Source organism: Haematobia irritans, chromosome 4, assembly GCF_050003625.1.
Source record: "Haematobia irritans isolate KBUSLIRL chromosome 4, ASM5000362v1, whole genome shotgun sequence".
In the NCBI taxonomy this organism is placed as follows: domain Eukaryota; kingdom Metazoa; phylum Arthropoda; class Insecta; order Diptera; family Muscidae; genus Haematobia; species Haematobia irritans.
The window spans coordinates 84818060-84962238 of NC_134400.1; the positions used below are offsets into that span (position 1 = coordinate 84818060).

Here is a 144179-nt window from a genome sequence, read left to right on the forward strand (position 1 = left end):
TCGCGATTTGGAGTCACTACCTTCATGTAAGTCGATAGTCCGGCTCGTTTTTTGGCTCGATGCACGGTTGTAGACGATACACCCAGCTTATTTGCGGCACCTCGGAGAGAGAGGTTAGGGTTTCGCTTGAAACTACCGGCAACTCTCTTTGTCGTCTCAGCGGCTTCCGGTTTTCGATTTCCCCCCGATCCAGAATTCCTGGCTGTCGACAAACGTTCCCCAAACACTTTAATTACATTTGTAACGGTTGATTTGGCAACTTTTAGCGATTTTGCCAGCTTTGCGTGCGAGTAGCTCGGATTTTCGCGATGCGCGAGCAAAATTTTGACACGCTGCTCTTCATGCTTGGACGGCATTTTGACAACTGAAGAGTGAATTCCAAAATCAAAATAGGAGCAACATTATACACACACACACCTTCAAAATGAGGGGTGTTCAGGTTTTTTAAATGCAATATTGAAAGAAATACGTCAAGTTTATATTGACCAAATTTTGACCGTATCACCCTTTACTGAAAACTGTCATCCACAATCGAATTACTTGGGTTGCGCTAACACTTGCCGATGGCAAGATAACTTAAAATTTCCTAACACCGTCTTCTAAATTGCCATGTAGTCCATACGTGGTATGAAACTAAAAAAGGCCGAATAAATGCGTATATAATTAAGATTGACAAAATTTTTTATAGAAATAAAATTTTAACAAAAGTTTCTATAGAAATAAAATTTTGACAAAATAAAATTTTGACAACATTTTCTATAAAAATAAAAGTTTGGTAGATTATTTTTGGCTCGAGTGGCAACCATGATTATAAACCGATATGGACCAATTTTTGTGTGATTGGGGATCGGCTATATAGAACTATAGACCGATATGGGCCAATTTTGGCATGGTTATTAGCAGCCTTATACATACACCACGTTGCAAATTCCAACCGGATCGGATGAATTTTGCTCCTCCAAGAGCCTCCGGAGATCAAATCTGGGCAACGGTTTATATGGGTGCTATATATAATTATGGACCGATATGGACCAATTTTGGCATGGTTGTTAGAGACCATATAATAACACCATGTACCAAATTTCAACCGGATCGGATGAATTTTGCTCCTCCAAAAGGCTCCGGAGGACAAATCTGGGGATCGGTTTATATGGGGGCTATATATAATTATGGACCGATGTGGACCAATTTTTGCATAGTTATTAGAGACCATATACTTACACCATGTACCATATTTCAGCCGGATCGGAGGAAATTTGTTTCTCTAAGAGGATTAAAATTTGTCTTCTAGAATCAAGTAAGCAAAACTCAAATTTAAAAGTGAAATGTGTCTTAAATGTGTCCTTACTCTAATTCTCCGCTTCTTTTTGGCTCGCAATCAATAGAAAATCTGTGGAATTAGGACGGACATCGCCAGATTGACTCATAAGTTCACCACGGCACATAGTTTATTTACGTTTAGGGGTCTAAGACCAATATTTTGATGGGTTATACATTGAATGGCAGATATAGTTAATCCCCATCGAGGGTATAAAACGAAATGAGGTTTCCCACCTTATTCAAATAGTAAGAAATGGCATAATTCCTATACCTTTACTTGAAATTTAAAATCGAATTCACACAATTTTATGATTCAAATAGTAAAAGAGATATAGAATCATTAGCATGAGCATAAGCAGTTGGTTAGAATGCAGTAAGTTCGGCCAGCCCGAATCTTAACCCTCTAATGCCCCAATTTTTTTCCAGCTGATTAAATTTTCAATGTTAACGTCACAAAAGCAAGAGAACTAAGCAAGAAAAATTTATACGGTAAAGTTCAGCATATGGTAGAAATTCTCTTGAATAGTTTCAAATAAGTTTTTTTTTAATTTCCCCATTTTTGTTGTCTTAAGGTGTGTTTTACTAAAAGCTTCCTTATTAAATGAAGCCTGCCTAAAGGCGGGCTTGGGCATTAGAGGGTTAAATACCCACCATTATGAATCAATTATAATAGTTTCCTTTGAAAACTTTATAATATATAGTATTTCAAGGGGGTTTGATGACAGATATTCTCCTATGGAGATCAGTTCAAGCAGTACGCTTCCCGAAGACAAATTTAAACAACTATTTTTGTTTGAGTTTTAGAGGAATCATAAACATCTCGTGTCAGTGTACAAGAAAATTACGAAATAACACCTTGATATGAAATCTAACATCTGTAGATTTCTACCCCCATTATTCAAATGATTAGGAGAAGTAAAATCTGGAAGTTTTGCTTCAGATTCATGATCAGTGTGACTTCTATATCCTCAAGAAGTGAAATCGTTCTACACCCAAAAAAAAAAGTGACCCCACTGTGGAAGAAAATGTAGGTTTATTTTAGAAAATTTTAACTAAAACAGTTTTCTAATTGCAACATGTTACAAATAAGTTAATACTTGTTGTCAAATTGAAGAAAACTTTTTAAAAATAATTAATTTTTTCTGTTGTTTACGAAAATTTCATATGTTGGAAGAAAAAAAAATTGGATTTAATAATTGTTAAAATGTCTTTAGCGCTGTACGAAATTCGAAACAGGTACAATTTTAGTAAAATTTACTCATTTGAGAGACTTGTGAACTCAATTTAAGCAAACTTCTGCCAATTTAGGAAAATATGAACTATTTTATTTTTTAGTAAAATTGTGCACTATATTTGTATAAAACTTTTTTTCTTATTTTTAGTTCACGTCATTAAAGTTAGCAAAAAATTTTTCAAATAAGGAACATTTATTCATATTGTGCAAAATTTAACTAAAATCAACTAATCTTCATGAACTAAAATAAAGTTCAATTGGCATTAGAGACCCTCTTTTCTGGGAGTATATGGAGGCCTCACCCAATGGACCGATAAAAACTAAATCCGTTACAATTTCAGCCAAATCGGATAAAAACTACAGTATATATAAGGAGTCAAATAGGGAGATCAGTCAAATGCAGCACAACTAACATAATTGAGGTTCTGAAAAACCTACAGGATCTCGACCAGGGCTGCCAATAAAATTTCAAGAAAAATCGTCACTTTTTTCCGAAAAAATCGTCATAATCGTCACTTCTATTTTAAAAATCGTCAAAAATCTCTAATGTAAATTATATTAAAACAAACTAATTTTTTCCTTAAAACCAAAAGTATTAATTTCATATAACGAACAGAAACTTAACATACATAACTATGCATTGCATCAACAAAAGCATAATGAACTCAGTTTTGTATAAAAATAACATAAAAAACATTTTTATGATTATATTTAAGTTTTTATTTAAAAATAAAAATAAAGATCTTTAATATTTACGTATATAATCGGGCAACGATCTTCCACACTGAAAAAAAAGCATACTCGGTTCCAAAGATTATGTCTTTACTTATAAAAATTTGGTATTGATTCCGAGCCAAAGAAGCGGAGAATACAAGTAAGGATACTTTTAAGACACAATTCTCTTTTAAATTTGGGTTTTGTGTACTTGCTTCTAGGAAGCAAATTTTAATTTTTCGCTTTCTCAGCTTTTTTCTTCATATGCTATCAAAGTCCTTTAAAAACGAGTTAACGGCAACTTTATTTTCCAAATTAGGACTCGACTTCCAGTAGAAATTATGCTATGTTTGAAGTCAAAAACTTCTTTAAAATAAAGTTTTGAAAAACATGTCCCATATTTGAACGATTTTTTGCTTTGTAGTCAAGATGCAAAAAGACAACAAATTTAAAGACAATTTCATTAAATTTAAAGAATTTTTCTGATTTATTAAAGTTGACCTTAGCCTATAAATTTTTTCTTTCATGTTAAGATACCCATTTTTAAGTCAAATCACTTAATTATAAGGACAATACGACTTCATTGAAAAGTTTATCGACTTTTGGACAAGGAAAATAACTTTATTTTAGAGAAATGCGTCTTCTATTCTAAGCTAAATTTGTATACGTATTTTAAAGACCCCACGACAAATTTTTTTTCAGTGCACAATTTGGTCAAAAACTCTTATTGATTGACTCTCAAATTAAGAAGTACAATTTTTTATACAAATAAAATTTTAACAAAATCTTCTATAGAAATAAATTGTTGGGGAAATTTTCTATAGAAATAAAATTTTGACGAAATTTTCTATAGAAATAAAATTTCTACAACTTTTTCTGTAGAAATAAAAGGTTAACAAAATTTTCCATAAATTCAATATAAAACATTTCTTTTGAATAAAACAAAATAAATTTTTTTATTCTGACAGATTTTTGGTAAAATTTTCTTCAAATTTTGGTGGTAAATTATTTTTGGCACGAGTGGTAACCGTGATACTAATACTGTAGATGTGAAATGAGGTATAGCTCCTACATGTCTGAAATGACTAGCAAAAACTGTTTTTCCCTGGCTCTAAACGTGTAAACGAACTGCTTCTATTCAAAATTTTTGAACGGAGCTAATATCGTCATTTTTGGAGCAAAAATCGGAATATCGGCAATTGCTATTTTTTGAGTAAAAAATCGTCAAAATGCCGATAAATCGGCAAAATTGGTAGCCCTGATCTCGACCCAAAATTAGAGGTGTGCACGTGAACACGAAATTGTCGTGACTCACGCGTGAGTCGTGAGTCACGCTGACGGCAACGGCGTGAGTGTGCGTGAGCGCGATTAACCAACCAAATGTCGTGCATGAGCGTGAGTCACGAAAATAATATATTCGTGAGTGTGCGTGAATAACGAATTTCGGAAAAACACGCTCACGAAAATAATCCCGCTGACGAACATAAATTGCTTACGAGTTGAATTCATTTATATTTAATTTTAGTCACATCTTAGGTGGTAAGAGTTTTATAACTAAAGGTAAGTCACTCATAAAATTATTTGTGAGTCACGAGGTTTTTCGTGAGTCACGATATTTTTCGTGAATCACGATATTTTTCGTGAATCACGACATTTAAAAGATGTTCGTGCGTGTGTGTGCGTGAGAACAAATTTTCTTTTCGTGAGAGTGCGTGAGCAAAATATTACTCACGTGCATCGTGCGTGAATAAGATTTCTCCGTCGTGAGTGTGCGTGAGCTTGAGCAAAATATTACTCAAGTGCACATCCCTACCCAAAATCGGAGGGCGTCTTTATAAGGCGGATATATCAAAATCTGTACCAATACACAATATATTCGGAACAATTAAATAGCACATTGGATAAAAACTACAGTATCTGGCAGCCCAAGAAGTATACTCGGGAGATCGGTCTATATGGGGGCTATAGCAAACCATAGACCGATATACAACATATTCGGCACATCCATTTACGGTCCAAAGATACCTCTAGATTTCCAATTTTAGAGAAATAGGCTTGAAACTATGGTTCCTAGACGCCCAAGAACTGAATTCGGGGCAATACCAAAACATGACTCCATAGGCACCAGTTTCGGCACACCTATTTGCGGTCCTAAAATAATTTTAGATTTCAAATTTCAGGCAAATCAGATTTAAAATAAGTTTTCTGGAAGCCCAAGAAGTGAAAGGACCAACATCGGGTAGCTATACCAAAATCTGAACTGGTATAGCCCATCCTCGAACTTGGCCTGCGTGCAGACAAAAGACCAGACGGACATGCTAATATCGTCTTACGATATCTCAAGCATATATATATATACTTTATATAGCCGGAAATCGATATTTTGATGTGTTACAAACGGAATGACAAACTTATTATACCCCCATCACCATTCTATGGTAGTGGGTATAAAAATATTCACACTACACTAGGTTTATGACTTTTGCGACATACGTATTATACCGTCGTAAACGTATGCCGCAAAGGTCACAGTTTGCAAAAGGCCAACCCTGGCCCATATAGACCGGGTTCCCGATTTGACGTCTGGGTGCATGGAAGTCCCAATTTTCATCCCATTTGCTTGAAATTTTAAATCTAGATGTACTCTAGGCCATTTAAGAGCTGTGCTAAATTTGATATATAGCGTTCCATATTTTGCTATAGCGCCCATACAGACCGATCTTTCCACTTGAGGCATAGATGCCCAAAGCATTTTCCGACACGAATTTAGTCAAAATTGAGCTCGATTTGGGAGATGAAAGAAAACTTTTTTACCAAAACATCCAAAGTTTACAAGCCCATTATCTTGATGTAGCCACCGACTAAAATATTATGAAATCTGATAACTTTGCTTTGAAAAAACGTAGGCTTGTTCAGAAGAGTACTTTGACCTAATTTCAATTGACTTAATACCTAATTTCACGCTGCTTTCACGACTAGACTCACCGCGCAATATTCAAAAGTCGTCGTATTATTGTATACGTCAAATTGAAAGGCTAATTGAATCGGAAGCAATTTTGCAAAAGGAATGGAGCATCGGGGAGCATACATTTCAGTACACTGTGCTAAAATGTAAAGAATCATTCATTATGATGAAGTCCTTCTTAGTCCCTGAACCAAACTCTCGGTCTATGACGTCTCAAGCCATAGATGATTTAAGAGATAATATTGTTACGCTTTTATATTTAGGCGTTTTTAATTACCCGACAATTAAAACACAGTTCTTTTAAATAACGACAATCTACAATTTATTTACTATGACTTCACACTTTACAATTCGTTCACACTGAAGTTATTCGTTTGACGCTTTAATTAAGACTGACCCGTTAGCAGCATGCGAGCGCTTTTATATATGACGGTGTGGCAATACGAGAACATTCTGGTAGCACTACAATGTTCTGGCAACGCCAGAACATTCTTAGACAATGCTAGAAGGATCTACGACCATTAAGTTATTCGTCTGGTGGCTGCCAAACACATACACACTCACATAGATATATGCTCGCATTACTACAACAACAATGACAATAGACAATGAGATGAAATGAGAATGCAGAATAACAAAGCAAAGGGGTTGCTATTCTATGAGAGAGTAAGAACTAACATTTCGATAAGCAAACAAAAGAACATAAAAGAAATTCAGGAAAATACTAGAAAATGAATAGATGATTCCAACAAGTGATCGCGAAATTTTATCGTTACAATTTGAAATTTTAAATTAACGGAAACTAATTTAAATAAACTTATGTCTATAATTATCAAATTCGTAACACTGCCTCCCGCTTAAGCCTGTTCGTCCCGAACAGGCACAGAACCTGTTCCGTAAGGAGCCAATCGTTCCAGATGTACAACTTTCATCTTTGATCTAGGGCTGTCGTCCTTCTGAATCCGGTATACAACATCATTGATCTTCTTGATGACTTTGTATGGGCCTTCCCACTGTGTTTGCAGTTTAGGACACAATCCTTTCTTTCGTTGCGGGTTAAATAGCAGAACCAATTCTTCTTCTTGGAAGCCCTCAGTATTTACAGCGCGATCGTATCTCGCCTTCATTCTGTTGCTGACCATTTTTATTTTGTTGCGCACTGATTCGTGAACTTCACCGAAAGTGTTTGGGATGTCGTTTCTGTTTTCTTCCATGGCGAGCTCATTAGGTTTAGCGCCGAATATCAGATCTCCAGGCAACTTCAACTCAGTTCCGAATAGAACATTGGCCGGTGTTCGAGAGGTGGAATCATGAATGGCAGATCTATACGACAGCAAAAACTTTGGTATATGCTCGTCCCAGTCCCTCTGGCCGTTGTCCACTACTTTTCGAAGATGTTCCTCCAGAGTGCGATTAAACCTTTCTACCATGCCATCGGATTGTGGATGTAATGGTGTAGTCCTCGTTTTCTTGATACCAAGGGATTCACACATCTCCTTGAATATGGCCGATTCAAAATTTCTTCCCTGGTCTGAGTGAATCTCGGACGGCACACCGTAGCGACATATCCAGTTTTTGTTGACAACATCCACAATCGTTTTTGCCTCTTGGTTTGGAATTGCATACACCTCCGGCCATTTGCTGAAGTAATCCATAACCACAAGGAAATAACGGTTTCCAGAATCACTTACTGGGAAAGGGCCTGCCACGTCCATTGCTATTCTTTCAAACGGGGCTCCTGGTCTATATTCTTGCATAGGACCTCGACTTTTCCTTGTTGGACCTTTCGCCTTCATGCACTTCTCGCAATTGGCTACCCATTCAGCAATTGATTTCTGGCATCCAACCCAGTAGAATCGTTGCTTCACTTTCTCGGCGGTTTTGGTTATTCCCAGATGACCTCCACTGGGACCATTATGGAACTCCGCCAAAACGTCTCTTATTTTGGAATCTGGAACGATGATCAAATTTCGGCTGCTCTTGCCATCTTCGCTTTCCCATTTACGTTGCAGGGATCCATTGACTAGAACTAAACTATCCCATTGAGCCCAGTATGATTTCATAAGTGGACTTTCGGCTGCGATGTCTTTCTTACTGGGCTTTTCGTTCTCTTCCTTTGCCGAAATAATTTTGCTCAAAATGGGATCTTTATGCTGTTCTGTTGGCCAGTCCACTCCAGATTCGATGTGTAACAGCCGAATATCAACAATCTCCTCCTTATGTTCAGCTTTCGAGCAGTGCTTGCATTCTATACTGCAAGGTCGACGTGACAAAGCGTCAGCGTTACCGTGTTTTCAACCTTTTCTATGCTCGACACTGAAATCATAGCTTTGGAGCCTCTCGATCCAACGTGCCAGTTGAGCTTCCGGATTCTTGAATTGGAGCAACCATCGTAGAGCTGAGTGATCAGTCCTGAGCAAGAAGTGTTGTCCATACAAATATTTATGATAATGTTTTACACTCTCTATGACGGCTAGCAGCTCTCGTCGCGTTACACAGTAGTTCTTTTCGGGCTTGGACAACGTTCGGCTGAAATATCCGAGGACCTTCTCCTTGCCGTCTATCTGTTGGGATAGCACACCTCCAATACCATGTGCGCTAGCATCTGTATCCAAAACAAATTTTTCGCCCGGAATAGGATACGCCAGAACAGGAGCTGAACATAAAAGTTCTTTTAAATGTTGGAATGACTCCTCCTGTTCGTCGCTCCACTGGAACTTCTGACCTTTTTGCGTCAATTTATGGAGACTAGCGGCGATGCTGGCGAAGTTTGGGACGAATCGTCGGTAATATGTACATAACCCAAGGAAACTTCTTAATTCGTGGAGATTTCGGGGTCGTGGCCAATCTCTGACAGCTTGGATTTTGTCTTCATTGGTGGATATGCCCTCTGCAGTCACATGATGACCCAGGTATTTAACTTCCCGCTGGAAAAGGGAGCATTTCTTTGCGTTAAGGCGTAGACCAGCGGCTGACAATTGCTGGATAACGTCTTTCAAGTTCTTAAGGTGCTCGTCAAATGTTTTGCCCATCACTATGATGTCATCCAAGTATATCAAGCACGATTTCCAGTGCAACCCCTTCAGTACCCGCTCCATCAATCTTTCGAAGGTAGTCGGAGCATTGCAGAGCCCGAACGGCATTACATTGAATTGCCAGAGACCGCCATTAACGCCAAAAGCCGTCTTTTCCTTGTCTTTCTCGGCGATCTCTACTTGCCAATATCCACTCTGCAAATCGAGCGTAGAAAACCATGTTGTTCCGGCTAGTGTGTCCAACGTGTCATCAATGCGTGGAAGCGGATAACTGTCCTTTTTGGTGACATCATTCAGTTTTCTGTAGTCCACGCAGAATCGGGTACTTCCATCTTTCTTTTTGACCAGCACAACTGGGGAACACCAAGGACTTGATGACGGCTCGATCACACCACTCTCCGCCATTTCCTTTATGAGCTTTTGAACTTCGTCTCTTTTTGCCAGGGGAACACTTCGTGGTGCCTGTTTTATGGGCCTTTCTTCTGCGGTTTTAATTTCATGTTTCACTACAGATGTTCTTCCTTGATTTCCCTTTTCAGAAGCAAAAGCAGAGGCGTTTTTCCACAACAATTGCTTGGCTTTATTTCTCTCTGACGGCGATAGATGACGTGTCCAAGCCTCGAAATACCCTTCTAGATGTTTTCTCACTGCTCCATGTGTCTTTGATGAGTTGCCTTCCAAATTGACTATTGCCTCGGCTGGTGTACATTTTCCAATATCAGAAAATTTTACAATTTGCTCATGATTGTCAGACAAGTTCAAGACACGAACTGGTATTAGTCTCTCTTCGTTCGTTGTTACCAGGGCATTTGCTATCAAGATGTTGTTGCTTTTGTTTTCTGCTGGTTCAACAACCCACAATTGGCCGACTTCACAATCTCCATTCATAGAAACCCATATAATTGCTTCGGCATTCGGTGGTATAGACTCTGACTGGCTCGTTGTCAAACGTCTGACAGGTGTATTCTCGTCGTATCCCACGTTTACCGTTATTTCGGCATCGCACCATGTCATTACACGACGCTTCATATCCAGATTGAGGCCAAAAGCAATCATGAAATCGGCTCCAATTATAACTTCGTCTACTATATCGGCCACAATGAAATCATAAGTAACGGATTTGTTAGCAATAGTTAATTTTACGGTGACCTTTCCATATACGGTTGCGGGTTCCCCTGTAGCCGTGCGTAGCTTGACTCCAATCAGTGGTGTAACTTTTCCTTTTACTAAATCAGATCTAATGATAGACTTTGATGCACCAGTATCCAACGTCAAAGTACGCTTGTCGCCATTAATAACACCCGCAATAGTTAAATTGTTATTTTTCTGTTGAACTATTGCTATGGAGATGGTGGGGCCATCGTCTGTGGGAGCCAGCTCTTGCCCCGCTGAACTAGCTCGATTTAGTTTAAAGATGACTCACTTGACTGTGGGGTCACCTTCTTATGGCTATTGTTTAATGGAGATGGTGATGTGGACCTTGACCGTTTGCGTCGTGCTTTGCATTCTCGAGCTAGATGTCCCGGCTTATCACAGTTATAGCATTTGATCCGGGATTTATTTGCCTCTTGCTTCATTTCTTGCATTGCCTGCTTCATGGCCTCTTTCATCGACTCAATAACGGACTTTGATTCATCACACTCTGTCTCTACTTTACGTACCTTGTGAATTTGAGGCCGCGCTAGCAATCTCGCAGTCTCCTGTGCAAGTGCGAATGTTACTGTTTCAGCGAATGTAGCCTTTTGTGACGCATATGTTGCACATTTTATATCTGGGTCTCGAATTCCATTGACGAAGGTTTCAATCTTGATGCGGTCCACAAGAGGATGACTCTCACCTGGGTATGTCAAAAGCACTAGCCGCTCAACTTCTGTTGCGAAATCTTGTAGGGTTTCATTCGATTTCTGGATTCTTCCTCTCAATTCCATTCTGAAGATGTCCTGCTTGTGCTCTCCACCATACTTGCGTTGAAGTGCTGCTATTACTTCATTATAGTTATTTCTAGAAGCAGCGGGAATGCTTTGTATCACATCAGCAGCATTGCCCTTTAATGCCAATAGAAGTTCAATTGCTTTATCATCGTCATTCCACAAATTTCTACAAGCAACCATTTCGAATTGGAATTTGAAGACATCAAATGACGTTGAGCCATCGAAAACAGGAGTTTTGATTTTTGAGCCCTCGATGACGCGCACTGGACCACCTTTAATTTCCAGCTCTGACATTTTTTTCTCGATGTGCAGAAACTTCTCATCATGAACCATAATTTTCTCATCCACGGAAAGAACTTTCTTATCCAATTCCACAATTTGATTTTCTATATGGTCCACGCGTTTCTTCCATTTTTCTAGAATTTGCTTCCATCATTTTGCTCAAACCATTGAGCATTGATGTGTAATCCACAACACTCGAAGCCACAGATGGAGTTTCTACACTGCTTGTATTGACGAGTATTGTTTCATCAATGTCTTCCTTATAATCAAACTCATGCGTCGCAATGTCCATATTACGCCGTTCAAACTCTTCCAGTAGACGCTTTTGAAGCTGGGCCTTATTGCCTGTTGTCGGCAGTTCCAGTTTGCTCAATTCCTTTTTTAAGTCTTCCACACGAAGCTCATTAAGCTTCATTGTAGATTTTTTTTTCGTTATTTCACTTCCGACACCAATTGTTACGCTTTTATATTTAGGCGTTTTTAATTACCCGACAATTAAAACACAGTTCTTTTAAATAACGACAATCTACAATTTATTTACTATGACTTCACACTTTACAATTCGTTCACACTGAAGTTATTCGTTTGACGCTTTAATTAAGACTGACCCGTTAGCAGCATGCGAGCGCTTTTATATATGACGGTGTGGCAATACGAGAACATTCTGGTAGCACTACAATATTCTGGCAACGCCAGAACATTCTTAGACAATGCTAGAAGGATCTACGACCATTAAGTTATTCGTCTGGTGGCTGCCAAATACATACACACTCACATAGATATATGCTCGCATTACTACAACAACAATGACAATAGACAATGAGATGAAATGAGAATGCAGAATAACAAAGCAAAGGGGTTGCTATTCTATGAGAGAGTAAGAACTAACATTTCGATAAGCAAACAAAAGAACATAAAAGAAATTCAGGAAAATACTAGAAAATGAATAGATGATTCCAACAAGTGATCGCGAAATTTTATCGTTACAATTTGAAATTTTAAATTAACGGAAACTAATTTAAATAAACTTATGTCTATAATTATCAAATTCGTAACAATATAATAGGATCGTCCGAACTTTTTATACCCACCACCATAGGATGGGGGGTATATTAACTTTGTCATTCCGTTTGTAACACATCGAAATATTGCTCTTAGACCCATAAAGTATATAAAGGGTGATTCTTTTGAGGTTAGGATTTTCATGCATTAGTATTTGACAGATCACGTGGGATTTCAGACATGGTGTCAAAGAGAAAGATGCTCAGTATGCTTTGACATTTCATCATGAATAGACTTACTAACGAGCAACGCTTGCAAATCATTGAATTTTATTACCAAAATCAGTGGCAGAAAATCCGCTTTTTTATCGACAAATTTTGTTCAGCGATGAGGCTCATTTCTGGTTGAATGGCTACGTAAATAAGCAAAATTGCCACATTTGGAGTGAAGAGCAACCAGAAGCCGTTCAAGAACTGCCCATGCATCCCGAAAAATGCACTGTTTGGTGTGGTTTGTACGCTGGTGGAAGCATTGGACCGTATTTTTTCAAAGATGCTGTTGGACGCAACGTTACGGTGAATGGCGATCGCTATCGTTCGATGCTAACAAACTTTTTGTTGCCAAAAATGGAAGAACTGAACTTGGTTGACATGTGGTTTCAACAAGATGGCGCTACATGCCACACAGCTCGCGATTCTATGGCCATTTTGAGGGAAAACTTCGGAGAACAATTCATCTCAAGAAATGGACCGGTAAGTTGGCCACCAAGATCATGCGATTTGACGCCTTTAGACTATTTTTTGTGGGGCTACGTCAAGTCTAAAGTCTACAGAAATAAGCCAGCAACTATTCCAGCTTTGGAAGACAACATTTCCGAAGAAATTCGGGCTATTCCGGCCGAAATGCTCGAAAAAGTTGCCCAAAATTGGACTTTCCGAATGGACCACCTAAGACGCAGCCGCGGTCAACATTTAAATAAAATTATCTTCAAAAAGTAAATGTCATGGACCAATCTAACGTTTCAAATAAAGAACCGATGAGATTTTGCAAATTTTATGCGTTTTTTTAAAAAAAAAGTTATCAAGCTCTTAACAAATCACCCTTTATATTCTGGGTCGTGGTGAAATTCTGAGTCGATCTGAGCATGTCCGTCCGTCCGTCCGTCCGTCTGTTGAAATCACGCTAACTTCCGAACGAAACAAGCTATCGGCTTGAAACTTGGCACAAGTAGTTGTTATTGATGTAGGTCGGATGGTATTGCAAATGGGCCATATCGGTCCACTTTTACGTATAGCCCCCATATAAACGGACCCCAAAATTTGGCTTGCGAGGCCTCTAAGAGAAGAAAATTTCATCCGATCCGGCTGAAATTTGGTACATGGTGTTAGTATATGGTCTCTAACAACCATGCAAAAATTGGTCGACATCGGTCTTTAATTATATATAGCCCCCATATAAACCGATCCCCCGATTTGGCTTGCGAGGGCCCTAAGAGAAGCAAATTTCATCCGATCCGGCTGAAATTTGGTACATGGTGTCAGTATATGGTCTCTAACAACCATGCAAAAATTGGTCCACATCGGTCCATAATTATATATAGCCCCCATATAAACCGATCCCCCGATTTGGCTTGAGAGGCCTCTAAGAGAAGCAAATTTCATCCGATCCGGCTGAAACTTGGTACATGGTGTTAGTATATGGTCTCTAACAACCATGCAAAAATTGGTCCACATCGGTCCATAATTATATATAGCCCTTATATAAACCGATCCCCCGATTTGGCTTGCGAGGCCTCTAAGAGAAGCAAATTTCATCCGATCCGGCTGAAATTTGGTACGTGATGTAAGTATATGGTCTCTAACAACCATGCAAAAATTAGTCCACATCGGTTCATAATTATATATAGCCCCCATATAAACCGATCACCAGATTTGACCTCCGGAACCTCTTGGAAGAGCAAAATTCTTCCCATTCGGTTGAAATTTGGTACGTGATGTTAGTATATGGTATCCAACAACCATGCAGGAATTGGTTCCTATCAGTCCATAATTATATATAGCTTCCATATAAACCGATCCCCAGATTTGACCTCCGGTGCCTTTTGGAGAAGCAAAATTCATCCGATCTGCTTGAAATTTGGTACGTGGTGGTAGTATATGATATTTAACAACCATGCCAAAAGTGGTCCATATCACTCCATAGTCGTACAAAGCCCCATATAAACCGATCCCGTGATTTGGTTTTGGAACCTTTTGGAGGAGCAAATTTCATCCGAGTGAGTTGAAATTTGGTACATTGTGCTAGTATATGGTCGTTAACAACCATGCCTAATTAGGTCCATATCGGTCTATAGTTATATATGGCCCTCAGATAAATCGATTTCCAATCACACAAAAATTGGTCCATATCAATTTCATAATTGTATATAGCCCCCATATAAGCGACCCCCATATTTCAATTCTGGCTCTCTGCGTACAAAAAGTCCATATCGATTCGTAATTATTTGTAGACTTAACTATACATAACTTTTTTGTCTAATAAATATATATATATATACCATGTATGGACTAAATCACAATTTAGAAAACGATGTTAAGAAGTTTTAAGATACCACAACCCAAGTAATTCGATTGTGGATGACAGTCTTTCGTAGAAGTTTCTACGCAATCCATGGTGGTGGGTACATAAGATTCGGCCTGGCCGAACTTGCGGCCGTATATACTTGTTATTCTTGGTGATTTCAACGTCTGCAGAAAAGGAGCCAGTAGCCTGACCGAAAATCAATATGAGCGAAAGGCACTGAAAAAAAATCATGCCCGGTTCCAAAGATTTTGTCTTTAATTTAAAAACTTTGGTATTGACTCCGAGCCAAAGAAGCGAAGAATACAAGTAAGGATACTTTTAAGACACAATTCTGTTTTAAACACAATTCTGTTTAGCCCAAACATTTGTTTATTGAAATCACTTAATTATAAGGACGACTTCATTGAAAAGTTTATCGACTTTTGGACAATGAAAAATACTTTATATTAGAGAAATGTGTCTTATAAGCTAAGCAAAATTTGCATTCGTATTTGAAAGGCATGAAATTTTTGACCGCCCGACAATATTTTTTTCAGTGTATTAACGAAGGGATTTAACTCACTCCTAGATCAAAATGCTAGTACAATAAAACATACAACGAATATTGTAGTGCCAACAAGCAAAGTTAGGTTAGGTTAGGTGGCAGCCCGATGTATCAGGTTCACTTAGACTATTCAGTCCATTGTGATACCACATTGGTGAACTTCTCTCTTATCACTGAAAGCTGCCCGATTCCATGTTAAGCTCAATGACAAGGGACCTCCTTTTTATAGCCGATTCCGAACGGCGTTCCACATTGCAGTGAAACCACTTAGAGAAGATTTGAAACCCTCAGAAATGTCATCAGCATTACTGAGGTGGCATAATCCACCGCTGAAAAACTTTTTTTTGGTGTTCGGTCGAAGCAGAAATCGAACCCACGACCTTGTGTATGCAAGGCGGGCATGCTAACCATTGTACCACGGTGGCTCCAAGCGTAGTTATTATGACGGCATTTTTACAGGATAGTGTTAAAATATTTTTCAATATTAATAAATATCAAATACAGTATATACCAGTATATATTAAAAAAAATCGAGGCATTTGTCAATAATAAAAAACTCAATATTAATAGAAGTTCTCTGCTTTTCCATGCACGCTCACAAAAAATCGCTTCTGTAACATATACTCCCAAACATATTTTGCTTCAAGCATATATATTTTTGGGTATTGCCCAAACATTTATATGTTTGATCTCGTCCAATATATAATATGTTTGAAAGCATATTGGTCTAAACAATATATGTTTGGGTAGTCTAAGTTCCAAACATTTTGTATTTTTGCATCCAAATTCAATAATGTTGTCTTCCAAAAAACAATATGTTATTATGTGAACATATAATATTGAAGAAAGTAGTATGAGACTTTCTGTAAAAAAGAGAAAACTAAAACCTTGGCAGAAAGTGGCAGGGCACTTTCTTTTAACAAAATAAAAGAGAGAAGTCATAGCTAATGACTTCTTAGGCGCGTAGATTTCAGAGAGTAGAAATCTACTACAAATCCTATCGAGCAATGTAGGAAATGATTACCTATAGCGGGGAGAAAAATAAAGCGAGACCAAGTTCAGTTTTATAAGTACAATTTATTTTACCATCCTTTGAGCGATGTTGATACTTCGGCTGACGTTGACAAAAGAGGAAGTTACATTTTGTATTTTAATTAAGAAACTTCGCATTGTTCGCAAAATTGACAGATAAAAATACTACCAAATTTATATTACATTTTTAGTACTTAAGAGCTTAAACTAAATACAGCGTATCACATATATTATTGTTAAACAAGGTTTAACAAATATGTTTGGAAGCATTTTGCACCCAAAAATATTATATGCTTAAAAAAATTCTCCCAAACAATATTGTGCTCAAAATTTTATTTATTTATTTATATATTTACAATCATAATGAATTATGAAAATAAACAGGTAATATAGGTGCTAACAACATAGGTTTTCGACCTGAATGCTCAAAATTTTGTTTCTGCCTAATTGTATATTCCCCCACATCTTTCTCACTTCCACGAGATTTTTTAGTTCTTAGCACCTTTTTCTGTAATACAAACATTGTAGAAGAAATTATTCAATTTTATGATTTTTTTTATTTTAATTTTACCTTTTGCCGGACGGGTATTCGAACAGCGGACCACACAGTTTGTAAGGATCAAAGAAGTAGCTGATCAATTGCCCAAGGAAAAATAAAATGTTAATTTTGTAATAACAAGCAACAACCACCAACTTAATTCAATATCGCTCCCTGTTAAATAGCGCTCCAAGCTACTAAACACATATATGTTTATAGGCTATTTCTAAATTAATATATGTTTGCATCCAAGCATATTATATTTACAAACATTTTATGTCCCAAACATAATATGTTCTAACATATTAACATATATGTCCCAAACATGTTATGCTAGTTTATGAACATTATATGCTTGCACTCAAAAATATTGTGTTTAAAAATTTGTGTTCCAAACATATAATGTTTATAGCCAAACATATGAAAAACAGTCTTTTTCATCCGTGTGCTAATGGGTATATAAGCTTCGTCCGGGCCGAACTTAACTCTGCTCTTACTTGTTTATTATTTCTTTTGGAACATCCGATTAGTTGTGCTGAACTTGGCTCTAGTTTTTTGTGCTCTTTGGTGTAATCTCAAGCGCCTTTTAGCCTGAGACCATAAATTCTCAATGGGATTGAGATCGGGGCTTTGTGGTAACGATTTGAGCATTTGAAAACTTTGCTCCAACAACAATTTCTTTATTATTTAGTAAGTAAGCTTGGCTTCTTAGCCTATCAATGAAAGAGAATAGTCAGTTTTCCAAAAATATTTTTATTTTTCAATATAATCTCCTGAAACTTCAATAAACTTAGTCCAACGCTTTTCTAGCAATTCTAGCCCTTGATTAAAATAGGTTTCCTCAAGGTCTTTAAAATAGTGGTTTACAACTGTAATTACATCTTCATTTGAGGTAAAACGCTTGCCAGCAAGGAATTTTTTTTAGATTTGGGAATAAGGTGGGTGGTCAAGCAACTCGTACTTTAATTCGTTGATTTTAGCCATTGTTAAAACACTCTTATGCGCCGGTGCGTTGTCTTGATGAAAAATTATTTTTTGGAGTTGTAAGCCAGGACGTTTTTCACGAATTTGTACATTTAATTGATCCTCTGAATTTATTGTTTTACCCTTTTGCAGATAGTCAATCAATAAAATCCCAAAAAACTGTTGCCATAACCTTACCAGCCGATTGAAGTGTTGTTGCCTTCTTTGGGGCATTTCCTCCAGCTTCAGTCCATTGTTTGGATTGTTCTTTTGTCTCTGGAGTATAGTGGTGGATCCATGTCTCATCAACAGTTATGAAACGACGCTTAAAATCCATTTTATTTCGCTTAAAACGATCCAAACAAGCTTGAGAAATGTTCATTCTTATGCGTTTTTGATCGACTGTAAACAAATGCGGCACCCATCGTGCAGAAAGCTTTTTCATCTGTAGTTCTTAATGCAAAATGAAATGGTCGATCATTTCAGATGCCCATGATATTAGCAATTTCACGCACTTTTATTCGTCGATCATTTAATACCATATCATGCACTTTGGCTACAATTTCTGAACCACTACGTGGTTCATCTTCAATGCTTGTACGACCACGTTTAAATTCAGCAACCCAATTTTTTACTGTTCCATATGAAGGAGCACTTTCACCTAACACATTCACCATATCATTATGAATTTCTTGTCCCGATAAACCGTTTTTATGTAAATATTTAATGACAGCACGCATTTATAATTTTTCCATTGTAAAAAAATTGCGGATGCGTCTTTTTTAAACACCTATTACTATATGAAGGAGTTGCCAGATCGAAACAAAATTTAACATGTGTTCATAACAGAGATGGAAGTTTCCAAAACACTTAACTTTTTTCTGTTTATACCGCGCTTTTTGTGCTAGGCTAAGAAGTTTCCGAACTGCCCTCGTAGGTCCAATCATTGTCAGAAATTAGCATGATTTCAAAAGAAAGACGGACGGACGGACGGACGGATAACGCCCGATCTTGTCAGATTTTCCCACAACGAAGAATATATACTTTGTGTGGTCTGAGACCAATATTTCAAGGCACTGCATTTACAAGTTCCATAACTCCACAAAGATGCGGCTTTCTTTTAGTCCAAATAAATATTTGGAATAGTGCTTGTTTTTGTTTACAAGAAGAGAACTTAGTTTCGGCGGTATACGTCAAATTTTCCCCAAGGCAAGCTTGATCCCCGAAAGAATGTCCAATAGAGAGACAATGAATTCCACGATTAACCACAAGTAATTAAAAAAAATTCCAAGAACCACAACTACCATGTAATCTTTACGGTCCTAATTAAGCATCATCTTATCAGGAGGCTCTTAAAACTTTTAGTCCAATTTTCACTGGAACGGAACTAGTTCCAAAGTCGCTCTCTTAAACGGTTGGTTTTTTACTTTATTTTATTGGCCTTTTCAGAGGAGGTCTAAAGCAGATTTGCGTGTGGTCTTGTTAAAGTGCAATAAAAAATGGATAAGGCCAAAACAAAAAACCAGAAAACTCCATGAATGACACAAAAACAGACTGACCAAGTAACACCAGCTATAAAGATCAAAGGAACCACCACTGAATTATGCGTTTAATAAGCCAACGATCGTAAACGAACTGAAATCAAGCGCAAGAAATGACAAAATCTCATTTGTTGCCTATCTGCCTTTTCACTTGTGAAACAAAGGCAACAAACGAAACCCCCTAATTCTTTATCTATCTCGATTTGTTCTCGCACCAGACCCGCACCAATAAAAACGAACACAATGACAACAGAAAGAGTTAACAAGTCTTACCAAAAAAAAAAAAAAAAAAAAAAAAAAACAAAAAAAAAACAAGCAAAACAAAGGGGTGAGAATGAGTGAGGAACCCACACATGATTATGGTCATTCATTGAGAAGCACTGGCTCGCACGGTTTGGCTTCATTATCTCCAGAAGAAATCGAAAAAAAACGACTACAAAATCTGAATAAATAAAAGAACGAAGTGATCAAGTGATCACATTTTTTTTTGTTTCTTTCTATCGATTAATTTATGCAATCGCCTACATCAGCCATACATAGCATGAGGGAATGATGGCTAAGGGCCATTCATTGCGAGATTTTTGTTTTTATTGAACAGAACCCAATAGATGACATCTTAATTTAAGTCATAAAAGTGATTGTTTATACTGGTGATTATCCGTGTATAAATCATACCAACAGTAGGTTCTCTTACAGAAATCAACAACCCTTACATGTGGTGATGATTTGGAAATGTGAGCATATTGAGAGAAAGAAATCATAGGCTCGACGGTTAGTTGTCGATGCACAACTAAACGAACTGAACTCGTACTGACGTCCATTCACCTACACTCAAAAAAAGTTTGCTTGGATCCAACGATTTTGACCTTCCCTTAAGGATTTTGGTATTGATTCCGAGCCAAAGATGCGGCTTCTTTAAAATAAAGAAATTTTTTAGCGACCTATTTGGCTTTAAATCTAGGAACAATGAAATTAAAATTAGGATACAGATCTCATTTATCAAATTTCCATTCTCTTTTCGCGGTTTATTAATAAAGGTACTCACGTACAAACAAATGCCATTTTAAAAATCCAACTTATAACGGATACTTACACCGAAGAGCGTTCGTTACATTGACGATTCAGTTTCATCAATGCGTTTTCGTCTATGCGATGAAAAGTTTCGTCCATGTGAGTATTTCGGTAGTCTACGTGACGATGATTGCTTTCGTCACATAGACTACCAAAGTTAATTTTTATTCTTTTCATAGTTCGTCTATGAGACGAAATTATTTTCTTCCCGATTCAGGGAAAGTTAACCAAAATTAACTTTTGATTTAAATTATTTTCGTTTATATGAAGTTTCATTATATGAATTCCACATTTTAATATAAGTTAGACAAAGGTTTTAAGTGTTTTATTTCCATGATGTATCAAGGATGCAAGTTTTCGTCAATGCGATGAAAAAATCCTCAAATTGATGAAACACACTTTTCTCTGAAATATGTGTCGAAAAATATCAATACTAAACAAGTATAAACGGCCATAAGTTCGGCCAGGCCGAATCTTATGTACCCTCCACCATGGATTGCGGAGAAACTTCTACGAATTACTTGGGTTGTGGTATCTTAAATCGTTTTCTAAATTGTGAGTTAGTCCATACGTGGTATACATTAGACAAAAAAAGTATATGGAGGTAAGTCTACAAATAATTACGAATCGATATGGATTTTTGCACGGTACATAGGGAGCCAGAATTGAAATATGGGGGTCGCTTATATGGGGGCTATATACAATTATTGATATGGACCAATTTTTGTGTGATTGGGGATCGATTTATCTGAGGGCCATTAGCGAAGCTAGACAATTTTCCTAGGGGGGGCTATAGCCCCCTAGCTAAAAATTTATATTTCATTTGTTTATATTTCAATTAATGTTTTATTTCATAAAATTGAATAAAAAAAATGGACATCAAAATAACTCGAAAATTAATTTATAATAAAGCAAGTAAAAGTAGTCCCACACATTTCCCAATGATGTTCTTTATTTTAACTACTCAGGAAGTTCTTTAAATTCAATTTTTTATAACTGGTTTTTTTCATAATTTTAATGGGAAATTTTAACTTTTTTGTTTCAAATACCTTAAAAACGAAGTAAGAATTCATAATATGGTACAAATAATTTGAATTTTGTCGAAAAAAATTCTAAATCCAATCTGAAAAACTTGTGAATTTTTGAAAATATTTGAGGTCAAACGTTTCCGACAAGCATTAGAATCCATTAAAAATTATAAAAATTATTTATTTGACAAAATATAACAGAATTCTTTAATTTACATTCAAAACATTTAATTCGGATCACACCTAAAGAAGTGATGCAAATTCAGTGCAACGGCTGTTGAAATGGAGGACTTCCGTCCTATGACAAGCCCATGTTAAATTCATCCCTTCTTCGCCAATTTTGCACCACTTCCGGATCCAAAAATATCATTTTCATTACTTTTTTGGCGACGCTTTTTTGGCTGGGCTTGTTTATTTTTTATAAAAATGGAAAATCGTAAATAGGTTTTCAAATTCTGGGGGGGGCTAAAATTTTTCTGGGGGGAGTCTAAGCCCCCTCCCCAGAGGCCTTCCTACGCTTATGCTGAGGGCTATATATAACTATAGACCGATATGTACCTAGTTAGGCATGGTTGTTAACGGCCATATACTACCACAATGTACCAAATTTCAACTGACTCGGAAGAAATTTGCTCATCCAAGAGGCTCCAAAACCAAATCTCAGGATCGGTTTATATGGGGGCTATATATGATTATGGACTGATATGGACCACTTTTGGCATGGTTGTTAAATATCATATACTACCACCACGTACCAAATTTCAACCAGATCGGATGAATTTTGCTTCTCCAAAAGGCACCGGAGGTCAAATCTGGGGATCGGTTTTTATGGGTGCTATATATAATTATGGACTGATATGAACCAATTCATGCATGGTTGTTGGATTCCATATACTAACATCACGTACCAAATTTCAACCGAATCGGATGAATTTTGCTCTTCCAAGGGGCTCCAGAGGTCAAATCTGGGGATCGGTTTATATGAGGGCTATATATAATTATGGACCGATTTCGACCAATTTTTTCATGGGAGTATGAGGTCATATATTAACACCACGTACCAAATTTCAACTGAATCAGATGAATTTTGGTCTTCCAAGAGGCTCCGGAGGTCAAATCTGGTGATCGGTTTATATGGGGGCTATATATAATTATGGACCGATGTGGACCAATTTTTGTATGGTTGTTAGAGACCATATACTAACACCATGTACCAAATTTCGGCCGGATCGGATGAAATTTGCTTCTCTTAGAGGCCTCGCAAGCCAAATCGGGGGATCGGTTTATATGGGGGCTATATATAATTATGGACCGATGTGGACCAATTTTCGCTTGGTTGTTAGAGACCATATACTAACACCATGTACCAAATTTCAGCCGGATCGGATGAAATTTGCTTCTCTTAGAGACCTCGCACGTCAAATCGGGGGATCGGTTTATATGGGTGCTATATATAATTATGGACTGATATGAACCAATTCCTGCATGGTTGTTAGAGACCATATACTAACACCATGTACCAAATTTCAGCCAGATCGGATGAAATTTGCTTGCAAGCCAAATTTGGGGGTCCATTTATATGGGGGCTATACGTAAAAGTGGACCGCTATGGCCCATTTGCAATACCATCCGACCTACATCAATAACAACTACTTGTGCCAAGTTTCAAGTCGATAGCTTGTTTCGTTCGGAAGTTAGCGTGATTTCAACAGACCGACGGACGGACATGCTCAGATCGACTCAGAATTTCACCACGACCCAGAATATATATACTTTATGGGGTCTTAGAGCAATATTTCGATGTGTTACAAACGGAATGGCAAAGTTATGGTGGAGGGTATAATAAAACATAAAACGGTATACGGTATATATAGTATATGGATTATTGTAGTTTACATATTTCCATTAGTACTCTAAAAGTCGAATCAATCGTCAATGTGACAAAACAGTGTTCAATGCGATGATAAAATTCATACGTTCTGTAGATGTGCATTTATTTCTTTTTTTTAAATTGGCTTCCAAGATATATGAGAACAATTATAGTCGTCAAATTGATGAAAACAGTAATCAAATAGACGAAACATTTCATCAACTCCGTTGATGTGTATTTAAATACTAATGCAATAACACATTCATATGTAGTTGTGTGGTAGAGATGTTGTTTTTTTGTGCGGTAAGAATTTCTCAAATGGTTCTTTTCAGTTGATGAGTTTAGTTCAAAGTGTGAAGGTGGTCGCGCATGCCGAAAATAAAGAGCTAATTGAATAAAGTTGTGAAAGTAAAGAAAAACAAAACAAGTATATACGGCCGTAAGTTCGGCCAGACCGAAGCTTATGTACCCTCTACCATGGATTGCGTAGAAACTTTTACTGAAGCCGATGGCAAGGTATCATAAAACTTCCTAACACCGTAAAATATACCACATAGTCCATACGTGGTATATATTGAACTAAACAAGTATATACGGCCGTAAGTTCGGCCAGGCCGAAGCCTGGCTTCTTCTTCTAAACACTGCCATCCAAAATCGAATTACTTAAGTTGCGGTAACGCTTGCCGATGGCAAGGTATCTTAAAACCTCCTAACACCATCTTCTAAATTGTATGTAAGTCCATACGTGGTATATATTAAATCAAAAAAGATCGATCCAATACGTATATAATTCAGTTTGACAAAGTAGACATAAAATTTTGACAAAATTTTTACAGAAATAAAATCTTAACAAAATTTCCTATAGAAATAAAATTTTCACAAAATTTACTATAGAAATAAAAATTTTGACAAAATATTCTATAGAAAGAAAATTTTGACAAAAATTTCTACAGAAATAAAATTTTAACAAAATTTTCTATAGAAATAAACTTTTGACAAAATTTTCTATAGAAATAAAATCTTGGTAGATTATTTGTGGCTCGAGTGGCAACCATGATTATGAACCGAATAAAATTTGAACAAAATTTTCTATAGAAATAACATTTTAACAAAATTTTCTATAGAAATAAAATTTTGAAAATGATGAAAATTTTATTATGAACCGAATGAAATTTTAACAAAATTTTCTCTAGACATAAAATTTTGACAAAATTTTCTATAGAAATAAAATTTTGGTAGATTATTTTTGGCTCTAGTGGCAACCATGATAATGGGGGCTATATATAGTTATGGGTCGATGTGGACCAATTTTTGCATGGTTGTTAGAGACCATATACCAACACCATGTACCAAATTTCAGCAGGATCGGATGAAATTTGCTTCTCTTTTAGGCTCCGCAAGCCAAATCTGGAGAACGTTTTATATGGGGGCTATATATAATTATGGACCGATATGGACCAATTTTGGTTGTTAAAGATCATATACTAACACCATGTACCAAATTTCAGCCGGATCGGATGCAATTTGCTTCTCTTTGAGGCTTCGCAAGCCAAATCTGGGGATCGGTTTATATGGGGGCTATATATAGGGTGATTCTTTTGAGGTTAGGATTTTCATGCATTAGTATTTGACAGATCACGTGGGATTTCAGACATGGTGTCAAAGAGAAAGATGCTCAGTATGCTTTGACATTTCATCATGAATAGACTTACTAACGAGCCACAACGTCGAATTTTCAGTGAATGGGCCCTAGAAAAGTTGGCAGAAAATCCGCTTTTTTATCGACAAATTTTGTTCAGCGATGAGGCTCATTTCTGGTTGAATGGCTACGTAAATAAGCAAAATTGCCGCATTTGGAGTGAAGAGCAACCAGAAGCCGTTCAAGAACTGCCCATGCATCCCGAAAAATGCACTGTTTGGTGTGGTTTGTACGCTGGTGGAATCATTGGACCGTATTTTTTCAAAGATGCTGTTGGACGCAACGTTACGGTGAATGGCGATCGCTATCGTTCGATGCTAACAAACTTTTTGTTGCCAAAAATGGAAGAACTGAACTTGGTTGACATGTGGTTTCAACAAGATGGCGCTACATGCCACACAGCTCGCGATTCTATGGCCATTTTGAGGGAAAACTTCGGAGAACAATTCATCTCAAGAAATGGACCGGTAAGTTGGCCACCAAGATCATGCGATTTGACGCCTTTAGACTATTTTTTGTGGGGCTACGTCAAGTCTAAAGTCTACAGAAATAAGCCAGTAACTATTCCAGCTTTGGAAGACAACATTTCCGAAGAAATTCGGGCTATTCCGGCCGAAATGCTCGAAAAAGTTGCCCAAAATTGGACTTTCCGAATGGACCACCTAAGACGCAGCCGCGGTCAACATTTAAATGAAATTATCTTCAAAAAGTAAATGTCATGGACCAATCTAACGTTTCAAATAAAGAACCGATGAGATTTTGCAAATTTTATGCGTTTTTTTTAAAAAAAAAGTTATCAAGCTCTTAACAAATCACCCTTTATAATTATGGACCGATGTGAACCAGTTTTTGCACGGTTGTTAGATACCATATACCAACATCATGTACTAAATTTCAGCCGCATCGGATGAAATATGCTTCTGTTAGAGGCTCCACAAGCCAAATCTGAGGGTCCCTTTATATGGGGGCTATACGTAAAAGTGGACCGATATGGCCCATTTTCAATACCATCCGACCTACATCGATAACAACTACTTGTGCCAAGTTCCAAGTCGATAGCTTGTTTCGTTCGGAAGTTAGCGTGGTTTCAACAGACGGACGAACGGACGGACGGACACGCTTAAATCGACTCAGAATTTCACCACGACCCAGAATATATATACTTTATGGGGTCTTAGAGCAATATTTCGATGTGTTACAAAAGGAATGACAAAGTTAATATACCCCCATCCTATGATGGAGGGTATAAAAAGGCTGATTAAATACGTATATAATTAGATTAAAATTTCTATAGAAATAAAATTTTGACAAAATAAAATTTTGACAACATTTTCTATAGAAGTAAAATTTTGACAAAATCTTCTATAGAAATAAAATTTGGAAAGATATTTCTATAGAAATAACATTTTGACAACATTTTCTATAGAAATAACATTTTGACAAAATTTTCTATAGAAATAACATTTTGACAAAATTTTCTACAGAAATAAAATTTTGACAATGTTTTCTATAAAAATAAAATTTTGGTAGATTATTTTTGGCTCGAGTTTCAACCATGATTATGAACCGATATGGGCCAATTTTTGTGTGATTGGGGATCGGCTATATATAACTATAGACCGATATGGACCAATACTAACACCACGGCCTTATACTAACACCACGTTGCAAATTTCAACCGGATCGGATGAATTTTGCTCCTCCAAGAGGCTCCGGAGATCAAATATGGGGGCTATATATAATTATGGACCGATATGAACCAATTCTTGCGTGTTTGTTAGAGATCACATTCTAACACCATGTTCCAAATTTCAACCGGATCGGATGAATTTTGCTCCTCCAAGAGGCTCCGGAGGACAAATCTGGGGATCGATTTATATGGGGGCTATATATGATTATTGACTGATATGGACCACTTATGGCATGGTTGTTAAATATCATATACTACCACCAGTACCAAATTTCAACCAGATCGGATGGATTTTGCTTCTCCAAAAGGCACCGGCGGTCAAATCTGGGGATCGGTTTATATGGGGGCTATATATAATTATGGGTCGATGTGGACCAATTTTTGCATGGTCATTAGAGAACATATACCAACACCATGTACCAAATTTCAGCCGGATCGGATGAAATTTGCTTCTCTTATAGGCTCCGCAAGCCAAATCGGGGGATCGGTTTATATGGGGGCTATATATAATTATGGACCGATGTCGACCAATTTTTTTTCTTCGTGGATTGCAGTTTGATTGGAAAGAGCCAAGGAGTAGCTGCATTTGCCCGAATGTGGCCCGCTACCAAATTTGCTTTGCTCCGATGAGAAGCTATTCTAAATTAAGCAGATTGTGAACAAACAAAATGATCGGGTTTACTTGTCAAAGAGGTCAGCTGAAAATTTACACCTTCTATTGGACACCAGCAAGCGTCGAACAAGGCCATAATGGATGCTAAACTAATTCCAACAAAAAAAGATACTTCCGACTTTTTTGCTTTTGAAGAATAAACGAAAAAAAAAATAATAATAATAATAAAAAACAAGTATATACGGCCGTAAGTTCGGCCAGGCCGAATCTTATGTACCCTCCACCATGGATTGCGTAGGAACTTCTACTAAAGGCTGTCATCCACAATCGAATTACTTGGGTTGCGATAACACTTGCCGATGGCAAGGTATCGTAAAACTTTTTAACACTGTCTTCTAAATTGTAAGTTAGCCCATACGGGGTATATATTAAACAAAAAAGGCCGATTAAATACGTATATAATCTAGTTTGACAAAATTTTCTATAGAAATAAAATTTTGACAAAATTTTCTATAGAAATAAAAATTTGACAAAATTTTCTATAGAAATAAAAACTTGACAAAATTTTCTATAGAAATAAAATGTTGACAAAATTTTCTATGGAAGTAAAATGTTGACAAAATTTTCTATAGCAATACAATTTTGAAAAAAATTTCTATAGAAATAAAATGTTGACAAAATTTTGTATAGAAATTAAATTTTGACAAAATTTTGTATAGAAATAAAATGTTGACAAAATTTTCTACAGAAATAAATTTTTTACAAAATTTTCTATAGAAATAAAATTTTGACAAACATTTCTATAGAAATATACTTTTGACAAAACTTTCTATAGAAATGAAATTTTAACAAAACTTTCTATAGTAATAAAATTTGACAAAATTTTCTATGGAAATAAAGTTTTGGTCGATTACAAAATTTTCTATAGAAATAAAATTTTGACAAAATTTTCTATGGAAATAAAATTTTGACAAACATTTGTATAGAAATAAACTTTTGACAAAACTTTCTATAGAAATGAAATTTTGACAAAACTTTCTATTGTAATAAAATTTGACAAAATATTCTATGGAAATAAAGTTTTGGTAGATTATTTTTGGCGATATGGACCAATTTTTGTGTAATAAGTCATCGGCTATATATAACTAAAGACTGATATGGACCAATTTTTATATGGCTGTTAGAGGCCATATATTGACAAAATGTACCAAATTTCAACCGTATCGGATGACTTTTGCTCCTCCAAGAGGTTCCGGCGTCAAATCTGGGGACGGTTTATATGGGAACTATATATAATTATGGACCGATATGGACCAATTTTTGCATGTTTGTTAGAGACCATATACTAACATCAGGTACCAAATTTCAACAGGATCGGATGAATTTTGCTCTTCCAAGAGGCTCCGGAGGTCAAATCTGTGGATCGGTTTATATGGGGGCTATATAATTATGGACTGATATGGACCAATTTTTGCATGGTTGTTAGAGACCATATACTAACATCAGGTACCAAATTTCAATCGGATCGGATGAATTTTGCCCCTCCAAGAGGCTCCGGAGGTCAAATCTGGGGATCGGTTTATATGGGGGCTATATATAATTATGGACCGATATGGACCAATTTTTGCATGGTTGTTAGAGACCGTATACTAAGACCACGTACCAAATTTCAACCGGATCGGATGAATTTTGCTGCTCCGGGAGGCTCCCCAAGCCAAATTTGGGGATCGTTTATATGGGGGCTATACGTAAACGTGGTCCGATATGGCCCATTTTCAATACCATCCGACCTACATCAATAACAACTACTTGTGCCAAGTTTCAAGTCGATAGCTTGTTTCGTTCGGAAGTTAGCGTGATTTCCACAGACGGACGGACAGCCGGACAGACGGACGGACAGCCGGACAGACGGACGGACGGACGGACATGCTTAGATCGACTCAAAATTTCACCACGACCCAGAATATATATACTTTATTGGGTCTTAGAGCAATATTTCGATGTGTTACAAACGGAATGACAAAGTTAATATACCCCCATCCTATGGTGGAGGGTATAATGAAGCGTTTACTCAGTTGCATTTCATAGCATCCACCTTGGATGGTAACTTTCTTGGCGCGTTTTCATTTTTGTGGATGCGAGCCTAACAAACTTAGGAAGCGTGAATTGTTTTGTGTCTGGTTGTATTTTCGTAAACATGATTTTCTTAGTAATTCATACATGTTGTTACAATTTCGTCTCACTTACCAGTTAAAGGAATAATTTATTGTAGCTACTGTGTTTTCTTATTTAGAATTTAAAATCAAATATTTTTATTTGTAACAAATAGACATTGAAAATATTGTTTGTGAGTTAGTTGTCATAATTTTATTCTTTCGAATCCTATTGTAAAAACCAATAAAAAAGATTGGCTATAATCAAATATCTAACGGCCTACGAATCATTCTACACTCGGAAAACGTAAACCCTTGGCACCTACAACTGGCGATCCTGCCAATTTTTGCTAGACCGAACTAGATGTATCAGGCGACTTCCTTGAGGGAAATGAATTCACTTTTGATATTGGCCAAGGCATCAATTGTAAGACCATAGCCAAACCAAATTGAATCCTTAGTAACAAATCAACTCAAAATATATTCATCGGAATTTCACCACGGAGATCAAGAAGCCCGATTTGAAAGATATTAGAATCTCACAAAAGTTCACCGATAAGTGAATTAGAAAATCCAAACGGACATTTGGAGGACAGTGAAAGTATTGCAGTTGTGAGTCAATAATACAACATTAACCCATCTTATCATAAAATAGATTAAGATTTAGAAAATAATTCGAAGCTCATAATTAGGTGTAATATTCGTATTCCTTGTAAGCTTCTCCTCCGGTATGAGTACAACTGAAGACATACCTAATGGAAATCCAAGGGATTTCCACTATCAATTGCATTCCCAACAAACCACCCTACATTATTAAGGACAATCTCATCATATAATTTTCTGAGCCATGAACATTTTTCACTCAGGACCTGGTCGATGGAAATATTTGTAATATTTTTATACCCTTCACCACTACTGTGGTACAGGGTATAATAAGTTTGTGCATTTGTATGTACCGCCAAGAAGGAGTAATCATAGACCAACCTTTTAGTATACGGATCGGCTTAGAATTAAATTCTGAGTCGATTTAGCGATGTCCGTCTGTCTGTCTGTTGATGTATTTTTGTGTGCAAAGTACAGCTCGCAGTTTTAGTCCGATTGTCCTAAAATTTGGTATAGGGTCCTGCTTCGGCTCAAAGACGATCCCTATTGATTTTGGAAAAAATCGGTTCAGATTTAGATATAGCTGCCATATATATTTTTCACCGATCTGGTCATAATTGCCGTGTATATCAACCGATCTTCCTCAAATTCCGTACATCCGAATATTTTATGAGTCTCGAAAAACTTGCAAAATATCATCCAAATCGGTTCAGATTTAGATATAGCTCCCATATATAGCTTTCGCCCGATTTACACTCATTTGCCCACAGAGGCCAGTTTTTAACTCCGATTTAGTTGAAATTTTGCGCAGGGAGTAGAATTAGCATTGTAGCTATGCGTGCCAAATTTGGTTGAAATCGGTTCAGATTTAGATATAGCTCCCATATATATGTTTTTCTGATTTCGACAAAAATGGTCAAAATACCAACATTTTCCTTGTAAAATCGCCACTGCTTAGTCGAAAAGTTGTAAAAATGACTCTAATTTTCCTAAACTTCTAATACATATATACCGCCCGACTTTAGACTTTCCTTACTGGTTTTTTACTAACATTGTGTTCCACCCTAGTGCATTAGCCGACTTAAATTTTGAGTCTATAGATTTTGTAGAAGTCTATCAAATTCTTCCAGATCGAGTGATATTTAAATGTATGTATTTGGGACAAACCTTTATATATAGCCCCCAACACATTTGACGGATGTGATATGGTATTGAAAATTTAGATCTACAAAGTGGTGCAGGGTATAATATAGTCGGCCCCGCCCGACTTTAGACTTTCCTTACTGGTTTAACTGATATTTTTGCTCAGTCTCTATTCTCACTGTATTAATGAGGCCACAGGGATTGAATTGCCTGAAAATGAAGACGAAAGAAGAACATGAAAAACAGTGATAAAGGATTTCGGCCAGTGAATGTATTTGATTCCATTGTCATCAACACGTTCGGTGTTGATACCAGGCTCTTAGCGCAATTCTCGGTGTCAGATTAAGGTGTAAATTCCCGCTGCTTATGTTGGCTATGCCGCTGTGGGGAATGTTGCTGCCGACTGCACCGACATCAACATTTGACCACCATTCAGAATGTTCCCCCATACGGCGTAGTAGATTCATGGTCACTACAACAGCAAACATTCCAACCAAATCCCTCCATAACCGTCGTGAACACTGAGAAAAAGGGAGTAGAAGAAGGGCGCTATTTGGGTGATCATGTTATTGATTATGATAATGATGATCGGCTGCATTGGCATAGACCGGGACATTTTCTATACCGATGTCGAATGCGGTAATGGCTTATTATGGTGACGATTTACTGCGTGTCACATTTTATCGCATTAATGATGGGATTACTTCGTTAGGCAGCTGGGATACAAGCCGCTCCATCAGTATTGGCGTAAGCCGCTTGTTTGAAATGTTGGTCTAATGGGCAAGCATCCATGTATGTTCCATATGCCTCCGTTAGATCATGGTGTGGCATTTGGGTCTGTTTTTTGGTTTTATACACAAATCTCACACTATCGTATATCTTCGATGGTGGGTCCAGACAATGTCATTGATACTTGTGCACAGAGAAAAAATACTTCGTTAAACTGATGCTAAATTTAATTCATTTTTATTGGAAAAATATGATTGTTTTTTAGAATAATTTTATTAAATTTTTAAATTAAATTTTATTAATTTTTCATTTCTTTTATATTAAATTTTTTTAAATTTATTAAAATTTCATTTTATCAGTAATGATAGGCTAATAAATTAGCCATTACTACACACAAAGAAAATTTCATTAAAATTGAGCCAACGAAAATGTTTCATTGATATAACGAAACATTTTCATTACTACAATGAAAATAACGAATATTTTCATTGTAGTAGTATAGTACGAAACGTTACGTATAGTACGAAACGTTACGTTGATGAACAGAAAATTCGTTATAATAACGAAAAATTTCGTTGTATAAACGAATTTGTTTCATTGGCTCACTTTTAATGACACATTTCGTTAATATAACGAAAATGTTTCTATCAGAGTACGGTACACACGCATACGCACAGAAAAAAAGTATTTTTTTTATCGGTTACTCAAATTTTGCCAAATTGATTTTTTTCTTAAAATTCGAATGGACGGTGGACGACTCTGGGTGGGAAGGGGCATCTCCACTTTGTTAGCTTACTAGAAATTGTAGATAAAGATAAATGATGTTCCCCGACAAAACTGTGACACTCCATTTTGAGATACTTGGCCTGGTCTCTCTACCTTGCCCTATTCCTTTGGTATATTGTAAAATCTTAGGTTAGGTTAGGTTAAAGTGGCAGTCCGATTAAGTTTCAGGCTCACTTAGACTATTCAGTACATTGGGATACCACATTTAAGTAAAAGTACCTATTACATATTAGAAGTATTTTAACAGCTAAACCTTCTCGATTATTTTCTTCTGTTGAACCAACCAGATTGTTCCAACAACATTAGCAGACTGCTTAAGTTAAAGTTTTCCAGGTCCGCCAGTAATCTAAAGCTATATGCCCCTAAAGTTCGCTTACGCCTTACACAAAATGCAGAACACTCACACAAGAGGTGTTTAATTGATTCCATTTCCTCCGCATCATGGCAGCAGATACAGTAGCCAATAGTTTTTGCAAAATCGCCTATCAGGCAGCGAACCGTTAGAGCAGATATCAAGAGTGATATCTGACGGCTTGAGAACACTAGCATATCTAGTGTGCGGTTTAAGTTTAAAGGGGCCATATTTGCTTGGTGTCGTAAAAACCCTTGCAATTCTCCCATCGAACAATTGCCATTATAACAGCCTTCACACGCTGTAAGAGCTTGCAGATTGTAGTTCCCCTAGAATATGTAACGTAGCCTCGCCAACTCATCCGCTTCGCAGTTCCCCGGTATGTTCCTATGGCCAGGCACCCATGTTAGGTGAATATTGTACTGCTCAGCTATCTTGTTGAGAGATTTGAGGCAAGTTCCAGGCCTGTAGAATATACGCCGAAACCCACTTGTCCACTCAATTTGGAGCCATCAGTGTAGAAATCTATATAACGTTTATTCCCTGGGGTCTGTGTGCCCAACGCCTCACTGTTGCGAATTAAAGGGTGATACGGTCAAAATTTGGTCAAGGGAAAACGCGTGTAAATCGGTGAAATCGTTTATTTAAAAAATCAAATTAAATTTCTTTTTCAAGTTAAATTAGTGTAAAATTCAGGAAAAATATTCAGTTAGGCTTTCGCTTTTCCATATCCGAATTGCCGGGCCTCACGCTTGACACCTGCCATCAGATTTTGTACAGCCACCTTGTCCACCTTCTTCGCCAGTTAGGCTTTCGCTCTTCCATATCCGAATTGCCGGGCCTCACGCTTGACACCTGCCATCAGATTTTGTACAGCCACCTTGTCCACCTTCTTCGCCAGTTTGCCTTGAATTGCTGCTCGTCCTTAGCAGTGTTTTTGGTCTTCTTTAGGTTCCGCTTGACAATAGCCCAGTATTTCTCAATTGGGCGGAGCTCTGGGAGAGTTCTTGTCCTTGGGAACCACCTGCACGTTGTTGGCGGCGTACCACTCCATGGCCTTTTTACCGTAATGGCAAGATGCCAAATCCGGCCAAAACAGTACGGAACAACCGTGTTTCTTCAGGAAAGGCAGCAGACGTTTATTCAAACACTCTTTCACGTAAATTTCTTGGTTGACAGTCGCGGAAGCTATGAAAATGCTGCTTTTCAAGCCACAGGTACAGATGGCTTGCCAAACCAGATATTTCTTTGCGAACTTTGACAGTTTTATGTGCTTGAAAATATCTGCTACCTTTCCCCTTCCTTTTGCCGTATAAAACTCCTGTCCCGGAAGCTGCTTGTAGTCGGCTTTGACGTAGGTTTCGTCGTCCATTACCACGCAGTCAAACTTCGTCAGCATCGTCGTGTACAGCCTCCGGGATCGCGCTTTGGCCGTCGTATTTTGTTTATCATCGCGATTTGGAGTCACTACCTTCTTGTAAGTCGATACTCCGGCTCGTTTTTTGGCTCGATGCACGGTTGTAGACGATACAGCTTATTTGCGGCATCTCGGAGAGAAAGGTTAGGGTTTCGCTTGAAACTACCGGCAACTCTCTTTGTCGTCTCAGCGGCTTCCGGTTTTCGATTTCCCTCCGATCCAGACTTCCTGGCTGTCGACAAACGTTCCCCAAACACTTTAATTACATTTGTAACGGTTGATTTTGCAACTTTTAGCGATTTTGCCAGCTTTGCGTGGGAGTAGCTCGGATTTGCGCGATACGCGAGCAAAATTGTGATACGCTGCTCTTCTTGCCTGGACGGCATTTTGACAACTGAAGAGTGAATTCCAAAATCAAAATAGGAGCAACATTCTACACACACACCTTCAAAATGAGGGGTGTTCAGGTTTTTTAAATGCAAAATTGAAAGAAATACGTCAAGTTTATATTGACCAAATTTTGACCGTATCACCCTTTAGAGTTTCAACCTTTTTGTTGAAAAATCCTAATTTTTCCCTTTTCTTTGAAAAAAAAAACAAATTAAATAATATTTAGATTACGAGTATATCTTTAAATGATGATTATTTCTTAAAATGATTTCTTTTTATACTGCCCACCATACACTCAAGGCTGTTAGCAAGGCTAGGAACTACCTTACATATTCCAGAGGAACTAGAATCTGTTGGTATGCCTCTGGCCACCTGCAAGCTCTTACTGCGTGAGAAGGCTGTTATGATGGCCAATATTCGATGGGAAAATTGCAAGGGTTGTAACGACACCAAGCAAATATGGCCCCATTTAAACTTAAACCGCACACTAGATATGCTAGTGTTCTCAAGGCGTCAGACAGCATTCCTAATATCTGCTATAACGGGTCGCTGCCTGATAGGCGAATTTGCAAAAACTATAGGTGCGAAGTATAATGACTATTGTATAAGCTGTCATGACGTGGAGGAAAAGGAATCAATTAAACACCTCTTGTGTGAGTGTCCTGCTTTTTGTGTAAGGCGTAAGCGAATTTTAGGAGCATATAGCTTTAGATTACAGGCTGACCTGGAAAACGTTAACTTAAGCAGTTTGTTAATGTTTTTGGAGCAATCTGGTTGGTTCCACAAAAGTAAATAATAGAGAAGGTTCAGTGGTTAAGACTAGAAGTGCCCATATGTAATAGGTACTTTTAGTTAAATGTGGTATCACAATGGACTGAATAGTCTAAGTGAGCCTGAAATTTAATCGGGCTGCCACTTTAACCTAACCTAACCTAACCTACACTCAAACAAATAATACTTTGCTGCCAAATGAAATTTTAGACAAACAACCATCGATTACGATTTGTTTTTCGCTGTAACGAATTTATTTTGAGAGAAAAGTATTTATATTTTGTGATAAACATGTACTCTTTTGCTTACAGTATTTGAAAATCATTGCATAAAATCGATTTTTTTAATTTAATCCAAATTTGGAATTTTGATTAACCAAATCACATCTTCCCTGACATTTTCTCACTTCCACGTGATTTCTTTAGTTGTCAACAGTTTTTCTGTAATACAAACAGCGCGGCAGCAAATATTTGACACCATAGTGTTTCGAAACAAATACATTATCCACCGCACCATGTATGCCGTACTGCCATCAGTACTCAGTACTGTTCTATTTTTAGATCACATTGTTGGACATACACAAGCAGATGTAAAGAAACTTTATTTCAGGAAACCAAACCACTTTAGTTGATCCCTATCCTATAGCCGACGTACCAAATGTAACTTTTGGAAAAGGAAGAAATATTCTCAAGATTTGGAAAGAATGATCGACATTTCATAGTATTATATTAAATTTTTACTACGAAACTTTAAAATGTGCAAAACTAAAATTTGTTAACAAAATTTTGTTTTTTATGATAAAAGTTTGGACTTTTTGAACAAAGTAAACAAACTGTAACAAAAGAATAACGTTTCCCAAACGTTTGTACCATATCTTTTTTTCACATTGGAAGGTATACTTTGTCATTCTGTGTAACGCATCAAAATATTTCTTCTCAACCCCCATAAAATATATACACACCTAGGTCTCGCTTTGCGTCGCAAATACGTTCCAAAACAAAAAAAAAAAAACACGACACAAATTCAATATGAGTTTCTATGGCAAACCATGGAAATATTGGGGACAGATAACAACGCAACTTCGAAACGACGCAAAGCGTGTTCTAGGTGTATATATATTTTTGTTTCCTTTGCCATTCCGTGTGTAGGTTGGCTTAAGATAGGTTTAGTGACAGCCCGTTATTTCAGACTCACTTAGACTATATAGTCCATTGTAGTACCAAAGTGGTGAACTTCTATTTCATAACAGAGTACTGTCCATGCTTAGCTCAATGACAGGGGACCTCCATTTGATAGGCGAGTCCGAACGGCATTTCACATTATGGTGAAACCGCTTGGGAAAAATGGTAATAGACATATCACCAACATTACTGAGAGGGGATGAACCACCGCAGAAATCCAGGATATGCATTTTACGTGAGCAGGCCCACCATTATACTATAGTGGCTGCCGTTTGGAACACATCGAAATATTGGTCTCAGGCTCCATAAAGAATATATGTATTTTTGGGTATGGTCACATTCTGGGACGATCTAGCAATGTCCCTCCATTCATCTGTTGATATCACGCTAACTTCGGAACGAAACAAGCTATCGTATTGAAACTTTGCAAAAGTTGTTGTTATTTATATAGGTCGGATGATATTGCCAATGTGCTATATCGGAATACTTCTAGGTACAGCCCCCATATAAACCGAAGGCTAAATTTGGCTTTCGAAGCTTTCTAAAGGAGAGTCAGTATATGTGCTTTAATAACCATTCAAAAAACTACCATAATTATAATAATATATCGACTCCTTTATATAGAACGATCTACAAATAATATTTAATCTGCCTTTTTATCTAACATAAGTAGGTTTTCAATAAAATGCTTCCCTACACTGAAAAAACCGCCAGGAAAGAAAATTTTTGTTACTTTTAGAAAATTTTAACTAAACTGTAAAATTTTAACTTAACACAGATGCACCGAAAAAAGTGAACTGTTTTATAGGAAGAATGAACTACCTCGCACGAAAATGGAACTAAATTTTGCTCCACATTTTGAGATTTCTACAAAGCGTTGTTAAAACCAGGAAATTATAATGCCCTGTTGTACTTTTTAACTGCAGTTCACGAAATTACATTCTCTCATAGAAGAAAAAATTAACTAAAATTAAAGAAGAAAATCATTGGCGCCAAATCATGACCATTTTAACCATACAGTAGTTCATTCTTACTATTTTTGTGAATCGTACGAAAATCTTCTTTTGCTTTAGTTCATATTGAACTTGAACTTTATACCCACGTTTAGTTCATAAAATTTTTGAGACATACTTAAAAAAAGTAAGATTTCATTAAGCTGCGGAAAATTTTGATAAAAATATTAAAATTTAACTACTAGAAAATAAATTTTTTCCAATAAAAATAAGTTAAATTTAGAGTTAGTTTAACTACGGAAATTTTTTTCTGTGTGTCACTTAGAGAAGATTTGAAACCTTAGAAATGTCACCAGCATTACTGAGGTGGGATAATCCACCGCTGAAAAACTTTTTGGTGTTCGGTCGAAGCAGGAATCGAACCCACGACCTTGTGTATACAAGGCGGGCATGCTAACCATTACCCCTCGGTGGCTCCCTAAAAATTGATGATAATTGAAAACATAGAACTTCAGTCACAACAGATCCAAATTTAAGTGACTTAAGAGTTAATAAATCCATCCACTGCGTTTGGAGTTAATAAATCCATAAAAACTATTTTTTTTTCAACGACGAGAGTTGAACAATTGTTTATAAATTTTCTTTTAATTAAAAATATCTTTGTTCTAAGAAAATTTTTGGGACAATTTTATATATTTCTTCAGTGTTTCTGTGTAATTTCGACCTGTGCCAATAAATGCAATAGGTTCGCTAAATAATCTTCTTTGGTAAAATACCTTTAGAATGTATGAATTGGTTGTAAAGGGTGGTTAAATTGTAAGGGCCGATGTTGAATGTGAACCACACCTAAACGCCAAGTATTTTCCGAATTTTATATGACATTTCTCTATTTCAGACTTACTCAAATTGAACCATGGAGAGATACGCAATCCAACAACGTGTTAAATGGTTCCAAGAAATGGCAACAGTGGATGATCAATTTTCGAAGAAAATCATCTTCAGTGATGAGGCACATTTTCACCTCAGTGGATTCGTCAATAAACAGAATTGCCGCATTTGGGCGAATGAGAATCCAAGAGTGATTGTCGAAAAACCAAAGCACCCACAAATAGTGACTATTTGGTGCGGTTTATGGGCTGGCGGCATCATCGGGCCGTATTTTTTTCCAAAATGAGGCCGGTCAGGCAGTTACTGTGAATGGTGTTCGCTATCGTGAGATGATAACGAACTTTTAATGGCCCGAATTGGAAGATATCGATGTGGACGATATATGGTTTCAGCAGGACGGTGACACTTGCCACACAGCTAACGAAACAATGGCTCTTTTGCGCAACAAATTCAATGGCCGTGTTGGACTTTTTTCTTTGGGGTTATTTGAAAGAAAAGGTGTACGTCGATAAGCCAGCAACAATTCAAGAGCTAAAGGATGAGATAATTCGGCACATTAACGGCATAGAACCTCCATTATACCTCAGCGTCATCGAAAATTTGGACCATCGGATGAAGGTGTGCCACCGAGGTCGCGGCGCCCATTTGGCCGATATTTTGTTCCATATATAATTGAGTAATACCAATATATCATAATTAAATAAAATTACAATAATTTCCTAAATAGTTTGTGTTTTATTCAAAATCAACATCGGCCCTTGAAATTTTAACTACCCTTTATAATTTAGATTGTTTGGTGTAGTGTATGACATGGTCGGACTAAGCCTGCGATTCCCTTTCTTAGTTGCCATGGAATGCATTCGTGGCCAACAATGCACCCCGGCATTGTTGTGTGCCGCTGTTTTGAAAACACTTTAATGTCATTTGTAAAATGTCATCATTTGTTTTTGTATTCTCGTTTCTCCTCTCTTTAGCAATGCGTGTTAGTGTCCCTTTTTTATCTGGTGGGAATGTTCGCTGGGTCGATTGGACCCAGTGGTCAGCCTTTTGTTCAAAGCTAATGTGTTTAGTTGGAGGTATTAAAGAGACATAACCTTTTGGGCCAAATATTTATTGGGGATTCTTTATGATGCAAACGAATACACCGATGATGATGATGAAGATGATGTGCAAGGCAATGGCGGAGACAACGTGTGTGTTCCACAGTCTCATAAATAAAGCCATTAAAACGATTTCTAGCAAAAGCTTGTTAGTGAACTCTGCTAGAAGACGAGTGACTGGATGGTATCTAGATTATGGGGCTATGGAGAGGATTGTCCATTCTATTGGTTTCTGTTCATTGGGGTATGGATGAGGAGCATATTGGTTTGTTGGTTCGATGGCGATGGCGGCCAGCAACACTATCTCTAGTTATATGTCTTAATTTTGTAGCCTTTCGAGTTTCAATTTTGTTTAATGACCCCCATAAATATCCAGCAAAATGATATCATTTTGGTACTGTATGACTCCAAAGTTGGCGTTGTCATGGGCTTGGTTGGTATGACTATGACAGCAGATTAATAAACAGACATTTTTTATTTAATTATACGCATATCGTCCACAGCTATTTGAGGACCATTCATGGGTGTTGGGGGGATGACATCGAATTGGAAAAGGGAGACACTCCATCACTCATTCCAATCGATTTAAGTCCCACTTAATAAATTGTTTTGCCACCACTTGAACTGGCGATGTCTTTTGTTTGACATTGTTATGCTTCGTAGAAGATTTGCGGAATGTGTGTTCCTGAGAATCGCGAACTTGTCATTAGGAACAGGCCACAATAATTTGTCATAAAATCTAGATTAAAGAATTCTTCATTACTCATTACCATTGGGTCACTCACAAAAGTTTTCACAACTGAACAATTACATGGAAACTTTGACTAGTGCGTTCGAGAAAATCGACTTCAGTTTGTCGAATAAATATTTCCTATAAGACTAAGGTACTAAGTTCGCGTTTCACAGGTGCAAATCCTTTGACTTTCAAGGTTACTTTCCTTCACTATGTGATGTAAGCGAGAGGAAACTTTTTGAACTGATTCATTCCCTCTGTGTTATGTTTTGCAAAGAAAATCTGTATGGTTCATTTAGATTCCTCATGCACTGAAAAACAGCATGCCCGTTTCCAAAGATTTTGTCTTTAGACTAATGATTATGGTATTGATTCCTAGCCAAAGAAACTTAATTCTAGGAAACAAATTTTAGTTTCTGCGTTTTTTTCAATTTTTTTCTTCATAAGCTAGTCATTAACCCTTGTGCACTCCTTGGAAGTGCCCTTTCCAAGTACCTTTGACCCAACATTAAAATGTAGACAAAATTTAATATTAATTATTGGAAATTTATTTGCTTTGTTGTTTTAAAGTTTGTATAACAAAACATAATAAAAACATAAATAAATAAGCCCCTTCTGAGCAAATAAAAATAATAATTTTAAAATTAATTTTTTTAAAACGTAAAACATTAGGAATTTGTGTGATATTTTATACACAATGTGACCATGTGCTCGTTGCAAATAAATGGAACCAATTGTTCATCCATAGTAACATTTTGATGTGGATTGTAAACAACTTTGGAGCTGGTTACTCCGCTTGTCCCAAACGTTTCTTATCGGTGCTAGTTTGTCTCGATGTGGCCTTTCTTCTCTATATTCAGAGCTATCAAACCGCAGGCACTTTTATATGCTCGAAAATCGTTTGAGACTCGTGGTAGCTCGAAAAATTTGTTTTCCATTTTTTTCACATCACAAGTTAAAGGGTGATACGGTCAAAATTTGGTCAATATAAACTTGACGTATTTCTTTCAATTTTGCATTTAAAAAACCTGAGCACCCGTCATTTTGAAGGTGTGTGTGTGTAGAATGTTGCTCCTATTTTGAGCAAGAAGAGCAGCGTATCAAAATTTTGCTCGCGCATCGCGAAAATCCGAGCTACTCGCACGCAAAGCTGGCAAAATCGCTAAAAGTTGCCAAATCAACCGTTACAAATGTAATTAAAGTGTTTGGGGAACGTTTGTCGACAGCCAGGATGTCTGGATCGGGGGGAAATCGAAAACCGGAAGCCGCTGAGACGACAAAGAGAGTTGCCGGTAGTTTCAAGCGAAACCCTAACCTCTCTCTCCGAGATGCCGCAAATAAGCTGGGTGTATCGTCTACAACCGTGCATCGAGCCAAAAAACGAGCCGGACTATCGACTTACAAGAAGGTAGTGACTCCAAATCGCGATGATAAACAAAATACGACGGCCAAAGCGCGATCCCGGAGGCTGTACACGACGATGCTGACGAAGTTTGACTGCGCGGTAATGGACGACGACCCTACGCCAAAGCCGACTACAAACAGCTTCCGGGACAGGAGTTTTATACGGCAAAAGGAAGGGGAAAGGTAGCAGATATTTTCAAGCACATAAAACTGTCAAAGTTCGCAAAGAAATATCTGGTTTGGCAAGCCATCTGTACCTGTGGCTTGAAAAGCAGCATTTTCATAGCTTCCGGGACTGTCAACCAAGAAATTTACGTGAAAGAGTGTTTGAATAAACGTCTGCTGCCTTTCCTGAAGAAACACGGTTGTTCCGTACTGTTTTGGCCGGATTTGGCATCTTGCCATTACGGTAAAAAGGCCATGGAGTGGTACGCCGCCAACAACGTGCAGGTGGTTCCCAAGGACAAGAACCCTCCCAACACGCCAGAGCTCCGCCCAATTGAGAAATACTGGGCTATTGTCAAGCGGAACCTAAAGAAGACCAAAAAAACTGCTAAGGACGAGCAGCAGTTCAAGGCAAACTGGCTTTCTGCGGCGAAGAAGGTGGCTGTACAAAATCTGACGGCAGGTGTCAAGCGTGAAGCCCGGCAATTCGGATTTGGAAAAGCGAAAGCCCAACTGAATATTTTTCCTGAATTTTATACCAATTGAACTTGAAAAAGAAATTTAATTTAATTTAATTTAATTCTACATTGTTGGTATTACAGGAAAAGGTGTTAAGAACTAAAAAAACCTCGTGGGTATCGGAAAGATGTGAGGGAAAATGCAATTACCAAGAAAACAATGTTTTTTTTTTTATACCCTCCATCATAGGATGGGGGAATATTAACTTTGTCATTCCGTTTGTAACACATCGAAATATTGCTCTAAGACCCCATAAAGTATATATATTCTGGGTCGTGGTGAAATTCTGAGTCGATCTAAGCATGTCTGTCCGTCCGTCTGTTGAAATCACGCTAACTTCCGAACGAAACAAGCTATCGACTTGAAACTTGGCACAAGTAGTTGTTATCGATGTAGGTCGGATGGTATTGAAAATGGGCCATATCGATCTACTTTTACAAATAGCCCCCATATAAAGGGACCCCCAGATTTGGCTCGTGGAGTCTCTAAGAGAAGCATATTTCATACAATCCGGCTGAAATTTGGTATATGGTGTTGGTATATGGTCTCTAACAACCATGCAAAACTTGGTCCACATCGGTTCATAATTATATATAGCCCCCATATAAACCGATCCCCAGATTTGGCTTGCGAAGCCTCAAAGAGAAGCAAATTGCTTCCGATCCGGCTGAAATTTGGTACATGATGTTGGTATATGGTCTCTAACAACCATGCACAAATTGGTCCACATCGGTTCATAATTATATATAGCCCCCATATAAACCGATCCCCAGATTTGGCTTGCGAAGTCTCCAAGAGAAGAAAATTTCATCCGATCCGGCTGAAATTTGGACATGATGTTGGTATATGGTCTCTAAAAACCATGCAAAAATTGGTCCATATCGGTCCTTAATTATACATAGCCCCCATATAAGCCGATCCCCAGATTTGGCTTGTGGAGTCTCTAAGAGAAGCATGTTTCATCCGATCCGGCTGAAATTTGGTACATGGTGTTGGTATATAGTCTCTAACAATCCTGCAAAAATTGGTCCATATCGGTCCATAATTATATATAGCCCCCATATAAACCGATCCCCCGATTTGGCTTGTGGAGCATCTAAGAAACGAAAATTACATCCGATCCGGCTGAAACGTGGTACATGGTGTTAGTATATGGTCTCTAACAACCATGCAAAAATTGGGCCACATCGGTCCATAATTATATATAGCGCCCATATAAACCGATCCCCAGATTTGGGTTGCGGAGCCTCAAAGAGAAGCAAATTTCATCCGATCCGCCTGAAATTTGGTACATGATATTGGTATATGGTCTCTAACAACCATGCAAAAATTGGTCCACATCGGTTCATAATTATATATAGCCCCCATATAAACCGATCCCCAGATTTGGCTTGCGGAGCCTAAAAGAGAAGCAAATTTCATCCGATCCGCCTGAAATTTGGTACATGATATTGGTATATGGTCTCTAACAACCATGCAAAAATTGGTCCATATCGGTCCATATTTATATATAGCCTCCATATTTGGTACGTGGTGATCGTATATGATATTTAACAACCATGCCAAATGTGGTCCATATCAGTCCATAATCATATATAGCCCCATATAAACCGATCCCGAGATTTGGTTTTGGATCCTCTTGGAGAAGCAAATTTCATCCGAGTCAGTTGAAATTTGGTACATTGTGCTAGTATATGGCTAACCATGCCTAACTAGTTCCATATCGGTCTATAGTTATATATAGCCCTCAGATAAATCGATCCCCAATCACAAAAAATTTGTCCATATCAAGTTCATAATTGTATATAGCCCCATATTTCAATTCTGGCTCTCTACGTACCGTGCAAAAGTCCACGTCGATTCGTAATTATTCGTAGACTTACCTATACATAACTTTTTTGTCTAATATATACCACGTATGGACTAACTCACAATTTATAAAACGATGTTAAGAAGTTTTGAGATACCACAACCCAAGTAATTCGATTGTGAATGACAGTCTACGCAATCCATGGTGGAGGGAACATAAGATTCGGCCTGGCCGAACTTTCGGCCTTTTTTCCTTTTTATAGCTCTTTTTTTTTTTGTAAAAACAGAGTAAGAGTTAATAAGATGGTACAAATTATTTGAATTTTGTTGAAAAAATGCTAAATCCATTCTAAAAAGAATTGCGAATTTTTGAAAATATTTTAGTTCAAACGTTTCAGACAAGCGTTAGAATGCATTAAAAATCATAAAAAATGATTTATTTGGCAAAATATCACAAACTTTTTTAATTCACATCCAAAACACTGTATGCGGATCACACTTTAAGAAGTGATGCAAATTGAGAGCAACGACTGTTGAAAGGGTGGACATGCATTCTATGACAAGCCCATGTTAAATTCATCGCTTCTGCGTCAATTTTGCAACACTTCGGGATCCAAAGAGAATATTTGCACTACTTTTTTGGCGACGCTTTTATTTTGTGCTGGGGAGGAGATCTTTCCATGGTGATGGGTATTTAAGATTCGGCCTGTCGAAATCTCGGCAGTATATACTTGTTTGTATTAAAAATATGAAAAATAAACGGGGATTCAGAAAATGAGCTAAAAATTAAGGTGGAAATAGTGTATCATTCTCATTCTCATTTCTCCCTAATGAAGATCGATACTACTTTAGTTCAAGATAAGAATTCCATATATTAAGACAATTTAGACATATTTTAAATGTATATCATTAGGATTTCGTCAAAAGATTTCCTGCCCACGATTTATCGTAGAAATTTCTTAATAGCGTAATCGACAAATGCTACCTGGCTGTCGTCAAGTTCAGTGCTTTGCATTGGACCATGATGTGCATACAGATTGACGATAAGACCACTTCTAATTGTTTGGCAAAGGAATCCAATGATTTTGCTGATTGTTCTGAAGATACTGCCGATTGCACAAAGAACCATATTTCCCAGGTTTGCGTAGTTGTTGTGGTGGAACAAACCAACTAAGCAAAAACAAAATACAAACTTTGTTACATCCGCCACAGCGAACATTAATCATATTTTGTCACTGTGAATGGAGTGGATCTATAGACTGATAATCAGACACACTGCCGGCAGGCCTCACTCCCCCGCTCTCTCAAGCGGCCGATACTCAATCATGGTGTTTTATTAATAAACATTTGGCAAAGAAACATTAGTGCGCAGGCGCAAACTCTATTTCCGCTGATTATTTTCATTTCAGCACGGTGGCAAGTCAATATTCCCGTGCCACCTCCATTACCAAAAGCCGCTTTTAGACACCAACACACATTGCTAATGTTATGCAAAGTTGGTAACTGCCTGCCATTGCTGTTGCTATTACAGAACAAAGGCTAAACGACGGACGGACGGACGGACAAATTAGATGGCAGGCCTACATGCGACAAAGCAAAGCAAAGAAATCGTCAGACATGTTCCCCAGCTCAATGGCAAAGTGTTGCCATTTATTTATGAATGAATGAATGAACGACAGACGCCCCCGCCTTATTAAAGCCCAAAGTCCTCACCATCTCAATAGTGCAATGAATTTCTAACCATCTAACCAGACGGTTGATTTCCAGCCATATGTCGTCTGCAACCATAAACGCTTATGCGCTGGGGGACACAACCAAGCAAGCAGCCAACCCACTTGTCTATGCAAAGCACGAGTTACTATAAAAATTGTAAAACTTGTCTTAGAGTGCAATGAATGAATTGTTAAACCGGCTGGATGGTTGGAAGCCTGGTTGGCTGATTTGCCGGCTGCTCGACTGCGATTCCGATTGTCTGTTCCTTCATCTTCCGCTGCCTGATTGACTGACTGAATGAGTTAGTGAATGAATGAACGAATCGATGTAAGAGTATGGATATAAAGCAATAGTACGATAGTTAGGCATACATCGTGTGCGCACAAACTTTTCATTCATAAATGCTAAAACAAAAACCACGTTTCCCCAGCACCTCGGCATCGGCTCCGCGGATTTGGGGTCGATTTGTGTGCCATGTGTCGATTTCGTTGCCAATGTTCAAAGGTTGAGGATGACTCATCGACAACGGCATGATCGTCTTCAATATTCACGTTTACGTCCGTCATCGTTGTATCTCAACCGGATTTTATCACAGCATTAGCGCCAACCACACTGATTTACAAGAAAAACTACTTCGGCATATGCAAACTTACTTGAGGTAACTTGGGTTATAGTGGCACTCTGTTACTCCAGGCTCATTTGGAAAAAACTCAGTCCCTTACACTGAGAAAAAAACACATGCCCGCTTCCAAAGATTTTGTTTTTACTCTACACGCAAAAAAAAAATTCTTTCCTCCCAAACGAAATTTTAGACAAACAAAGTTCGTTTCTCATTTGCTTTTCGCTGTAAGGAAGTGCATTTGGAAGAAAAGTATATACTTTTTGTGATAAACGTTTATTCTTTTCCAGGATGTAAAAAAAATTTCATAAAGACAAACTCAAAAAAAAAAAACATAGTTTTCTTGGTAATTGCATTTTCCCTCACATCTTTCTGACACCCACGAGGTTTTTTTAGTTCTTAACACCTTTTCCTGTAATACCAACAATGTAGAAGAAATTATACGATTTTATAAATTTTAAAATTTTTTTTACCTTTCGCCTGGACGGAGAATCGAACCGCGGACCATGCACTTTGTAACTTTGTAAGCCAACACACTACACTAACCACTGAGCTATGTACCTGTTATGGTCATCAATAGATAAATATCCATATAAGTTATATTTATATAGCATAGCTTGCGGCGCCCACGAACCGAATAAACAAAGTTTATTTACCAGAAACAAACATTTAGTTTGGCACCGTGGAGCAGTGGTTGCTACGTCCGACTTGCATGCCAAGGGTCGTGGGTTCGATCCCTGCTTCGACCAAAGTTTTTTTTTATTTTTTTTACATATATTTCAGATATGTTCGGAAGATTCCGAAAAAATTTTCAACATTACATTGTAGTATATAAAATTTTGAAATGTAAAATGTGTCGTATTAAAGACCTAAAGTCAGAAAAGAACAGTGTTTGATATAAACGAAATGGACTGTGTTGTTGTTTCAAAAATAACTTTTTTTATTGAAAAAATAAAAATTTTGTAACAAACGAATTTTATTGGTGATAAAAGTTTAAAATTTTCGAAGCAATTCAAAAAACTCTAACAAAAGAAAAACGTTTTCGGTACACGTTTTCCAAACGTTTTTTTTTCTTTGCGTGTAATGATTTTGATATTGATTCCGGGCCAAAGAAGCAAATTTCAATTTTTTGTTTTTTCTACATATGCTATCAAAGTCCTTTACAAACTTGTTGTCGTTAACATAAATTTTCAAATTCAGAATCCAACACCAGTAGAAATTGTGCTATGTTTTAAGTAAAAATGTCTTTAAAATAAAGTGTTAAAAAACATGTCCTATTTAGGACCTTTTCTGCTTTGTAGTGAAGATGCAAAAACACAAAGAGTTTAAAGACAATTTCATTAACTTTAAAGAGTTTTTCTTTATAAATTATTAAAGTCAAGTTGACTAGTCCAAACAAATGTTCTTCCATGTTATGATACCCATTTTTAAGTCGAATCACTTAATTATAAAGACAAAACGACTTGATTGTATAGTTAATCGATTTTTGGACAAGGAAAAAACTTTTTATTAATGCGTCTTCTTTGTTAAGCAAAATTCGCATTCATATTTTAAGGGCATGAAATCGTACCAGTGTACCACCCAACAGAGTTCCGTCCCATTTTATGGTACACCGGAAGACCATTTCATACAAATGGAGCAAACAAATTATTTTCGTTGATATAACGAACATTTTTCATTAGGAAAATGAAAATATTCATTAGTAGTATGTAAAAGTTATTATATTAACGAAAAGTTGTGTTGTATTTGTGTGTATTTTTATCGGGCCCTTCTTTGATATCTTTATAGACAATCCGAATTGCGTTTGTTTGTATGTCCTTTAAGGTTCAGTAGGTTGACTGTGTTGATAAACTCTTTTATATTCATATTCATAAACATTTTTATTTTTAATTATTTAATTAGTTATTGTTAATCATATTTTCAGCTTTTGTTAATGTTTATTTCTGTTTGTTTGGGTAAACAAAATTTGTTTTAGGTTGGGGGGCGCAACGAAATTGATACATTTTTTGGGGGGGGCGCGAAGCAAATTGGGTTGGGAAGCTCTGTTGTAGAGGGTGACATCAATGTTCTTGTATTAATGCCCACTTAGACCAGTATAGGTCCATTGCGATCCCTCGATGTGATTTTTCAATCTTTCTCCTTTCGATGCGGCCGCTTTGTCCCAGAAACTTCCACCTGCTCGTTCTCTTTGAAAGAAATCTCAGAATAACCAACCAGAGGCCCTGATGAATGCAAGTTTGATCCTTAAGCTGCACTCCCGCAGATCAGTGAGGGCCTGAAAGAAAATGGAGCCTAGTATCTTGTTTCTTCTAAAGGATAAAGCTGGGTACTGACACAAGAAGTGGTACGAGTCCTCCGTAACTTCCGGGTCCAGGCACCATCTACAGATATCATCGTCTTTAAGTCCTATTCTTACCATGTGTTTCCCAAGTGTGTTGTGTCCTGTTATGATACCAATCAATGGCCGTAATTCCTCTCTGTTCATCGACAACAAAATTTCACAGTTCCTACGTTTCTTTTCATCCTATATCAATTTGGTTTGCTCGTAACCATCCGAAGAGACCCAGCGTCTTCGCCATTGCTTATCATATTTAACCTATATCCTGTAATGATAAGAAGATAATGGAGGAAAAACGTCTGCTAGGACGTTGTTCGTTCCACGAGCACCCTCCTTAGCCAGCACATCCGCTTTCTCATTTCCTATTATCCCATAGTGCCCAGGTACCCAGCACAGAGTTATATTATGCTGTTCAGTGAGAACCTTGAGTTCTCGACGACAGCGGCTGACTACCCTAGACCTTATGTCAGCACTGCACAATGCCTTTATAGCTGGCTGACTGTCGTTCAGTAAAACAAGCGTAATGAAAATATTCTTTTTGGATCCGGAAGTAGTTCTGGATGTGAATTAAAAAATGTAATGTAATATTTTGACAAATAAATAATTTTTATAATTTTTTATGATTTTTAATGCATTCTACAGCTTGTCCGAAACGTTTGAATTAAAATAGTTTAAAAAGTTCGCAATATTTCTTGAACAGATTTAGAATTTTGTTCGACAAAATTTCAATAATTTGTACCATTTTATTAAAGCTTACTTTGTTTTTAACCTTTTTGAAATAAAAAAATTAAATTTACCCATAAACAAGTATATACAGCAGTAAGTTCGGCTGGGCCGAATCTTAAATACCCACCACCATGAACCAAATATTAGGATTTCTTTTGAAATTTCAGGAGGGCTTGAGGACTTGAGGACACTTCCCGAAGATACATTTAAAGATTTCACCTATGAGGACTATATCAGATTCTGGATTTATAAGAACCATTTTTGTTTGAGTTTTAGAGGAATCATTAACATCTCTTGTAAGTGTGCAAGAAAATTATAAAATAACGTCTTGATTTGAAATTTTAAATCTGTAGATTTTCACCCGAAAAATAAAATCTGGAAATTTTACATTGAGTTTCAAGCAATTTTCATGATCAGTGCGCCTTCTATACTCACAAGAAGTGAAATTGGTCTATATGGAGGCATTACCAAATGGACCGATAAAAACTTAATCCGATACACGTTTTTGTGAGCCTTAAATACGAGAATATTTACAATTTCAGGCAAATCGGATAAAAACTACGGTTTCTAGAAACCTAAGGAGTTAAATCGGGAAATCGTTCTTATGGGGGCTATACTAAAATACCGACCGATACTAACCGTTTTCGGCACACCTCTTTATGGCCCAAAAATACCTCTAGATTTCCAATTTCAGGCAAATTGGATAAAAACTACGGTTTCTATAAGCCCAAGAAGTAAAATCGGGAGGTCGGTTTATATGGGGGCTATACCAAAACATGGACCGACACTCACCATTTTTGGCACACCTCTTCAAGGTCCCAATATATCTCTAGATTTTCAATTTGGCGCAAATTGGATGAAAACTACGGTTTCTATAAGCGAAAGACCCCAAATCGGGAGGTCGGTTTATATGGGGGCTATACCAAACCATGGACCGACACTCACCATTTGTGGCACACCTCTTCAAGGTCCCAAAATATCTCTAGATTTTCAATTTCGCGCAAATTGGATGAAAACTACGGTTTCTATAAGCGAAAGACCCCAAATCGGGAGGTCGGTTTATATGGGGGCTATACCAAAACATGGCCCGATATAGCCCATCTTCGAACTTGACCTGCGCGCAGACAAAAGACGATTCTGTGCCAAATTTCAGGACGATAGCTCCATTATTGAATGCTGTAGCGTGATTACAACAGACAGCCAGACAGACAGACAGACGGACATGCTTATATCGTCTTAGAATTTCTCCCTGATCAAGAATATATATACTTTATATAGTCGGAAATCGATATTTCGATGCGTTACAAACGGAATGACAAACTTATTATACCCCGTCACCATTCTATGGTGGTGGGTATAAAAAAGAAAAAAGTGATTTATAAACGGTTAACGGCAACTTCAATTTACAAATTCAGCGTCGAATTCAAGTAGAAATTGTGAAATTCAAGCAAAAATCGTCTTTAACATAAAGTGTTGAAAAAACATATCTTATTTTTTAATTCTATTTTGCTTTGTAGTCAAGATACAAAAAGTCAACAAATTTAAAGACGATTTCAATAATTTTGAAGAATTTTTCTGAACTATTAAAGCCAAACTTAACGAAACAAAATTTTCTTTCAAGTAAAGATACGCATTTTTAAGTCGAATCACCTAACTATACGTACAAAACGACTTCATTGAAAAGTTTATCGACTTTAGGGACAAGCATTTTTGCTTTATATCACATAAATGCGTCTTCTATGCTAAGCAAAATTGGCGTTTGAATTTGAAGGACAAGAAAGCTTCACGATATTAGGGCTGAACCGATTTATGGGAAATCTCCAGGGAAAGTAGAGGGTTATTAAATAAATTTCTGCTGCCCGATTCTGTATTAAAATTTCTCTTAGAAGGTGAGTGGAAAGATAAAGCAACACTGAATGAGAAATGTAGTGTCAGACTGTATGCAAAGATGGCTTTGTCCTTTTCCTTAAAACCCCCATATTTGCAACAATCATTGAACTAATTTTTTGAAAACTTGTTTATGTTCACCCCATGGGACGAATATAAAGACTTCCGGAAATATACGCAATGATTAATTTATATCCGTATTCAGTTTAATTATGAAATCAGCTAAAGATTCTTTGGATTTTTTTGGAAAGGTTAAATTTTTGTGATATCCTTTGGAATGTTCTGTGAAAGATATGGTTGACTTATTTAGTGCAAAATATTCCTCTAAAATTTAGGTCGCTGTTATTATGATATCGTAAAACAAAGAGGGTTTTGCAGCTTTAAATATATCAGGCATGCGCATCGAGATTTGTTATGGATCATATCTCCTGTAGATATGACGCAAATTTTGTCATGAGCACAAAGATTTCTTGTCCTTATGAGAGTTTTGCTTAGCATTGAAGTCCCATGTCTCCGTTTCCTTGGCCAGAAGTCGTTAAACTTTTCAATGAAGGCGTTTTGTGCTTCGAGTTAGAAGATTGAATTTTAAAATCTTGATACAAAAGAAAATTAATTTGTACTGAGTTAATCTTGATTATTGAAATTGTCTTTAAATTCGATCATTTTTATACCCTCCACCATAGGATGGGGGTATATTAACTTTGTCATTCCGTTTGTAACACATCGAAATATTGCTCTAAGACCCCATAAAGTATATATATTCTGGGTCGTGGTGAAATTCTGAGTCGATCTGGGCATATCCGTCTGTTGAAATCGCGCTAACTTCCGAACGAAACAAGCTATCGACTTGAAACTTGGCACAAGTAGTTGTTATTGATGTAGGTCAGATGGTATTGCAAATGGGCCATATCGGTCCACTTTTACGTATAGCCCCCATATAAACGCACCCCCAAATTTGGCTTGCGATCGCTCTAAGAGAAGCAAATTTCATCCGATCTGGCTGAAATTTGGTACATGGTGTTAGATATGGTCTCTAACAACCATGCAAAAATTGGTCCACATCGGTACATAATTATATATAGCCCCCATATAAACCGATCCCCCGATTTGGCTTGCGGAGCCTCTAAAAGAAGCAAATTTCATCCGATCCGGCTGAAATTTGGTACATGGTATTGGTATATGTTCTCTAATGACCATGCAAAAATTGGTCCACATCAGTCCATAATTATATATAGCCCCCATATAAACCGATCCCCCGATTTGGCTTGCGGAGCCTCTAAGAGAAGCAAATTTCATCCGATCCGTCTGAAATTTGCTACATGGTGTTGGTATATATTCTCTAATGACCATGCAAAAATTGGTCCATATCAGTCCATAATTATATATAGCCCCCATATAAATCGATTCCCAGATTTGTCCTCCGGAGCCTCTTGGAGGAGCAAAATTCATCCGATCCAGTTGAAATTTGGAACATGGTGTTAGAATGTCGTCTCTAACAAACACGCAAGAATTGGTCCATATCGGTCCATGATTATATATAGCCCCATATAAACCGTTCCCCAGATTTAATCTCCGGAAATTTGCAACGTGGTGTTAGTATAAGGCAGCTAATATCCATGCCAAAATTGGTCCATATCAGTCTATAGTTATATATATCCGATCCCCAATCACACAAAAATTGGTCCATATCGGTTCATATTCATGGATGCCACTCGAGCCAAAAATAATCTACCAAAATTTATTTATTTTTATGGAAAACATTGTCAAAATGTTATTTCTATAGAAAATTTTGTCAAAATTTCATTTCTATAGAAAATTTTGTAAAAATTTTATTTCTATAGAAAATTTTGTCAAAATTTCATTTCTATAGAAAATTTTGTAAAAATTTTATTTCTATAGAAAATTTTGTCAAAATTTTATTTCTATAGGAAATTTTGTCAAAATTTTATTTCTATAGAAAATTTTTTCCAAATTTTATTTCTATAGAAAATTTTTTCCAAACTTTACTTCTATAGAAAATGTTGTCAAAATTTTATTTCTATAGAAACTTTAAACTTAATTATATACGTATTTAATCGGCCGTTTTTAGTTTAATATATACTACGTATGGACTACCTTGTAATTTAGAAGACGATGTTAGCAAGTTTTAAGATACCTTGCCATCGGCAAGTATTACCGCAACCCAAGTAATTCGATTGTGGATGACAGTCTTCCGTAGAAGTTTCTACGCAATCCATGGTGGAGGGTACATAAGCTTCGGCCTGGCCGAACTTACGGCCGTATATACTTGTTTTAATTCATATTTAAAAGTAGAAGATTTCTTATTGATGTTTTTCATTTCAGTTTAAAACCATGCATTGACTAAACAACAAGTGTAGCTTATTTGGGCAAAGCCCTATAGACTGCATGATGGTTGGATGGACGCACGTTTCGGAATTACCACATTCCTCATCAGCATCCTCTACACTGTTAGAAAAATATGTTTTTCATATGTTCCCATATAAACAAAATGTATTTCGGGCAGAATTTTTAAACACAATATATTTAAGAGCAAACATGTTATGTTCCTAAACTAACACTAAATGTTTGGGACAGATATGTTAACATGTTAGAATATATTATATTTGGGGCATGAGTGTTCATAAAAATAATATGTGCGAATGTAAACATATGTTGAGATATTTTATTCAAAGAGCGACAGAGAGAGAGTATAGAGAAAGATACAAAGATGGAAACCGGGAGGGTTGACGAAAGATATCAACATAACACAGCGAGAGAATGAAAAGAGAGCAATTTCTGTGAAACCGCTTGTATGTTGTTTCGGAAAACTGTTTTATGATAAGGCCAAACATTTTATATGCTTTGGGAGCCACCGTTAGCATGCCCGCCTTGCATACACAAGGTCGTGGGTTCGATTCCTGCTTCGACCGAACACCAAAAAGTTTTTCAGCGGTGGATTATTCCACCTCAGTAATGCTGGTGACATTTCTGAGGGTTTCAAAGCTTCTCTAAGTGGTTTCACTGCAATGTGGAACGCCGTTCGGACTCGGCTATAAAAGGAGGTCCCTTGTCATTGAGCTTAACATGGAATCGGGCAGCACTCAGTGATAAGAGAGAAGTTCACCAATGTGGTATCACAATGGACTGAATAGTCTAAGTGAGCCTGATACATCGGGATGCCACCTAACCTAACCTAACCTTGATATGCTTGAGTCTAAATATTATTTAATTTGAATATTAGCATGAGTATTTGGAGTAAAGAGAATAGACATTCAGAACCAAGAGAATAAACATTTGACAAAAAAAAAACAGCACGTGTTTTCGCCTTGAGAGCAGCATTTTATGTATGTGTGGACATGTGTTTTGTTTATCATTTTGGCGTTATGGGCACATTTTTTTCTTGGTTCGTTAAAAGAAATCGGAACGTACGAGGAGTAAGTCAAAATATTCAGGCAAAGGAAATTAACATTAAGAAAAACGATGGAAAATATACAAAAATAACAAAGGGATCTTCATAAAAATAACGAAATGGTTGGGACAGTAAAATGAAAAAAGGAGGAAACAGTTAAAAACTAAACAGTAAAATGTATAAAAACAAAGTTTAGTTCCTTAATAAGTAGTCCGAGAGAAGTTGACGGACATCTTCAAATATAAAAGCGGGCATTAAGTTCGAGTTATGCAGCTAAAACAATTGAAAAAGTTTATTTTCATTAAAATGAATTATTAAAGAAAATTAAAAGGCAAACCAAAATAATAAAAATAATAATAATAAAAATAAAATTAAGTACAAAACACAATAAGTTTTAAATGCATTTAAAATAAATTTATTTGTATATTATAAAATTATTTATGTATGTTTATACTCGACTCCACGTTCTTCTTTTGTTAGAGTTTTTCAATTCCCTCCAAAATTTCAATCTTTTATACCAAAAACAGTTTTTTGTTACAAAATTTTTATTTTTCAATAAAAAAATATTTCATCCAAAAGCTCAGTCCATTTCGTTTATATCAAGCACTGATTCTGACTGTAAATCTTTAATAACCCACATTTCGAAGTTTCATTACAAAAATTTAATATAGTATAAATATAAATGTGTAAATTAAAAAAAAAATGTGTTTGGTCGGAGCAGGGATTGAACCCACGACCCTTTGAATGCAAGGCAGACATGCTAACCACTGCTCCACGTTGCCAACAAATGTATGTTTTTATTAAATAATGTTATGTTTACATAGGCTCGTGGGCGCTGCAAACTATGCTATATAAATGTAACTTATAACGATAATTGTCTACTGGTGACTATAACAGCTACGTAGCCCAGTGAATAGTGTGTTGGCTTACAAACTGTATGGTCCTCGGTTCGATTCTCCGTCCAGACGAAAGGTAAAATTTATAAAATTGAATAATTTCTTCAACATTATTTGTATTACAGCAAAAGGTGCAAAGAACTAAAAAATTTCGCGGAAGCGAAAATTATGTGATGGAATGAGCACAATCTTCTTTGGGGAAAATTCTTCCAAGCATATAATATTTTTGGGCTCCAAATGCTCCCAAACATATAATATGTTCACATAAAACAAACATATTAATGTTTCGGCAGTATCCAATAATATATGTGTTTCCTGCAAGATATGTTTGGAAGCGATTTTTTTGAGGGTGTACTTGCTGCAAAACTATCAACCAATTATCAGAATAAATTCGGACAGTACACTAAACCCAAAGTGAAGCACACTTGAACCTTTCGAAAAAGGTTTATGATATAGTCTAATGGTGTTTTCTTTTCTTGTAAAAAGTACGCACTTTTTTTGCATTTTATCCGGATAATGAACTTTTTAGGTTCTTTTCTAAAACAAGTGAGCAACAGTGGGAAGAAGCTTCCAATTCTCTTGTCAAAATAGTGCCACGCATAGAGGCAAATTGTGGGCATTTTCAGAAGTGCCGACAAACGAGAGTGCTACAATTGCCTTGTTGCTCCTTTGAGTTCTTTTTTGCCCTCTGATATGATAGCACGTTTTTAGGTTGATGGCAACATTTTAAAAATGCGTATTCTGTGCATACAAAATGAAGGCAAAGCACTTTTTTCAGAAAAGAAAACGCCATAAGTGAGCATGAAATATCGGGATGCCACTATACCTAACCTAACTGTAGGCCCGAAGGTATCAGTGATACAATGTATGAAGCCAACAAGTTTAGACAAAGTTCAGCGTATGGCGTGTTTGTGTATCTCAGGCGCATTCAGCAAGACAGGAACAAATTCCCTTAATGTCATGCTGCATCTATTGCCTTTAGACATTTTGGCCAAACAGTCAGCTGCAACAACGGCTGTGCGTTTGCGCGAGCTATCGCTGTGGTCGGAAAAAAGTTACGGTCACAGTTCGGTCCTCAAAATAATGCCAGATGTGCCTAACGTAGTGGATTACACGTTGGCGAGTCCACTTTTCGACAAAAAGTTTGAGACTCTAATCCCCAACAGTGGGACGTTGTGCACACAGACCCCGGGGAATAAAGAATATATAGATTTCTACGCTGATGGCTCCAAATTGGATAGACAATTGGAATTCGGAGTATATTGTAATGATCTGGAACTTCGAATAGCGAAGAGATTACCTAATCACTGTAGTGTTTTTCAGGATGAAATATTAGCAATAAGAGAGGTGGCGAATTGGCTGAGAAGTAATGTTCCAAAAAATGTGGGCATTAATATATACTCAGACAGTGAACCTGCAATAAAATCCTTGGACTCTGTGTTCCTTAACTCAAAAACGGCCATAGACTGCCGCAAATCTCTCAACGAGATGGCTGAGCAGTCCAATATTCACCTAATATGGGTGACTGGCCATAGGAACATACCGGGGAACTGCGAAGTGGATGAGTTGCCAAGGCTAGGGACTACCTTACATATTCCAGGGGAACTTGAATCTGTTGGTATGCCCCTGGCTACCTGCAAGCTCATGCTGCGTGAGAAGGCTGTTATGATGGCAAATGTTCGATGGGAGAATTGCAAGGGCTGTAATGACACCAAGCAAATATGGTCTCATTTAAACTTAAACCGCACACTAGATATGCTAATGTTCTCGGGACGTCAGATATCACTCCTGATATCTGCTACAACGGGTCGCTGCCTGATAGGCGATTTTGTAAAAACTATAGGCGCGAAGTATAATGACTATTGTATGAGCTGTCATGATGCAGAGGAAAATGAATCAATTAAACACCTCTTGTGTGAGTGTCCTGCATTTTGTGTAAAGCGCAAGCAACTTTTAGTAGCATATTGCTTCAGATTACTGGCGGATCTGGAAAACGTTAACTTAAGCAGTCTGATAATGTTTTTGGAACAATCTGGTTGGTTCAACAAAGAAAAATAATCAAGAAGGTTCAGCGGTTAAACCTATAAGTGCCCATATGTAATAGGTACTTTTAGTTAATGTGGTATCACAATGGACTGAATAGTCTAAGTGAGCCTGAATCTTAATGTGGTTGCCACTTTAACCTAACCTGTACGAAGCGTACATGAACGAATTCTGCAGCACACGCAAAACGATTAGCACCTAACTACAAGCAGAAAGATTCTGTGTAGTTCAGACCCAGTCAGTTGGCCTTCCGATTCTCCTTTTGGGTCAAAAGGCAGTTTTAGTTCAATCGACTTCAAACTTGGCAGAATAGAATATTGATTTAGAAAAAAATCGGTTCAGATTTAGATATAGCTTCCATATATATATATTTCGCCCGATTTACACTCATATGGCCACAGAGGCCATCGTTTTACTCCGATCTAAGTGAAATTTTGCGCAGGGATTATAATGAGTATTTTAGCCATGCGTGTCAATTTTGGTTGAAATCGGTTCAGATTTATATATAGCTCCCACATATATATTTTGTCCGATATGCACTTATATGGCCCCTGAAGCCAAAATTGCACCTCTATTTACTTGAAATTTTGCATAGATACTAGAATTGTCATTTTAACTGTGTATGCAAAGTTAGATTGAAATCGGATAGGATCGGATGAATAAAAATCACATTTGTAGTTCAGTGTAATGGCTAGTACCGGAACAAAGAAAAAAAAAAAAACAACGACAAAACACGTCTAATATACAATGTGCCTACACTAAAGATATAAATGGGGGATTTCTATTGAATGAGACATGAAAGCAAGCTTAGCAACGACCGCATAAGTACAGATCTGCAATTAACAAAGCCCCTTGCCACAACGGTGATGATGCGAGACGACGCCACCGCATCATTGCAAAAAAAAAAAAAAAAAAAAACAAAAAATAAATGACGTTTATGTGCATCCAGCTCACAGTGCGCATGTGCAAATGGTCGATGGCTGGCAAAATTTTAATGAATGAACAAACGAACAATATTTTTTGCATCTTTTTGCGGTTGAAGTCATTGTGTGCTTCATTAGCACCACATGGAGAATTTTAGACCAGTATCTCGAGAAGCTTCTGCCTCTTCGTGCTTCGCAAGACGTCATTGTTTTGGTCTTTTGTGAATGCGATATTAGCCAATTATGGGAAATTGTTGACAGATGTGTTAAATGATATTTTGTAATATTTAAATGAGACTTTGTTTGCTCTTTGTTCTTAGACAAATTACCATAACCATGGGTAAGGGAAGAAGGCGGTTTATATGTACTATGTTTGATTACACAAGGGAGCAATGGTTCTGTTGATTACCTAGTAGAACAATATTTTTAATAAACAATATTTTGTTTGGCCCAATCCTGAAAATGTATATACTTGAAGCAAAATGTGTTTGGGGTGAAAGTCTAAAGTCGGGCGGGCGACTATATTATACCTTGCACCACTTTGTAAATCCACATTTTCGATACTATATCAAATCCGTCAAATGTCTTGGGTGCTATATAAATACATACATTTAATGTCCTGCGATGATACACTATGTTAGTAAAAAACAAGAAGTAAAGTCTAAAGTCGGGCGGGGCCGACTATATTATACCCTTCACCACCATGTAGACCAACATTTGTGTTACCATCTCAACTACTTCAAATTTGCTGGGAGCTATATAAAGCTTTGCATTTTCAGATGTGGCCAAGTGTGGGTTGTGATACATTATTCGGTTAAGTCGGGCGACTTGGAGCCTTATTTAAACCTCAAACGTTCTGTGGAAAGTCTGGCATTACAGTGTGTAGGATATGACTAAGATATGGGGAAGTTATCACAGAATTTTGTGTAAAGTGTGGGAATTTTGGCCATATTTGTATAAACCGGAAAAACGAATATATGGAAGCTTTATCTAATTCTGAACCAAATTAGATCAAACTTGGCACACTTAAATATCATATTAAATATATTCTCCGTGGAAACTATGCAGTCAATTGGAGGAAAATCCCATTGAAAATGGGTCTAAGATATGAAATAGTCTACTATATTTTCCCAACTCTGGTGTACATATAACGGGAGCTATATATAATCTGAACCGATTTCGACTAAATTTGACATGTATAGTTAGAATAATAATTCTGTTATCTCTGCAAAATTTCACGTAAATGGGAGTTTAACTTTGGCCCCCGTGGTAATTTGAGTATAAATCGGGCGAAAGATATATATGGTAGCTATATCTATATCTGAACCGATTTCAACCAAATTTGGCACAGTTACCGATACTTTAAACGTACTCTTTGTGTAAAATTTGAACCAAATCACGGCAAAACTCTGGCTTTTGAGACCATATAAGTTCAAATCGGACGAAAGATATATATGGGAGCTATATCTAAATTTGAACCGATTTCAACCAAATTTGGTACACTTATCGATACTATTAAACGTACTCCTTGTGCAAAATTTGAACTAAATCACAGCCAAACTCTGACTTTTGTGGCCATATAAGTGTAAATCGGACGAAAGATATATATGGGAGCTATATCTAAATCTGAACCGATTTCAATCAAATTTACCAAGCATTGGTAGAATGTCAATTCTACTCTTTATGCAAAATTTCACGTAAATCGGTAGTAACCTTTGGCCTCTGTGGTCATATGAGTCTAAATCGGATGAAATATATATATATGGGAGCTATATTTAAATCTGAACCGATTTAGCTGATATTTTGCAAGTTTTTCGAGACTCATAAAATATTCGGATGTACTGAATTTTAAGAACATCGGTTGATAAACACGCCAATTATGACCAGATCGGGGATAAATATATATGGCAGCTATATCTAAATCTGAACCGATTTTTTCCAAAATCAATAGCGATCGTCTTTGTTCCCCAAAACGACCCTGTGCTAAATTTGAGGACGATCGGACTTAAACTGCGACCTGTACTTTGCGCACAAAAATACATGAACAGACAGACAGACAGACGGACATCGCTAAATCGACTCAGAATTTAATTCTAAGACGATCGGTATACTAAACGATGGGTCTCAGACTTTTCCTTCTTGGCGTTACATACAAATGCACAAACTTATTATACCCTGTACCACAGTAGTGGTGAAGGGTATAAATATGGGAAACATTTTAATCTAAACCAATTTTGTGCAACTTCGCAAAAGTGTATTTATGATTTATCGGTCGATAGATATGTATTAGAAATAAAGGAAAGTTTGAGTCACTTTTACAAGTTTTTGACTTAGCAGTGGCGATTTAATAAGGAAAATGTGGGTATTTTGGTAATTTTTGCTCAAATCGGAAAAGCATAATAATGGAAGCTAAATAGAAATCTGAACCGATTTCAACCAAATTTGACATGCATATGTTACTTAGTATTTTAATTCTACTCCCTGTGCAAAATTTCACGTAAATCGGACTACAACTTTGAACTGTATGGCCATATGACGGAAAATCGAGCGAAAGATATATATATGGGAGCTACATCTAAATCTGAACCGATTTCAATAAAATTTGGCTCACTTGACTACACTACTAATTGTACTCCTAGTGCAAAATTTCAACCATATTGGGCTAAAACTCTGGCTTCTGGGGCCATATAAATCTACATCGGGTGAAAGATGTATATGAGAGATATATCTCAATCTGAACCGATTTCAATCAAATTTGGCACACCTGACTATAGTACTTATTGTTCTCCAGGGGAAAACTCTGGCTTCTGGGTCCATATAAGTGCATATCGGGCGAAATATATATATGGGAGCTATATCTTAATCTGAACCGATTTCTTCCAAAATCAAATAGGGTTCTATTCTGACCCAAAACAGGAACATGTGCCAAATTTTAAGGCGATTGGACTTAGACTGCGACCTAGACTTTGATCACAAAAATGTGTTCACAGACAGACGGACATGGCTAGATCGACTCAGGGATCCACCCTGAGCATTATTGCCAAAGACACCATGTGTCTATCTCGTCTCTTCTGGGTGTTGCAAACATATGCACTAACTTATAATACCCTGTTCCACAGTGTGGCGCAGGATATTATTTTATTTTTATAGTTATTATTATTGTTCCTCTATGAAAAAACTTACACTGGTAGAAAAGGTTTCATTATATTAATGAAATGTGACATTAAAATTGAGCCAATGAAACAAATTCATTGATATAATGATATTTATCGTTATTATAATGCATTTTCTGTTAGTCAACGAAACGTTTCGTCCTATTAACGAACATTTTTATTGTCTTAATGACAATGTTTCGTTGTATCAATGACAAATTTTCGTTGGCTCAATTTTAATGAAATTTTCTTTGTGTGTACTTCCATTCTTTTTCAAAGACGATGAATTTGTTTATTGTTCGGATGTTCCTGGTTAAGTAACAGCGATGGGATTAGAGCAGTATGATTCAAATGACGATATCTCTAAAACTACTTGGACGATTGAAACACAAGTAAGCACGTCTGGTCACTGGTAGAACAAGTTTCGTTAATACGAAGAATTTCTACGTTGTATTAACGAAATTCTTCATTAAAAGTCAGCCAACGTGGCATTTCATTATAACAACGTAATTTTACGTTATATTTACGAAACCCTTTATAGAATATATTTCGTAGTATTAACGAATAATTACGTTGCTATAACGTAGCCTTTTCATTGTATTGACGAAAATTATTATTGTATTAATGAAACTTATTCATTGAATGGATGCAGCTTATACGTTGTATCAATGAACACAAACATTATATTTATGAAACCTAACCAATTATTATTTTTTGTTAAGATCCTAGAAATATAATTTATATATAGTAGGAAATAATACAATTTCTCCAATTTCTTTGCCACTTAGGTTAATTCCGGTAATGGTTACACGTTTTCATCTGAATGTTCACTTCACAAAATTTACACCAAATTTCTTGCTAATATAAAAAATAACTCACCCACGATCTATGTTTATAATTCACAACGAAGCTCTAATGATTATTTTTGCTAGATTATTTTTGCTCGAGTGGCAACCATGATTATGAACCGATATGGACCAATTTTTGTGTGATTGGGGATCGACAATATATAACTATAGACCGATACGGACCAATTTTGGCATGGTTATTAGCGGCCTTATACTAACATCACGTTGCAAATTTCAACCGGATCGGATGAATTTTGCTCCTCCAAGAGACTCCGGAAATCAAATCTGGGGAACGGTTTATATGGGGGCTATATATATTTATGGGCCGATGTGGACCAATTTTTGCATGGTTGTTAGAGACCATATACCAACATCATGTACCAAATTTCAGCCGGATCGGATGAAATGTGCTTCTGTTAGAGGGTCCACAAGCCAAATCTGAGGGTCCCTTTATATGGGGGCTATACGTAAAAGTGGACCGATATGGTCCATTTTCAATACCATCCGACCTACGTCGATAACAACTACTTGTGCCAAGTTTCAAGTCGATAGCTTGTTTCGTTCGGAAGTTAGCGTGATTTCAACAGACATGCTTAGATCGACTCAGAATTTCACCACGACCCAGAATATATATACTTTATGGGGTCTTAGAGCAATATTTCGATGTGTTACAAACGGAATGACAAAGTTAATATACCCCCATCCTATGATGGAGGATATAAAAAGTCAGTTCTTAATCAACCACCATAATCAACCATAAAAAAACTATCTTATTACATACAAAAACTGGAAATCGCGATTTATATTAATTCAGTAAATCGTGAACAAAATCAAAAGTTGGGCACCGATTGTAATGAATTAAAGCTCATTTTATTATAAATATATTTAGCTAACTATTTCTAGACAAAAAGTCTAACCTAACCTAAGGATCCTGTAAGAGTTTTTGGCATCTACTACAGGTAGATGACGTTTTCGACGTTTACAACTTTTTGACAATAGAAAATCCAAAAAATTGCTGCTCGGACCATCTCTGATAGATACCTTGCCAGTTACCGATGTCAAGGTATCTAAAACTCCCTACTTTAGGTTAGATATAGTAGCTGCCCAATATTTCAGGCTCATTTAAACTACACCAAAGAAAAAATACTTTCCTTCGGAAGGAAATTTTAGACAAACGAAATTCTCCCTTGTTTTAAATCATTTTCTTTAAGAGCTAATAATCCCGAATTTATGACAAGCGTTACAATGGCTGTCTCTAAATTGTTTTATTTCCTCTTAAAAAAGATGTTTTAGCGCTAAAAGAAAACTTCGGTTGTGTAAAACTCTTTATTCAGTGTATTCTTCCATACCACAGTGGTGAACTTCCCTCTTATCATTGAGTGCTGCCCGCTTCTATGTTTAGCTCAATGGCAAGCCGCGTCCGAACCGCATTCCACATTTGTATAGCCAAGTTTGAACGGCCTTCCACATTGCGGTGAAACCACTTAGTGAACTTTTGAACTTCTTCCTAACTTCCTAACATTGCTCAAGTTCATGAATTCAAATCCAGGGATCGGCATATAGGGAGCTGTGAATCGATATATGCATTTTTACATAGTTGTCAGAAGGCAATATACGGACACGTATGGCGTACTAAATTTCAACTAGATCGAATGAAATTTTCACGTCCAGAAGGTGAACGGGCATCACTCCGTCTAAGTGAGCCTGAAACTTAATCGGGCTGCCACTTTAACCTAACCATCACTCAATCGGCTCAGATGTTCGCTATAGGGTCTGAGACCACACTCAAAAAAGAAAAAGTGAACTCTCTATTTCACTAAAGACAATTTAACTTTATTTTAGTTCATCCTATTATTATGTTTGGAGAAAGTTTCCTTTACTCTAATAATTTTTTGTGTACGTTAGTTAAATTAACGAACGCCGACGAAAAAAACATACTTAAGTAGAGCATAAAGATTAACTAAATTCGTATCTTCCACAAATAGTTCAATTTCTATAAATTTGTAAATCTTACCAAAAATGCGTCCATCATGAACTTCGTATGTCACTAAAGACATTCTTGCAATTTTGAACTCCAAGTTTTTCCTTCAAACAACAAAATTTTCTTTAACAAGTGTAAAAACTTAGTTATGTCTAATAAATTTTCTTGGATTGATCGAAAAATATTTACTTATTTTGATGACATCGGCGTGATGCGTTACAGCCAAGCAGTTCTATTTATAGAATGGCTAGCGAAAAACGAAAGGACAATCTCTATTCTTAAACGTATTTTCCAGGAAAACGGGTTTTGTGCTGTGGAGCCGGAGTCGGAGTCTGAAGATTTTGCTGGAGTCGGAGTCGTAAAAATTTTGCTCGACTCCGGCTAAACCAAATTTTTTAAAACACTTCACATTTTTGTAACTAAGCAAGTTTTTACGCAAATTAGTTTCCATTGCGTTATTCATTCGATCAATGTACAGCATGATTGTAAATGAAAATCAACTTCCAATTACGGCTATCTTTTTATGTTTCCTAGAATGTTAGACTAGCAGATGGGGTGGATCGATCCATTTTAATGGCCATATCAATTTATTTGAAATATTTCGAACAATCGAAATTATTTTTTTTTATTTTATTTTAGGGCCATATACATATGTGGAATATTGACAGAAAATTTTTTCAAAGTTGTTTTTTATAGAAAATTTTGTCATAAAAAGATTTGTCAAAATTTTATTTCTATAACAAATTTTGTCAAAAATTTTTTTTTTCTGTAAAAAAATTTATTCAAAACTTTATTACTGTATAAATATTTTTTTCTATAGAAAATTTTGTCAAAATTTTATTTCTATAGAAAATTGAGTGAAAATGTTGTTTCTATTGAATATTTTGCAAAATTTTATTTCTATAAAAAAATTTGCAAAATTTGGTTTGTTACACAAAGAGTTTTTCAAAATTTTATTTCTATTTGTTTAGTAACTTGAAAATTTGTAATTATAATTCAAGTTGGCGACAAAAATTGAAAAGAGTGGACTGTATTTTTCTTGTAAATTTATTTGGTGATGCAAACCTTTCGACGACCAAACTATAAGTGAATTTCTATTTTTACTACAATTATTAGCACAACTTCGTTACATGGGTGGTTGATGTAAATTTTTAATATTCTATGTTCTAGCGGTATGCAAAAAAGTGCAAAAAGAGAGCAAAAACAATAACTTATATACTAGCCTAACAGGTAGAAAATCATACGATGGTTATTGCTGTTTGTTGCTGTTACATTGATCAATTCGATTAAACATTAGTCTTATGGTATAATACTTAATTTAGCAAACAAAGCATAGTCTAACAATGTAACAGAAGCGTAACATAAACAAGGGGCAAATTAAGTTTACTGATACAAAGTAATATATAATTGAACAAAGTAATTTAAATAATTAATATAAATTTATAATTTGAAAATTTATAAATCTAAATTACGTTTCATAAACTCATTTCAAAACATACTGCCGCCCCTGAAACGTCGTTTCAGTTAAATGGGAGTAGAGCAATTTTTGTGACTGGACGGGTGTATGTATTTTTCTCTGTCTTGATGGATACCACTCGAACTCTGCCATCATTTCCAGGATGAACTTGAACTATTTTTCCAAGTAGCCACTTAGTTGGAGGTAGACCAGGTTCTTTGAGTACGACAATATCACCGACGGAAAAATCTCTTTGTGCTGTCTGCCATTTCGGTCTTTGTTGCAAAGATGTGATATACTCAGAGGACCATCTTTTCCAGAAACCCTGTACCATTTGCTGCAATAACTTCCAATGTTTTAGCTTTGGCAATGGGGATGCAATATAGTTTGGCTCTGGAAGTGAAGTAAGAGGTTCACCTATAATGAAATGAGATGGGGTTAGCGGATTTAAGTCTTCATCTGATATGGGACAGAGCGGTCGACTATTTAAAATTGCTTCAATTTGTGTGAGCACAGTATACATTTCCTCATAGGACAGCAATGATGATCCAACTACTCGCTTAAGGTGTAACTTTACAGATTTAACATTTGATTCCCAAATGCCACCAAAGAGAGGGGAGGATGGAGGTATAAAATGCCATGTTGTTCCGTCTTTGGCGATAGATGATGCAATATCGGAGTTTGATGTCTCGTCTAACAGCATTTTATGCATTTCTGATAATAAACGACGAGCACCATGAAAATTCGTGCCATTGTCACAATACAGATTACAACACGATCCTCGACGGGATATGAATCGTTTAAAGGCCAAAATAAATGCTTCAGAACTAAGGTCACTTACGAGTTCAAGGTGCAGTGCCTTCGTCGAAAGACAAATAAAAAGTGCTATATACGATTTACATACCCTTGGCCTTTTGCAGTTAGTCATCTTAATGGTAATAGGACCAGCGAAATCGCAACCTGTATTGAAGAATGGTCGATGTTGTTGTATTCGTTCTTTTGGCAGATTTGCCATTAGTTGTTGTGAAGTTTGGCGGCGTAACATAAAGCAGCGCTTACATTTGAATACCACAGAGCGAATCAAATTCCGTGCGCCTAATACCCAATATTGTTGTCGTAAAATTATAAATAATTCCGTCACGCCGACATGTAAATATTTTATATGTAGATCTGTAATAATTATTTCAGCTATCCAGCTCTTTGGAACGATGATTGGATGTTTGATATTATATGGAACCGTCGATTCTTGGATTCGTCCGCCTACACGCAGAAGCCCTTCACTGTCGAGAAATGGTGAGAGTTTTTGAAGAGGCCCTGCAGGTAAATTTCTATTGGCTTGAAGCGATTTTATTACATCTGAAAAACTGAAATTTTGGATACACAGCAGAATTTTTAGTTTAGCATTATGAATTTCAGCATACGAAATAAATGAGAAAGATTTTAAACGTTTGAAAAATCTTAAAACATATGCTACAATTCTTAGTAGCTTATACCAAGTAGAGAATTTTTCAGCAAGCTGCAGCAGCATTGGTTTATCATCAACCTTCGCAGACAAAACAATTTTCCTTTTTTCTCCATTAATTTCTTCGGGCTCTTCATCAAGTTTAAATTTAGTTTGAGGCCATTTCGACTCATCAAGTTTCATCCAAGATGGTCCGCTCCACCATAAATCAAATTTTAACAATTCTTCTGGATAAAGGCCCCTGGAAGCACAATCCGCTGGGTTTTCTTTTGTGTTTACGTAATTCCAAAATTTGCGAGGGATGGTTGTCAGAATTTTATCGGTTCTGTGCGATACAAAAAGTTTCCATGTTCTGGGAGGAGCTGAAAGCCAGTGTAAAACGATTTGTGAATCTGTCCAAGCAAAAAGTTTTGAATTTTGTATGTTAAGCGAAATTTTAATTGTAGAATACAAACGACATAATAATAAAGCGGCGCATAATTCCATTCTTGGGATCGAGATGGGCTTAAGTGGGGCGACTTTTGATTTTGCAGCAATTAGATTTACCTTTGAATTTTGACGTGATACACAATAAATTACAGCAGAGTAGCCGCGACTGGACGCATCACAAAAACAATGTATTTCGTAATCCGAATTTACGAAAATATTTCGAGGAATTGAAAGTTTTTCAAAATAATATATTTCATTCTTTAGCCTTTTCCATTCTTGGCTCATTACCTGAGGTATGGGATCATCCCATGCAATTTTCAGTAACCACAGTCGCTGTAGAAAAATTTTCATAAGTATAGTCGATGGGGACAAAAATCCAAAAACGTCGAATATTGAAGCCGTATCTGAAAGTATTTTACGTTTTGTTATTGATTCATCATTAGGTTTTGCGGCTACACGAAATGAATAAGTATCATTTATGGGATTCCAATAAAGCCCGAGTAATTTAATATGTGAATCTGAGGATTTACCAACTTCGATATATTCAATTGGAAAATTTTGTAAAAATTTGGGGGAATTTGAGCTCCATTTTCGAAGCATAAATCCTCCTTGTTTTAATAAGGAGATTAACTCGTCTCTAGCTTGTTCAAGGCATTCCTCTGTTTCGGCACCTGCCATGACGTCATCGACATATATGTTGCGCAAAATGATTGATGCAGCCGTGGGATATTTTGTTTTGTTGTCATTTGCTAATTGTTCAAGAACACGCACTGATAAAAAAGGAGCACACGAAGTTCCGTAAGTGACTGTGCACAATCGATAATGTCCAATGGGTTTACTTGGGTCATCTCTCCAAACAACTCTTTGATAGTCACGGTCATCTGGACAAACCCAAATTTGCCGAAACATTTTTGTTATGTCGGCTGTAAAAACGAAAGAATATTTACGAAAACGCAACGAAACTCCAAATAAATCTCTTTGAATGGGTGGTCCAATGTTTAATGTGTTGTTAAGAGATTTACCATTATCATCTTTAAAAGACCCATCAAACACTACTCTCAGTTTTGTTGTGCTACTCTCCGGCTTAAGAATGGAATGATGTGGGAGATAGTAGTGTGGTGTATTTTCAATTTCGTCAACTGGAACTTTCTCCATATGGCCTAATTGTTCATACTCATTCATAAATTTTATATAAAGCTGTTTCAATTCTTTGTTTTTGGCGAATCTTCTTTCCATATTGTGTAGTCTAGAAATAGCACCTTTTAAAGTATTTTCAAATACTGGGTTTGAGATATTGAATGGTAGTTTAACAATGTACTTGCCGTCTGCTGCCTTTGTGTGTGTAGATCGAAAATGTATCTCTGCAGGGTCGTCGTTGGTCGAATCGATGGTATGTTTTTCGCAAGGAAATTGTTCGATGTCCCAAAATCTTTGTAGCAAATCGTCGATATTTGTGGAAACAGTGAATGACATCAAACATGAATTATTAGTGTCGTGCTCATATTGACCTGCAATTATCCAACCAAAAATGGAATTAATAGCTGTTAATCCTGTGGGTTTCAAGTCCAATTTTCCATCCTTTAGAATTGACCAAACTACATCAGCACCCAATAACAAATCTACTGGGCCAGTAACATTAAAGTTTTGATCAGCGAGATTAAGTTTCGAAATAATATTTTTGTTGTCCTCACAGAAATTGTAGCTCGGTATGTCGGTGGTGATTCGGTTAAGAATGTATAAATTAACTGTTACCATGTCTTTGCTGAACGATGAATAAACATTAATCTTAACCTGTCCTCTTGTTACTCCAGCATTTGACGAAGCTATTCCTGAAATTGATAGACGGGCATTTGTTCTTCTTAGTCCAAGTAGCTGGACACACGATTCTGTAATAAATGAGACTTGTGACCCTGAATCGACTAATGCACGAACTCTTATGAAGTGGCCAAATTGATTTTTCATACGAACGATAGCTGTCGGTAATATGGTTTGCAATGGTTGATGTGAAAATATGTGGTTACTTACGACTTGAGATGTTGTGGTTCGAGGTTGGAACGAACTGCCAATGTTGAACTGCTGAGTTGTTGTGTCATGTTGCGTCTGTGAAAAATCTTGAACAATTGGGCTGTCTCGAGTTGAAAAATGAGATTGAACAAAATCACCTTGCGATGGTAATTCACGATTTGGAGTTGTGGAAGATTCTTGTTCCCGTGTTGAGTTTTGTTGATAATGAACCAAGGTGTTGTGGCGATTGTTGCAGTTCCGACATCTGTATTTTGAGCTACAATTAGAGGCATTATGTCCAGATTTCAGACAGTTAAAACATAGCGAATTGTCCTTAATAAACTTGCGTCTACCTTCAATGTCTAAATTTATGAATTCTGAACATTGAAATAATTTATGTTGTTGTTTGCATTTCTTGCACGACGTATTTGATGTACGTGAAAAATTTGAACGAACTGAGGGTTGCTTACCAGTTGAAGTTGATGCTACCATTTCATTTGATTCCGTGTATGTGTACCTTTTTTCGAGGAATTCTATAAAGTGATAAACAGAAACGTTTGACTTTGATCCTACCTCCTCTGACCACTGAATTCTAGTTACGGAGTCTAATTTCGAGAGCAATAAATATATTAACCAAGGGTCTCTGGCCTCCATTTCAGAAGCCTTTAAACCTCTCAGACATTCATCTGCACCATCAATAATTTTTCGAAGTGTTTTATGGTTCGTAGATGTCATCGATGGAAGCTTTAAAAAGGTTTTGATATACGAATATGCACATAAGTGAGGTCTATTATACCTGCTTTCCAACTTGTCCCAAGCTTCCATATAATGTTCATCCGATATTGGAATGTTTTTTATAAGATCCGCAGCTTCACCATCCAGGTAGGAAATTAAATAGTAAAACTTTTGCGTTTTTGTTAAATGGGCTTTCCTGTCCACAGACCCAAGAAACAAATCACGAAATGTTCCCCATTTACTGTACTCACCCGAAAATTTTGGTATAAGGATTTTGGGTAGTGCGACATCATTTTCTTTTGGAACTATGTTACCCAGCTCCGAAAGTAGTCTATTTTGCTGCACAGCAATTGTTTGCAAGGTATTCGATGCATTTTCCTGACTTTTCTGCCGTAATCGAATTGCTTTTAGTAAGGTAGAATATATGTACAAATACTTCGATTCGTATTGTTCGAAAGTTTCTTCCTTTGCGGCATCTGCATCTGCCGTCGGCTCTTGCTCAAATTCTGACAAACCATCCTCGACTTGCACGTACTGCTCCCAATATGTCTTCACAGCTTCCAGACGTGTTTCCAACTCCTCTGTACTGGTACTTTCAGTGATGTTACCACAGTACACGTGGTATCGGGTTAGTCCGGCACGAATGCGGCTACGCTGTACTTTTAAACTTTTTAATGTCGGCATTTCCAAATAAAATTTACTTTAACGACGAAATAACTTTACTTTATCCGTTGGCGAAGAAGGGCCAAAAAATGTTTAGTAACTTGAAAATTTGTAATTATAATTCAAGTTGGCGACAAAAATTGAAAAGAGTGGACTGTATTTTTCTTGTAAATTTATTTGGTGATGCAAACCTTTCGACGACCAAACTATAAGTGAATTTCTATTTTTACTACAATTATTAGCACAACTTCGTTACATGGGTGGTTGATGTAAATTTTTAATATTCTATGTTCTAGCGGTATGCAAAAAAGTGCAAAAAGAGAGCAAAAACAATAACTTATATACTAGCCTAACAGGTAGAAAATCATACGATGGTTATTGCTGTTTGTTGCTGTTACATTGATCAATTCGATTAAACATTAGTCTTATGGTATAACACTTAATTTAGCAAACAAAGCATAGTCTAACAATGTAACAGAAGCGTAACATAAACAAGGGGCAAATTAAGTTTACTGATACAAAGTAATATATAATTGAACAAAGTAATTTAAATAATTAGTATAAATTTATAATTTGAAAATTTATAAATCTAAATTACGTTTCATAAACTCATTTCAAAACACTATTGATAACTTTATTTCTATAAAAATTTAAGTCAAAATTGTATTTCTATAGAAAATTTTGCCAAAATTTTATAGTAATATATTTTTTTATTAGAAAATTTGGTCAAAATTTTATTTCTATAGAAAATTTTGTGAAAATTTTGTTTCTATAGAAAATTTAGTCAAAATTTTATTTCTATAGAAAATTTAGTCGAAATTTTGTTTCTGTAGAATATTTTGCAGAATTTTATTTACTACACAAAAATTTTTCTAAAATTGTATTTTTATTGATAATTTTTTCAAAATGTTATTTCTATAAGAAAAAATTGTCAAATTTTATTTCTATAGCAAATTTTCTCAAAAATTTTTTTCTTACTGATGCTCACTGCTATAAAAAATGTATTCAAAATTTTATTACTATAGAAATATTTTTTTTTCTATATAAAATTTTGTCAACATTTTATTTCTATAGAAAATTTAGTCAAAATTGTGTTTCTATAGAAAATTTTGCAAAATTTTATTTCTATAGAAAATTTTGCAAAGTTTTGTTTGTTACACAATTTTTTTTTTTAAATTGTATTTCTATTGATAATTTTTTCAAACTTTTATTTCTATAAAAAATTTTGCCAAATTTTATTTCTATAAAAATTTTATTCAAAATTGTATTTCTATATATTTGGTCAAAATTTGATTTCTATAGAAAATTTTGCAAAATTTTAGTCGAAAACTTGTAGAAATGACTCAAATTTTCAAATTTTTCAAAGAATTAATCATAAATGCATTTTTGCGAAATTGTCTAAACAATTATAAATATTTCCCAAATATTGCCCGAAATTTTGTAGAAGTCTGATTTGAGATTTTATCAAAATGTAGATCTGAATACAAAGTTGTGCAGAGTATATTACAATCGGCCCGCCCGACTTTAGACTTTCCTTGCATTTTTTGTTAAAATTGTGTTACGTCCCATAACGTTAGATTTAAATTTTAAGTACATAGATTTTGTAGAAGTATATACAATTTTGTCTAAATCGGTTCAGATTCAAATTCATGCATATGGGAATATAAACCTTTATATAGCTCGCAACAAATTTAATGGATTTGAGATAGTATCTATAATTTTGGTCCACAAATACATATGCTGTTGGTATCTTCTCATATTATGATGGGTATTTATATCATTATTTTATTTATTAAACATTGCCCTAAATTTGAAATATAGAGTTCAATTGGCATATAATGTTAAATTAAGACCTTTTTCTTGCACATATAAATAAATACCATACTTTATACCGATCCACTTACGGTACTCCTACAATAGAACTACAAATTAGTGGTATTAAAATGAGATTTAGTTATATTACCCGGAGTCGACTCCGGAGTCGGAGTCGAGCTGATGAAAAATGCTGGAGTCGGAGTCGAGCAAAATTGGCGCGAATCCACAGCCCTGGTTGGACCTATTAAAATTTGCCTAAGGTCTACGCGGTATAAGGAAACAATGTTTTGGAAGCGCTAATTAAAAATGTGGAATTTTTGAGAATGTATTCCAAAAAAAAAAAAAATTGTAACAGACTTATAATTCGAAGTATTGTTAATCGCTGATGAAATTTAAATATTTATGTAGGTATTAACCTGATGAATTTAAATATTTCTAAATGTAAGCATATTAGTTTCTATAGGACTAGAAAATTGCAGACTTGCTATTATATCATTATTATCTTAATGATATCCAATTGGAATCCGTTGAAACCTTTTTAAATCTGGGTATTATATTGAATCATAGATTAAATTTTAATCAGATCTCTACAATTTTTGAAGAGGTGTCGCCAAGAATTTGTCGAATCTACAGTTACGACAAAATTATCTATATCTATTATCTATATCCAAGATGAAAAATGAATTCGTCAACAGTTAATTTTTGTACGTTTCCATCATAATTTATACCAAACTTGTCTACTCTAATTCTTATCTGATCTTGCATTACAGAATTCTGATACGAGCTATGGCTATTTACTGATGGCATAGAAGATACTGGTCTGTCAGAAGATGGAATAGACCCAATCCTAAGTCGCCATTAATAATCGAATTATTGCTAGAATTTGATGAGGCCGTTGAAGTGGCCTTAACTTTACCTAGCAGTGATGCTATTGTGCTTCTAACATCTGTCAACTCACTACACATCATTGCCTTCATCTTATCCTCGAGAGATTTATCCCCCTTCGATCTTGGTGATGCACCCGCGCTATTAACATTATTATTGTCGCATTTGACCCTCCACCGGTGGTGGTTGTGTTGACATATTTGGACTTTCAACGGCATTGGGTCGAACAATAATCGATTTAGAAATATCCCGAATCATTCCATAAGGCCGGTACTATGTTCATTCTTGCGAAAAATTTTTATAGAAACCATTATTTCGCACATAGAAAGCGGTGTTCATTTAGGTAACTTGGAGCGCTATTTTACAGGGAGCGATATTGAATTAAGTTGGTGGTTGCTGTTTGTTATTACAAAATTAACATTTTATTTTCCTTGGGCAATTGATCTGCTGCTCCTTTGATCCTTTGTATAGTTTCGGAACAAAAATATAATCCGTGTTTGTGTTATAAACCCACACAAATAGTTTTAATAAATAAATTATTTCTTAATTCACATTGCAAATGGCGCCATGCTATAAACGTCAGTTTTTCAACTCGAAAAAAGAAAAACAAAGTACCATAAATGGAAAAATTTCGCTAGTTTTTCGCATTTTTTGATTTTGTATGGAGTTTCAACGCGAAAACCGAACAGAGTACCGGCCTATAGTCGGGATTGTGTCGATTCTCCGGATCTATCATCCTAGATCTCTTTGGGTCTGTATGGGTAATCGTATTGTTAAGATCAAACGATTCTGACGTATCTCTTTTGGCCTTAGATCGGGACCTTGTACTCATCCCAAATTTCCCACAACTAAACAAATACCAACAAAATGTTTTTTTGTTTGTTTTCGGTGTATAATTTATAACTAATTTATTCTCCTATAATTATTCGTTTAATTATAAAAAATTTAATTATAAAGAATTTAAATATTATCAAAAATAAAGACAATTTTCATAATCACACATAAAACCAAAAATCAATTGTATTAAGTTATTCAGTCCATTGTGATACCACAGTGGTGAACTTCTCTCTTATCACTGAGTGCTGCCCGATTCCATGTTAAGCTCAATGATTAAGTTATTTAACCATTATAATATTTGATGGGAATATGTGATATTATTTTGGAGTGAATATCAAGTTATCCTATTTTTTGTATTTTTTTTTGTATAATTCTTTCACGAGTCAGAATTGATGGAATATATCAAATATCAGACAAACAATTCAACCGTATTTAAGAATTTTTCTCAACAGTGTATAATTGTACAAAACACATTAACAAAACCTTAGAGTGTTCTCTTACGAGCCTTCAACGCATGTATCCTAGACAATTTAGAACAATTTGGAAAATTTAAAACTATTGTGGTAATTTTCTATCACAATCGACAACAGGTCTCAGAATATTAGAAAAAAATATTAGAAGAAAAACCTACATATATAGGTACAGAAAAAAACTAAACCGAATGAACTACCTTGTGCGAAAATTGAACTAAATTATACTCCGCATTTTGAGATTTCCACAAAGCTCTATTAAAACCAGGAAAAGTTAATTAAAACTCACGAAATTGTATCGAAATTGTATAGAAGAAAAAAATGCACTAAAAGTAATGAACACAATCATTGGCGCTTTCTTCAAGTTCATAGCAGAATTTCCGAATTTAGCTGATATTTCTTATGTAAGATATTTTTACCACCAGAACTCTCAAAAGAAAAATCCCTAAATTTTGGGGGGAAATCTCCAACCTGGTGTCACTGCAATTCAAATAAATTAAATTAAAAAATTTTAAAAATCAAATTGAGTCAAATTAAATTAATTAAAATAAATTAATTAATTTACTTAAATTAAATATAACAATAGTTTACATTTAATTGAAATATTCGAATTAATTAAATTTTACTTTGTTAAACTTATATTAAGTATACAACGTTCTTTTGAACATTGGTGCAGTTTGATTCAATCAAGCAAAATTAAATGGCTTTTGATCAACTGATTGTTAATGTTTTCCTCTTGTTTTGTGCGGTTCCTAATTTGCAGTTATCGCATCGAAAGATCTCTTTTCAAAATCCTATTACAATTGTTGCCTAGATCTGAGACCATCGCTAATGCCGGACTCTATTACCGAGAATGGGTGGTCGGTTACAGCCTATAAATAGCATGGGGCTGTGTTATTAACACGTCCATATAATGTGTGCTATCGAAAGTTTGGCGGCTCTTTGTTTGATTTGTATTGATTTGATTAATTGTTTGTTTGTCACTTTAACAAAAGAATTAACGCACTTTTTATGTAAATCAATTTCTTTCAGTGGTTCTTTATCGGCCTTTCTTTCGTTTCTTTCGTTTCTTCTGTTGCATTTTTTTGTTTGGACGTTTATTGTTGCCTGTATTAATTATTACGTGTGTCTCAGCGATCATAACACAATTCCATGATGAGCTGTGACTGACCTCTTTTGTTGGAGGAGAAAAGTTTAGATGGAGTTCGTTGATTGGGTAGACCACACAGCCTATTACCTCTCAATATGGAAGACAGGAAATATGAAAATTAATGGAGACACATTGGCAGCAATTCAATTTAGTGGCATTTACAATGAAGCACCATAAACAGGGGATAGTGCTACTGCATTGAAACTTAATGCGATAGCCGATTTTAGTCTTTTCTATAATTTTAAGACATTGCCAGCTGGACCCATGGGTTTTGGCCCCAAATAGATTTTAGGTGTAAGTAATCAAAATTATTCGCTCATTAATTGCAAATCTTTTAAAATATAGTACAAATTGTTAAAGTTATAGTTCCTCTCCATAGTGCCAACGAAAAGCCAACGTCAGCGAACGAAAAATTTAATACAATGAAAATATTCGTTAATAGTACGAAGCGTCAGGTTGATTTGCAGAAAATTCGTTATATTAACGAAGAAATTCGAATAACGAATTTGTTTCATTGGCTGACTTTTAACGACACATTTCGTTAATATAACGAAACTTTTTCTATAAGTGTACTTTAGATTAGGGTTTAATTATGTACGCCATTCCACTTCAAACACATACAAAATATCCATTTCCGATCAAAAGGATTTCCTAAATAGATGAAATGCTAAGACGTTTTAATGATGTCCATTTGTCCCTCTATCGGTTGTAATTGTAATGTAATGCTGCAGCTTTCGTACTGTAATTTGGCACTGGTACATTTTTTGAATGTAACTCAGAATACTACTGCATATCTACACAAAACAATAAAATATGAATTTGTACATAAATTTGTACATTTTCATAAATTTATGGGCTTTTTCATAAAAATGTGTACACCTACATAATATATTGTTTTCGTAAATACTTGTTATGAAAGTATGAATTTTTTACTAATATAGGGACGGTTTCATAAAATTAATGAAACTTTACTTAATATATCAAAAATACTGGTTTTCTCTTGTGAGAGAGCCACAACATAGAGTTACTCTCATGTGTGTACAATACAAGCATATAATGCGAGACAAAAACAAGTATATACGGCCGTAAGTTCGGCCAGGCCGAAGCTTTGTACCCTCCATCATGGATTGCGTAGAAACTTCTTCTAAACACTGCCACCCTCAATCGAATTACTTAAGTTGCGGTAACGCTTGTCGATGGCAAGGTATTTTAAAACCTCCTAACACCATCTTCTAAATTGTATGTAAGTCCATACGTGGTATATATTAAATCAAAAAAATAAAAAGATCGATACAATACGTATATAATTCAGTTTGACAAAGTAGACATAAAATTTTGACAAAATTTTCTACGGAAATAAAATTTTAACAAAATTTTCTATAGAAATAAAATTTTCACAAAATTTTCTATAGAAATAAACATTTTCACAAAATTTTCTATAGAAAGAAAATTTTGACAAAAATGTCTACAGAAATAAAATTTTAACAAAATTTTCTATAGAAATAAACTTTTGACAAAATTTTCTATAGAAATAAAATCTTGGTAGATTATTTTTGGCTCGAGTGGCAACCATGATTATGAACCGAATAAAATTTGAACAAAATTTTCTCTAGAAATAAAATTTTGACAATGATGAAAATTTTATTATGAACCGAATAAAATTTTAACAAAATTTTCTCTAGAAATAAAATTTTGGTAGATTATTTTTGGCTCTAGTGGCAACCATGATTATGAACCGATATGGACCAATTTTTGTGTGATTGGACCAATTTTGGTATGGTTGTTAGCGACCATATACTAACACCACGTTCCTAATTTGAACCGGATCGAATGAATTTTGCTCCTCCAAGAAGCTCCGGAGGTCAAATCTGGAGAATGTTTTATATGGGGGCTATATATAATTATGGACCGATATGGACCAATTTTTGCACGGTTGTTAGAGACCATATACCAACACCATGTACCAAATTTCAGCCGGATCGGATTAAATATGCTTCTGTTAGAGGGTCCACAAGCCAAATCTGAGGGTCCCTTTATATGGGGGCTATACGTAAAAGTGGACCGATATGGCCCATTTTCAATACCATCCGACCTACATAGATAACAACTACTTGTGCCAAGTTTCAAGTCGATAGCTTGTTTCGTTCGGAAGTTAGCGTGATTTCAACAGACGGACCGACGGACGGACATGCTTAGATCGACTCAGAATTTCACCACGACCCAGAATATATATACTTTATGGGGTCTTAGAGCAATATTTCGATGTGTTACAAACGGAATGACAAAGTTAATATACCCCCATCCTATGATGGAGGGTATAAAAAAACAAGTATATAAGGCCGTAAGTTCGGCCAGGCCGAAGCTTATGTACCCTCCACCATGGATTGCGTAGAAACTTCTACTGAAGACTGTCATCCACAATCGAATTACTTGGGTTGCGGTAACACTTGTCGATGGCAAGGTATCTTAAAACTTCCTAACACCGTCTTCTAAATTACAAGGTAGTCCATACGTAGTATATATTAAACTAAAAAAGACCGATTAAATACGTATATAATTAAGTTTAAAGTTTCTGTAGAAATAAAATTTTGACAAAATAAAATTTAAACAAAATTTTCGAAGCAGTAAAATTTGGAAAAAAATTTTCTATAGCAATAAAATTTGGAAAAAAATTTTATAGAAATAAAATTTTGACAAAATTTTCTATAGAAATAAAATTTTGACAAAATTTTCTATAGAAATAACTTTTTGACAATGTTTTCCATAAAAATAAAATTTTGGTAGATTATTTTTGGCTCGAGTGGCAACCATGAATATGAACCGATATGGACCAATTTTTGTGTGATTGGGGATCGGCTATATAACTATAGACCGATATAGACCAATTTTGGCATGGCTATTAGCGGCCTTATACTAACACCACGTTGCAAATTTCAACCGGATCGGATGAATTTTGCTCCTCCAAGAGGCTCCGGAGATCAAATCTGGGGAACGGTTTATATGGGGGCTATATATAATTATGGACCGATATGGACCAATTCTTGCGTGTTTGTTAGAGACAACATTCTAACACCATGTTCCAAATTTCAACCGGATCGGATGAATTTTGCTCCTCCAAGAGGCTCCGGAGAACAAATCTGGGGATCGGTTTATATGGGGGCTATATATAATTATGGACCGATGTGGACCAACTTTTGCATGGTCATTAGAGAATATATTCCAATACCATGTACCAAATTTCAGCCGGATCAGATGAAATTTGCTTCTCTTAGAGGCTCCGCAAGCCAAATCGGGGGATCAGTTTATATGGGGGCTATATATAATTATAGACCGACATGGACCAATTTTTGCATGGTTGTTAGAGACCATATATCAACACCTTGTACCAAATTTCAGCCGGATCGGATGAAATTTTCTTCTCTTAGAGCAATCGCAAGCCAAATTTGGGGGTCCGTTTATATGGGGGCTATACGTAAAAGTGGACCGATATGGCCCATTTGCAATACCATCCGACCTACATCACTAACAAGTACTTGTGCCAAGTTTCAACTCGACAGCTTGTTAGCGTGATTTCAACAGACGGACGGATGGACGGACTGACATGCTGTATTGAAAAACTCAAACACACGTGTTGCATTCAAAACGGTACGTTTCGTATTTATACCTTCCATCATAGGATGGGGGTATATTAACTTTGTCATTCCGTTTGTAACACATCGAAATATTGCTCTAAGGCCCCATAAAGTATATATATTCTGGGTCGTGGTGAAATTCTGAGTCGGTCTAAGCATGTCAGTCCGTCCGTCTGTTGAAATCACGCTAACTTCCGAACGAAACAAGCTATCGACTTGAAACTTAGCACAAGTAGTTGTTATTGATGTAGTCGGATGGTATTGCAAATGGACCATATCGGTCCATAATTATATATAGCCCCCATATGAACCGATCCCTTGATTTGTCCTCCGGAGCCTCTTAGAGGAGCAAAATTCATCCGATCCGGTTGAAATTTGGTACGTGGTGTTAGTATATGGTCTCTAACAACCATGCAAGAATTGGTCCATAATTATATATAGCCCCCATATAAATCGATCCCCAGATTTGTCCTCCAGAGCCTCTTAGAGGAGCAAAATTCATCCGATCGGGTTGAAATTTGGAACAAAATTGGTCCATATCGGTTAATAGTTATATGTTATATAGCCGATCCCCAATCACACAAAAATTGGTCCATATCGGTTCATAATCATGGTTGCCACTCGAGTCAAAATAATCTACCAAAATTTTATTTTTATGGAAAATTTTGTCAAAATGTTATTTCTATTGAAATTTTTGTCTAAAGTTTATTTCTATAGAACATTTTGTCAAAATGTTATTTCTATAGAAAATTTTGTTAAAATTTTATTTCAATAGAAATTGTTTCCAAATTTTATTTTGTCAAAATTTTATTTCTATAGAAACTTAAAACTTAATTATATGCGTATTTAATCGGCCTTTTTTAGTTTAATATACACCACGTATGGACTATGTGGTATATATTACGGTGTTAGGAAGTTTTGAGATACCTTGCCATCGGCAAGTGTTACCGCAACCCAAGTAATTCGATTGTGGATGACAGTCTTCAGTAGAAGTTTCTATGCAATACATGGTGGAGGGTACATAAGCTTCGGCTTGGCTGAACTTACGGCCGTATATACTTGTTATATTATGAATTGTTTTCATATCATTTATGAATCCCGTGTTTGGATATTTTTTGTGAACACATTCATATAATAAATGTATTATTTTTTTGTGTGTGTGCGACGAAAATGAATATGCCCAGGATTTTTTTCTGCACAGAAAAAAAATCCATAGGTAAACGAGCGCTAACTTTGTTTTTGTTAAAAATAAAATATTTATTTGTAGTTAATTTTTCTTTTTTTTTTTAATTTTCCGCAGTTAATGAAATCTTACTTTTTATCGCTTTTACTTTATACATTGCTTGTAAGAAATGTACCGACTAAATGGTATGTTTCTTTAAATCGGCTATGCTCTATAAATATAACTAAAGGGTGATTCTTTTGAGGTTAGGATTTTCATGCATTAGTATTTGACAGATCACGTGGGATTTCAGACATGGTGTCAAAGAGAAAAATGCTCAGTATGCTTTGACATTTCATCATGAATAGACTTACGATCTGCCACAACGTCGAATTTTCAGTGAATGGGCCCTAGAAAAGTTGGCAGAAAATCCGCTTTTTTATCGACAAATTTTGTTCAGCGATGAGGCTCATTTCTGGTTGAATGGCTACGTAAATAAGCAAAATTGCCGCATTTGGAGTGAAGAGCAACCAGAAGCCGTTCAAGAACTGCCCATGCATCCCGAAAAATGCACTGTTTGGTGTGGTTTGTACGTTGGTGGAATCATTGGACCGTATTTTTTCAAAGATGCTGTTGGACGCAACGTTACGGTGAATGGCGATCGCTATCGTTCGATGCTAACAAACTTTTTGTTGCCAAAAATGGAAGAACTGAACTTGGTTGACATGTGGTTTCAACAAGATGGCGCTACATGCCACACAGCTCGCGATTCTATGGCCATTTTGAGGGAAAACTTCGGAGAACAATTCATCTCAAGAAATGGACCGGTAAGTTGGCCACCAAGATCATGCGATTTGACGCCTTTAGACTATTTTTTGTGGGGCTACGTCAAGTCTAAAGTCTACAGAAATAAGCCAGCAACTATTCCAGCTTTGGAAGACAACATTTCCGAAGAAATTCGGGCTATTCCGGCCGAAATGCTCGAAAAAGTTGCCCAAAATTGGACTTTCCGAATGGACCACCTAAGACGCAGCCGCGGTCAACATTTAAATGAAATTATCTTCAAAAAGTAAATGTCATGGACCAATCTAACGTTTCAAATAAAGAACCGATGAGATTTTGCAAATTTTATGCGTTTTTTTTTAAAAAAAAGTTATCAAGCTCTTAACAAATCACCCTTTACTTGTCTGCATGGGTTGCTTGCACCGTTGCCACACTCGGTAGAATACTACCAAAAATGGTTGATTTTCTACAGTTTGGTAGACTGGTAGAATTCTTGATGTTTTGTTAGAATTTGTAAAATATTCTTGACAAATTTTCTATAGAAACAAAATTTTCAAGGACTCAACAACAATTCCAACGACAATATTATTATTGTAGATTTATAAAATCTACACTAAAGGCTATGGAAATTCGAATTATCCAGCAATGAAACATGTGTATAGACTGGCTGTGTAGATGGGTATCTGGCAAATTTCTTTATGATAACTTCCCAGCAAAAAAAAAAACAAAGTTGTTCCACAAACATTTCTTTTAAAGCACATCCTGGAATCCCCCATCAAGTTTTTTCCACGTCCGATGCAGTCCTTTTGGACAAGTCCACAAACAGTTCTTTCAAAGCTCATCCCTGGATCCCCTAACGAGTTTTTTTTTCACTTCCGATGAAATCCTTTTGGACAAGCCTTAGAAAGTACGGAATTTTGCATTTTTAAGTGAAAATTTACGTTTTGGACAATTAAACTTCGCCAAAAAGAATAGAAAATCAATAAAAAAAAACAAGTAAGTAAAACCTAAAGTCGGGCGGGGCCGACCATATTATACCCTTCACCATAATGTACACCAAAATTTGTGTTACCACCTGATTTCTTCAAATGTGTTGCGAGTTATTATCATTCCCATATACAAATATTTATATCTGAAACGATTTGGAGACAATTTTTTGTACTTGTACAAAATCGCTAGAATTAAAAATTAAATTGGCTAACACACTGGGATGAAACACAATGTTAGTAAAAAACAAGTAAGTAAAGTCTAAAGTCGGGCGGGGCCGACTATATTATAACCTTCACCACCATGTAGACCAACATTTGTGTTACCATCTCAACTACTTCAAATTTGCTGGGAGCTATATAAAGCTTTGCATTTCCAGATACAAATACTTATAAGGGAGACAATTTTTTCTACTTCCACAAAATTTCTAGAATTAAAATTGAAATCGGCGAACGTCCTGGTATGAAACACAATGTTAGTAAAAACAAGTAAGGAAAGTCTAAAGTCGGGCGGGGCCGACTATATTATACCCTTCACCACTTTGTAAGTCCACATTTTCGATACCATATCAAATCCGTCCAATGTGTTGGATGCTATATGGATCCATACACATATATTCTGAATATCTGAGCAGATCTGTACAGAGTTCTGCAATACTTATAGATTTTACATTTAAGTCGGCTAATGCGCTGAGGTGGAACACAATGTTAGTAAAAAACCAGTAAGGAAAGTCTAAAGTCGGGCGGGGCCGACTATATTATACCCTGCACCACTTTGTAGATCTAAATTTTCGATACCATATCACATCCGTCAAATGTGTTGGGGGCTATATATATAAAGGTTTGTCCCAAATACATACATTTAAATATCACTCGATCTGGAAGAATTTGATAGACTTCTACAAAATCTATAGACTCAAAATTTAAGTCGGCTAATGCACTAGGGTGGAACACAATGTTAGTAAAAAAATATGGGAAACGTTTAAATCTGAAGCAATTTTAAGGAAACTTCGAAAAAGTTTATTTATGATTTTTCGCTCGATATATATGTGTTAGAAGTTTAGGAAAATTAGAGTCATTTTTACAACTTTTCGACTAAGCAGTGGCGATTTTACAAGGAAAACGTGTGTATTTTGACCATTTTTGTCGAAATCAGAAAAACATATATATGGGAGCTATATCTAAATCTGAACCGATTTCAACCAAATTTGACACGCATAGTTACAATGCTAATTCTACTCCCTGTGCAAAATTTCAACTAAATCGGAGCAAAAAATTGGCCTCTGTGGGCAAATGAGTGTAAATCGGGAGAAAGCTATATATGGGAGCTATATCTAAATCTGAACCGATTTTGCTGATATTTTGCAAGTTTTTCGAGACTCATAAAATATTCGGATGTACGGAATTTGAGGAAGATCGGTTGATATACACGCCAATTATGACCAGATCGGTGAAAAATATATATGGCAGCTATATCTAAATCTGAACCGATTTTTTCCAAAATCAATAGGGATCGTCTTTGAGCCGAAACAGGACCCTATACCAAATTTTAGGACAATCGGACTAAAACTGCGAGCTGTACTTTGCACACAAAAATACATCAACAGACAGACAGACGGACAGACAGACGGACAGACAGACGGACAGACAGACATCGCTAAATCGACTCAGAATTTAATTCTAAGCTGATCCGTATACTAAAAGGTTGGTCTATGATTACTCCTTCTTGGCGTTACATACAAATGCACAAACTTATTATACCCTGTACCACAGTAGTGGTGAAGGGTATAAATATAGGAAACATTTAAATATGAACCAATTTTGAGGCAACTTCGCAAAAGTGTATTTATGATTTATCGGTCGATAGATGTGTAATAGAGTAGTAGGAAAATTTGAGTCATTTTGATAAGTTTTCGACTTAGCAGTGGCGATTTGATAAGGAAAATGTAGGTATTTCGGCCAGTTTTGCCTAAATCGGAAAAACATATATATGGAATCTATATCGAAATCTGAACCGATTGCAATCAAATTTCACATGCATAGTTACTATGTTGAATCTACTCCCTGTGCAAAATTTCACGTAAATCGGATAACAACTTTGACCTCTGTGGTTATATGACGGAAAATCGGGCGAAAGGGAGCTATATCAAAATCTGAACCGATTTCAACCAAGATAAACACGCATATGCAGAACCTTAATTCTACTGCCTGTGCAAAGTTTCAAGTTCAATTCTACTTCCTCTGCAAAATTTCACGTAAATCAGAGTAGCACTTTTGCCTCTGTGGGCATATTAGTCCAAATCGGGCGAATGATATATATGGGAGCTATATCTAAATCTGAACCGACTTCAACTAAATTTTGCACAATTAACGATACTATAAACGTACTCCTTGTGCGAAATTTCAAGCAACTCAGGGCAAAACTCTGGCTTTTGAGGCCATATAAATCCAAATCGGACGAAAGATATATATGGGAGCTATATCTAAATCGGAACCGATTTTAACCAAATTAAGCACACTTAACGATACTATTGACCGTACTTGTTGTGCAAAATTTGAAGCAAATCAGGGCAAAACTCTGGCTTTTGGGGCCATATAAGTCCAAATCGGTCGAAAGATATATATGGGAGCTATATTTAAATCTGAACCGATTTCAACTAAATTTGGCACAATTAACGATACTATTAAACGTACTCCTTGTACAAAATTTTAATCAAATCAGGGCAAAACTCTGGCTTTTGAAGCCATATAAGTCAAAATCGGACGAAAAATATATAGGGGAGCTATATCTAAATCTGAACCGATTTCAACTAAATTTGGCACAATTAACGATACTATTAAACGTCCTCGTTGTGCAAAATTTGAAGCAAATCAGGGCAAAACTCTCGCTTTTGGGGCCATATAAGTCCAAATCGGACGAAAGATATATATGGGAGCTATATATAAATCTGAACCGATTTAGCTGGTATTCGACAGTTTTTACGGGACTGACAAAACATTCAGATATACAAAATTTGAAGAACGTCGGTTCATAAATACGTGAATTATGATCAAATCGGTGATAACTATATATGGCAGCTATATCTAAATCTGAACCGATTTTTTCCAAAATCAATAGCGATTGTCTTCTACCCGAAGAAAGACGTTATGTCAAATTTGGGGACGATCGGACTTAAACTGCGACCTGTACTTTGTGCACAATATTACATATACAGACAGACGGACAGACAGACAGATAGACGGACATCGCTAAATCGACTCAGAATTTAATTCTAAGCCGATCGGTATACTAAAAGATGGGTCTATGACAATTATTTCTTGGCGTTACATACAAATGCACAAACTTATTATACCCTGTACCACAGTAGTGGTGAAGGGTATAAATATGGGAAATATGAAGCGAGAGAAATTTTAATGCAATTGTACAAAAGAGCATTTATGATTTATCAGGTGATACATATGTATTCGAGATATAGGACAATTTTAGTAATATTTACAATTTTTGCTACTTAGCAGTGGCGATTTTACAAGGATATTGGTTAGATCCCGTCAATATATATGGTCAAGTGTGGGTTGTGATATATTATTTGGTCAAGTCGGGCGACTTGGAGCCTTATTTAAAACTCAACCGTTCTGTGGAAATTCTGGCATTACAGTGTGTAGGATATGACTAAGATATGGGGAAATCATCGCAGAATTTTGTGTAAAGTGTGGGAATTTGGCCATATTTGTATAAACCAGAAGAACGAATATTTGGAGGCTTTATCTAAAACTGAACCAAATTAGAACAAACATGACACACTTAAATATCACACTGAAAAAACAGTGAACCCACCAGGAAGAAAACTTTTATTTTAATTTTAATTTTAGAAAATTTTGAATATTTTTAGAAAATTTTAACTAAACAGTATTACAAACGCTGGCATCACGCCGATATCACAAAACTAAGTAAATATTTTTCGACAAATTCAAGAAAATTTATTAGACATAATTAATTTTTTTCACATGTTAAAGAAAATTTTGTAGTTTGAAAGAAAAAATTGGAGTTCAAAATTGCACGAATGTCTTTAGTGACATACGAAGTTCATGATGGACGCATTCATAGTAAAAGTTACAAATTTAAAGAAATTATGAACTATTTTGTGAGGACTACGAATTTAGGAAATCTTTATACTTCATTTGTTCATATTTTTCCCGCTTTTTTAGTTAATTGAACTAATGTACGCAAAAAATTATTAAAGTAAAAGAAACTTTCTCCAAACATAATAAATCCATGAACTAAAATGAAGTTAAATTGGCTTTAGTGAAATAGAGAGTTCACTTTTTTTTTGAGTTCATATTAAATATATTCTCTGTGTAAACTATCCAGTCAATTGGAGGAATATCCCATTGAAAATGGGTCTAAAATATGAAAAAGTCTACCATATTTCCCCAACTCTGGTGTACGTATATATGGGAGCTATATATAATCTGAACCGATTTTGACTAAATTTTAACTGCATAGTTAGAATAATAATTCTGCAATCTCTGCAAAAGTTCACGTAAATGGGAGTATAAATTTAGCTCACGTAGTCATATGAGTGTAAATCGGGCGAAAGATATATATGGAAGCTATATCTAAATTTGAACCGATTACAACCAAATATGGCACACTTACCGATACTATTAAACGTATACCTTGTGCAAAAGTTGAAGCAAGTCAGGCAAAACTCTGGCTTTTGAGGCCAAATAAGTCCAAATCGGACGAAAGATATATGGAAGCTATATCTAAATCTGAACCGATTTTAACCAAATTTGGCGCACATAACTATACTATTAAACTTACACTGAAAAAGCAGTGAACCCACCAGGAATTTTAGAAAATTTTGAATATTTCTAGAAAATTTTAACTAAACACTATTACAAACGTTGGTATCACGCCGATGTCATAAAAATAAGTAAATATTTTCCGACAAATTCAAGAAAATTTATTAGACATAACTAAGTTTTTGCACTTGCTAAAGAAAATTTTGTAGTTTGAAGGAAATACTTGGAGTTCAAAATTGCAAGAATGTCTTTAGTGACATACGAAGTTCATGATGGACGCACTTTTGGTAAAATTTACAAATTTAAAGAAATTCTGAACTATTTTGTGGAAGCCCCGAATTTAGTTAATCTTTATGCTTCAGTTGAGTATACTTTTTTCCTCGGGTTTAGTTAATTTAACTAACGTTCACAAAATATTATTAGAATAAAGAAAACTTTCTCCAAACATTATAATTCTATGAACTAAAATAAAGTTAAACTGGCTTTAGTGAAATAGAGAGTTCACATTTTTTTGGGTGTACCTCTCGTGCAAAATGTGAAGCAAATCACGGCAAAACTCGGGCTTTTGATGCCATAGAAGTGCAAAGCGGGCTAAAGATATATATGAGAGCTATATCTAAATCTGAACCGATTTCAACCAAATTTGGCACACTTACACTGAAAAAAAGCATACTCGGTTCCAAAGATTTTGTCTTTTAAGACACAATTCTCTTTTAAATTTAGGTTTTGTGTACTTGCTTCTAGGAAGCAAATTTTAATTTTTCGCTTTCTCAGCTTTTTTTCTTCATATGCTATCAAAGTCCTTTAAAAACGAGTTAACGGCAACTTTATTTTTCAAATTAGGACTCTACTTCCAGTAGAAATTATGCTATAAAAAACTTCTTTAAAATAAATTTTGAAATTATGAAGTAAAAAACTTCTTTAAAATAAAGTTTTGAAAAACATGTCCTATATTTGAACGATTTTTTGCTTTGTAGTCAAGATGCAAAAAGACAACAAATTTAAAGACAATTTCATTAAATTCAAAGAATTTTTCTGAATTATTAAAGTCAAGTTGACCTTAGCCTATAAATTTTTTCTTTCATGTTAAGATACCCATTTTTAAGTCAAATCACTTAATTTTCCTTGTCCAAACGTCGATAAACTTTTCAATGAAGTCGTATTGTCCTTAATACGACTTCATTGAAAAGTTTATCGACGTTTGGACAAGGCAAATAACTTTATTTTAGAGAAATGCGTCTTCTATGCTAAGCAAAATTTGTATTCGTATTTGAAAGACATGAAATCTTTGACCTCACGACAATATTTTTTTCAGTGTACCCTTACTATTAAACGTACTCCTTGCGCAAAATTTGAACCACATCACGGCAAACTTTGGCTTTTGAGGCCATATAAGTTCAAATATGGGAGCTATATCTAAATCTGAACCGATTTGGCTGATATTTTGCAAGTTTTTCGAGACTCATAAAATATTCGGATGTACTGAATTTGAAGAACATCGCCAATTATAACCACATCGGGTATAAATATATATGGCAGCTATATCTAAATCTGAACCGATTTTTCCCAAAATCAATAGCGATTGTCTTTGTCCCAAAAAAAACGACCCTATGCCAAATTTGAGGAAGATCGGACTTAAACTGCGACCTGTACTTTGCGCACAAAAATACATGAACAGACAGACAGACGGACATCGCTAAATCGACTCAGAATTTAATTATAATTCTTAATTCTTTTCCTTCTTGGCGTTACATACAAATGCACAAACTTATTATACACTGTACCACAGTAGTGGTGAAGGGTATAAATAGATATTCCCCCATTTTATGGTGCAATTTTTAAATTGTAATCACAACAACAACCGCAGGGGTTTTGCTTTAATTTTTTGGCACAATATTATATATTGGCATAATATTGCGATATTTCGAAGAAAGGTCAGTATACCCACAATTTCACTTTTCTCATGGACTGACTTTATGTTAAATTTGTACCTCTAAACCTCAAAATGTATCATAGAACCACTCGTTTTCAGAAAAGAAATGTGCTTAATACAGTGAAATTGACAGTTATTTTTGGAATAAACAGTTTTTTTATTTATACCAAAGATAAAAAGTTTGTGAAGAAACTGATGAAAGATTAAATTTTTTTGTAGGATTTAAAAAAAAACTGTAACAAATTAACAAAGTATACGATAACCGTTTACCAAACGATTTATTTCTTTGCGAGCATAAAGATCTCCCAATTATTTGTTTCCAAAGCACAATACTCTCGTTAGTTTGACTACAAAGGGAATTCAATGTACTGTCAGTTAATTGCAATGAATCACTTTCACAATAACCTACCTATGAATTTCATTGTTGTAAAAACTGACCAGGACTGCGGATATCTCTCACGTAAGCCTTCATCAATCTGTTTGACATACGTCTTTATTTTATCCAGCTTGCGATAGCTATAGAATTCCATGTTCATTTGACCAAATTTTAAATTCTCTTTTCCATTGTCGATTAAATGGAAATGGCCACTTAGTTATGCAGATGGTTTTCAATCATATCACGTGTCTTCAGTCATCGACAGTTCGTGTTCTTTATATTTCGACATTCGAGTTAATGGTACGTGGCCAGTATTGTTTCACTTATTTTTATTATTCCATAAAGATTCCAATATGGATTTTCATGAGCATTTGGATATGCCACCCATATTCATAGATGTGCATATGTGTGTGACTGAGTGTGTTTGCGTATGTGTGGCAAAGAATTTTCATATGCTCATTTTGCTTGTTGATGATTGTGGTTGAACCTTCTCTCTATGGTCAGTTAGTCAAATAAACCAACCGTTGAACGGAAGGATGCACATCACACTCACATACCACCTGCTCTCATTATCAGGGTAGCCCCATGAAGACAAAGGAACCAACCTAGCAAATCATCGATAAATATGAATGGAAATCATTTCTTTATTTATTTAAGAGCAACTGAACCGGATATTAAATATTCGTGAACTACAATTGGAGTTATTCATGCGTAAATATTTTTGGTGATTTTATTTTTGTGGATTGTCTTCGGATGAAAAAAAAAACAGTCTAAGTACACTGGAAAAAACAAATGCCTCTTGAGGCGATTAAAGTTTGGAAACTTTTCATTTTCTTAGATATACATAGTTTCGTTTGTACGACAATGACTTGTTACCGAATTTGGATTTCTCCGACGAGAAACCAATTCCAAATGAAGCCAAAGAGGTGAGTTGAAAATTTGCTCCTTCCACTGGCCACAAAAGAGACGAAAAAGACTTTTGTTTATATGGTTCGGTGTAAAAATTATATGTGTGGAACTCAAATTTTTTACCACATTATTTTTAAGTGCAAACATATAATGTTCATAAACTAATGTAATATGTTTGGGACATATACGTTATTATGTTAGAACATAATATGTTGGGGACACTTCATTTTCTTAAATATAATGTTCCTGGATGCAAAAATATTTTAATTTGAACATATATATGTTAAGAACCCAGAAAAAAGATAAAGAAGTCGACAGAGATAATTAACGAAAGATATCAACACAGCACAGTGAGAGAATCAAATGGTGCTCTACTTGAGACACATATTTTGTTGCGGATAAATGTACATCCATTCATTTTGGTATGTGTCTGGCATGTGAACGAGGCACCCTAAAAATTTTAAATGTTTAATCCTAAATGGGGCGCCCATCCCCTAGTGGGGAGCCGCAACGTTAATTTGGGTTGAGCAGGTTCTATATTATTACATTTGCTGAAACAACACACATTTGTAAGTACAACGAAACATCAGTACTGATTTTTATACCCACCACCATAGGATGGGGGGTATATTAACTTTGTCATTCCGTTTGTAACACATCGATTCCCTTTTTACGATTCCTTCCAAATTCCCCACTGAGCTGCAGATATGTTTTCCACATCATCGCCGCATTTCTCGTCACTGGGACATCCAAATCGAAGTTCAAAATTTTTTCAAAATCATTGTTTTTCAAACCTTTTTTCTCTAGGTCTTATGTCCAAAAATATGTAATTTTACTATCACAATTGATCAAAGTTGCTCAAAGGCAACTTTTCAATTTTAAAAATTTCTCATCTGTCTTTTTTGCAATTCTAAAATTTGGCTTCCAGAAATATTTTATTTGACATGTACTACAACAGATTTAATAAAAACTTTCAACATTTCAGTTTATTTTTTTTTAAAGTCACATGTATTAAAAACCTCTTTTTAAATTCGCAAATATTTTTTTCTTGAGGCCCGAGCGTACACTCACAGAAAAACCATGTTTGGACATGGTTGCCGCATTCATTTAATGCTTATCTAGAGCATGTAATTGCCGCGACAACCATGTATTTTGTCTTTGTAAAAATAGTTTTCGAGCGGAGCAAAATGTATGGTGGCAATAAGCATTTGAATGGTTCTCAAATACCGCAAACATGTTCTATCATTTAAATGATAGAATTTGAGACCATTAAATGGTTGGGAAAATCATGTACCTGACCATTAATTTTTTTACTTTTTTTTTTCAGGGAAAAAAGTATTTCTATAGGTCGAGTATAGACATGTCTAGAACCATTACATGGCCATAAAGATTTAATTTTTTGAACTTTTTTGCAGCGACAAGAATTTTATAATGTTTTTATACACACGTACACACGATTTTCATTTTGGGCGTCAGTCGTGTGTTGATTGTTTCTTGGAATGAACGGAGAATACGGAATTACTGTGTTTTGTGTTAATTTTTTTATTCAGAAGTGGCACGTGGTTTTATGTGAACACAAAAACGGAAAGTGAATTGAAAAAATGTACCTGTTTTTTGTTCTGCATTTTGCTATATGAATCATTAATTTTTATTTGCAGTATCATGATGTCTGTGTTTGCACATTTGATGGGCACGATGTAAATATGGAATAATTACTTATTTTTGAAATTGAAATAAAATAGAGTGTGTAAAAATATATGATGTTTGCTTGAACGGCATTACAAATACAAATAAACAATGAATTAGTTTATAAATAAATAAAAGCAAATAAATAAAGTTAATTTTGTGTTTTCTTTTCTCAAGTGGCGTCCTTTTTTCGACGATGAAAAAAGTTTTTTCATAAAGATCAAAACATTTTAGATTGTGACCATGTTCTTTTAACTAGAAGAAAAACATTTTTAATGAATACCATAACATTTTAAATCGTGACCATTGTCTTTTCATTCAAACAATATTATTTTTATCAATATAATAACATTTTAGATGAGGACAATTATATTTTTCTTAGAACCATGTTCACTGAGCCAACATGGTTGCAGGTTAAAATGTTACATGGTCGCCGCAAAAATAGCTCCTATCATCAATCATGTTTCTTCTCTGCGTGTATTAATGAAGAAATTTTGCTAATTGATAACCAAATTAGCTGATTTTGCATTCAACTTGAAGAAAACACTTGTAGCTTTCGATACCGTTACAGTTTTACGAACAAAAACAAAAACAACGCTGTCAGCGAGTCTCAAAACACAAAAAGTTGTCCACAGGCAACTTTACGGTCGAAAGGGTTAAAAGCTATTATTTTTGAAGAAGTTATCCCTAAAAAAACTCAAAAAAGTGAAAAATCATAAATATAGTGACCGTGCTTCATTTGAATAATAATGAAATTAATAAAATACCTCTAAAAAACATATTATTTTCTATAATAAAATATTTAAAACCATATTAATACGAAAATTGTGGCATAGACAAAAATATGATTTCTTACTTAATATTATTGGATCACAGCAAAGCTTTTGATACTGTAAATCATTCTGAACAAACTAGAATTTTTTTTCAATTTTGCACATAGTGATTGTCGTCTCATTAGATCGTACATGGTTTATAGAACAAAGATGGTATACCTAAAAAACAAATATTCAAATATACGGAAATTTTTTAAAGGCGTACCGCAAGGATCAATATTAGGACCCCTACTATTCTGTTTATACATCAACGACTTACCAGATGTTCGTCAACATTGCAGAATCCATATATACGCGGATGTATCTATGTAGCTATGTTTATGATGCAAAAACTTGTATAGACAAAATAAACATCGATCTGAACAGAATTTATTTATGGGCAACTAATAATGAGTTAAGAATAAACCCCAATAAATCAAAATGCCTAATGTTCTCAAAACGACATGGAAGTTTTATATCAAACTATGACGTTCACTTAAACGGTACTTTGATTGCTTTTGCAGAGTCATCATCTAATCTTGGTATCATATTCAATGAAAAGCTTTCCTGGTCATACATATACATAAATTCAACTACTGGTAAAATATATGGAATGCTGAGAATCCTCTGGGCGCTACAGGAATGTACACCATTGCTGATTCGCATGCTCCAGAACTTATTGAAATACAAAAAAGCCTTTTGTTACTACACATAATTATTAACTTGAAAGAACCGCATTATCTCTATGAAATTGTACAGTTTGCACGTTCAAGCCGTGCCGTGGAAGAAAAAATATATCAATTAAATATTACAGTTCAATTTCTGACAAACAATTTTTTATATAAACTACTCGTCTTTGGAACAGATTGCCAAACCACATGCAAAATATAAGTAACGTAAATACATTTAACAAGTGTATACAGCAGTAAGTTCGGCCGGGCCGAATCTTAATCAGTGGGGTTTGATGGCAGATATTCTCCCAAATAGATCAGTTCAAATAGTATACTTTCCGAACATAAATCTAATGATTTTACCTACGAAGACTATATCAGATTCTGGATTTATAAGAACCATTTATTTCTATTTATTTAAGCAATTCAAAGATTTTAAAACGCCAAATTAACGAATTGCAATGTACTACTCTAATTTTTATTTGTGTTTTAACATCTCTTGTAGGTGTGCAAGAAAGTTATGAAATAACGCCTTGATTTGAAATCTAAAATATGTATATTTTCATCCCCATTATTTAAATGATTACAATAAGCAAAATCTGGAAAATTTACTTTCAGTTTCAAGCAATTTTCATGATCAGTGCGCCTTCTATACTCTCAAGAAGTGAAATCGGTCTATATGGAGGCCTTTACCAAATGAAGCGATAAAAATTAAATCGCCTACAGGTTTCTGGTGAGTCTTAAATACCAGTATATTTACAATTTCAGGCAGATCGAATAAAAACTACGGTTTCTATAGGGTCTTAAATATGGGGTCTTAAATAATATGTGGTCTTAAATAATAAATACAAAAACTCAACAAATAAATAAAGATAATAAGTCTAATTTGCTTTAAAATAAATTAAATGAGCGAAAGGTTGTTCTAGAAGTTGATCTTATCACCCGATTTTCTTCCATTTTTAATATTTTTTGAGCCATAAAGATACATAGCTATACAGGTTGTATCAAAATTCTTTTGTATGATCGGTATGAAGACATCCTATAAAATTTTATTTTTTTTCTCATCTTCACGCACAGAAAAATCATGTTTGGATATGGTTGCCGCATCCATTTAATGCTTATCTGGAGTATGTAATTGTCGCGAAAACCATGTATTTTGTCTTTGTAAAAATAATTTTCGAGCGGAGAAAAATATATGTTGGCAATAAGCTTTAAATGGTTCTTAAATGTGACAAACATGTTCTATTATTATACCCTTCACCATAGAATGGGGGTATATTAACTTTGTCATTCCGTTTGTAACACATTGAAATATTGCTCTAATACCCCATAAAGTATATATATTCTGAGTCGTGGTGAAATTCTGAGTCGATCTGAGCATGTCCGTCCGTCCGTCCGTCTGTTGAAATCACGCTAACTTCCGAACGAAACAAGCTATCGACTTGAAACTTGGCAAAAGTAGTTGTTATTGATGTAGGCCGGATGGTATTGCAAATGGGCCATATCGGTCCACTTTTACGTATAGCCCCCATATAAACGGACTCCCAAATTTGGCTTGCGATTGCTCTAAGAGAAGCAAATTTCATCCGATCCGGCTGAAATTTGGTACGTGGTGGTTCACATCGACCCATAACTATATATAGCCCCCATATAAGCCGATCCACAGATTTGACCTCCGGAGCCTCTTGGAGGAGCAGAATTCATCCGATCCGGTTGAAATTTGGTACGTGGTGTTAGTATATGGTCTCTAACAACCATGCAAGAATTGGTCCATATCGATCCATAATTATATATAGCCCCCATATAAATCGATCCCCAGATTTGATCTCCGGAGCCTCTTGGAGGAGTAAAATTCATCCGATCCGGCTGAAATTTGGAACATTATGTTAGAATGTGGTCTCTAACAAACACGCGAGAACTGGTCGATATCGGTCCATAATTATATATAGCCCTCATATAAACCGTTCCCCAGATTTGATCTCCGGAGCCTCTTGGAGGAGCAAAATTCATCCGATCCGGTTGAAATTTGCAACGTGGTGTTAGTATAAGGCCGCTAATAACCATGCCTAAATTGGTCCATATCGGTCTGTAGTTATATATAGCCGATCCCCAATCACACAAAAATTGGTCCATATCGGTTCATAATCATGCTTGCCACTCGAGTCAAAAATAATCTACCAAAATTTTATTTTTAAAGAAAACATTGTCAAAATGTTATTTCTATAGAAAATGTTGTCAAAATTTTATTTATATAGAAAATTTTGTCAAAATTTTATTTCTATCGAAAATTTTGTCAAAATTTTATTTCTATAGAAAATTTTTTCCAAATTTTATTTCTATAGAAAATTTTGTGAAAATTTTACTTCTATAGAAAATGTTGTCAAAATTTTATTTGTATAGAAAATTTTGTCAAAATTTTATTTCTATAGAAAATTTTGCTAAAATTTTATTTCTATAAAAATTTTATCAAAATTTTAGAAAATTTATTTCTATAGATTTTTTTCCAAATTTTACTTCTATAGAAAATGTTGTCAAAATCTTATTTCTATAGAAACTTTAAACTTAATTATATACGTATTTAATCGGCCTTTTCTAGTTTAATATATACCACGTATGGACTATGTGGTATATATTACGGTATTGGGAAGTTTTAAGATACCTTGCCATCGGCTTCAGTAGAAGTTTCTACGCAATCAATGGCGGAGGGTACATAAGCTTCGGCCTGGCCGAACTTACGGCCGTATATACTTGTTTAAATTTTAGAATTAGAGACCATTACATGGTCGGGAAAATCATGTACCTTACCATTCATTTGCTTTTTACTTTTTTTGCAGGGAAAACGTATTTTTATAGGTTACGTATAGACATGTATAGAACCATTACATGGCCATAAAGACCATGTACATTGTTTTCGTGCCCATTTACTTTTTTAATTTTTTTGCATCGAAAATAATTTTATAAAAACATTGAGCAGGTACACACGATTTTAATTTTGCGCGTTAGTCGTGTGTTGATTGTTTCTTGGAATGGACGGAAAATACGAAATTACTGTGTTTTGTGTTAATTTATTTATTCAGAAGTGGCACGTGGTTTTATGGGAACACAAAAAAGGGAAGTGTAATTGAAAAAATGTACATGTTTTTTCTGCATTTTGATATATGGTATAATTTATTTTTATTTGCAGTTACATGATGTCTGCGTTGGTACATTTGATGGGCACGAAGTAAATATGGAATGATTACTTATTGTTAAAATTGAACCAAAATAGAGTGAAATTATGTGACGTTTGCTTGCATGAAATAAATACAAATAAACATTGAATTAGTTTATAAATAAATAAAAACAAATAAATAGTGTTAATTTTGTGTTTTCTTTTCTCATGTGGCGTCCTTTTTTCGATGACGAAAAAAGTTTTTTCATAAAGAACAAAATATTTTAGGTTGTGACCATGGTCTTTTAACTGGAAGAAAAACATTTTATATCGTGACCGTATTTTGATCCAAACAAAATTCTTTTTATCAATATAATAACATTTTAAATGAGGACAATTTTATTTTTCGTAAAAACATGTTCACTGAGCCAGCATGGTTGCAGGTGAAAATGTTACATGGTCGTCGCAAAAATAGCTCCTATCATATTATTTTGCTCTTCGAATATGATTGTGACAATCATGTTTCTTCTCTGCGTGTTGATTTACATGCACCCACATCTTTGTTTATGGTACGCGTTTACCCTTTGTTTAGCTTCATAGAATAATTCTAACAATAAAAATGTAAACTTCTTTGGTCTAAAATTTCCTTTCCCAGAAACATAGATGGAAATTTGACGGTTCTCGTCAGATAAAGGGTGATACGGTCAAAATTTGGTCAATATAAACTTGACGTATTTCTTTCAATTTTGCATTTAAAAAACCTGAACACCCCTCATTTTGAAGGTGTGTGTGTAGAATGTTGCTCCTATTTTTATTTTGGAATTCACTCTTCAGTTGTCAAAATGCCGTCCAAGCAAGAAGAGCAGCGTATCAAAATTTTGCTCGCGCATCGCGAAAATCCGAGCTACTCGCACGCAAAGCTGGCAAAATCGCTATAAGTTGCCAAATCAACCGTTAAAAATGTAATTAAAGTGTTTGGGGAACGTTTGTCGACAACCAGGAAGTCTGGATCGGGGGGAAATCGAAAACCGGAAGCCGCTGAGACGACAAAGAGAGTTGCCGGTAGTTTCAAGCGAAACCTTAACCTCTCTCTCCGAGAAACATAGATAAAAATTTGACGGTTCTCGTCAGATAATATTTAAGGTATGAAGACTAAAAAAACTAGTACCGATAAATATTCTGGGTGGTTTAAGATTCCTCTAAAACTCGAAACAAAAATGGTTGTAGAAATTGATAACAACGGGCTCAGAGTAAACTCTTATATTTGATTTATGGTGATGGGTATTTAAGATTCGGTCAAGCTGAACTTAAGGCCGTATATAGATACTTGTTTTTCTTCAAAATGCGACATTACGTTTTATAAATTGTATTTGATTTTTATTTTCACATTTTCTTAATCTCGGCGTTTGAAACAGGTTTAGTTAAATTTTTCTGAACTTAAGTAAAATTTTCATGATCGGTCCCTTTACATTATAATCGAAATAATATTTTTGACAGATTATTAAGGCAAGCATTTATGTTATCAAGAGATACGAGGTTTCATGTTTTATATCTTAAAGATTCCTCGCTATACAGTTTAGACTGTGCAATAGTTGCTAGACGTTCTGTATGAGGGAGAGTGCGTGTTTGTTCTTTGTTTATTGCAAAGATACCGGTGTATACCTGGAAGTCGAAGCACTAATATCAATTGTAAATATATCTTGGCAAAAAAGCTTCCAGCCAGACGGAATTGTAATTATTCTCAGTGGTCTCAATTAAATTTCTGTGGCGACTTTAATTATGTGGGAGAAATGAAATATTCATAATCCCAACAACAATAAGCAAAAAACGACGACCACAACAACAAAATGCGGCCTTTAACAATGGATAATTCCAGACAATAATGGAAGAGGAAGAGAATCTGGATTGAATGACGGAATAGCTCAAATGGTCAATCACATTGCGTTTAGAAGTAGCCGCTTTGGATGAATAGCAGGCAACTTGGCCCAATGAATGAATGAACGAAGCCTGAGATAGTTCCCGCCATCGAATAAAAAAGCCAAAGTCATCCAATTACATTGAAATCATATTCACAACAATTAAATGCTACAACCCCAAACTCATGCCAGTCATGGATAGAGATTTCAGTGTTCTGTCGGGTGTTGTTTAGCAGCAGCGGCCCCTGCAGAAGAACTAGAACAACGCCAACGCGATGGACAGAAGATCTGAACCCTCAGCTGGACTGACTGTTGTTTGCTTAAATTGCAACAAATTAAATTCCTACTTCCATTTTTGTCCATCTGATTCGGTCGGCATTTGCCGCTAAGCGAACGTCAGCACTCCGAATAACAACTGGCCCATAGAACATGGATAAGGTTGATGGATTTCGATTAAAATAACAGCCATCATAGTCTGGCCTGTGTGAGATTTCGAGAGAGATATGATCGCGTGCGATAACCAACATAAATATTTACCCACATGGAAAAGGAGTCAACAACAAATACCCTTAGACATGGTGATTGTTGTCGTCGTTGTTGTTGCTGCAGTCGTCAGTCTGTCAGCCAGGCAAAATGTCCATCAAAGACTAATCATAGTGCGCTGATTCTTTGCTCAGACTCAGAGATTCGTGCACACACACGCACACATACACCTAACTGTGATCCTGATAAATATTGGCCTTGTTAAGGCTAATGATGGTGCTCTTGACGAGAATGTTGTCGGTGGTGGTAACAACAGCTGAGTTAAAGGTAAAAGCACCAATAATGTGGCTGTGGCTGGTGTTTAACATCCACATCCTTTAGATGTTAAGCCGCCTCGGTTTGTTTGATTTTCTCCTCAGTTTGGAATACAATTATCTCCATCCATCTAAGAGCAAATATAAACGGCAATTTAAATGGAAGCAATAAATCCACAGAGGCAATTGAATTTACTTCTAAAGATCCCATGTCTATGGTTACAGCTTCTACGTGGGATCCATTCCTATTTGGAATCCTTTTTTGTTTAGCGTTACCTTATAAGTGTTATAAGTGGCATAAAAAGTGTCATACGCAATAATAGGTGGCACACTAATTATGAAAAAAGTGGCTAATTTTTATATAGAAAAACAAAAATTAGAATTTTACATCTAAGTTAAACTATCAACCATTTATTACTCCCCATTTCCCGATAATCGGAATGACAAATCCCAAAAATTTATTTTTTCTTATTACGAAAAACTTGAGAGATACTCTGTCAATTAAATGCAATTTCAATTTATTACTTTTGGAAAACTTTTGGAAAATGAGGCCAAACGGAACATGGGGGGGGGGGGGGCATTTCTTGTCAGAAGAGTGGTCAATCTACCATCGATATTGTGGGCATAGTTTCTGGTCGTATACGTGTCCCCTTAAAATCTCTATGGCATGAAAAGGGGAAAGCGTTTACAAATACAATTATTTGTTAAGGCTGCGGCAACAAGGGGAATTTTTACTGAAACTGTATTTGAAACATGCAACTATGTTCCAGGATAAAAGTTACAGAACAAAACGATGGCACAAAAATGTAATAAGTATGACATTTAATAACACATCAAAAACCAAAAATGTATTGCTTTATAAACAGAATACTAGCCATTCCAAATACAATATAAGTCAAAATCAAATTTTTAAATCGATTGAGACGAAGGTAAATTTCAAATTCTGTTAATCCGTAGCTAGCAAAAAAATTGGATGTGGCTCCACGAATTTTTCTTTCTTTAAAAGCATTCTGGGATCCCCCATATTGTAGTCAAATCCTACTCACTGTAATGTCCAAATCGCTTCGGATTGATACAGGTTGGCTGATAAGTCCCCGGTCTAACAAAGAAAAACACATTTTTTTTTTGTCAAAATTCGTTTTTATTATTCAACATAGTTCCCTTCAAGAGCGATAGAACGATTATAAAGACCTTCCAATTTTTTGATACCATTTTGGTAGTACTCCTTCGGGTTTGCCTCAAAATAGGCCTCAGTTTCGGCGATCACCTCTTCATTGCAGCCAAATTTTTTCCCTGCGAGCATCCTTTTGAGGCCTGAGACCAAGAAAAAGTCGCTGGGGGCCAGATCTGGAGAATACGGTGGGTGGGGAAGCAATTCGAAGCCCAATTCATGAATTTTTGCCATCGTTCTCAATGACTTGTGGCACGGTGCGTTGTCTTGGTGGAACAACACTTTTTTCTTCTTCATATGGGGCCGTTTTGCCGCGATTTCGACTTCAAACGCTCCAATAACGCCATATAATAGTCACTGTTGACCTCTTTCGGGCGTCCACTGCGTTCACCGTCCTCCGTGCTCATTTCACCACGCTTGAATTTTGCATACAAATCAATTATTGTTGATTTCCCTGGGGCAAGTTTTTGCTTCCACCGTATTTTTCCCTTCAGAAAACAGTATTTTATCAAAACTCGAAATTCCTTTTTTTCCATTTTTTTTCACAATAACAAAAGTTGCTTCACAAAAGACGCTCTATCTCACAAACTAATTGACTTACAGACGTCACGAATCATTTGAAGGTTGGTACTATATAAAAATAATATGCATTTAATACTAGCGACGCCATCTATGTGTCAGACCGGGGACTTATCAGCCAACCTGTTACATGTATATTAAAATCACCGCTTTATACAGCTCCCAATAAATTGGATGGATTTCAGATGGTACAAAAATTGTTGGTCTTCACGGTGACCAGTGGAATAATATAGTCGGACCAGCCCGACATTAGGCTTTACTTACTTGTTGAAAAGAGATTGTTGCATTGGCATTGAGCGAAAAGTCGAGTTTGAATAGAATGGAAAATTTAGTGAAAATATTTTTATGGTAACTCTGAGAGCATCATACGTCCTAATGATCTTTATGGCTAGCCGAACCCGGCCCACTTCGCTGCGTCTTTTTGATTTTTTAAAACTGAGTGACTTTTTTCTCTAAAATATCACATTTACTTCGAAACAAATTGTTAAAAATAAGTCAACAATATCCTGCACAAAATATTGCGAAGGATATCATTATAATATTAATGTGGCATAATCGTTCTAAAAAACACAATCCAAAGAATTTGATATTTTTTCGAAATTCACATGAAAACAGATTGTATGAATGTATTGGTGGAATTGATATTTATACCCTGCGCCACACTGTGGAACAGGGTATTATAAGTTAGTGCATATGTTTGCAACACCCAGAAGGAGACGAGGTAGACACATGTTGTCTTTGGCAAAAATGATCAGGGTGGGCTCCTGAGTCGATATCGCCATGTACGTCTGTCCGTGAACACATTTTTGTAATCAAAGTCTAGGTCGCAGTTTTAGTCCAATCGACTTCAAATTTGGCACAAGTACGTGTTTTGGATCAGAATAGAACCCTATTGATTTTAGAAGAAATCGGTTCCGATTTAGATATAGCTCCCATATATATATTTCGCCCGATATGGACTTATATGGCCCCAGAAGCCAGAGTTTTATCCTAATTTGCTTAAAATTTTGTACAAGAAGAACAATTAGTACTATAGTCAAGTGTGCCAAATTTTATTGAAATCGGTTCAGATTTAGATATAGCTCCCATATATATCTTTCGCCCGATATGGACTAACACAGTCCCAGAAGCCAGAGTTTTACCCCAATTTGGTTGAAATTTTGCACTAGGACTACAATTGGTAGTGTAGTTAAGTGTGCCAAATTTTATTGAAATCGGTTCAGATTTAGATATATCTCCCATATATATCGTTCGCCCGATTTACACTCATATGACCACAGAGGCCAATTTTTTGCTCCGCTTTAGTTGAAATTTTGCACAGGGAGTAGAATTAGCATTGTAGCTATGCGTGCCAAATTTGGTTGACATCGGTTCAGATTTAGATATAGCTCCCATATATATGTTTTTCTGATTTCTACAAAAATGGTCAAAATACCAACATTTTCCTTGTAAAATCGCCACTGCTTAGTCGAAAAGTTGTAAAAATTTCTCTAATTTTCCTAAACTTCTAATACATATATATCGAGCGATAAATCATAAATAAACTTTTGCGAAGTTTCCTTAAAATTGCTTCAGATTTAAACACCCTAAAAAAATCGCTTCTTTAACATATGTTCCAAACATATTTTGCAGGAAGCACATATATTATTGGATACTGCCGAAACATTAATATTTTTGTTTTATGTGAACATATTATATGTTTGGAAGCATTTTGAGTCAAAAATATTATATGCTTGGAAGAATTTTTCCCAAAGACTGTGCTCATGATTGTGCTCATTGATTGCCTAACATACTCGTCATTTTCACTTCCACGAAATATTTTAGTTCTATGCACCTTTTTCTGTAATACAAATAATGTTGAGGAAATTATTCACTTTTATAATTTTTTTAAATTTTACCATTCGCCTGCAAGGAGAATCGAACCGGGGACCATACAGTTTGTACGCCAACACACTAACCACTGGGGTACGTAGCTGTTATCATCACCAGTAGATAATTATCGTTATAATGCAAACATAACATTATTTAACAGAAACATACATTTGTTTGCCACATGGAGCAGTGGTTAGCATGTCTGCCTTGCATCGTCGTGGGTCGTGGGTCGTGGGTTCAATCCCTGCTCCGACCGAACATTTTTTTTAATTTACAAATTTATATTTATACTGTATTAAATTTTTATAATGAAACTTCGAAATGTGGATTATTAAAGATTTATTGTTAGTATTGGATAAAATATTATTTTTTTATTGCAAAACTAACAATTTTGTAACAAAAAAACTGTTTTTGATACAAAACTTTAAAATTTGGAAGGAATTCAAAAACTCTAACAAAAGAAGAACGTGGAGTCGAGTATAAACATACATAAATAACTTTATAATATAAACATAAATTTATTTAGACTAGTTTTTTACTAGCATTTAACACAATCGCTCTACAATGCCTTTTATTTTTCTTTAATAATTCATTTTAAAGAAAATAAACTTTTTAAATTGTTTTAGCTGCAAAACTCGAACTTAATGCCGCCTTTGGATTTGAAGGTGCCCGTCAACTCCTCGTGGACTACTTATTGATAAAGAGGAACTAAATATAAATTTTACTGTGTAATTTTTCACTATTTCCTCCTTATTTCATTTTACTGTCCCAACTCTAAAAAGAGTATAGTGCCCTTTCGTTATTTTTATGAAGACCCCTGATTTCTTTTGACGAACCAAGAAACAAATTGTGCCCATAATGCCAAAATGATAAACAAAACACATGTCCACACATACATAAAATGCTGCTCTCAAGGCGAAAACATATGCTGTTTGTTTTTCAAATGTCTATTCTCTTGGTTCCGAATGTCTATTCTCTTTATTCAAATTAAATAATTTTTAGATTTAAGCATATCAAATTTTTGGCCTTATCATAAAACAGTTTTCCGAAACAACATACAAGCGGTTTCACAGAAATTGTTCTCTTTTGATTCTTTTGCTGTGTTATGTTTATATCTTTCGTCAACTCTCCCGGTTTCCATCTCTATTTCTTTCTCTATACTCTCTCTGTCGCTTTGAATAAAATATCACAACATATGTATGTTTAGTCGAAATTTGTAAATGTATATATGTTTGCATTCACACATATGATTTTTATGAAACATTCATATAATATATTCTAACATATTAACATAGATACCCCAAACATTTAATATTAGTTTAGGAACATTACATGTTTGCACTTAAATATATTGTGTTTTAAAATTGTGCCCGAAACACAATTTTGTTTATATCGGAATATATGAAAAACATATTTTTCTAACAGTGAATGTTTCCCATATTTATACCCTTCACCACTACTGTGGTACAGGGTATAATAAGTTAGTGCATATGTTTGTAACACCCAGAAGGAGACGAGATAGACACATGGTGTCTTTGGCAATAATGCTCGGGGTGATTCCCTGAGTCGATATAACCATGTCCGTCCGTCCGTCCGTCTGTCTGTGAACACATTATTGTGATCAAAGTCTAGGTCGCAGTTTATGTCCAATCGACTTCAAATTTGGCACATGTTCCTGTTTTGGGTCAGAATAGAACCCTATTGATTTTGGAAGAAATCGGTTCAGATTTAGATATAGCTCCCATATATATCTTTCGCCCGATATGCACTTATATGGATCCAGAAGCCAGAGTTTTATCCCAATTTGCTTGAAATTTTGCACGAGGAGTACAATTCGTAGTATGGTCGAGTGTACTAAATTTGATTGAAATCGGTTCAGAGTTAGATATAGCTCCCATATATATCTTTCGCCCGATATTGACTAATATGGTCCTAGAAGCCAGAGTTTTGGCCCAATTTGGTTGAAATTTTGCACTAGAAGTACAATCAGTAGTGTAGTCATGTGTGCCAAATTTGATTGAAATCGGTCCAGATTTAGATATAGCTGCCATATATAGCTTTCGCCCGATTTACACTCATATGACCACAGAGGCCAATTTTTAACTCCGATTTAGTTGACATTTTGCACAGGGAGTAGAATTAGCATTGGAGCTATGCGTGCCAAATTTGGTTGACATCGGTTCAGATTTAGATATAGCTCCCATATATATGTTTTTCTGATTTCGGCAAAAATGGTCAAAATACCAACATTTTCCTTTTAAAATTGCCACTGCTTAGTCGAAAAGTTGTAAAAATGACTCTAATTTTCCTAAACTTCTAATACATATATATCGAGCGATAAACCATAAATAAATAAATGCGAAGTTTCCTTAAAATTGCTTCAGATTTAAATGTTTCCCATATTTATACCCTGCGTTTTTTACTAAAATTGTGTTCCACCCTAGTGCATTAGCCAACTTAAATTTTGAGCCTATAGATTTTGTAAAAGTCTATCAAATTCTGTCCAAATCGAGTGATATTTAAATGTATGTATTTGGGACAAACCTTTATATATAGCATCCAACACATTTGACGGATGTGATATGGTATCGAAAATTTAGAGCTACAATGTGGTGCAGGGTATAATATAGTCGGCCCCGCCCGACTTTAGACTTTCATTACTTTTTTTTAAAGCAGATTATACAGCCCTAGTATTATATAGTGGATGGATATCCGTGGGAGCACAACATTTTTCTTTCACATGTGGTTTATTTCTCTTCCTGTGGGGTCCTTCAAAGCATTTTTAGTCGTTAAACAGCATCGGTCAGCCCATATTTTTATACCCACCACCATAGAATGGTGACGGAGTTATAATAAGTTTGTCATTCCGTTTGTAACACATCGAAATATCGATTTCCGACTATATAAAGTATATATATTCTTGATCAGGGAGGAATTCTAAGACGATATAACCATGTCCGTCGTCTGTCTGACTGTCTGTTGTAATCATGCTACAGTCTTCAATAATGAAGCAAAGCAAAGCTGAAATTTTGCACAAACTCGTCTTTTGTCTGCAGGCAGGTCAAGTTCGGGCTATATCGGTCCATGTTTTCATATAGTCCCCATATAAACCGGCCTCCCGATTTGGGGTCCTGGGCTTATAGAGACCGTAGTTTTTATCCAATTTGCCTGAAATTAGAAATCTAAAGGTGTGTTAAAACCATAAAAATGTGTGCTGAAAATGGTGGTTATCGGTCCATGTTTTGGTATAGCTCTCATATAGACCGATCTCCCGATTTTACTTTTTGGGCTTGTAAAAACCGTAGTTGTTGTCCAAATTGCCTGGAATTGAAATCTGGTAGTTGTTTAGGACTATAAATAGGTGTGCAAGAAATGATTTTATGGTTTGAGATTCTAGAAACCGTGAAAATCTACAGATTTTAGATTTCAAATCAAGGCGTTATTTCATCATTTTCTAGCACACTTACAACAATGTTAATGATTCCTCTAAAACTCAAACAAACATGGTTCCTATAAATCCAGAATCTGATATAGTCTTCACAGGTAAAATCTTTAAATTTATCTTCGGGAAGTGTACTGGGAAGAATATCTGCCATCAAACCACCCTGGAATTTCAAAGGAAACTATAAGATTTGATTCATGGTGGTGGGTATTTAAGATTCGGCCCGGCCGAACTTACTGTTGTATATACTTGTTACTCATACATGGGGTTCATATACCAATGACCAATATCTACAATTGGTATTTTGTCTGGTCAATTCCTCAAGAATGTTTTCTTAGATATTTATGGGCGATCCAATATCGGGGCCATATATAGCCGATATCTGGCGACGCTATAGCTCCAATTTTCTTATTTTGATTTTCCTGACCAATGTCTACTACTGGTATCCGCGTTACCGTTGGGAATTTTCAAAAAGAGGCACAAAAATCCCTATTAGGGGATCCAACAAAGTGGCAAACGTCGAAAAAAGTAGCACATGCTTTTTATTAACTTATAAAAAAATAAATACTTCTATGAAGTCATTGGCTTTTAAGTAATGCGGATTTATGTCAATTTATGATAAAATTTGATCACAATTTGAAATAATTTGTGATTTGTTTTCGTGGCCTACACATATTTTCGTAATTTCTTTAATATACAAGGAATTTTGCAATATAACTTTTTTTAAATATTTATGTATACTTTTGTAATAGAATATTTTTCGTTAAATATATTAAATAAACAATTTGAGAGGATTTGCTTTAGAATGTTTTGTTAAAGGTATTCATTAGAGGTGTGCGCGTGACACGAAATTCTCGTGATTCATAGCCGTATGTTAACTGAAATTAATTTAACTCTCAAACTATATTCTATTATTGAATTTTGTTACCTTTGCTGATTTCCGTTTGAAGAATGTCGTGAATCAAAATCATTTGTTGACCAAACTACAAGAGTAGCTTAACCAACAGAGGAAAAGTATATTTGTCAAATTTTTCAGAATAGTCTGTCGAACAATCACTCTCAACGAGTGATTGCAAACTTTTTTAACTTAGTTCTCATGGGATCCATCATTAATTGGTTCTTGCGGTCGCACTACAATCCTTAAGCATTTTCATAATTATCATAGAAACGATATTTAACGGTACAATAAATTTGACATATTCAGATTACGCTTTACCAAACTAAATTGAATACTAACACACAAATTTTTTTCTGATTCAATCGCGAAATTAATTAATCCAATTAATTTTTTAATTGAAATGTCTTCCATCACAGAAATGATAGTATCAATTAAAAAATTAATTGTTCAAATTAAAAAATTAATTGATACTATTATTGTTTGCGACTGATTTTGGTTTCAATTAAAAAATTTGTTGAATCAATTAAATTTTTAATTGAATATTTTTTAAAACAAAATTAAAATTGTAATTGGAAAAATTTTCGCGATTTTTTTTCTGTGAAACGTTTACGTATTCAATATTCTGAATAACATAGCCATTTATGGTGTTAACTTCCCATAAAATTTAAACTTTTGAGAAAGTGGCACACATTATTGGAATAGTGGCGCAAAATCGTAAAAAGTATCCCACCGGGCAAAAAAGTGGCAAATTTGACACTAAAGTGGCGCAACGGTAACACTAACTGGCATTCGAAGTAAAATCGTTCCGACAATGCGTTACCAAGTTTTTATTGCTGGATAACCTTGACTCTAAGAGGAAATTTGTCAAACCTAAAAATAAATCGGAGATCTCTTTTTAAAGACCAGGGGAAGTTCCCTTACTTGTACAAAAAATTAAGTACTCCTTTTTAATACCATGGTTGTTGCGAATTAATTTTTTGTATCATTAGGAGACGTCTTTCAGGACTATTTTAAGAATGTGAAAGTGACATAGTTTATACATGAAGGCCCTCTCGCCCACCAAATATCCAAAAATGAAATAGGCGATATTTATCTAGTGACCAACCTAACCTTCCTACATCCTTCTCCATATTGATTACATAAACTCTCATCACGTCTTCGGTGCATTTGAAGTTAATCGGAGAATTATGGGAGTTTCACAGCACTTAACTACCGAACTCACTACCGAAATAAACCTAATGCTAAAAATTTTAATTTTTCCTATGTTTTTACTTGTACTAACAGTATGTAGAACAAAAATTTTAATTTTGAGAATCTATCTCATTTACTTCAAGAGCTATATGAGTTTGTTCTGAAAACTTGATTCATGAATTGTGACCAAATGGCTTTACGAAAATAAGCCCCATTTGTTACAAAAGTTGTGAGTAGACGATATTTCACTCCTGAAGATTCCCAATTAGTAGGCAATATTTGAAATATCAGTCATCATTATACCCTAAACCACATAGTGGTCAGGGTATAATAAGTTTGATCGGTAAAAAAATGTGCCTACCAGATATATTGATTTTAGACCCCATAAAATATATACCGATCGACTCAGAATCACCTCCTGATTCGATCTAGCGCTTGGTGTCCGTCCGTCTGTCCATGTATTTGTTGTTCACACGATTCCGGTCGCAATTATTAACCGATTTTGATACAGTTAGTTTTTTTGGGAACAAGGACGAACGCTATTGAATTTGGAAGAAATCGGATCAAATTTAGATATAGCCCCCATATATATGTATCGCCCGATTTCGACAAATGGGGTCACGTTGCGTTTGTTTTCAAACGGATCGTCACCAAATTTGGAAAAAGGTAATCTTTTTCATAGTTCTTCATGTCTGCAAAATTTCATCTAAATCGGTTCAGATTTAGATATAGCTCCCATATATATATGTATCGCCCGATTTTCCCAAATTTGGCCATAAAAAACCTTATTTATTAAGCGATCTTACTCAAATTTCGATTACTCTAATCTTTTATGGTACTGACAATATGTTCCAAAAATAATCGAAATCGGTTCAGATTTAGATATAGCTCCCATATATATGTATCGCCCGATTGTGCCAAATTTGGCCGTAAAACCCTTATTTATGAACCCATCGTAACCAAGGTTGGCTAAATGTAATCTTATATAGCACTAACTGTATGTGCAAAATTTCATCGAAATCGGTTCAAATTTAGATATATCTCCCATATATATTTATCACCCGATTTTGAAAAATTTGCCACTAATAACCTTATTTTTGATCATAGGTGCCTCATTTATTAACTGATCGTACTCAAATTTTACACAAAGTGACCATCTGTGGTATCAATCATACCTGCAAAATATAGGTCCCATATATATGCATCGCTCGTTTTTGTCATATTTGGCCATAATACTCTTATTTATTAACCTATGTTATTCAAATTTCAAATTTTGATGTACTAGCTGATCGTTGCTGATATTTGCAGAAATTTTGATTTATTACCCACAACTAATTGACCGATTTGCCCTTTTTATACCCTAAACCTAAAATATATACCGATCGACTCAGAATCACCTATATATGTATCGCCCGATTTTGCCAAATTTGACCGTAAAACCCGTATTTATCAACCGATCTTACTCAAAGTTGGTTAAATATAATCTTCTATAGCACTAACTATATGTGCAAAAAATCATCGGAATCGGTTCAGATTTAGATATAGCTCCCATATATATGTATCGCCCGATTTGGTCAAATTTGGCCGTAAAACCCTTACTTATCAACCGATCGTACTCAAAGTTGGCTAAATGTAATCTTCTATAGCTCTAACTGTATGTGCGAAATTTCATCGAAATCGGTTCAGATTTAGATATAGCTCCCATATATATGTATCACCCGATTTTGCCAAATTTGGCCGTAAAACCCTTATTTATCAACCGATTGTAACCAAGGTTGGCTAAATGTAATCTTTTATAGCACTAACTATATGTGCAAAATTTCATCGAAATCGGTTCAAATTTAGATATAGCTCCCATATATATGTATCGCCCGATTTTGAAAAATTTGCCCCTAATAACCTTATTTTTGACCATAAGGGCCTAATTTATTAACTGATCGTACTCAAATTTTACACAAAGTGACCTTCTGTGGTATCAATCATACCTGCAAAATATTATACAAATTGGTTCAGATTTAGATATAGGTCCCATATATATGCATCGCTCGATTTTGTCATATTTGGCCATAATACTCTTATTTATTAACCTATGTAATTCAAATTTCAAATTTTGATGTACTACCTGATCGTATTTAGACTTATATGTAGCTCTTACATAAATCTATTGCCCTATTTGCAGAAATTTGAATTTATTACCCATAACTAACTGACCGATTTCCTCTTTTTATACCCTAAACCACATAGTGGTCAGGGTATAATAAGTTTGATCGGCCAAAAAATGTGCCTACCAGAAATATTGATTTTAGACCCCATAAAATATATACCGATCGACTCAGAATCACCTCCTGAGTCGATCTAGCGCTTGGTGTCCGTCCGTCCGTCCGTCTGTCCATGTATTTGTTGTTCACACGATTCCGGTCGCAATTATTAACCGATTTTGATGAAATTTGGTACAGGAAGGTTCTTGGGCACAAGGACGAACGCTATTGAATTTGGAAGAAATCGGATCAAATTTAGATATAGCTCCCATATATATGTATCGCCCGATTTCGACAAATGGGTTCACGTTGCGCTTTTTTTCAAACGGATCGTCACCAAATTTGGCAAAAGGTAATCTTTTCCATCGCCCTTCAAATCTGCAAAATTTCATCCAAATCGGTTCAGATTTAGATATAGCTCTCATATATATGTATCGCACGATTTTCCAAAATTTGGCCACAAAACCTTTATTTATCAACCGATCTTACTCAAAGTTGGTTAAATATAATCTTCTATAGCACTAACTATATGTGCAAAAAATCATCGAAATCGGTTCAGATTTAACTATAGCTCCCATATATATGTACCGCCCGATTTTTCTAAATTTGGCCATAAAACCCTTATTTATCAACCGATCTTACCCAAATTTGGCTAAATGTAGTCTTCTATAGCGCTAACTATATGTGCAAAAAATCATCGAAATCGGTTCAGACTTAGATATAGCTCCCATATATATGTATAGCCCGATTTTCCCAAATTTGGCCATAGAACCCTTATTTATTAACCGATCTTACTAACAGTTGGCTAGATCCAGTCCTCTATATTACTAACTATATGTGCAAGATTTCATCGAAATCGGTTCAGATGTAGATATAGCTCCCATATATGTATCACCCGATTCTGAAAAATTCGCCCCTAATAACTTTATGTTTGACCATACAGGCCTCATTTCTTAACTGATCTTACTCAAATCTTGCACAAGGTAACCTTTTGTGGTAATAATCAAACCAGCAAACTATTATGCAAATTGGTTCTGATTTAGATATAGCTAATATCGCTAGATTTTCCCAAATTTGGCCATAGTATTCTTATTTATTAACCAATGTTACTCAAATTTCAAATTTTGATGTACTAGCCGATCGTACTTATACGTACTTGTAGCTCTTACATAAGAATATTGCTCGATTTTTACAAATTTGTATTTATTACCCACACTCATTTAACGATTTTCTCTTTTTTAATAATGGGCTCAATAATAGTGGCATACTAACTCCGTAGGTGCAATATTAACACAGCCAGTGTTGCTAGAAGTAGGGGTAATTCCCTATATGTAGGGTTTTTCTAATATTTAGCGTCTTGTAGGGACGTAGGGCCACAATGTAGGACATTTTCACTCAACACAATTTGTAATAATTTTTACATTTTGGTGGCTCTAGAGGAGGAAATTAGAAGCCGGCAAGGCTTGATCTTTAACAATGTGTGGTACACTTTATTCCTGTAGAAAATTTTGTCAACATTTTATTTCTATAGAACATTTTGTCAAAATTGTATTTCTATAGAAATTTTTTTCAAAATATTACTTCTATAAAAATTTTTCTAAAAATGTTATTTCTGTGGAATTTTTTCTCAAAATTTTATTTCTATAGAATTTATTGTCAAAATATTATTTCTATAGGAAAATTTCTCACAAAAATTTGTTTATAGAAACTTTTTCCGAAATTTTATTTTTATAGATATTCATGTTTTAAGATAATAAAGTACTTAGAACCATTTTTGTTATGTAAAATTTTTTAAATTTAACGAAAAATATAGTAGGGAAAATTGTTTGGGAATGTATGGGAAAGTAGGGAACTTTTTTTGTCCTTGTAGGGTAAACCGAGCATTTTCCGTGGCAACATTGACTATGAGCTATAGTCAGATTGACACAAAGCACCCATAGACATGTACCCCTTAATTTTCTTAAATATGCAACTGCGGTTTATCTCCCAGACCTATATATTACCCCACAAATGCTTATGATTACTAATTCTGTAATGGTGGTTTAGGGTATGATATAGTCGGCCCCGCCCGACTTTCTACTTTACTTACTTGTTTAATAATGGACACATTATAAATGGCATACTAACTCTTTTGGTGCAAAATAAACTATAGCTCCTAATATTAGACTGATTGTGACAAGACACGTTCTCCAAAACCTATACCAATGATACTCCACAAATGCTTATGCTTACTAATTCAGTTGGGGTGGTTTAGGGTATTATATAGTCGGCCCCGCCCGACTTTATACTTTACTTACTTGTTTTTTTTTTTGTTTTTGTATAACTTTCTAATAATCATTATGTTATAACATTTTAGGCTGTTAAATGTGATGGGAATTTTTATTGAAGTTTTGTGGTAATGACCGTATCAGGCCACACAAATTATCCTACTGAATTTTATTATCTTTGTTATTGTGTTTGCCACAAAACCCCTAAATAAATCAACCGAGTGAAGTATGCAAATATGTGGTCCTCTCGATGTTCAAATTGATAACAGAATCTTACAAATCTTTGTTAAATTAAATTCTACATTTGGCACTTGTCTAACATTTTTATGAAGAATTTGTCAAAAGATGAAATGAATTTGTTTGCGGTGAACCACGAAAGGACTAATGTTTGTGTTTCCAATGGGCAGACAAATAAATGAAGCCACCACCAGCACGATGCACTTGGAAATTATTTGTATGAAACACATATGCAAGGCCTGAAAAAGCTACACTCTTCTCTTTATCAGGATGTCAATATTCACAGTGTAAACCACAACCTTTCACACAAACATTATTTCAACATCATAAGTAGGTACATTTAAATTTAGGGAATCTGTAAAGGCAGCTCATTTAGAAAGTAGCTCACAGCAATTCGGCTGAGTTGGTAGTAGAGGTGAGTGTGTGTGTGATTGCAATTTCACTCACGAAGAAAACATTTTTACACACACACATTCTTGCATATTTTGTTGGCTTGCAAGGCGGTCCGTGCTTCGATTCTCCGTTCCAGAGAAAGTAAAATCTAAACAAGTAAGGAAAGTCTATAGTCGGACGGGGCCGACTATATACAGTGGGGAGCAAAACCGAGTGCGTATTTTCACTTTTATTAAATAGAAAATGTCTAGTAACACCCACAAAGATTGGGTCGTTGATGACTGGAAATAAGTTAAATGATCAGATGAAACAAAAATAAACCATTTTTAATCTGATGTAATAGAACGTTACTGGTAACGACCTCCGAACATTACTGGTAATGACAAAGCCTCCAAAAATACCACATCACACAAACCGTAAATTGAGAATTTATGTTTTAAACGTGCTTGAGATTACACCAGAGAGTCGGATATTCCAAAAAGTGGAAATCAAGGTGCTTTCCTTCTTCCTGCCTACCATGTCCGACATCGAGGAACAAAGTGTGAAAGGATAGAGTTCCACATCGAACCTGTGGTGGTGGTTATGTTATGCTCATATTTATGCATGCCAACCCTATGAGCCACGCTTAACAATCGAGGCAATCTGACATCTAACACCCGGTGGCAGGATGGCTATTTTTTGCTTTTAAGCATTCATTGATACTTTGTCGTCCTTACGGACGTAAATTCCATTCTCTGTACACAATTTCAAGTAAAACGGATATTTCTGGCCTCCGGTTGTCATACGAATTTAAATCGGTTCAGATTTATATATAGGAGCTGTAGAACTTAATTTGGCACACAGAGAATACAGATTGGTTGTGACAACCGAATTTATTGCCAACCTCCTTTTGGCAGTTGCAGCTACTATCAGTTGGCAGTTGTGTCATCCGAATGATTCGGTCAACACAACTAATACCACATATGGTGTTGGTTGGGTGTGCCGACGATATTGGTTGTGACTACCTTTATCATTCGGTTGTGTTGCCCAACCTAAATAATACTCATGACCGAATTAAAAATATATTTAAAAATCAATTACTTCACCGTTAAATATTATATTTTATTTTATTTACATATAGTTATAGTGGTACAAATAATTCTAAACACGCTAAATGTATGCTAAATGTTAGTAGATAACAATTTTTGTCCAGAATCTCTATTTATTGCATCAAAATGTATCCACACCCAGATTCTTAGAGCAAAAAATTTTTTTTGACGGTGAACTTGTAACATGGTTGCTGCAACCCTGTTATTTTCCCGGTCATTATGTACCTGATTTCAGCAGCATCAAAGATATTTTGTAATTTTTATGGATATCAGTAATTGAACATTCGTGGTGTGAACACATTGATAAAATCGTTCAGATTTAGTAAGATTTTCCACATCCATCTGCATTCGTCTCTGAAATGTAGCTTCTTAAACGGCAGAACTAAATCACTGGTTGCTCCGAGCTGATTGCTCTGCACAAAGTTGTGTCCAGAGTACATAATGTTACATACCTTAAAAATAGGCCACTATTATATGGATATTAACAAATAAAATTAGAAAGTTCTGGGGTACATGTATCCATGTTGGAGTTAATAAAACTAATTTCAGAACATATCCACACATGTATCATATCTTGGATTGCCTGATACAAAACGGGAGGCGCCATGAACAGTTAAAATCCACAGTCTATATTGTCATCCTATATACTATGCATATGCTTTTTGTTTTATGCTACGATGTAGCATAAATTAGTTTTAATTTGAAACAAATAAAAATGTCTTATTTGAATAATAAATAATTTGTTCAAATAGAAATGACATTTGAGAAATTCATCAAAAGGCATTCGGCTGAGACTACCATATATCAATAAGGACTACTAAATGAGAGTTACGAAATTTATTTAAGGTAGGTCGTATTAATCGAATTCAAATAAAATGTTTCAAAAGAGACACATTTAGTTGCTACAATAATTTATTTTCAATTATAACTGAGAATCTATCGAAATTCTAGCCAAATGGTATTAAGGACAAAAAACTGCTTGTGATCCAAGTAAATAGATTGTCAGAACTGATATATAACTCTGAATGTAGAATTTTCGTTAGTACAACAGATTTCCAACCAATCTGTTTTCTGTGTGCATGAATAGTTAAATTGTTAATTCTACTATATCTGTGAAATTTCAAGTAAATCGAAGTAAAATGTTGGCCTCTGTGGTCATAATTCCTCTTCCAAAATTTTGTGGTAAATTTTATATTTATTGAGTTTGGTTCCTACACAACAAGACTCAAGGTCCTATAATTTACAGTACAGGCATTTGATTGTATGCGAACAGATTTATATCATAACAAAATTTAATAAAATTAATTAAACTAAAACGAAATGTAAAATTATGGTTTAGATAAGATAAATGAGAGACACATGAGGTAAAAAGAAATGATTTTTTGCTACGAAAATAAAAAAGCATAAAATTAATATGAAACTGCAGTGAACATCGGGCGAAAAAATATATATGGGAGCTATATATACATCTAAACCGATTTCGCTGAAGTTTTGCGAGATCTGTTGATAAACACGTCAATTATGACCAGATCATAGGTAAATATACATTGCTGCTATATTTTAATATGAATCAATCAATAGCGATGTCTTGGAGCCGAAGTAAGACCCTATGTCAGTCTGGTCCTTCTTAGCATTACATAAAAATGCACTACTACACCACGGTAGTGGTAAAGGATATAAAATCAGAAAAAGAAACTGTTAATAAATAAATTAAAAATAAATAAATTAAAAAAAAAAAATAAATAAATCAAGAAACTGTTAATAAGTCAAGAAACTGTTAATAAATAAATTAAAAATAAATCTTAGCTTATAGTTTTTTATCTTTAATTTCTCTCCGTTAATTTAAAGCCTATTTCTTTAAATCCGAAATATTTTTTGCTTCACAGTAAGAAAAAAAAAACACTTTACTCTATAAAAATGCAACTTTATCGAAGAGACGCAAATTTTAAATTTGAGTATCCTAATTTAATGAAAAAATGTTTACAAAAAACTTTTTAAGTTACCATCCTTTATTCTAACAAAATTACAGCTTCTATAAATTTAGTGTCCTAAAATGTTGGATTTTCATATTAGAGTTACATTTTTTTTCAATACATATCAAATGCCTACAGCTTGGTGTACCGGAATATCTCCCTCTAACATAGCCTCTGTAATTATTTGGGATACGGTTGCTCTGCCACAGCCCTTTGTATTGAAGTTGAACACAATGTAACTTCTAGGGTGAATCGTTAATTCTTAGTAGACTCCATAAAATGGAAATATCTTCCTCATTGCATGCCAGCATGGTGGTATTGTAGTAAGGCTCTCCCATTCTTGTTTACCTTACAAACTCTCAGCCATAAAATTTTGCAAAATGTTGCAACATTCTTAATTACAACTCCTTGCCAAGAAGAATTCCGAACTGAATCTCTTGCATTCGTCTGTTGAGTGGGTAAATGAAAAATCAGGATTTTATGAGCTGCAGGAAGCCGAACGGTATTGTTTGGAAATAATTTCCCCATAGGTTTCTGGTAATTTAAGAACAATAACAGGCAGCCAGGCAAAGTACATTTTAATTAACAACCATCAAGTATTTCAAGAATGGGAGAATTTATTCGAGGCACTAAAACCACTTCCAAGGGAAGAAGGGAATTTTAACTTGGTAAAAAGTTGGAAGTTAATTCAATTTGTTGACATCATTAAAATGCTGCCAGTAGAGAAGAGGTTGTTTTTTTTTTTTTGTTTTCAATTAAACTCTTGACTCTCCTCTCTCTCTCACACACACACACATACATACATATTTCAATTATATGCATTAGTATTAGCTCCAATATGAATCTAAGGACAGATGCCTTCCTTGTTATTGCAAAGAATATGCACTACAATGGAATGCCTGCAGCAGACACCAAAAACTCGAGCAACGAGTTCTTGCGTAATCAGATCGAATTACACTGCTTCAGTGGAATCACTCGATTCCTTGTTTACTGACATATTGGGTTTTGTTCTCGAATTGTATGTGGAATGCAATGTGGTGTGGTGTCATTGTAGCATGAAACAAATTTGCTCCTTCAGTGGAAATCAAGGTGCTTTCCTTCTTCCTGTCTTCCATGTCCGACATCGAGGAACAAAGTGTGAAAGGATAGAGTTACACATCGAACCTAACGGCAATGGTAGAGGTGGTGGTTATGTTATGCTCATATTTATGCATACCAGCCCTAAGTGCCACGCTTAACAATGGAGGCAATCTGACCTCTAACACCCGGTGGCAGGATGACTATTTTTGCTTTTAAGCATTCATTGATACTTTGTTGCCCTTATCGCCCCCCCCCTTTGGTAGTGAGGGGAATGGTCAGGACCAAGGGCAGTGATCACAAATATATCGAAATTGAAATTTTAGCCGAGGCAAGCTGACTTTTGGCATTTGTTTCGCGTGTGTGTGTGTGTGTTTGGGTCAGTTCGTTGCCTTTGTAGCACATGCCATAAACTCTGACCTTACACCGAGATCTCCAATTACAAGAAGTTTGGCCAAGGCAAAAGGAAATCATGGGACGAAAATAATCCAACACAGCTGAAATTATCAATGTTTGTAGTATTTGCACTGAAAGAACATAGATTTTAAGAAGGTGATAACTTGCAGAATTGGTACCGAGGTGCAATGCTAACTCACTCCAAAAATTAGACACTAAAGCCAACTGTAGTTTAGTTTATGCAAATTATTATGTTTTATTTTAAATTTCCCAAAGTTTTTTTTTATAAACTACCCAACAAAAACAAATCGGTGAATCTAACATTGGCTTGTCATAGCACATGCCATAAACTCTGACCTTACACCGAGATCTCCAATTACAAGAAGTTTGGCCAAGGCAAAAGGAAATCATGGGACGAAAATAATCCAACACAGCTGAAATTATCAATGTTTGTAGTATTTGCACTGAAAGAACATAGATTTTAAGAAGGTGATAACTTGCAGAATTGGTACCGAGGTGCAATGCTAACTCACTCCAAAAATTAGACACTAAAGCCAACTGTAGTTTAGTTTATGCAAATTATTATGTTTTATTTTAAATTTCCCAAAGTTTTTTTTTATAAACTACCCAACAAAAACAAATCGGTGAATCTAACATTGGCTTGTCATAGGACGGATGTCCTCCATTTCAGCAGCCATTGCACAGGATTTGCATAAATTTTACCAAGTAAATAATTTTTCAAATTTTTTATGATTTTCAGCACATTCTAACGCTTGTCTGTAATAATGTGAACCACTTTAATTATTCTTACTCTGTTTTTAAAGTATTTGAAACAAAAAAACGTAAAAATTAATACTTAGAAATAGGGAAAAAGAGAGTTATACAAAAATTTAATCAAAATAACCTCCTTGCTAGTTACTATGAAGATCACCTTTGAGAGGACATTTTTAAAAGAGAGAAAATTATATAGTCACAAATAAAACATAGAGTTTTAATTCTTTTTTGATGCTTCATTCGTATAGATTGGAATTTCTCAGAAAGTAGATCAGAATCTTGTATTTTTATACCTTGCGCAACACTGTGGAACAGGGTATTATAAGTTAGTGCATATGTTTGCAACACCAAGAAGGAGAATAGATAGACACATGTTTTTCGCAAAAATGCTCAGGGTGGGCTCCTGAGTCGATATAGCCATGTCCGTCTGTCCGTGAACACATTTTGTAATCAAAGTCTAGGTCGCAGTTTTTGTCCAATCGACTTCAAATTTGGCACAAGTATGTGTTTTGGCTCAGAATAGACCCTATTTTGGAAGCAATCGGTTCAGATTTAGATATAGCTCCCATATATATATTTCGCCCGATATGGACTTATATGGCCCCAGAAGCCAGAGTTTTACCCTAATTTGCTTAAAATTTTGCACAAGAAGAACAATTAGTACTATAGTCAAGTGTGCCAAATTTTATTGAAATCGGTTCAGATTTAGATATAGCTCCCATATATATCTTTCGAACGATATGGACTAATACGGTCCCAGAAGCCAGAGTTTTACCCCAATTTGTTGAAATTTTGCACTAGGAGTACAATTAGTAGTGTAGTCAAGCGTGCCAAATTTTTATTGAAATCGGTTCAGATTTAGATATATCTCCCATATATAGCTTTTGCCCGATTTACTCCCATATGACCACAGAGGCCAACTTTTAACTCCGATTTAGTTGAAATTTTGCACAGAGAGTAGAATTAGCATTGTGGCTATGCGAGCCAAATTTGGTTTAAATCGGTTCAGATTTAGATATAGCTCCCATATATATATGTTTTGCTGATTTCGACAAAAATGGTCAAAATACCAACATTTGCCTTGTAAAATCGCCACTGCTTAGTCCAAAAGTTGTAAAAATGACTCTAATTTTCTTAAACTTCTAATACATATATATTGGGCGATATATCATAAATAAAGTTCTGCGAAGTTTCCTTAAAATTGCTTCAGATTTAAATGTTTGCCATATTTTTATACCCTCCATCATAGGATGGGGGTATATTAACTTTGTCATTCCGTTTGTAACACATCGAAATATTGCTCTAAGACCCCATAAAGTATATATCTTCTGGGTCGTGGTGAAATTCTGAGTCGATCTAAGCATGTCCGTCCGTCTGTTGAAAACACGCTAAATTCCGAACGAAACAAGCTATTGACTTGAAACTTGGCACAAGTAGTTGTTATCGATGTAGGTCGGATGGTATTGAAAATGGGCCATATCGGTCCACTTTTACGTATAGCCCCCATATAAAGGGACCCTCAGATTTGGCTTGTGGAGCCTGTAACAGAAGCATATTTCATCCGATCCGGCTGAAATTTGGTACATGGTGTTGATATATGGTCTCTAACAACCATACAAAAATTGGTCCACATCGGTCCATAATTATATATAGCCCCCATATAAACCGATCCCCAGATTTGGCTTGCGGAGCCTCTAAGAGAAGCATATTTCACCCGATCCGGCTGAAATTTGGTACATGATGTTGGTATATGGTCTCTAACAATCATGCAAAATCTGGTCCACATCGGTCCATAATTATATATATCCCCCATATAAACCGATCCCCAGATTTGGCTTGTGGAGCCTCTAAGAGAAGCATATTTCATCCGATCCGGCTGAAATTTGGTACATAGTGTTGATATATGGTCTCTAACAACCATGCAAAAATTGGTCCACATCGGTCCTTAATTATATATAGCCCCCATATAAACCCATCCCCAGATTTGGCTTGCGGAGCCTCAAAGAGAAGCAAATTTCATCCGATCCGGCTGAAATTTGGTACATGGTGTTGGTATATGGTCTCTAACAACCATGCAAAAATTGGTCCACATCGGTCCTTAATTATATATAGCCCCCATATAAACCCATCCCCAGATTTGGCTTGCGGAGCCTCAAAGAGAAGTAAATTTCATCCGATCCGGCTGAAATTTGGTACATGATGTTGGTATATGGTCTCTAACAACCATGCAAAAATTGGTCCATATCGGTCCATAATTATATATTGCCCCCATATAAACCGATCCCCAGATTTGGCTTGTGGGGCCTCTAAGAGAAGCATATTTCATCCGATCTGGCTGAAATTTGGTACATGGTGTTGGTATATGGTCTCTAACAATCATGCAAAAACTGGTCCACATCGGTCCATAATTATATATATCCCCCATATAAACCGATCCCCAGATTTGGCTTGCGGAGCCTCAAAGAGAAGCAAATTTCATCCGATCCGACTGAAATATGGTACATGATGTTGGTATATGGTCTCTCACAACCACGCAAAAATTGGTCCACATCTGTTCATAATTATATATAGCCCCCATATAAACCGATCCTCAGATTTGGCTTGCGAAGTCTCCAAGAGAAGCAAATTTCATCCAAGCCGGTTGTAATTTTGAACATGGTGTTAGTATATGATCTTTAACAACCGTGCCAGAATTGGTCCATATCGGTAAATAATTATATATAGCCCCCATATAAAACGTTCTCCAGATTTGACCTCCGGAGCCTCTTGGAGAAGCAAAATTCATCCGATCCGGTTCAAATTAGGAACGTGGTATTAGTATATGGTCGCTAACAACCATACCAAAATTGGTCCAATCACACAAAAATTGGTCCACATCGGTTCATTATCATGGTTGCCACTAGAGCCAAAAATAATCTACCAAAATTTTATTTCTGTAATAAATTTTGTCAAAATTTTATTTCTATAGAAAATTTTGTCAAAATTTTATTTCTAGAGAAAATTTTGTTAAAATTTTATTCGGTTTATAATAAAATTTTCATCATTTTCAAAATTTTATTTCTATACAAAATTTTGTCAAAATTTTATTTCTATAGAAAATTTTGTTCAAATTTTATTCGGTTCATAACCATGGTTGCCACTCGAGCCACAAATAATCTACCAAGATTTTATTTCTACAGAAAATTTTGTCAAAAGTTTATTTCTATAGAAAATTTTGTTAAAATTTTATTTCTGTAGGAATTTTTGTCAAAATTTTCTTTCTATAGAATATTTAGTCAAAAGTTTTATTTCTATAGAAAATTTTGTGTAAATTTTATTTCTATAGAAAATTTTGTTAAAATTTTATTTCAGTAGAAAATTTTGTCAAAATTTTGTGTCTACTTTGTCAAACTGAATTATATACGTATTGGATCGATCTTTTTGATTTAATATATGCCACGTATGGACTTACATACAATTTAGAAGATGGTGTTAGGAGGTTTTAAGATACCTTGCCATCGGCAAGCGTTACTGCAACTTAAGTAATTCGATTGTGGATGGCAGTGTTTAGAAGAAGTTTCTACGCAATCCATGATGGAGGGTACATAAGCTTCGGCCTGGCCGAACTTACGGCCGTATATACTTGTTTTTTACTAACATTGTGTTCCACCCTAGTGCATTAGCCGACTTAAATTTTGAGTCTATAGATTTTGTAAAAGTCTATCAAATTATGTCCAGATCGAGTGATATTTAAATGTATGTATTTGGGACAAACATTTATATATAGCCCCCAACATATTTGACGGATTTGATATGGTATCGAAAATTTTGATCGACAAAGTGGTGCAGGGTATAATATATTTAGTCGGCCCCGCCCGACTTTAGACTTTCCTTACTTGTTTTTTATACCCTGCTCCACACTGTGGAACAGGGTATTATAAGTTTTAATTTTACCAAAAATGTGTGCAACTTGAAGAACATTTTATTTTAGCTCCAAAATACGAAAATTATCCAGGAAAAAAAAAATAATTATGTATAACACGTTTTTTTAATTGAACGAAAAATATTTATTTATTTTTAATATGTGGACATTTAGTCAGTTAACAATTTCTAAAATTAATCTACAATGTTTTTGCACGAGGGTACACTTTTGCTGAGTGTAGTGTCGGCCTTACATGCACACAGAAAAATATTTCACGAAAGACATTTCAATTAAAAAATTACTTGGATCAAAATGTTTATCGATTTCCTTCTAGTCCCTCATATTCCACTTAGTCAATCTAAAAAACATGATTTTATGTTAATTGACTGATACAGTACATCTTAAATCAGACAAGACCGATATTATGGCTTTATGTGTTAAAACAAAGCCTTTTTCGCATAGCCTTTATTTTCACCCATAAAGGAATATTAATTAAAACCCACAACAAATTATTGCTTTGTATGTTATATAACTATAAGAGATGTTTAGTATATAATTGACGTTTTGTTGAATTTACACATTTGTGTTATTTTAACCAATTTAATGATACAACCTAAAATAACGCTGCGCCCCCACACCGGAACCTCGTGACGCCCTCGACAAGATTTCGAAAAGGTGGCACAAACCCCTGCAAGAAATACTTCAGCAGTAAGAGTTTAGTTGCGCTTTTTGGTATACAATAAAGTAGCAGTGCATCCACACTGCATGAATCGGTGGCAATAACATAAACGAGTAATCAAACTAGTTTATGATCATGCGTTTACGTTATTGCAACCAATTCATGCAGTATAGATGCGTGAAAGGTAGTGTTGTTTTCCTTTACATCAACAATGCTATAAAAGAGGAAACTCAAGATTAAACATCACTTCTGAGTAATTATATCAGCGCTATGTAGAACCTGCTCTAAATCGGGACATCCTAAAGGGAATTTAAATATCCTTGAGTTAAAGTAAACTTTTCTTTGCTCACTTAGACTCAGTCTCATTGTGATACCTCAGTGGTAAACTTCTCTCTTATCACTGTGTGCTGCCCGATTCCATGTTTAGTTCAATGACAAGGAGATCCTCCTTTCTCCTCCTTTCCGAGTACAAATTGCATTTCACTTAGAGAGCTGCATTTCGAAGCTTTGAAACTGCTGGCATTTCTGAGAGGAGATAAACTAGCGAGGGTTTATCTTTCTTGTTCTTCGAACTGAAACTGGGATTGAACCCAGGACCATTTGTATGCAAGATGGACATGGTAACCATTGCACTGCCGTGGCCCCCAAATGTGCCATCTCCACAATATTCTCATACAGTCGACTCAGTTCGCTATTACCATCTTCTTTTTTGATTTTTTTATCGACCCCTTGAAATCGTACCTAATGACATACCATACGACACATCTGTTCTGTATGCAAGCAACTACATCAAGCGGTAGTAGCAGCACATGCCATGCACTTTAACCTTTGTGTGAAGTGTCCAGTTTCAAGTGCTAAAGTAGCTCAATACAACCACACCACAGGATATGCCAGGCCATTGCTATCTGTCCATTGTCCAGTACATCACTTAAAAATTTGTTTGGTTTTGCCCCAAGGCGGAAATTTATTTTCAAAACAAACGGCAGTTGGTCAAATAAATGCTAATATCGATATGAAGGACAACAACAAAATTTCATATTTTGCAAAAAAAATCCCCCCAAAAACAAAAACGAGAAGGGAAAACAACATAAGTTTGAAGACTTTCTGGAAATTATGTCCAAAACAATAATGGAGTCGACAGAAATGTGTGGCATGAAATTTGATATGAATCAAATGCCACGTGGCAACCTTAAATAACCAGAGAAGAGGACATTGTGTCCTCACCATCTCCACCTTCTTGCATATTTAGATCACATTTGTCTAAATTGTTTCTACATTGTCCTGATGTCGACTCTCAAGTATCTGCCAATGGCATGTGTGCTGTTATTGTCCTTAGAATGGCACAACGAAAAGGGGTTCCGCCTAAGTTTTCTTCGTCATTGCTTTTTGGCAGAGGAGGGACCGTTGTGTGTCTGCAACTGTTGCAACTTCTACTGATCTTAGATTCGTTGGTTATCCTTGTTGTTGTTGCAGATGTCCAGTAGGCGTACGTTCGTCTTATTAAACCGCAACCGAAGAAAACGTTAATAATCCAGAGCATTGAAACTTCTTGCTCGAAAGATACATCCCGTTAATTGCCACGAGTGATGATGAACTGAATTGGTGATATTCGCAGTAATTTACCGTGGCACACCGGTAAATTCTACAGCACCGCAATAGCACATCTGTGGAGTAGCTTCAGATCATATCTCATCATCCACATGCCATCGCACTATTGTTCTCGAGATCAGCACAATTGTGCGTAATCAACGAAATGGCGTAAAAATAAGGGCTGCGATCCCTTTTCTCCATTGCAATGCACCGAGTGGCAGTGACTCCTCTGTGGAATAATTTATTGCATCTTGTTAGCATTTCATGTTAAACTGGATGATATATTTGCAAAAGCCAGTGCCAGAGTAGCAGGAACCATTGCTGAAGGAAGCCTTTATTGTTTTGTTCTTCCTCGATTATCAATGAGATCAGCAAATTAGGATCATTTGTTGCATGTTTGGCCCATATGGCACATTTCGGTAAGCGCTTAAATCATCTCCTGAATAAGAGCACTCTTTTTGTTGCAATTGATGACGCATTTTTGAGTTTAGACTCAATTCGGAGTAATTCTTTAAGGTTTTGCCTATGTTTTCCAACAAAGCTCAAAATAAAACGTGCTAAATTTTACATCTTGACAAGACTACGATGGAAAATAAATCAGTCAATTGATTTAAAACACCAATCGGGGAAAAAGTGATTTTCGGAACTTAATAACAATTGATAATTATCTGATTTTTATATAGATCTATCACTTTGTAGTATCCATTAAATTCAGCTATCAAGCGTCGTAAAGGATCATTTTGGCACCAATTTAACTTGCACACCAAATAATTTCGTTTAGTTCCTTTTGAAATTCAATTACATCTATCGATGGTCTGTTTATACTAGAGGTGTGCACGTGACACGAAATTGTTGTGACTCAAGCTTGAATCGTACACACTAGTGTATATCCTTGATCCCTACTGTGGTACAGGGTATAATAAGTTTGTGCCAAGATTTAGTATAGTATACCGATCTCTTAGAATTAAATTCTGAGTCGATTTAGCGACGTCTGTCTGTCTGTGGATGTATTTTTGTTTGTTGAGTACAGCTATCAGTTTAAGTCCGTTCGCCCTCAAATTTGGCAAAGACAATTCCTATTGATTTGTAAAAATTTGATTTGAGATTAAGAGATAGCTGGCATATGTTAATAATCACTGTTGATGGTTTTTCCCCTTCTCAAGATAATAGATAAAAATTATTCCACTTCCATTTTGCCAGCGGACTTTTGAGTCTTTCCACACTTCGGAGACGGTTCACCGGTCGCTGTCCGACTATCGATTGGACTCAGGAGTGTAGTGATGGAGGCATGTTTCATCCACTGTCACATATCGACGGAAAAACTCGGGTGTATTACGAGTTAACAGCTGCAAACACCGCTCAGAATCATCAACACGTTGTTGTTTTGGTCAAATGTGAGCTCGCGCGGCACCCATTTTGCACAGAGCTTCCGCATATCCAAATATTGATGAATGATATGACCAACACATTCCTTTGATATCTTTAAGGCCTCTGCTATCTCGATCAACTTCATTTTACAGTCATTCAAAATCATTTTGTGGATTTTTTTGATGTTTTCGTCGGTAACCACCTCTTTCGGGCGTCCACTGCGTTCACCGTCCTCCGTGCTCATTTCACCACGATCGAATTTTGCATACCAATGAATTATTGTTGATTTCCCTGGGGCAGAGTCCGGAAACTCATTATCAAGCCAAGTTTTTGATTCCACCGTATTTTTCCCTTCAGAAAACAGTATTTTATCAAAACACGAAATTCCCTTTTTTTTCCATTTTTTTCACAATAACAAAAGATGCTTCACAAAAGACGCTCTATCTCACAAACTAATTGACTTACAGACGTCAAATTTTGACACGAATCATTTGAAGGTTGGTACTATATAAAAATAATATGCATTTAATACTAGCGACGCCATCTATGTGTCAGACCGGGGACTTATCAGCCAACCTGTTAATCTACCAAAATTTTATTTCTGTAGAAAATTTTGTTAAAATTTCATTTCTATAGCAAATATTGTCAAAACTTTATTTCTGTAGAAAATTTTGTCAAAATTTTATTTCTATAGAAAATTTTGTTAAAATGTTATTTCTATAGAAAATTTTATCAAAATTTTACTTCTATAGAAAACTTTGTCAAACTGAATTATATACGTATATAATCGGTATTTTTATACCCTGCGCCACACTGTGGAACAAGGTATTATAAGTTAGTGCATATGTTTGCAACACCCAGAAGGAGACGAGATAGACACATGGTGTCTTCGGCAAAAATCCTCAGGGTGGGCTCCTGAGTCGATATAGCAATATCCGTCCGTTCATCTGGGTCGCAGTTTTAGTCCAATCCACTTCAAAAGTGTGTGTTTTGACTCACAATAGAACCCTATTGATTTTGGAAGAAATCGGTTCAGGTTTAGATATAGCTCCCATATATATATTTCGCCCGATATGGACTTGTATGGCCCCAGAAGCCAGAGTTTTACCCTAATTTGCTTAAAATTTTGCACAAGAAGAACAATTAGTACTATAGTCAAGTGTGCCAAATTGTATTGAAATCGGTTCAGATATAGATATAGCTCCCATATATATCTTTCGCCCGATATGGACTAATACGGTCCCAGAAGCCAGAGTTTTACCCCAATTTGGTTGAAATTTTGCATTAGGAGTACAATTAGTAGTGTAGTCACATTTAATTGAAATCGGTTCAGATTTAGATATAGCTCCCATATATATCGTTCGCCCGATTTACACTCATATGACCACAGTGGCCAATCTTTTACTCCGATTTAATTGAAATTTTGCACAGTTAGTAGAATTAGCATTGTAGCTATGAGTGCCAAATTTGGTTGAAATCGGTTCAGATTTAGATATAGCTCCCATATATAGCTTTCGCCCGATTTACACTCATATTACCACAGTGGCCAATATTTTACTCCGATTTAATTGAAATTTTGCACAGTTAGTAGAATTGGCATTGGTGCTATGCGTGCCAAATTTGATTGAAATTGGTTCAAATTTAGATTTATCTCCCATATATATGTTTTGCTGATTTCGACAAAAATGGTCAAAATACTAACATTTTCCTTGTAAAATCGCCACTGCTTAGTCGAAAAGTTGTAAAAATGACTCTAATTTTCCTAAACTTCTAATAAATATATATCGAGCGATAAATCATAAATAAACTTTTGCGAAGTTTCCTTAAAATTGCTTCAGATGTAAATGTTTCCTATATTTATACTCTTCACTATATACGGAGTATAATAGATTTATTTCCACACTGAAAAACACATGCCCTATTCTAATGAGTTTGTCTTTACACTAATGATTTTGGTATTGATTCCGACCCAAAGGTATTAAAGACCTTCAAAAACTTGTTACCGACAACTTAAATTTTCAAACTCGACTTCAAGTATAAATTACGCTGTGTTTCAAGTAAAACCGTTTTTATACTAAAGTATTGAAATAAATCTCCACTTTTTATTTTGCTTTTTAGTCAAGATAAAAGGTTAAAAAGATTTCATTACTCTTTAAGAATTTTTCAGAATTATTAAAGCAAAGTTGACCTCCGACAAACTAAAAACATGGAATTAAGATACCCATTTTTAAGTGGATTCGCTTAACCATAAAGGCATAACGACAAGGACAAGGAAAACAGGTAAGTAATGTAGAAAGTCTGGCGGGGCCGACTATATCATGCCCTAAACCACACCTACTGAATTAGAGATAAACCGCATTTGCATGGTTGGGAACATTGAGGGGTACATGTTTACGGGAGTTATGTTATATTACAATCTGAACATAAATGTCTGATATTAGGAGCTATAGTTGATTTTGCACCTACACTGAAAAAAAGCATGGTAGGTTCCAAGGATTTTGTCTCTAGACTAATTATTTTGGTATTGATTCCGACCGGAGAATTGAAGTAAGAATACTTTTAAGAGGCAATTCTTTTATAAATTTGAGTTTTACTTGACTCTAGGTAGCAAATTTTAATTTATTAAAAAATGTTAACGAAAATATAAATTTCCAAATTCGCACTGGACTTCAAGTAGAAATTTTGCTATGTTTCAAGTAAAAATCGCCTTTAAAATAAAGTGTTGAAAAATATATCCCATTTTTAAACGCATTTTTGCTTTGTTGTCAAGATGCAAAAGGACAACAAATTAAAAGACAAGTTCATTAAGAATTTATCACAACTATTAAGACAAAATTTTCTTTCATTTTAAGATGCCCATTTTTAATTCGAATCACTTAATTATAAGGAAAAAGCGATTTTATAGAAAAGTATTTTGGACAAAGAAATAACTTTACATCAGACAAATCTGTCTTCTGCACCCAGAGAAGGAATATGATCACCTCAAACATGTTTCAAGAGCAAAATTTTATTTTTGGATGGTGACCATGTAACATTTTTATCGCAAATATGTTTTGTTTGTGGAGAAAACAACATTTTTGCGATAAACATGTTACATGGTTACCATCCAAAAATAACATTTTGCTCTGGAAACATGTTTGAGGTGATCATATTCCTTCTCTGTGTGTGTGCTAAGCAAAAAACACATTAGAATTTTGAAGATATGAAATCGTTGTCCTCACGACAATATTTTTTTCAGTGTACAGAGTTAGTATACCACTAATATTGAGTCCATTATTAGAAAAGAGTAAATCGATCAATTAGTGTGGGTAATAAATCCAAATTTGTAAAATGCTGGCATTATTACTATGTAAGAGCTACATGTAAGTCTAAATACGATCGGCTAGTACATCAAAATTTTAAATTTGAGTACCATTGGTAATAAATAAGAGAATTATGGTCATATTTGAGAAAATCGAGGGATGCTTATATAGGAGCAATATCTAAATCTGAACCAATTTTTATAATATTTTGCAGGTTTGATTGATACCACAGAAGATTACATTGTGCACAATTTAATAAATGAGGCCTCTACATGCAAAAAAGAAACATGATTGTCGCAATCATATTCGAAGAGCAAAATAATATGATAGGAGCTATTTTGGCGGCGACCATGTAAAATTTTCACCTGCAACCACGTTGGCTCAGAGAACATGGTTCTAAGAAAAAAAAAATTGTCCTCATCTAAAATGTTATTATATTGATAAAAAGAAATTTGTTTCCATTAAAAGACAATTGTCACGATATAAAATGTTATGGTATTCGTCAAAAATTTTTTTCTTCCAGTTAAGAGAACATGGTCACAACCTAAAATTTTTTGATCTTTATGACAAAACTTTTTTCGTGGTCAAAAAAGGACGCCACTTCAGAAAAGAAACACACAAAATTAACTTTATTTATTTGTTCTTATTTATTTTTAAACTAATTCATTGTTTATTTGTATTTATAATGTCGTGCAAGCAAACATCACATATTTTTACACGCTCTATTTTGGTTCAATTTCAACAATAAATAATCATTCCATATTTACTTCGTGCCCATCAAATGTACCAACGCAGATATCATGTAACTGCAAATAAAAATAAATTATACCATATAACAAAATACAGAACAAACAAGTAAGGAAAGTCTAAAGTCGGGCGGGGCCGACTATATTATACCCTGCACCACTTTGTAGATCTAAATTTTCGATACCATATCACATCCGTCAAATGTGTTGGGGGCTATATATAAAGGTTTGTCCTAAATACATACATTTAAATATCACTCGATCTGGACAGAATTTGATAGACTTCTACAAAATCTATAGACTCAAAATTTAAGTCGGCTAATGCTCTAGGGTGGAACACAATGTTAGTAAACAAAAATATGGGAAATATTTAAATCTGAAGCAATTTTAAGGAAACTTCGCAAAAGTTTATTTATGATTTATCGCTCGATATATATGTATTAAAAGTTTAGGAAAATTAGAGTCATTTGTACAACTTTTCGACTCAGTAGTGGCGATTTTACAAGGAAAATGTTGGTTTTTTGACCATTTTTGTCGAAATCAGAAAAACATATATATGGGAGTTATATCTAAATCTGAACCGATTTCAACCAAATTTGGCAGGGATAGCTACAATGCTAATTATACTCCCTATGCAAAATTTCAACTAAATCGGAGTTAAAAATTGGCCTCGGTGGTCATATGAGTGTAAATCGGGCGAAAGCTATATATGGGAGCTATATATAAATCTGAACCGATTTCAATCAAATTTGGCACGCACAGCTACAATGCTAAATCTACTCCCTGAGCAAAATTTCAACCAAATTGGGCCAAAACTCTGGCTTTTAGGACCATATTAGTCCATATCGGGCGAAAAATATATATGGGAGCTATATCTAAATCCGAACGGATTTCAATCAAACACTTAACTGCACTATTAATTGTACTCCTAGTGCAAAATTTCAAACAAATTGGGCCAAAAATTCTGGCTTCTAGGATCATATTAGTCCATATCGGGCGAAAGATATATATGGGAGCTATATCTAAATCTGAATCGATTTCAACCAAATTTGGCACGCATAGCTACAATGCTAAATCTACTCTCTGTGCAAATTTTCAACCAAATTGGGCCAAAACTCTGGCTTTTAGGACCATATTAGTGCATATCGGGCGAAAGATATATATGGGAGCTATATCTAAATCTGAACCGATTTCTTCCAAAATCAATAGGGTTCTATTCTGATCCAAATTAGGAACATGTGCCAAATTTGAAGGCGATTGGACTTAAATTGCGACCTAGACTTTGATCACAAAAATTTGTTCACAGACAGACGGACGGACGGACAGACGGACATGGTTATATCGACTCAGGGACCCACCCTGAGCATTATTGCCAAAGACACCATGTGTCTATCTCGTCTCCTTCTGGGTGTTACAAACATATGCACTAACTTATAATACCCTGTTCCACAGTGTGGCGCAGGGTATAAAAACAGGTACATTTGTTCAATTACAATTCCCATTTTTTGTTCACATAAAACCACGTGCCACCTCTGAATAAAGAAATTAACACAATAATTCCGTATTCTCCGTCCATTCCAAGAAACAATCAACACACGACTGACGCGCAAAATGAAAATCGTGTGTACCTGCTCAATGTTTTTTATAAAATTCTTTTTGCTGCAAAAAAGTTAAAAAAAAAATAAATGGTCACGAAAACAATGTACGTGATATTTATGGCCATGTAATGGTTCAAGACATGTCCGTACGTAAACCATAAAAATACATTTTTCCCTGCAAAAAAGTCGAAATTTTGAATGGTCAGGCACATGATTTTCCCGACCATGTAATGGTCTCAAATTCTATCATTTAAATAATAGAACATGTTTGCGGCATTAGAGAATCATTTAAATGCTTATGGTCAGCATACATTTTTCTCTGCTCGAAAATTATTTTTACAAAGGCAAAATACATGGTTTTACATAATTGTCGAGATAAGCATTAAATGGATGCGGCCCAATCAAGTTTGTTCGGTGCGTGTACATTATATTTCATATCATAAAACAAATATTGAGTTTTTGACTGAGTTTTTTTTTGAGTGTAATTTTGATAAGTCGTACAATCAATTAGACGGCATTTTATTTCTACAAAAAAGAAACTAAAACTCCTTGAAAACTGTCCACAAAACAAGCGTTTTGTTAGTTTTTGTGGCAAATGATGAAACCTTACATATGGCACAGAAATTGATAAATGTCCCAATTTGTCAATGGGTCTCGCAAGTGCTCACATACACGAATCAGGACATGACGGATAATATTGGTGACACTTCACGCAATCCCCATCATGTTTGATTTGAAAAATTTCTATTTGAATGTCTGATTAATTAATAAAGAAAAAGGATGCATCTTGCATAACTCTTCATTCGGAAAGTACCCTCACTTTGGTAGGGACAGTAAAACTACCTCTGATAAGATTACACTCTGCTCGTTGTTGAGTAATTTAATCCATGTAAATACACATTTTACATGACTCCGTTGAGTCCCTATGCCAGCATGACATCTGTATGCGAGGAGAATTGAACCTTCTGTACTGCAATGTAATTTGGTTGTTTTACAAGCAAAGAGACATTTGGAACTAGGATCCTTACTAGAACTAAAACAAAACCAGCAAGTTGCAATGCGAAGGACGATAGACAAACATGCGTCCATGTTTTGTGTCAACAAAGTCATGTGTCAAGCTGTCGCCACGCGCTGCCTTAAATCCCTCATAGATATGATAGGCAACGGAACCTCAATGCTCAGGACTTGTTCTGTAGCCAAAAACAAAAAGGCATATGCCATGTCCTTTGCCACACAAATCAATATCTACGCGTGTCCTTTTGGGGGCAGCTGTTAAAATGCATCGCATTGGATAGCTGTAATCCTGTGGAACCTTTCGTTCTCTCGATTATTATTGCAGTCCCAATAAATTAAACGACGTTGACAATTGTGTTGTGTGGGTTAATCTCATCATACCATATTCATGTTTGGAGTTGAAGTGATTTCCTGAATTGAACTTCACCTTCTGCTCTTGTTGCTTTGCACCTTTAGACCTAGGGGCATGCACCACCATTAACCGTTATTAGCGTGCGTTGGAGGACTTGTTACGCATGTCATTTGGAATTTTTATGGCGGTCCACTTGGGAGACGATGCCTTTTGTTTTCGATTTTGGTTGCTGACAAACAAACATACGCTTGAGAGACCAAGTGTGGCATTCGGGACATGCCGCTGGAGCATTGAAGACACCAGGCCAAGCTAAAATTAGTCCATGGTTGTCAACAAATAAAATTTAGTGTTTAACACTTCTCCTAATCCTAGGATATGAATGCGTTGGGGCAGATGCAGATGCTCCGAGAAATATGAATTTTAGACTAATTGGAAATGCTTATTAGGGGCATATTTAAGGGTTTAATTTGATTGCATCCGGAGTTTGCATCTGCGCGCAAAGCGGGGGTTCATTGCTTACGTTAGTTTCTGAGATTTAAATTTCCTTCGCCACAGTATCTTTGGTAGAGATTTTAGTCACAATCAAAAAATCAAATCTTTGCCTTTTCCAATATTTTACGAATATTGCAATTGCAGTAGGTTTTTTTAAATAAAGATTCTTCGCGAATTATTTTATCGACTTTTGGATTTTTGAAATGCTAAAACTCGTCTAATCAACTTTTGATATTTTTGAAAATCGACTCAAATCCACTTTTTATGTTTACCAACATCGACTAATCAACTTTTGATGAAACCCTTCGACAACCGATATCCTCTTAGGAGGACATTAGAAAACTACACCAAACTCTATTTCTCCACTTAGTTTTGATTTATTTCTCGATGTTATTTTAAAGTAGAGGCTTTAGTCCAAATAAGTTATAAATATTTTCCATATTGGGGAGCACAAAAATGCATTTTTATAAATTTCTTTAACAATAAACGAAAAATATTAAAATTTGAGACCACTTTGCTTCTAGTAAATGAGCATTTATCCAACCATTTAAGGGACTGTATATTTCTGTTCATAGTTTAAAATTAGTGCGGATTTTTAATTGATTTACATAAAAAATATACAACATGAGTGGTAATAGGATGGTCTATATTTATTCTACATCTGGATCACAGGTTGGAGATGCAACCAGTTTTTTGAATCTATATTTTTTATGTTACAGCCGCTAAACTCGAACTTAATATCTACCTTAAATACTATATGCTATATTCACAATTATGTCTAATTTTATAATATTTTTTATTTCAAATATATTCCGAGAATAATTTCAATAACGTCCCATTAGTCCATGGATATGATTCCAATTATGTACCTAAAGGGTGATACGGTCAAAATTTGGTCAAGGGAAAACGCGTGTAAATCGGTGAAATCGTTTATTTAAAAAATCAAATTAAATTTCTTTTTCAAGTTCAAATAGTATAAAATTCAGGAAAAATATTCAGTTAGGCTTTCGCTTTTCCAAATCCGAATTGCCGGGCCTCACGCTTTACATCTGCCATCAGATTTTGTACAGCCACCTTGACCACTTTCTTCGTCGCAGAAAGCCAGTTTGCGTTGAACTGCTGCTCGTTCTTAGCAGTTTTTTCCGTCTTCTTTAGCTTCCGCTTGACAATAGCCCAGTATTTCTCAATTGGGCGGAGCTCTGGCGTGTTGGGAGGGTTCTTGTCCTTGGGAACCACCTGCACGTTGTTGGCGGCGCACCACTCCATGGCCTTTTTACCGTAATGGCAAGATGCCAAATCCGGCCAAAACAGTACGGAACAACCGTGTTTCTTCAGGAAAGTCAGCAGACGTTTATTCAAACACTCTTTCACGTAAATTTCTTGGTTGACAGTCCCGGAAGCTATGAAAATGCTGCTTTTCAAGCCACAGGTAAAGATGGCTTACCAAACCAGATATTTCTTTGCGAACTTTGACAGTTTTATGTGCTTGAAAATATCTGCTACCTTTCCCCTTCCTTTTGCCGTATAAAACTCCTGTCCCGGAAGCTGCTTGTAGTCGACTTTGACGTAGGTTTCGTCGTCCATTACCACGCAGTCAAACTTCGTCAGCATCGTCGTGTACAGCCTCCGGGATCGCGCTTTGGCCGTCGTATTTTGTTTATCATCGCGATTTGGAGTCACTACCTTCTTGTAAATCGATAGTCCGGCTCGTTTTTTGGCTCGATGCACGGTTGTAGACGATACACCCAGCTTATTTGCGGCATCTCGGAGAGAGAGGTTAGGGTTTCGCTTGAAACTACCGGCAACTCTCTCGTTCCCCAAACACTTTAATTACACTTGTAACGTTTGATTTGGCAACTTTAAGCGATTTTGCCAGCTTTACGTGCGAGTAGCTCGGATTTTCGCGATGCGCGGGCAAAATTTTGATACGCTGCTCTTCTTGCTTGGACGGCATTTTGACAACTGAAGAGTGAATTCCAAAATCGAAATAGGAGCAACATTCTACACACACACACCTTCAAAATGAGGGGTGTTCAGGTTTTTTAAATGCAAAATTGAAAGAAATACGTCAAGTTTATATTGACCAAGTTTTGACCGTATCACCCTTTACTGGATGGATTTTTCAATGTGGTAAGTTTTTCTATAAACGGTATTTTGTCCGTTTTTAATAAAACCAAAATTTCAATTTATTCTCCTTCTTTAAGTTAAAATGAAGAAAGTTGAACTTCGTAAAGTGCCAAAGACATTTTTATTTGTTTGAACGATATGATTTTCGTAGAAATTAGGTAGAATGCATTCCATATATTAGTTAACATTATCCTATATTTATGTACCACTATACTACAGGATGAAAAAAAATTAACTGAATTGAATTCATATATGGAATGATTTTATTGAACTTTTTTCATTCATCTGGACAACTCTTACATATTTGTGGTAAACCTTTTACTTCAAAATTGGAACTGCTTACCTTCGTTTTTAAATACAATTTTATGTATTTATATAAGCAATTTTTCTTCAATAAAAGACATATTTTATTAATATATTAAATAGTGCTTGATATAAACGAAATGGACTGAGCTTTTGGATAAAATATTATTTTTTTATTGGAAAAATGACAATTTTGTAATAAAAAACTGTGTTTGGTATAAAAGTTTGAAATTTTGAAAGGACTCCAAAAACTCTAACAAAAGAAGAACGTTGAGTCGAGTATAAACATACATAAATAATTTTATAATATACACATAAATTTATTTAGGGGTGTACAGTTTTTACATGCTGTTTCTTTTCAAATGTCTACTCTCTTTACTCCGAATACTCATTCTAATATTCAAATTAAATAATATTTAGACTTAAGCATATCAAATTTTTGGCCTTTTCATAAAACAGTTTTCCGAAACAACATACAAGCGGTTTCACACAAGTTGCTCTCTTTTGATTCTCTCGCTGTGTTATGTTGATATCTTTCGTCAACCCTCCCGGTTTCCATCTCTATTTCTTTCTCTATACTACCTCTCTCTCTGTCGCTCTCTGAATAAAATATCACAACATATATATGTTTACTCGAAATTTGTAAATGTATATATGTTTACATTCACCCATATTATTTTTATGAAACATTCATGCCCCAAACATAATATATTCTAACATACTAACATATGTGTCCCAAACATTTAGAGTTAGTTTAGGAACATTACATGTTTGCACTTAAATATATTGTGTTTAAAAATTGTGCCCGAAACACATTTTGTTTATATCGAAACATATGAAAAACATATTTTTCTAACAGTGTACAAATATAAACAAAAAAAATCTTAAACCATTTTTTTCAAAAAACGTTAGCGTCACTGAATACACGGATGAAAAAGACTGTTTTTCATATGTTTGGCTATAAACATTATATGTTTGGAACACAAATTTGTAAACACAATATTTTTGAGTGCAAGCATATAATGTTCATAAACTAGCATAACATGTTTGGGACATATATGTTAATATGTTAGAACATATTATGTTTGGGACATAAAATGTTTGTAAATATAATATGCTTGGATGCAAACATATATTAATTTAGAAAAAAAGCGCTATTTAACAGGGAGCGATATTGAATTAAGTTGGTGGTTGTTGCTTGTTATTACAAAATTAACATTTTATTTTTCCTTGGGCAATTGATCAGCTACTTCTTTGATCCTTACAAACTGTGTGGTCCGCTGTTCGAATCCCCGTCCGGCAAAAGGTAAAATTAAAATAAAAAAAAAATCATACAATTGAATAATTTCTTCTACAATGTTTGTATTACAGAAAAAGGTGCTAAGAACTAAAAAATCTCGTGGAAGTGAGAAAGATGTGGGGGAATATACAATTGGGCAGAAACAAAATTTTGAGCATTCAGGTCGAAAACCTATGTTGTTAGCACCTATATTACCTGTTTATTTTCATAATTCATTATGATTGTAAATATATAAATAAATAAATAAAATTTTGAGCACAATATTGTTTGGGAGAATTTTTTTAAGCATATAATATTTTTGGGTGCAAAATGCTTCCAAACATATTATATGTTCACAAAATAACATATTGTTTTTTGGAAGACAACGTTATGAATTTGGAATCAAAAATACAAAATGTTTGGAACTTAGACTACCCAAACATATATTGTTTAGACCAATATGCTTTCAAATATATGATATATTGGAAGAGATCAAACATATAAATGTTTAGGCAATACCCAAAAATGTATATGCTTGAAGCAAAATATGTTTGGGAGTATATGTTACAGAAGCGATTTTTTATGAGGGTGTATTACCTGATAATTGAAGATTCCAAAATGAAGACGAATAAAGGGGTTATTATTCTGCTGGTGTTTTCTTTTTTTATAAACCAATTTTCAAAAAAAAAAACGAACATTTTTCTCACTAATTTAAAATAACAAATATTTTATATATTTTATTTGTTTTTTATTATATTATTTTTTAACAATCTCTCCGTATAACAACGCGATTCCAACTAAAAAACAACCCACGCGCAAATATATCGATTACATCGATTACAGGTAGATAAAAGAAAACTAGGAAATTTTCCTATATTCTAACAAGTGTGTTTCCTTAAGTTTTGAAAGGATTGAATACTTCTTAGTACGAATGAACTAAAATATTTATCAATGCCAAATGTTATTCGTATGTATGATAAGCATTCTATAATAAAGGAAGTCAGTATTATCATTTTATAAGAAATTTTACTAAATTTGAGGAAACTGAGGTTTAGTTCCGTTTTTGTTTATTTTTGCTAATGCTTTGTTATCAGTGAATAAAATTTTCTTCTTCAGTAGAAAATTCTTATACCCAGCGAAGAAACCAGTATTACTAAAATTCCATGCCTTATTCTAGTTAATGAACTATTCCTAACTGCTTTCAGTTTAGGATTTTTTTTACTGAAACAAGTCAATTTTATTATTTCACACCAGGGATCCGGAGCGGTCCATTTTTTTCGCTCCGCTCCGCTCCCGCTCCGGAGAAAAAAAAACCGCTCCGCTCCGAGAAAAAAAAAATCGCTCCGCTCCACGCTCCGATCCGCTCCTCTTCGAGAAAATTATAGTACAAACATTGTATTATTTGTTCAATTGAGTTTTATTTTATTTAGAAAAATCGGGCGGTACATATATGGGAGCTATAGCTAAATCTGAACCGATTTCGATGATTTTTTGCACATATAGTTAGTGCTATAGAAGATTACATTTCGCCAACTTTGAGTAAGATCGGTTATAAGGGTTTTATGACCTAATTTGACAAAATCGGGCGATACATATATATGGGACCTATATCTAAATCTGAACCGATTTCGATGAAATTTTCAGACTTAAAGGGTGATACAGAAGATTATTTTGTGCTAAATTTGACGACGATCGGTTAGTAAAAAAAGTGCAACGTGACCCCATTCGTCGAAATCGGGCAATACATATATATGGAAGCTATATCTAAATTTGATCCGATTTCTTCCAAATTCAATAACGTTCGTCCTTGTGCCCAAAAAAAAACTCCCTGTACCAAATTTCATCAAAATCTGTTAATAATTGCGACCGAAATCCTGTGAACAACAAATACATGGACAGACGGACGGATGGACGGACGGACGCCAAGCGCTAGATCGATTCAGGAGGTGATTCTGAGTCGATCGGTATATATTTTATGGGGTCTAAAATCAATATTTCTTGTAGGCACATTTTTTGGCAGATCAACTTATTATACCCTAACACCTATGTGGTTTAGGGTATAATGACTTTAAAACAATGTGTTGAAACATTTTATTAATTTTGAAAATTTTTTCAGAAATATTAAATCCATTTTGACTTCATTAAAACGAAATTTGCATTCATGTTAGGATACACATTTTTATGTCGAATCACTTAGCTATAAGGACAAACAGACTTCATTGAAAAGTTTAGAGACTTTTAGACAAGGAAAAACTTTTTTTCAGAGAAATACGTCTTCTATTCTAAGCAAAATTCGTATTCGTATTTTAAGCATGTGAAATATTTGGCCTCCCGACAATATTCTTTGCGGTGCACCATCTACTATTTAATATGTGATAGAAACCAAATTTATGAAAATGGACCAAAATGGACCAAATTCTGTTTGGTCTGACCATCGGACCAAATTTAAAAATTAGAAATCTTTTGGACCAATTTTGGTCCGATCGGACCAAAACGGCAACGCTGATTGGAATTGAAAGTCTATACACAGAGTAGAAGTAACTACTCTCCGAAAGTTTTTTTTTTGTTTTGCAACAGACGTAGAGAAGTGGTTTTGTTATATTTGTAATGTGTGTGTGTATGTTTATGTTTGCAACAACCTCCATCGACATCAGTCCGTGGTATACCTACGAATATTCTTACTCAGATCTAGTGTTACCTAATTTCGCTTTTTTCCCCTTTATTGTATAATAAATGTATATGCGCACATTTTTCAACCAAAATTGAAATTTTAATAAAATTTTCGAGAACTAATATCAGAAATAAGAGAATGCTAGGATATAGTACAATAGTAAAGCAAATGTGAATGAAAAAAAGCATGCCCGGTTCCAAAGATTTTTTCTTTACTTTAACAGTTTGGGTATTAATTCCGAGCCAAAGAAGCGGAGAATACAAGTAAGGATACTTTAAAGACGTAATTCTCTTTTAAATTTGGGGGCTATGTACTTGCTTCTAGGAAGCAAATGTTAATTTTTAATTTTTTTAGATTTTTTCGTCAGTTGTTATCAAAATCATTTAAAAACGAGTTAACGACAATTTTATTTTCCATATCAATACTCGATTTCCAGTAGAAATTATGCTATGTTTCAAGTAAAAAGCGTCTTTAAAATAAAGTGTTGGAAAACATGTCTAATCTTTTAACGATATTTTGCTTTGTAGGCAAGATGCAAAAAAGGAAACAAATTTAAAGACAATTTTATTAATTTTAAAGAATTTTTCTTAATTATTAAAGTCACGTTGACCTTACCTCAAAAATTTTATCTTTCATGTTATGATACACATTTTTAAAAATCACTTAATTATAAGGACATTACAACTTCATTCAAAAGTTTATTGCCTTTTGGACAAGAAAAAAACTTTATTTTAGAGAAATGCGTCTTCCATGTTAAGCAAAATTTGCATTCTTATTCTAAGGACATGGAATCTTTGACTTCACGACAATATTTTTTTTCAGTGTAGAAAACTAAAAAATTAAATATAAATAAGATCGTTTAATTGCATTTATTTGACGTTCATTACAAACATCTTTGTAGTAATACGGAATGAAATTGATCGAAAGTACTGTTGTTACTTTTACCACACATACTAGATATATATTTTGACATTTGCCGTTTTTGTGTTTTCCCCAATGTACGTACGTACAAAAATACATATCGTACATTTTAAACGTTTACTCACACTACGCTAAGTACTAGCTAAATTTGCAATTACCTACACAGTGTAATTTCAAAGTTACACATTTCATTCAAGTAATATTTTATTCGGAGCGGAGCGGTTTTTCATTTGGAAACCGCTCCGCTCCCGCTCCGCTCCGGATTTTAGAAATGCCGCTCCCGCTCCGGCAAAAAAAGGGCTTGCTCCGCTCCGCTCCACGCTCCGCTCCGGATCCCTGTTTCACACAAAAATTTAACTGAATGAAAATAAAATGGCTAAACTAAATTGATGAACATTTTTTCCTTTAGTTTCGAAGACACTTTTTTCTGGGTGTAAGCTGATATTGGCTCTAGGAAATACTCTTGAAAACCGTAAGTTAAAAATCAATATGTACGATAGAATTTGATAATATTTTTCTTATATTTTGTATAACTTTGCAATTTCAGATGCTTATAAGACAAATCCGCCCAACAAAATCTATGAAATTGGACAACAATTCAATGAATATAGCAACTTGTGCCACATATATCTTTCTTATGGATAGAAAACATGGAAATTTTAATTAATTAGTTTAGTCCTAATAACATAGAATAGTACTCTTTTGAAGAAGCAATTACTAACTACCGACAAGTAACTGCATCCAACGTACGAATAAAAATATTTCCTTTATTGTATACCATAAGCCATAGTTTTGTGTAATATAATAATAATTTTTTGAAATAAAATACTGGTGGTTATAGAAAATTTACTTGTTTTGTACGAAAAATGTCTTATTTGTATACAGGCTTGTTGTACCTTTGATTCCTCAATTTCTCTACTTTTTTGAAAATTATACTGACAAATAGTTTATTTCAAACCAATTTCTTAATACAGGTTTCCCAAAAAATTGTTCATTTTTCCGGATAGCAGGAATATTTTGAATGAGTTTAAGTATATTCTTCCCACAGCATAGTAATAATGAACTAAAATACGATGCAATACATGAACAAGTTTATAAGAAAATCATGAACTTATCCAGATGAAATAAATCTTTGGCGACAAATCATGGTCATTCTTACTATGGGTTAGTTCATTTTTCATAAAAATAGTAAACTTTTTTTTTCGGTGCGGCGTCACCCCGTTCGATTCTCTGCCGTCTATACGAAACTAAAGGAAAATAGGATTTAGAACCTACTTTGTAATAATAAATGTTATTTTTTATCAATTAATTTTATTAATTTTTCGGATGGCAATTTGAATTTATAACTGGCGACGTTTCTATAACTAATTTATCAAAGCAGCGCTTCGACCGCAACGCCGGATAAACC

At 35.3% G+C, this 144179-nt stretch overlaps 1 protein-coding gene across 1 annotated transcript; it reads right to left on the bottom strand.

Annotated features, from left to right (window-relative positions):
- Positions 1 to 19752: 19752 nt before the first annotated feature.
- Positions 19753 to 72056, bottom strand: LOC142235645 (uncharacterized). Its single transcript, XM_075306909.1, has 5 exons — positions 69053 to 72056; positions 67647 to 67837; positions 66879 to 67601; positions 45786 to 45921; positions 19753 to 19952 (listed from the first exon to the last, which is right to left on the bottom strand). The coding sequence occupies exons 1-5, from the start codon at positions 72054 to 72056 to the stop codon at positions 19753 to 19755; spliced, it is 4254 nt and encodes a 1417-aa protein (XP_075163024.1).
- Between the last annotated feature and the right edge of the window lie 72123 nt (positions 72057 to 144179).

Excerpts from the sequence above, each read along its gene's own strand:
- LOC142235645 (XM_075306909.1), bottom strand. The coding sequence starts at position 72,056 with ATGCCGACATTAAAAAGTTTAAAAGTACAGCGTAGCCGCATTCGTGCC. Across the intron at positions 67,838-69,052 it reads TGATGAATCAATAACAAAAC|GCGCACGGAATTTGATTCGC; the intron begins GTAAAATACTTT and ends ATTGGGTATTAG. Across the intron at positions 19,953-45,785 it reads AGTGGTCTTATCGTCAATCT|ACTTGTTAACTCTTTCTGTT; the intron begins GTATGCACATCA and ends TTTTTTGGTAAG.